Source organism: Taudactylus pleione, unplaced genomic scaffold (genome assembly GCF_031769625.1).
Source record: "Taudactylus pleione unplaced genomic scaffold, aTauple2 ptg000229l, whole genome shotgun sequence".
Lineage (NCBI taxonomy): Eukaryota > Metazoa > Chordata > Amphibia > Anura > Myobatrachidae > Taudactylus > Taudactylus pleione.
Genome location: NW_028284631.1, coordinates 995,805 through 1,126,312, shown reverse-complemented (window position 1 = coordinate 1,126,312; position 130,508 = coordinate 995,805). Strand labels below are relative to the sequence as shown.

The following is a 130,508-nucleotide window of genomic DNA, read 5'->3' as shown; positions in this document are numbered from 1 at the left end:
AACTCCATCACTCGCACATGTGCGGTCAGCAGACCACAAGTGCACAGTAGCACGGCAGCCCCTGGCAAATGAAAGTAAAGCGATAACTAATGCAATCACTTTCCTTTTACACATAGCAGGGATGTGCTCCTATTGGAGCCACTGTGCTGATGCGGGACTCTGGAGATGGATGCAGATTGTGCAGTGTGGGCCCCCCTGGACCTCCCAACTGTCCTGCTTTGAGCGGGACAGTCCAGTTTTACTAGAGCTGTAGTGTCCCGCGATGGGGGGGAAGTTGGGAAGAGCACACACCGCTGCTTTGTATAGTGCAGAAGGTGAACTGATGCCGTGTGCATGCGCACAGCATCTGTTCACCTGTGTAGTGAGAGCCTTGGGGCTGCCCAGCATCTTGGATAGTGCTGGGCACGCCCCCTATAATGACACAAATGGGGGTTGCAGCAAGGCTCCGCCTGTTTCTGGGAAACCACGCCCATTCTAGCAAAACCCTGCACCCTTTTCTGGCACGCACACCGGAGGCGCGCAAAGTGTCCCTCTTCAAGGGATGAAAAAGTTGGGAGGTATGCCAGGGGTCAATGTGCACTGCACAAGTTGCACCTATTATAGATATGCAAATGCATCCTCACCTTCCCACTGCCAACAACAACACCAACATTTTGGGCTTGGCCTCCCTGTTGCTTATTTGGGTACCATGGGCAGTGACGGTTCTAGGTGCGGGTTAACAGGGCCGTCGCCCGGAGTCCCCCCCCCATGAAAAAAAACCTAGAAGAAAAAATAAAATAAAAAATACGCCGGTCCCCCTCCCCCGCTAGCCGCTGCAGGGAGGCTGCATTTACCGGGCGCCCGCTGATATTTGTTATCAGCAGGCACCCGGCTCCCTCCCTGCAGCGGCAGCTGAAAGCCGGAGCTCACTCCTGCTTCCGGCAGGGAGAGTACTATGGGAGGGACGTCATGATGTCATGACGTATCTCCCATAGATCCGAGGAGCTGCGGTCGGACCAGATGGCAGCGGAAGCAGGAGTGGGGCTAAAGGTAAGTATTGTGGGGGGTTTTTCAGTCGGAAGCACCAGCACTGGGGGCACAATTATAGGGGCATTACTACTGGGGGCATTACTACTGGGGGACGACTATAGGGGGCATTACTACTAGTGGGCACAACTACAGGGGGCATTATTTGTGGGGGCATTACTAATGGGGGCAGTACTACTGGAGAGCATTACTAATGGGGGCACTACAATAGGGGGGATTACTACTGGGGAGCATTACGCATTACTAATGGGGGCGCTACTATAGGGGGCATTACTAATGGGGCAGTACTACTGGGGGGCACTACAATAGGGGGGATTACTACTGGGGAGCATTACTAATGAGGGCTCTACTAATGGGGGCACTACTAATGGGGGAATTACTACTGGGGAGCATTATTAATGTGGGGCATTACTACTGGGGGAACTACTATAAGGGACATTACTACTGTGGGCACTACTAATGGGGGCATAACTACTGGGGAGCATTACTACTGGGGAACTACTATAAGGGACATTACTACTGTGGGCATTACTACTGTGGGCACTACTAATGGGGGCATTACTACTGGGGAGCATTACTAATGGGGCACTACTATAGGGGGCATTACTAATTGGGGGATTACTACTGTGGAGCTTTACTACTGGGGGAACTACTATAGGGGGCATTACTACTGGGGGCATTACCACTGGGGGTACTACTAATGCGGGCACTGCATGGGGGGCACCACTGCTGGGGCCATTGTGTAAGGGGCACCACTGCTGTGGGCATTGTATAAGGGGCACTACTACTGTGGGCATTGTATTTGGGGCACTACTACTGTGGGCCTTGTGTATAAGGGACACTAATTTTGGCATTATGTAAAAGGGGCACCACTGTGTGTCATAACATAAGGGACTACTGTGTGGTGTAATTTGAATTGGTGATAATGTATTATAAAGGTAATTACTGTGTGTGGCACAATGTATTATACAGGGCATTACTGCACGTGGCATAATGTGTTATAAAGGGCATTACTGCGTGTGGCATAATGTGTTATTACTGGGTGTGGTATAATGTGTTATAAAGGGCATTACTGCGTGTGGCATAGTGTGTTATAAAGGGCATTACTGCATGTGGCATAATGTGTTATTACTGCGTGTGGTATAATGTGTTATAAAGGGCATTACTTCGTGTGGCATAGTGTGTTATAAAGGGCATTACTGCATGTGGCATAATGTGTTATAAAGGCCATTACTGCGTGTGGCATAATGTTATCTTATCTAAAAAAAATCTTTCTTTTTTTTTTCTTTTGGGGGGGGGGCGCAACTGGGTGCTTTCGCCCTGTGCTCCACAATATCTAGAACCAGCCCTGACGATGGGGCAGATGTATTAAGCTCTGGAAAGTGATAACTTGGAGAGTGATAAACTACCAGCCACTCAGCTCCTAACTGCAATTTTTCAAACACAGCCTGTAACATGACAGTTAGGAGCTGAGTGGCTGGTCGTTTATCACTTTCCAATTTATCACTTTCCAGAGCTCAGTACGTCTACCCCTATGACTGCTGATGCAGAAATGTTTTTAAACATTGTCTATGTTCTGCCATGTTTTGTCACTTTTTTCTTGTTCTGTTCATACTATCTTTGTTTATGTACCATGTAAGGCAAAGTGGATCCCTTGTGGCGCTATATAAATGAAGGATAATAATAATAATCTCCTACCACATGTACACTAAGTTTAATTTCTTTCAAAATCCAATTAACCTACATGGATGCGTTTGGATTGTAGGAGGAAAGCCACACAAACACGAGAGAACATGTATACTCCACCCGGATAGGGTGAAGCTTCCATGCCCCCGCTCCCCACCACAGCATATGTGACATTATGAGGTAAAAGAATGAGGAGACTGGGAACAGCAAACTAGGAGCCAGGTGCATCCTCAGGATTCGCTGGGTGACTTACCAGGTAGCAGGCCTTGCACCCTTAGTTACGGCCAGGGCCGGTTCTATGGTTACGCATGGTACGCGGCCGCGTAAGGTGCCACGTAGTGAAGGGCGCCGCGGCCGCGACTATGCAGAATTACCGCGGTGCAGACTGTGTCTCTGTGACACAGCTGCACCGCGCGTGTAGCGCTGACCGGACGGAGTTCGGTCAGCGCTACACAGTGCCAAACACACAGCCGCCGGAGCCGGCAACTGTGTGTTTGTTTCAGCAGCTGATGAGAGTCTGTCAGACTCTCATCGGCTGCTGCTGCTCCCACTGCGGGAGCCATCTTCCGGCTCCCGCAGTGGGTAATGGGAGAGACGTCGTCATGACGACGTCTCTCCCATAATGCAAAGCTGCCCTGGAGAATGGTCGGGAGTAGCGGATATCGGTGGCGGGAGCAGGAGCGGGGGGTTCAGGTAAGTGGTTTTGTTTTTTATAACGTGTGTCTCTACTGGGGGGGGCTACAAGGGGGGATTACTACTGGGGGCACTTGAAGGGGGGATTACTACTGGGGGCACTTGAAGGGGGGATTACTACTGGGGGCACTTGAAGGGGGGATTACTACTGGGGGCACTTGAAGGGAGGATTACTACTGGGGGCACTTGAAGGGGGGATTACTACTGTGGGCACGTGAAGGGGGGATTACTACTGGGGGCACTTAAAGGGGGGATTACTACTGGGGGCACATGAAGGGGGGGATTACTACTGGGGGCACAGGAAGGGGGGATTACTACTGGGGGCACTTGAAGGGGGGATTACTACTGGGGGCACATGAAGGGGGGGATTACTACTGGGGGCACAGGAAGGGGGGATTACTACTGAGGGCACTTGAAGGGGGGGATTACTACTGGGGGCACAGGAAGGGGGGATTACTACTGGGGCACTTGAAGGGGGATTACTACTGGGGGCACATGAAGGGGGATTACTACTGGGGGCACATGAAGGGGGGATTACTACTGGGGGCACTTGAAGGGGGGGATTACTACTGGGGGCACAGGAAGGGGGATTACTACTGGGGCACTTGAAGGGGGGGATTACTACTGGGGGCACAGGAAGGGGGGATTACTACTGGGGCACTTGAAGGGGGATTACTACTGGGGGCACATGAAAGGGGGATTACTACTGGGGGCACATGAAGGGGGGATTACTACTGGGGGCACTTGAAGGGGGGGATTACTACTGGGGGCACAGGAAGGGGGATTACTAGGGGCACTACAAGAGGGGGGACTACTACTGGGGGCACTGTATAAGCTTACTAATGGGGGCACAAGGGGCACTGCACAGGGGGGACCACTACCGCGGGCACTGCATAGGGGGGGCGCCAAAAAACCTACTCGCTTACCAAAAAATTTGGGCTAGGGCCGGCCCTGGTTACGGCCCTGCTTATTTTATTAATTCCTGAAAATATTTCACTGATTTACACCTGTTTCTGGATCTAGTTATACAAAATGAAAAGTCTGCAGTTGAAAAAGAAACAGCCAGCCATCGGATGGGCATGGGAAAGTAGCTGGCAACCATCGAAAACCTGCTATTCGATGGAAAATTTTTTGAAAAAGTAGTGCGCTACTAAGTAGACTTCTTCCTGTCCTTCAAGGGAGACTTCATTGCCTGTACCAAGATGGCCGCCGTAGTTAGTACTGGGCATGTGCAACGCCATCTTGTCACTGTGTCCCTGCCCTACCTTGCAACCTGTAGCGATACTCCCATGCAGCCCTAAGTGCTTCGGGCAGACAGCTTGCAATCTGTGGAGCTGCCCAGAGCAAACTTCAAACGCTAGAGCCTAGAGCTGGTGCACTGCCACCCTATTACGGCACTGGGTATGCAGTATGTACAACAGATTCATGCAGGAACATATGGGGTTAATGCAGGTGTTGTGCGTGTGGTGCAGCACACACTTGTATATACAACTAGTGCTGGTGATATAGTATATACTGGCAGAGTCTCACAATACACAGTCTCGGTTATAGATGTGCTCAGGGGCACATCCTCTATGATAGAGGACAAAAAAGAGAAGACACTGGGAGAAGCCGCTCATGCGTAGTAGCACATTTCGGTCAGGGTTGGAGGTCGCATCTGTTATGCACCTCCGTCTCAAGGAAATGGAGTACCGGAGGAAACCACCAACCATGAAAAGAGGGAGAGTCTCATAATTTCCATCCTTACAGTGGGTTGTATATTCAACTTTAATGATAGTTAGAATCAGAATGACAAGGGAAAGTCCCAGATCTAGTACTAAAATAAATAAAAGATCAGGTTTTTTTTACTTTTTTTATTTACTGATGTACACTAAAATTATACAACAATTCAGTTGTAATAACTTTCATCAGCGATACATATAAAAAGAAAGATACTAACCTTTTATAGAAAAACACCAAGGAAAAGACTGTAGGGCTGACAGCTTAGCTGACAACACACTGGCACTGGTGAGCTGACGGATGAACACAGGTTATAGTGACAGGCAGGGTTTAAAGTGGGCTGGAACGGGGCGGAACTGCGTTCCATCACTTCTATATGGAGACGGAACGAGTTCCGCCTCCTTTGACCCACCGGAATCGGCAGCGCCTGGCCGACCAAAGCAGAGTTCCCAGCAGTGGAAGCCCAACAGCGCTGGAAATCCCGATCGTTGAAAGACTAACCTAACCCTAACCCTAACCTTAGGGGTGCCTAACCATAACTTCCCCCCCAAGTGCCTAACCCTAATCCCCCCTCTAAGGGCTTAACCCTAACCCCCCCTTCCCCTCTGCCTAAACCTAAGTCCCCCGGGGCGGTGCCTAACCCTAAGTCCTCCCCCGGGGGTGCCTATCCCTAACCCTCCCTCCCCTTAGCCTAACCCTCCCAGGGGGGGGGTGCCTGACCCTAAGTCCCCCCCGGGTGCCCTAAACCTAACCCTACCACCCGCGGCTGTCCGCTCATGGCGCCCGGCATCCCTTCGATCGGCATTTCACCCTTGCCAGAATATGACAGTCGGGAAGCCGGCTGCCGGTATCAAGGCAGGCGGCTTCCCGATTGTATACCGACCCACCTAACCCGGGCGCCGCTGTTAGGCTCCATTTGCTGGGTGCCCGCTAAGATTTTGTTACCAGCGGGCGCCCGCTCCCTCCCCACAGCGCCAATGGCAGCCGGAGGCTGGAGCTCACTCATGAGCTCTGGCTTCCGGGTCCCGCTGTGTGCAGTGCACTATGGTAGAGACGTCATGACATCTCTCCCATAGTTCAGACTGAGGAGCAGCCAGGCGGACCAGACGGCAGGGGGCATTACTCAGGGGGCACAACTACAGGGGGTATTACTCAGGGGGCACTAGTAATGGGTACATTACTCAGGGGGCACTACTACTGGGGGTATTACTCGGGACATTGCTATCGGGGGCATTACTCAGGGAGCATAACTAGGGGCACTACTACTGGGGGCATTACTCAGGCGGCATTACTATTGGGCACTACTACTAGGGGCACTATTACAGGGGGATTACTAATGGGGGCACTATTACAGGGGGATTACTAATAGGGGGCATTGCATAAGGTGCACCACTCCTGGGGGCACTGCATAAGGGGCACCACTACTGTGGGCTCTACATAAGGGGCACTACCACTGTGGGCACTGTATAAGGGGCACTACCACTACTGGGGGTACTGCATAAGGGGCACCACTACAGAGGGCACTGCATAAGGGACACTACCACTACTGTGGGCTCTGCATAAGGGACACTACCACTACTGTGGGCTCTGCATAAGGGGCACTACCACTGTGGGCACTGCATAAGGGGCACTACCACTGCTGGTGGCACTGCATAAGGGGCACTACCAGTACTGTGGGCTTTGCATAAGGGGCACTACAACTGTGGGCACTGCATAAGGGGCACTACCACTATTGGGGCATTGTGTATAAGGGGCACAAATGTGGGCATTGTGTAAAAGGGACATTGCTGTGTCATACATGAATAAGAGACACTACTAAGTGGTGTAATGTTAATCAAGAATGTGCTACTGTGTAGCTTAATTTGTATCAGGAACACTATTATGTGACCACGCTCCTTTCTTTTGAGACCACGTCCCTTTATTGACATTGCACCGAGGGGGGGCAACGAGTTCCACCGCTTCTCTAGGACCACTTTAAGCACTGGTGACAGGAGTGTGCAGTAGCTGGCTGATGGAGGAAAAGAGAGACGCTATGGAGACACTGAGACTAGGCTAATCTACTAAAATATAATACAAAAATAAAAGGAAAATATGAAGATTTAGTAAATACAGTATAAATAACAAATAAAATGTAAAAAAAAAGGTCAAATGTACAGGTATGAGCAAACTAACCATCTAGAAAAATATTTGTCAGGTATCCCAGCAGCAGAACTTGCGAGTGGTGGGCCTAGGTGCAACAACATCCATTGGTCAATAAATACATTAATTTTTCTTACATTTATTTGACTATATGTGACACTTATAGTGTAATAAATGCAATACAAATTAAATTTGTGATCTCCTATGTCCATGTTTTGGGTTATATCTATGAAGCGGTGGGTTTGAGCTGAAATTTTAAAGCAGCACTAAAATTCAGTGTAATACATACTTGCCTGCTTTTGAAAAAGCATTTCAGGGAGATTGTGAAAACAACACCTATGAGCGCACGTTACATGTGCTTATGCGCATGTGTAATGCTACATCTGAGGGGCGTGTCAAAAACTGATTACATCCAATTGTATATGAGCCCCAAAGTAGTCAGTAAGATCTATTTGTTGATGAAAACAAACTGATACTTTTCAGGAAATGCACGTAGCCATTAGGGGGCCTGATTCAGACCCCATCGCGAGCACACAGTGCTCACAAGCGGGTCGATGATGGGGTACTGCGCACGTGCGGCGCATGCTGTGCGCATGCGCAAGCCCCGGAGCGAGAGAGAATTTCTCTCGCTCCGGGGCTCACTACAAAAGGGGCGGCTGTTGATGTTGATCGACAGCTCACCCCGTTTTGTAGGCGGGGGGGGGGGGTACACAAACAGAGGAGTTCCCGAAGGAACGCCTGCTGTTTGTGGGAGGCACCACTGATATCACCAGTGAGCAGGAAGCTAGTTGCGACGGATGAGACCCTACCACAAGGGTCTCGTCGCAAGCCCCAATGGTGGCGATGGTCGCGACCATCACGACCATCACCTGGCTGCCCGCAAAAGCTGTGGGTGGTCACCCACAGCTTAGCGAGCGACCAGGAGGCCGCAGATATAAAAAAAAAAAAGCCTTGATTCAGAGCGAGCGCTCTTCAAGAACGTCCGGCTCTGAATCAGGCCCAGGGATCACTGTGCCTTATACCCAATGCAGGGAAATTATACTAATGATCCCATTTGTATATACAGTATCTGGTTTTTTTTTTATATCTATATAATTGCTTCATAATGGGGTAAGGTGAAATCAGGGAGACTAGATTCTTCAGGGAGACAGGGAGATTGCTACTATTTCAGGGAGTCTCCCTGATAATGAGGGAGAGTTAGCTGGTATGATGTAAAGCAATGGCGTATCCATAATGGGTGCAGGGTGTGAAGTGCACAATGGCCCCCGGGGTCCAGTGGGGCCTACACAGCACACCCTTCACCCATATATAGTTATACTGAACTCTCCTCAGTCTTCAGAGTGCTGCTCTGCAGTGCCGGGCAGGCGCAGCAGAGCAGTAAAATCACAGGGAAAATGGTGGTGCTCATTTTTGCAGTGAATTGTGCATGCGCAGTAGAGTTGTCCCTGGAGAGGAGGTGCAGGAGCCATTTTCCTGAAGACCCAGGACCAAGCCAAAATCTACTGCGCTGCCATACTGAGTATGCACACGGGCCCTCTCCTCTCTTAAAACACCCCTGGGTTAAAGCCTAGCGTGCTTTACACTGAATGTAAGTGCTGCTTTAAATGTTCCACTTCAACTGCTGCTTTGTAAATATAGCCTACTGTCTTTTGTATCAGATATATGCTAAACCAAACAGAAATTTTTATTTTAAATAATATGTGTGGACTTTTTTTTGTTTAAAAAATTACTTACTCTCTACAGTACTGTGCTTTTATTGCTGCTGCTTCTCCAGTGCTATTCTTCTGCATCTCCAGCTCACCCCTCTGCATCTCTTCAGCTCAGCCCCTGCATCTCCAGCTCCCCCTGCATCTCTAGAGCTCACCCCTCTGCGTCTCTCCAGCTCATCCCTTTGCTTCACTCCAGCTCATTCCCCTGTCTCCTAAACTCATTACCCTGCATCTCCAGCTCACCCCCTGCTGCTCTCAAGCTCATCCCTTTGCGCCTCTCCAGCTCATCCCACTGCGTCACTCCAGCTCATCCCCGTGTCTCCTAAGCTCATTTACCTGCGTCACTCCAGCTCACTCCCCTGCATCACTCCAGCTCACTCCCCTGCATCTCTCCAGCTCTCCCCTATGTCTCTCCAGCTCAATCACCTGTGTCACTCCAGCTTAGCCCCTGTCACACTAACTCACCCCCTTGCATCACTCCAGCTCATCCCCGTGTCACTCCAGTTCATACCCCTGCATCACTCCATTTCATACTCCTGCATCACTCCAACTCACCCCGTCACTCCAGTTCGTACCCCTGCGTCACTCTAACTCATCCCCCTGTCACTCCAGTTCATACCACTGCATCACTCCAACTCATTCCCCTGTGTAACTATAACTCTGACCACTGTGTCACTCCAGATCACCCCCTTCTGTCCAGCTCATACTCTCTGTCTGTCCAGCACCAGCCAATTTCAGACCATCACTGATCCACCCCTTTTATGCATATTTATTGAATTGGTGTCCCCTGCCACCACTATTGATTTGTATAGCCACAGTGACTGCCCTTCTGACCATGCCCCAAACTGCATCATGATATTTTTTATTAACCAGGATGTTATTGGCTACAGCCCTGACAACTACTGTCTCAGTCCTCCATTCCAGCCCCCATGGTGGTGGTTAGCGTAAAAGGCATTCCTCCTTCAGTCTCCGTCAGTGTCCCGGAGGGGGCAGACAGAGAGTCAGAAAGTATGCGAGGGGCCACCCTCCTCTCCCCCATCTGGACCGCCTCCTCCTCCTTCTTGATTACAGAACCAGCTGGCCGCAGCGTACTATAATGAGTTAGTCTGACTCATTATAGTACTGCTGTGATAATGCTGCCGACTACGGGCCTCTTCATTGCGGAGAGCCCTAGTGGTACAGTAATTCCGCCACTGCCTACACATGTAAATAACATGAATAGAGGTAAAAAGGCTCTAACATTAAAACGCTCCAGTGATAACTCATATGAATCAATTTAACACAAATGGGTTTATGTAAAAGCTTTTGAGTTCTGTAAAGCGGCGCTATTCTGGCGTTAGAGACTGTAGGCAAAAACCTTTTTGCCTTTTAAATTATTACCACTTTAAAACTACAGCCAAGATCTTACATCCTATTACATAAAACCCCAAAAAGTTATTTTTCTGCTTGCCTTAATTTGAGTAAAGATTAACCACTGAAAAATCTGAGATTTCTGCAGCAGTAACCAATTTATGTTGCTTGCTTCCGTCCCCATAGACCTCTCTATGGGGACGACAGCTTTAGTCAATTTACCAAGAACGTCGTTTTTCACTGCAGGCTAACCACATCTCAGGATCATGTTAGCTCTACCTCTACACAATAATGGGGACCAATGAAGTCAGAACTTAGCTGCGATGCACATAGAACTTTAGTCCTTTGTCAGAATCCTCACTAAGGAGCAGGCTTTTAGCCTGGACTCAGGACCTCATTCAGAGTCGGTCGTAGCGGCCGCACGGTCGTATGGGCTACGACCGCAAAATCCGATCGTACGGCAGGACGATCGTAAACAAAGTGACGCCCATTCGTTAGCACTGCACCTCCTCTAGCTACCGACTGATCTGATCGAACGACCGAGACAATCGTAGTCAGGCGCTGTCAGTCGCTGTATGCAAATTATGTTCTGATGTTTGCGGCCGTATGTGTTGTATTGATGGTCACATGCCATGTTTACCTGGACTATCGATCAGCTTGTTATTAGCTTGTTGTCTATTATCTAATTAAGATTGTTTAACTCTTGCTGTTCTTTTTAACCAGTTTTTTTTTATGTCAATAAACTTTATTGTTTTTTCCGTTCTCTTTTTTTTTCTAAATTTCCAAAACAAAGTAATGTTTATTATCTGTGAATGTACTGTTGCTAATTGTGTTAACTTTAAAAATGCATGTGCATTTTGCGTTAGGATCATTTGCACTCTTATGTTTGCAATTGCACACTGCGTGTTTTATCCAATCAAATCTGACCTTATTTTTCGGGTCACATGCTTAAAGGATTGGCCTATAGTGTTTTTTTTTAGGAAACTGAGTAAATATTTTAGCCAATCATATTTATTTTACCCCATGTATATTTCATGTTTTCTGTAAAATCGGCCATTGCCATCATGTGAGCCGCGGCCTTTACCCATCGTGAATTGATGATCCTGGTTCAGATCATGGACAGGCGGATTACGACCGCCCAGACTCCTATTTCAAACCGCATAAAGCGGGCGGCCTATGCGGAGGTGAGGCGAGCCTTTTGAAGTGCGGGATACAGGCGCAATATAGCGCATCTCGAGAGGCGGTGGTCACATCTGCGCCGCCGGTCGCCTGTCCTTTTGCAGAATTTGCAGGCGCGACTACGCAGACGTAAGTATGCGTTTGTATAAATGTTATAATTAGTGGACTGTTAAAAATGTATGTTCCTTTTCCAATTCTTTTAGTCAATGTAAAAAAAACCTCCTGTATGTTGTCCCTATTGTCCTGAAGGTGTAAAGTGTACTTGTATTGTGTAGCCGAAATTGAAAACTAAACTTTTTTTTTTAAATATCTTTACATTTTAGAAACACAGCGGAGACAGAGAAGGGCCTGCCGCTTTGGAGGAAATGCAGGTCCCAACCTGCAGCCCTCACCTTCCTCATCCACTCAACCCAGCCCTCCCTCCCCACCACCATACTCTCCCAGTAACCCTCCCTCCCTCTTCCAATCCTCCCCGAGTATTCCTCCCTCCCATGCCCACTCATCCCAAATATCCACTCCCGTGCCCGAGTCCTCATCCCAAATATCCCCTCCCTTTGATGTTTGCCACTCTATTTCCCCTCCCACCATTCTCCCAACTCCAAATTACTTCCCATCTCCAGCACCATCTCCTGCACCATCTACATCGGGGGTTTTGCTACAACGCTCTGATGGTATGTGTTTTATAATCTTTTGTTTTTTTTGGGGGGGGGGTTTGGTGTTGTGGTTATCCATGTTTTTGTAAACATTTTTGGGCGTTGTGTTTTTTTTTTAAATTTCAGTATGGGTGTCAAAATCATTGCGCAGTAATGCTGTTATTTAATATTTCGTGCTTATGTTTTGTGCCTGGGCCTTTTTTCTTGGGTTGCCCAAAAATGTATGCCTTTTGGGGTTTACGAAATGCTTTTTTATTGGTGTAAAAAATGATTACATTTGGATTAGTATTTTATATTTAAATAAAACATGTCACAGAACTTGGGAAGGTGATAGGAACCAGACTACCCTTGTTAATGCTGTGTACACTGTGTTTAAAATGTACTAAGATGTAACTTCATTAGGAAAAGTTATGTTTGCCATAGCAAACAAACACATTTTATTTTTGGATTATCAAGAACATTCTAGAAGTGAGTATGTGCATTGTGTTTTAAGGATATGGCCATCATGACTTGAGAATACACCTCCCATTTTTTTTAACAACATCATAGGGGTTTTTTGCTTATGCCACATAGTTAGGGTTTCCAATTGTTTTTACACCATAAAAGTATCAACATATTAATAATGTTGTGTGGATGAAACTTTCAAACACACCCTATCATCATTGTGTTTTCCCACTTTTTGGGACATTGACTAATGTTTAAAGTTCAAATGTTGGTCATTTTTAAGAAGTTTTTAACCTAAAAATACATGTTTCTGTCCACAGATCTAACCCACATCATGGTGCAAATTAGGGAGGAGCTGAGAAGAACAAGTGGCCATTTATTGGAGGCCTACTGCTGCCTCCAGCGTATTGTGGGGAGTTTGGAGCATTTATAGTTTTTTTTTTCATCTTTGTACATTTAGAAATGTATTATATTACAGTAAAGTTTTTGTTGCCAAAACATTTGTCCTCTTTTATTTTCTAAATTAAAGGGTGTAATTCAGCATTTCAAACACTTTGTGAATAAAGCTGGGTGCCTTTCCATAGTGTAACAAAATCAAAAATGTTTTTGTAAACCTTAGGAACATTTGCAGTAATGTTGTTTAAAAGTTTTGTTTGGGTTTGGCCTACATTATCCACCTCAAAATGGCTTTCCTAAAAAAAAATCACACCAAACATTTTTTTTTTGGAAAATATTTTATTAACTAACAAACATGTTGCCAACATGCTTTTACTCGTAAAAAGCATTTCATCACAGAATCACACATAAAAAATGTCCACAGGGTTTTTCCAAATAAAATATCTGGCTTACTCAGACATAAACAACAATAGTAAAAAACAAACAGAAAATTTTGATGAAAAAATACAAATTAATAAAACAAAAGGCAAATTAACAAAACTTGTTGTGGTATATCCGTGCAAAATTTGTTAGTTGTCCAAAAACAGTACAGGGTATTGCCAATGGGCTCCATTAGTTTTGCAGTTTTGGAAAGTGTTGTGATTTTGGTGGAAGAAAAAAAACACAAAAATTAGGTACACCATAAAATACATTTGCTCTAGGTGTTAAAAACAAAATAAATGTATAAATTATTACCTAAAAAATCAAGAAACAACAGATTCGCATCTGGCCCCCCCCCGACAGCATCACAACACCTTCCTCCAGGGGGCCATCCTCTGGCAAGGCATCCTCTAGCTGCATGGGTACTCGACTCCTTATTGCAATGTTGTGTAAAATCCCACACAGGACCACAATGCGAGAAACCATATCCAGCGAGTACATGAGTGCACCAGCAGAGTGATGGAGTCACCGGAACCGGCCCTTTAAAAGGCCGATACAGCACCCCACCACCTGCCTGGTGGCAGTAAATGCGGCATTATATTGAGTTTGTGGCCCTGGTGTGGGAGTCAAATAAGGAGTCAGCAGCCAGGGCGTGCAAGGATATCCACTGTCACCTGATGGAAATGGGAAACCAAAAGATACATAAATTGACCATGAAAACATGTTTACACTATTGCTATAGCTACAGCCTGGATTTATACTTACCAAGAAGCCACGCATCACCAGCTTGCAGTGTGCTTAATTTTGGACAAATCCCTGAATGCTGGATCACGTACGCATCATGGCTGCAGCCTGGAAATTTGGCATTCAGGGAGAGAATCTGGAGGGAGGCATCACATAGCATCATTACATTTAGCTAATGGAAATGTTTACGGTTCCTATATATTTGTTCCCTGCATGCAGGGGGCTGAAGTGCTATGTGAGTGCCATCCACTACCCCTATGACATGTGGAAAGCCTGCAATCTCAAAAAACTTCTGCTCTACCACATCAAGGGCTTCCGTATCCAAAGGCATACCAATAAAATGTGCTATATGATTAAAGAATGCATCTAGCACATGCCTCAGGATCCATGAAAATGAGGGCTGGGAGAGTCCACCCACCAGCCCCACAGTGGTTTGGAAGGACCCTGAGGTGCAGAAATGTAACACCGCCAACAACTGTGTAAGTGTAAGTAAAAAAAAAAAAAAAACATGAATAAATGTTTTAGAATAATGTACTTTTTGGGGGGTTTATATAACAAAAATAAAGAAAAAACACTTGCAGTAGGCTGGCACACTTACTGGAGTCTTCAAATAATGTTGGATTTTTTATCCTCCAAAAGCACGGCCACCCAAACACACCAAGTAACTGGGTTTGGGAAATGTATGCCCCAAACAAAATTAGAAATCAAAAACCAACAACCCAATAAAAAAAAAAACCACCACCAAAAATAAAATTAAAAATAAAAAACCACCACCCAAACCAAAAAATAAACAAAAAAACACCCCAAAAATAATAAAGAAAAAACAACCACCCAAAAAAAATGAAAACAAAAACCACCACCCAAAATAAAATTACAACTATAAAACCACCACCCAAACCAAAAAATAAACAAAAAAACACCCAAAAAATAAGAAAGAAAAAACAACCACCGAAAAATAATGAAAACAAAAACCACCACCCAAAATAAAATTACAAATATAAAACCACCACCCAAACCAAAAAATAAACAAAAAAACACCCAAAAAATAAGAAAGAAAAAACAACCACCCAAAAATAAATAAATAAAAAAACACCCCCAAAAAAACCACTCAAACAACACACACAAGCACCACTCAAACAACACACAAGCACCACTCAAACAACACACAAAAGCACCACTCAAACAACACACACAAGCACCACTCAAACAACACACAAAAGCACCACTCAAACAACACACACAAACACCACTCAAACAACACAGAAGCACCACTCAAACAACACACAAGCACCACTCAAACAACTCCAAACAATGTAACCACTAGCAATCCCTTCCTGCACCACAAATCACTCCAACTACAACCCACAAGTAAGGGAACATTTGGCTTTGCCTTAAATAAGGAAAAAAAAACACAATTATTGAATCATGCAGGCAAGGTGTGCATTATACACCGCCAACAACTGTGTAAGTGGTGAGATTGCTGTTGGAATGTGAATCTGACTTTCTAGATCATTCTTTATTATTGAAAGAGTGTCTAGGATAATATTTGGAGGCAGGTGATAAGTGGTTACAACCACATCATCAGGCATTCCAAAAAGGGTGACATGTGTTCTATTTATCTTGGCCCTTACATGCCTCCTATGCCTACGCCCAGGAGGAGGCTGAGGAAGGTTGGTGGGGGGCAACATGGCCACTATTAGATGGCCCACATCGCTCTGTAAACGTAAAAAAAAATGAAAAAATATTTTGAGAATGATTTTTCAATATTTGTCCCAAAATACTTAGCTTTGTTATAATGGTGCATATTCTTACAGGGTCGGGCAGTGCCATCTTCGGGAATCCCTACAGGTGTATTTGGTGTACAGTTTGTTTTTTTGGGGAAGAAAAAGAAAATAATATTATATTTAAAAAAAACCACTATTACTACTATTATTGTTAAAACAAACCTTAACTTTTAAAATGGCCAATATTACATTTTAAAAACTTTATTATTTTTTTTCTAAATTTTTTAAAAATGCATTATTAAATGTTCAAAAAACTGCAAAAAACAATTCATAATTAAAATAAACAAACTTTTAGGTTTGTATAAATAGACACTTACCTGATTCAAGTACAAAATGGACTGTTAAACACCTTAAAAAAAAAACATGAATAAATGTTTTAGAATAATGTACTTTTTGGGGGGTTTATATAACAAAAATAAAGAAAAAACACTTGCAGTAGGCTGGCACACTTACTGGAGTCTTCAAATAATGTTGGATTTTTGATCCTCCAAAAGCACGGCCACCCAAACACACCAAGTAACTGGGTTTGGGAAATGTATGCCCCAAACAATATTAGAAATCAAAAACCAACAACCCAATAAAAAAAAAAACCACCACCAAAAATAAAATAAAAAATAAAAAACCACCACCCAAACCAAAAAATAAACAAAAAAACACCCCAAAAATAATAAAGAAAAAACCACCACCCAAAATAAAATTACAACTATAAAACCACCACCCAAACCAAAAAATAAACAAAAAAACACCCAAAAAATAAGAAAGAAAAAACAACCACCCAAAAAAAATGAAAACAAAAACCACCACCCAAAATAAAATTACAAATATAAAACCACCACCCAAACCAAAAAATAAACAAAAAAACACCCAAAAAATAAGAAAGAAAAAACAACCACCCAAAAATAAATAAATAAAAAAACACCCCCCAAAAAAACCACTCAAACAACACACACAAGCACCACTCAAACAACACACACAAGAACCACTCAAACAACACACAAAAGCACCACTCAAACAACACACAAAAGCACCACTCAAACAACACACACAAACACCACTCAAACAACACAGAAGCACCACTCAAACAACTCCAAACAATGTAACCACTAGCAATCCCTTCCTGCACCACAAATCACTCCAACTACAACCCACAAGTAAGGGAACATTTGGCTTTGCCTTAAATAAGGAAAAAAAAAACACAATTATTGAATCATGCAGGCAAGGTGTGCATTATACGTAGGCAAATAGGGATGCACGGGTAACCAATCCAGGGATGCGCTCACATCTAGCCCAACCCACGCAGTGATTACGGAATGCAGGCAAGGTGTGCATTATACGTAGGCAAATAGGGATGCACGGGTAACCAATCCAGGGATGCGCTCACAATTATAAAAAAGTCAGCACAAGCAGTATTCTTCATGCTCTCTCACATGTTTGAAAAATGTCAAGCGAGGAGCATGGTGAGCAGAGGCCAACTGAGGCAGGTAAGTGCGAATCACATTTTGAAAAAAAAAACAAAGAACAGTTCATATTTCCAAAATTCAACTTTTTTTATTTTATCTAATTTTAAAAATGTTGTAGGTGCTGGGAATCCAATTCCACCAATAGAGGAGGAGGAGGTGGGCCCAAGCAGGCCAAGGCCAAGAAACCCTCCATTTTCACGGATTGAGCTTGAGACATTGGGACCATGACAATGGATAACCTTGTCCATGTCCCAAGAAATATGGGGGCTGGAGCCAAAGACAGGATTTGGGAGGAGATATCCAGGGCTGTTAATGCTGTGGGGACAACCCACAGAACCATGAAAGTCGTTAAAAAATGGTAAGAAAATGATATTGTGAGTGTACTGAAGTCAAAATTGAGATCTTATTTTAAAAAACTAACCCTTAAAAAATGCAAAATTACATTGACAGCTGGACGGATTTCAAATACCAGTTGAAGAGGAAGCTACGGAGTAGGGTGGACCATGCTGCGGGGACAGGTGGTGGTCCCATCCCTGAGGAGCTGGCCTTGACGAGGTTGGAGACGATTGCTCAGGGATGTGTGACGGAAGAGGAGATAGTCGGCGTGTCCACTATGGACACTGACATGGCCGACTTCAACGCTCCACATGTGCAAGAAGGTACATTTTTTTTGGAAGGCAAAAAGTATAAAGCTCAAATGTGTATGCGCTTTTTTTTGTTGTAAAAAATACTAATGTATTTTTTTTATAATTCCAGACTCAGAGGAGGTAGTGCCTGCTCCTGAGGTCAGGTCTGAGTCCAGCACAGATGGAGACTTTGCAGGGGAGGATCCAAGTACTCCATCTGGGGACCCTGTGGAGTCTACTCCAGGGTCACCCATCAGACCGAGCAGTGCCTCTCCTCACCAGGTTGGTCTCCCAAACTCAGGAGAACAGATGTGTCTTCTGAGGATGGAGACCACTCTGGTGAGGGTGGCGGTGGCCCTGGAGACCATTGCTGGGGCCCTAGATCGTTTGGCCAATACCCAGGAGCAGGCAAACCCACCTGCCATGATGGAGCGAGACTCCCTTCCTCCCAGGACCACCACCTCTGGCAGCCCAACAGCCACCCCCGCAAGTATGGAGAGCCCTATGCCTAGGCCTGAGGAAATCCCTTCTACCTCTGGCCAGGCCAGTCGGCGTGTTACACGCCAGTCGGCTATCCGTAGCTTACCTCTTCCTCCAAACCGGCCCAAATGACGAAAGTAGCCCTGAATATCTCCTCCCTCACCTGTTGTCCAGTCCCCATATTTCTTGTCACCAATGTCTCGAGCTCTTTTTTTTTATTTAAAATTTATTCTGAATTATTATTTTTTTTTTTTTTATTTAAATTATATGCAAATGTTGCCCTAACAATTGTTAGTTAAATTGTGCTGAAAGGCGAATTACAAAAAAAAAAAAAAAAAATTATTCCAAAATGTCTATATTTCCCTATATCAATGTATACAAGGTTTAAAAATGCTGAAGAACGCCTCCGTGTGCAGACCACCACCCCCGTATACTCCCACAAATGGACTTTCCTGTCAATCAACTTTATCAATCCACTTCCGTGTCGGAAGCCCTACAACCGACAGTATTTTTCATCGGTAGAGCTCGTACGCACATGCGCACAGCTAGCCGTGCGCAGGCGCAGAAAGAAAAACATCGGATGCGTACGACCGTGCGGCCGCTACGACCAACTGCGACGAGACCCTTGTGGTAGGGTCTCGTCTGCCGCAAGCCCCAGAGAGCTTTCGGCTCTAATAGAGCCGGAAGCTCTCCCAATGATATCACTGGTGATGTAAGTGGGGCCGCCCAGAAACGGCAGGCGTTCGCTTGGGAACACCTCCGTTTGTGAAGCCACGCCTACAAAATGGGTTGAGCTGTCGATCAACATCGACAGCCGCCCCTTTTGTAGTGAGCCACGGAGCAAGAGAATTTCTCTCTCGCTTCGGGGCTTGCGCACGCGCAGTGCGGCCGCTGCTCAGCCAAACATCGACCCGCTTGCGAGCGCTCAAGCGCTTGTGAGCGGGTCTGAATTAGGTCCTTAGTGTTCACAGAGAACACATGCATGTGAATGGTAAGTGTCTCTGCTGGGCACCTAATTCCCTGTCCCTATTGTAGGGTTGAGAATTGTGTTGTGTATACATGAGTTAGTGAAGTAGTGTAGTTATCTACTCTCTGAAGTTAATGTAGGGTATAGGGGGTTAGTAATGTGCTAAGTATAGAGCGTCAGTGATGAGATGCGGTACAGAGGAGCAGCAATTGCAAAATACGCGATATGGCACGTATTAATGCGCTACAGGCCGCGAGGGACTCACTTTTGTTCCTGCAGGATGTGCTGTGTTTGCGACACATTAGCCAGCCCATTAACATCCTCAGCATCTCCCCGAGTCCCCAACCAATCACAGCGGACGGCAGCGTCTCCTCATCCAATCGCCGTCTGATACCTCTGCTTCCCGGTCACGTGACAATGCCAGGCTCTCTCTCCCACGGATCTCTGAGTGTTCAGCTCCATATTGATCGGCTCTAGTCTGACCCCATGAGGCAGCTTTGTATTGAAAGGCTGTGACCCCGGGAAATAGCTCAATTTTGAGAGGCTGTGACCCAGTGCTCTTGTACCACTAATAACTATGTCCTGGCATATGCAAAAAGACTGTAGAGCCATCTAATTGGGCTAAATCAGCACCATCTCTTTCCCTGTGACACCCTGATGGCAAGCGCTCTCTACTGCAGTACTAACCCCTTCACTGCCAGAGCTCTGCATACTGCACACATTATGCCCAATGCACATACAGTGGGGCAAAAAAGTATTTGGACAGCCACCGATTGTGCAAGTTGTTGCACTTTAAAAGATGAGAGAAGTCTGTAATTTCCATCATAGGTACACTTTAACTGTGAGAGACAGAATCAGGACAAAAAATTCCGGAAATCACATCGTATGATTTTTAAACAATTTATTTGTATATTCTTGCGGAAAATAAATATTTGGACAATCAAAAAGTTTAACTCAATACTTTGTAAAGTAACCTCAGTTGGCAATTACAGAGGTCAAACGTTTCCTGTAGTTCTTGACCAGGTTTGCACACACTGCAGCAGGTATTTTGGCCCACTCTTCAATGCAGATCTTCTCTAGATGTGTCATGTTTTGGAACTGTCGCCGGGCAACATGGACTTTCAACTCCCTCCACAGAGTTTTTATTGGGTTGAGGTCTGGAGACTGGCTAGGCCAATCCAGGACCTTGAAATGCTTCTTACGGAGCCCTCCTTAGTTGCCCAGGTGGTGTATTTGGGGTCATTGTCATGCTGGAAGACCTAGCCACGTTGCATCTTCAATGCTCTTACTGAGGGAAGGAGGTTTTTCCCCAAAATGTCACGATATATGTCCCCATTCATCCTCTCCATAATACGGATCAGTCGTCCTGTCCCCTTTGCAGAAAAGCATCCTCAAAGCATGATATTTCCACCCCCATACTTCACACTGGGTATGGTGTTTTTGGGATGCCACCCATCATTCTTCTCCCTCCAAACACGGCGTGTGGCTTTTATTCCAAAAAGTACTATTTTGGTATCATCTGACCACATGACATTCTCCCAATCCTCCTCTGGATCATCCAGATGGTCACGGGCAAACTTTAGATGGGCCTGGACATGTGCTGGCTTAAGCAGGGGGACATTTCGGGCGCTGCAGGATTTGAATCCATGACGACGTAGTGTGTTACTAATGGTAACCTTTGTGACTGTGGTCCCGGCTCTCTTGAGGTCATTGACCAGGTCCCCCCATGTAGTTCTGAGCTGATCCTTGACCGTTCTCAAGATCATTGATACCCCACGAAGTGAGATCTGGTATGGAGCCCCTGGTTGAAGGAGATTGTCAGTGATCTTGTATTTCTTCCATTTTTTAATAATTGCGCCAACAGTTGATCTCTTCTCACCAAGCTGCTTGCCAATTGTCGCGTAGCTCATCCCAGCATTGTACAGGTCTACAATTTTGTCCCTGGTGTCCTTAGACAGCTCTCTGGTCTTGGCCATGGTGGATAGGTTGCAGTCTGACTGTTTGAGGGTGTGGACAGGTGTCTTTTATACAGTTAACCAATTCAAACAGGTGCCATTAATACAGGTAACGAGTGGAGGATAGATGAGCTTCCTAAAGAAGAAGTAACAGATCTGTGAAAGCCAGAATTCTTGCTGGTTGGTAGGTGTCCAAATATTTATTTTCCGCAAGAATATACAAATAAAACTTTTAAAAATCATACAATGTGATTTCCGGAATTTTTTGTTCTGATTCTGTCTCTCACAGTTGAAGTGTACCTATGATGGAAATTACAGACCTCTCTCATCTTTTAAAGTGCAACAACTTGCACAATCAGTGGCTGTCCAAATACTTTTTTGCCCCACTGTATACATACTGCACACATGCCCACTGCACATATACATACTGCACAGATGCCCACTGCACACACACATACTGCACACATACCCACTGTACCCCCGCACTGCCTGCCCCTAGCCTCCTCCTTTCCCCCCAGCACTGTCGCAACTGCTGTCTGCACTTACCCCCTCCCCTCCTTTCCCCCAGCACTACCTGCCCCTACTCCCCTCTACCCCCAGCTCTACTCCAACTTCTCCCTGCCTTTACCCACAGCTCTACCCCAACTGCTGCTTGCCCTTAACCCAATCTCTCTTACTGCTAGATGCCCCCAGCACTGTACCAACTGCTGCTTGCCCTCACCCCATAATTCGTGTTGAGATCCAGAAATAGTGGAGTATGTTCACATTTTAATTTTTTTAGAAATTATATTGTGTAAAGCACCACAGAACAGTTATTCATGACATATAGTCCATAGGTTAATAAAGTTTTCAGAAGTTCATGACACCTAATGTGCACATCAATAATTAAGTATATAATTTAACAAAGACATGACTGCAGATGAAAATAAACAAAGGTGTAGGTTGATCCCACATGTATCCATTATGAACAAGTGCCGAAGCAATACATTGTAAATCATATCAGTATATTATAATTAAACATATAGTAATAACAAAAGCCCCAATTTTTTAAAGTGAGGGGTCCCTGGAAACCACAAATTGTTTTGCTCAGCGCGATCACTGGCGGAGGGTGTAGTGCAGTGTACAGAGAGATCAGGGATGTATTGCAGGGGTTAAATGATTCATAGAGTTGCTAACCATCCAGGATAAAAAGGGGAATAAGGGTAGGATTCTGCCTTTGAACCTCTATATACCCCTGCCTATACCTTCTAATATATTGCCTATAAACCTCTAAGGATGACGCTAATTTGCGTACGCAGTCATACAGTAAATAAAGACTCCAGACCTAGAACCTGTGGTTCTAAAGCACAAAGTATTATTCAAGTAAAAGTACAGCAGTTACACGCTATGATCCTCATATAATCTTAGCGCAAAGAGATTATACAGACCCAAGTACAATTATACATACGCAGCGCTCTCTGGTCCAGATGTTAGGCATCAGCAAGAAACCCCTTGTCAATCAGCATTCAGCATGAAGACTAGGAACCCAGGGTCAGTGCACACATATTTATACCCCCCAGAAATAAACAACACAATAGAGAAGTTTGTTGCTAATACCATTGGTCCTAAAGGAGAGGGCATATGTTACAAGGCATTTAACAGGTTGGTTCAAATAGACACGATTCAGCCTCTAACAACTGGTGGTCTCTGGTTTCCCGCCCCATGCAAATCCTAACAGTTGTTCATATAATGTACATTTTGTTGCATGAAGTCTCTGCGGTCCATAAGTTGAGAATGCATGTTGCGATCTCTCCATCGTTATTACCGGAATACTGTTGAGAGAGTACGCATCAGTACAATACCAAACATGGCTTACTTATCACGTATAAAACCTTAGTTACGAAATAATCTTTATTTCCTAACAATTATAATAAATGTGCATACTTGAATTTTATACCTTAAAGCTTATGGAACCTTGTATGTGAATATGTAATGTGTGAGTATGTGGGGTTTGATGTAAAGACGTTAGTTAACTTGGGGCAGATGCGTGTGCGTGAAGCTAATATTCAGCGTTTTCATACAGGGCCTTATGCATTCGCTAATATGCGACTAGTTAACAGTGCAATTGTGCGTATTAATGTGTGTATGAGAACACCTAGCAGTGTGGAATGCTGAGCATTATTGTTCCATGACTTGCTCATGCCCCAGCAGCCCCCACCCTTTTCAGGCTCCAAAATACTGGTCATTGTTCTCCCAGGGCCTGTGTGGATGCAAATTAGCACAGCTACAAGACCCAAACCTCAGATAACACTCTTGGCTTTGAAGGTATTTTATTGTAGGAAGCCTGCTAATGTAAGGTGCTACAAACGACCCTCTTGCTGTATTCGAGCAGGGCCACCTGGAGTGACAGCAGACGTTATGTCCATGAAGCTTGTCTTCACAGGCTAGTTGTCACGTGGCCATTTGCTCTGTTTAGCTAATGCAATCCAATTTTGACATACTGTACAGCCATTTCTGAAATATATCCTTTAGGGGAATTATAATAATACACACACTTTATCCAGAGCACCCAAACTACGTAAAGTCATGAAATGGGCTTTTGATGAATCGCCGTAACTTATGGCGATGGTCACAGATGCAATCGCATGATGCTAATAGTAATATCGCCACATGTACTAAAGTGTGAGTTTATCTAAAATGGTGCTTAGGCGGCCATTCGCAAAATGGCGTCTTGCGATCTCATTTCCAAGATGGCGTCTTGCGGCCAGTCGCAAGATGGCGTCGCTGCAATCCAATTTTAAACTGATCTTGTCTCTGTCAATAATCCAGCTTTGACAAGGGGGATCAAGGTATATAAATGGCCAATACGGGGATCTGAGGCATGTAAAGTCATGACGGGCCCTAAGGTATATAAAGGGACATGAGAGGGCTCTGAGGCAGTTAAAAGGGTCCTGGGGAGACTCTGGGCTGGCATATAAAAGGGCTTCAGTTGGTCCTGGGCTGGCGTAAAAAGAGGTATGAGGGAACTCTGAGGCATATAAGACGGGCTCTGAGACATATAGTGAGGCATAAGGGGACTCTCAGCATATAAGGGGGCATGAGGGGTCTCCGAGGCATATAAGGTGCACATGGAGCCGATGGATATTATAAAGGCACCTGTGAGGGCCTGAAATCTGAGAAATAAAATGAGTAACCCTCCTGCGGTTTTCTCCACGCTCCTTGTCACACCCACAGATCAGGAATCTGAAAATAAATAAGGTTGTAAACTTATTTACTTATTATTGAATTAAAAAAAAAATATAATGGGGTACAGAATTAAAAACATAAAAAAGGGGGGAAATGGTTGTACAAATATATGAGACAAAGTCCTACAATGAAATACATCTCACATACAGTAATACAAACTAACACAGCATATAACTGAGTTTACACCAAAATACAATAAATTAAACATCAGAAGAAAGGGATTGTAGAAGAGTAAGGTCCACATCAGTATTCCTACCCTGCATGGAGGAGCGGCTCTGCTCTTCCCTATACTCATTCCACCTGAACCACTTTATATACGGAGACAAAGCAGTAATGGAATATTTACTATCTGCTGTCTGAAAATCACAATGCTTTTGGACCTTATTCTCAATAACAGGCAAGCTAGGGACCGAGGAGGATCTCCAAAGCTGTGCAATAGCACCTTAGTAGCAATCAGGATATGACCCATAATGTATCTATCACCCAGCGTCATAAACCAGGGTGAAAATTAAACAAGGCAATCAAAGGATCCGCCCGTACATTCACCCCCGTGACTTTGCTAATCACAACAAAAATTTTCGGACCACACTGATTGCAGGAGAGGACACCACCAGAAAAAATGAAAAATACTTCCCACACAACCGCAATTCCTCCAACATTGCTTGGAGACAGAGGGACATATTTTGTGCTATTTTTCAGGGGTAAAATAAACTCGGTGAATCAACTTAATAAATATTTCCGAGTGACTAACACATCGGGACATCTTAAAAAAACAAGTACAGAAAATAGCCTCCCAGTCCTCCTCCTCAAGCGTCACAGAAAGATCCTCCTCCCATTTCCTCTGACAAACAAATTTACTAGACTTGCCTGCCTTTATTTGTGAATTATACCACCATGTAATGCCACCCTTATGATTAGAAGACTGAAATCGCTCTAAAATATATGCAGGCAGAGTCAAATGTAATGTTGAGGAAGGGAGGAAACTTTTAATCCAGTGACGCATCTGTAAATACTTCTAAAATCATTCCTGGGGATATTGTACTTACACTGAATGTCAGAAAAGGAAACAACTCCAGTATCCGACACAACATCACCTAAAGAACTGATTCCATTTCTAGCCCAAGACTGTAGCTGAATATTCCCAATTAGAGTGGCAATACATAATAGTTACAGGGCTGGTGCTGGTAAAGTAATATCCTTACCAGCTGACACAAATTTATGCCATGCTAAAATGGTGGATTGGGCTTATCGAGACAGTGTGTTACCTAGAGGTTGTATAAAGACAGGTAACCACAATAAATCAGAGAGGGTAAATGGTTTCAACATGTCATTCTCCAATGATACCCATGGTTTAGGAATATCCTTCTCAAACCAATCTCTTGCTTTGCTCAAAAAGACAAGAAAATTTATATTTCTCCAAATCAGGAAAGGCTACCCCACCATCTAGTTTAGGTAGTGACAAAGTACCCTTCGCAATCCTCGGTTTGCCTCCCTTCCAAACATAATTAACAACAACCTTATAAAATCTGTTGCATAAGGACTTAGGGCCTGATTCAGAGCCGGACTCTCTGACGGAGCACTCGCTCTGAATCAGGGCCGGCCCTCTGGTTTTTCAGAACGGCCTCCTGGCCACTCGCATAGCTGTGGGTGACCATCGGGCTTGCGACGAGACCCTTGTGGTAGGGTCTCGTTGCCGCAAGCCCAATAGTGCTTTCGGCTCAAACGGAGCCGAAAGCACTCCCACTGACATCACTTGTGGTGTCAGTGGGGCTGGCCCCAGACGGTAGGCGTTCCCATGGGAACGCCTCCGTCTGGGCAGCCATGCCCCCGGCCTGCCCACCAAAGGGGGCGTGCTGTCGATGTTGAGTATGGTATGAGACCCGGAGCGACGGTTTGCCGGGTGTCGCATATGTGCAAGACGGAGCGGGCTCCGTCGTGCGCATGCTGGGCCACCATCAACCCGCTTGCGAGCGCATAGTGCTCGAGAGCGGGTCTGAATCAGGCCCTTAGATATCAGCCTATGGATTGTACAGAATAAATATAGAAGCTTTGGCAATAGTACCATTTTAAAGGCAGCTATCCTACCCAGCCAAGAGACTTCGTAGGACATCCAGGGCCTGATTCAGAGCCGCTCGTAAGCGGCCGCTTGTTCGCTCCGGGCGATGTTTGCCCAACTGCGCATGCGTACGGATCGTTATACGCATGCGCGAAACAGTCAGTGCGGTCGAAATTCATGTGCTCGCAAAATAGCGAATGCCTGATAATTTGAGTGACAGGAGGAGGCGTATGTGGGTGGTAACGGGGGAAGGTGCTTGAAAACGGGGAGTGGAGATCCGAACGCAGGCGTGCTTAAAGGTCAAAACGGGCGTTTTAAGGGTGTGCATAATTAAAACAGCAGCGTCATTGACCACGTCACTGGGTTATTTTATAGCCAGAACTGCTCGCAAAATTGTGGTAGCAAAAAACAACCACAAGAATAGCGAGCAGTTCATACCCTGGTCGATGTACTCGATTAATCTAATAAATAGCGGACATGACGTAGGATGCGAGCGGCCAGGGGGCGTATTTTTTAAAAAAACGACCGCAAGTTTTGTTCGCTCGTTCAGACCTATAGGCGTGAACAGACCGCAAAGAGCGAACGGTTCATTTGAATAGCCACCCCTATTTTCTGGAGGAGCGAGCGCTAATTGCGTCCGGCTCTGAATCAGGCCCCCAGTCTTTTGTGAAACTGTCAAACACTTTAAGGAGAGGGCTGTAATTACATTCAATTAAATCTTTTTCCCTGGCTAAATGGACCCCCAAATATTTAAGTGAACAAGATTGCTAAGCGTATTTATAAGACACCTTAAGTGACTCCAAAATATCACTAGAAATATTTAATAAGAGGGCTTCAGTTTTATTGATGTAGAGTTTATAAAAGGAAACCTTGGAGTAGGCCACTAAAATACACTGAAGAGCAGGAAGAGAATCTCTCGGTTGAAACAAACAAAGCAAAATATCCGCAAACAAACATATTTTATGGGTAATACCACCCACTGTAGGACCCCGTATATTCTCCGTAGCCCTAATCTTCTCAGCTAGAGGCACAAACGCCAATGCAAAAATTAATGGGGAAAGGGGACACCCCTGCCTGGTAGCATTGGTAATATTGAAACATGAAGAAAGACATCTGTTAACAAATAATCTGGCAGACGGAGCTGAGGGCCTGATTCAGACCCAGACGCAAGGCTACGTTCGCATGCAGCCTGTCGATGTTAGGATTCTGCGCCTGAATATGCATCGCAGTGTGCATGCACGAACCGGCCGCTGCAATCAGGAATCGACCGCAGCGAGCACGCAGAGGCTTCGTACAGTGATTGACAGGAAGTGACCATTTGAGGGTGGTGACGGGGGATGGTCAGTTACACACACAAACCTTAGCAATATCTGCGGTAGGGTCAGGTCAACCACAACTTGTGCATGTGGGTCCGATGGTTCCTGATCTTACCGATGTTTTTGCTGTCTTGTGAGAACATAAGTGAAGGGAAGTAGGCGGCATTATGTAGTGTTGGGTGTCTACTTATTGTGCTGCGGTTAGATTGCGAATGCGTTCATTTGCATACTTTCGCACTGTCAGGCTGTGTGCGAACGCAGCCTTACGACCGGGGAAAACCATAATTATTGGAAAAAATTGTTAATATCTGGGGTTTTTTGTCTTCAAACTTCATTTTGTCGCTTTTCGCTTATAAACTTTTTCTGTGTCGTCTCTGTGTATCATCCAGCAGTAGTCAGCCATCGTGGTACCATCCCAACGACCCTGGTATCTTCTTTCTACATCTTTAACGTCTTTGTGGAAACGATTACCCTGTTCTTCACTGTAGTCCCTGATATTATTCGGGAAATCCTCAATATGGGAGTTCAAAAAATTTACCTTTAAAGTTTAAACTCATATTACAACTAAGGTTTCTGTAACTATTAAGCATTTCCCTGACAATTTCTTTGTAGTTTGGATCTCTGACATTGCCTAAAAATTTGGAAATCACTTGTACTGTATGAGTGATGTGTACTGTATGAGTGATGTGTACTGTATGAGTGATGTGTACTGTATGAGTGATGTGTACTGTATGAGTGATGTGTACTGTATATGTACTGTGTGTGTGTAGTGTGTGTGTGTAGTGTGTGTGTGTGTGTGTATGTGGTGGTAGGCAGGGGTTAAATGATCCGGCACAGGGCAAAACTGTGTTGCATCTGTTGTATTTGGTTCCACCTTTGCCAGCTCACCTTGTAGTTGTAGTTGTTGTGTGTGTGCAATGTTCCTTTAGACCAGGGGTGGGGAACCTTTTTTCTGCCAACGGCCATTTTGAAATATATACCATTATTTGCGGGCCTGGTGCAGGCCATATTCCCTCCACGTGAAATCACAAGGGGTCCACAATTGCTGGTGATTACAGCAATGCCCGGATGCTCCAGGGAGCTGTAAGGGCAGCGTTGTGACCGTCTGAAGCATCCTAAGGACGCTCCAGGTGGCACTGCTGCATAGATTCTGGCTGCAGTGTGCCATTCTAGGCACCCTGCTAGCCAAATGAGGCTAGCAGTACCGAGGGCTAGACTAAATGATTCTGAGGGCCTTATAAGGCCCCATCCCTGCTTTAGACAGTATGGGGTTTAGGCCCTTTGCAAATTTCAGCTCCAGGACCATGTGGACCTTAATCCATACTTGCCGACAATCAGCTCCAGCCTTCCGTGAGGGAGCAGATTGTCGGCTAACAGCGGGGGGCGGGGGCGGGCATTTACGTCACATTGGGGGTGAGGCCAGGTAAATGATGTCACATTGGGGGCGATCACGTCATCGTTGCCCCACCCCCTCTTCACAATGCTGTTATTTTCGGCATAGTGAAGCAGGGGGCGGGGCCACGATGACACGATTCAGCGTGAATCGCGTCACCGCCCCCCCACTGCGGGGGTTTCTAGTTTTTTCTGGGGAGAGGTCAGGAGGGTCGCAGGCTTCCGGGAGGTTTGCCTGCCTTTCCGGGGGGCTGGGAGCGGCACCCCGAAAATCGGGAGGCTCCCGGCCAAATTGGGAGGGTAGGCAAGCCTGTCTTAATCTGGCACTGGGCAGTTGGAAGTTTTATGACGAGAACTGAATTGCAACGTTCTATACTACTGACTGAATTCATTTAAGACAATGTTTTATAATAAATGTAGGCATAATACATTTATTACTTTAAAGAATATGAAAAAAATGACTTATTCATAAAGACACGCTTTGCAAAAAAACGTTATGTGATATGCAAAATTGGGAGTCATTTTCATGTTCAGAAGCCAAAAATCTATAAGTATCACATAAATTAGTTAAAAAAGCTTTTTCATCGCAGACCTATGTAATCATCATAGCCCCTTACTGTGTTTCTGGAGGGGGGTTTAACCCCCTATTGTTCCTCAGCACACTGAATAGTACCTGCAACAATATATGAAGACTATATGGTCATAGAAATCAGAGATATTAGTTGCATGCATTTGCAAATACATGGGAAGCTGCTAGGCCACGTCACGGCTTCTCTGTCTCTAGCAGTCCCTAGCACCTTTATCATGAGGCCTTATAATTGGTATAATTTACATTTGGGGTGAGCGTTCGGGCGTAAGACCCCCGGGGCTGGTCTGGCTGGGCCCCCTCATGGCATCACCACTTAATACACAAAGTTGCTTTTTACATCACATATTATGTTTGTATTTTTTTCATGTAATGATTCACATATATTTTAACCCCTTTTTCCAACACTCATTAATTAGTCTTACACAGCTATACTTTACACTGCACTGTCACTCTTTTTCCATTTTTTGTGTGATGCCCTGGGGGGGGTCCAGGGCTGGACGGTTTTCGGGGTGCACTGCACCCCGGATGTGAACCCCTTAGTGTTAGGGACTGCTAGAGACAGAGAAGCCGTGACGTGGCCTAGCAGCTTCCCATGTATTTGCAAATGCATGCAACTAATATCTCTGATTTCTATGACCATATAGTCTTCATATATTGTTGCAGGTACTATTCAGTGTGCTGAGGAACAATAGGGGGTTAAACACCCCTCCTTTTTCTACTTAGTATGACCCCTCCCTTTCATGCACCTGATTAGTGCTGCTAGATTGATTGAGCAGCTGCCATTTTTTGTTTGTTTGGTATGAGTGGCATGAAGGAGCCAGCATTAGTAGGGCATGCTGGTTCTAGTAGTGCTAGTTGGAGTTCCCAGGGGTGACTCCCAGGTAAGCTGGCTCTCAATGTGGATGCATTTATGTATGTGCCTTTATCAGGAGGCCTTATATTTGACAAAATTTATATGTGCCTTTATCATGAGGCCTTATAATTGGTATAATTTACATTTGGGGTGAGCGTTCGGGCGTAAGACCCCCGGGGCATGAGGAACAATAGGGGGTTAAACCCCGCTCCTTTTTCTACTTAGTATGACCCCTCCCTTTCATGCACGTGATTAGTGCTGCTAGATTGATTGAGCAGCTGCCTTTTTTTTTTTTTTCTGTGTTTCTGGAGAGCTGAACAAAATTTCCTACAAAAGGACAATTGTCGGGTGTTGGGGGCATAAAGAGAAATTAAAGTTACAACCACCCCATCCAAATGTCCCACTAAAATGAGGTACCTACCACTGGCATCTGAATGCTGCTCTAAAAGTTCAAAATGGCACTGTCTAGAAATAAGGATAGCAACTCCAGCTTTTGTAGCGGGATCACTAGCAGTATAGCAATGAGGAAATGTATCATTAGAGAAGACAGGGGAAGCAGAATTCTGAAAATGCGTTTCTTGTACTGCAACAATGTGGGCCTTCAATTTATGAAAAGAATTCAAAGCAAGTCTCCTCTTATGAGGGATATTGAGACCCTTGGCATTTATGGATACAATATTTACCATGTTATAATATAAAGAGCGTGCATTCGCTTACCCATCATTAAATACAATATACAGAAAATTTTGGCAATATAAATGAGACACCCAAACATCAAAAAAGGAAAAAAAAAAAACTTACATAAGAAAACTGAAATTACCTCACTTGAAGCCAAAAGGGGCTGCCCAGCCATGGCAGCACAGTGGGGGGTACGCAGTAAGGAGCACGGTCTCCCGACGCCATATGCATAATATGAAAATAACCACGGTATACAAAAATAATAACATTATATATCACAGAAATATATATACTATGGCCTAGAAAAGGGAGTTAACTGTCAATTAGCGCCTACAAACCTGTAATATGAAACTTGAACTAAAGAAAGGTATACTATATATGCATGTGAGATAGCTTTCTTGATTAACCAAAGCACAGATAAAACTGTAGGAACAGATAATTATTATCCAATCGTGGACCAAACCTGCTGAATTCTACGATCAGGTGAAGATCTCGGAGAAGTCCCATTTACATTCCACTCGGAGAAGATCTTTTCACCATCCTACAGAGTGGTGATAATTACCATGGAGCCGTTGCGTGATATCAGTAACTTCGTAGTAAAACCCCAGCGGTATAAGATGCCAGCTTTCCTTAAGTGCAGAAGTGATAGGTTGAAGGGAGCATTTTTTAGTTAAGGTAGCCTGAGAGAGATCACCAAACAGCTGAAGATGACCCAATATCTCCGCATTCCCCTCATTCAGACGAGCAGCTTTCAGAAGCGCCTCCTTTATATGAAAATAATGCAACCGCATTAACACATCCGTAGTTATGCCCTCCGGAACCCTTTTGGCTTTGGGGAGTCTGTGTATGCGATCAATAAGAATGTCCGAAGACTGTACTATAGGCAGGAGTTTCCTAAAAAGGATACTGCAAAGTCATTGAAACTACTGTTTGAAATATTATCAGGCACACCTCGTAATTTAAGGTTGTTTCGACGAGATCTATCCTCCAAATCGCTGATTTTATCCTTAAGAGCTGCCACTTCGTTCTGCAGGCATCATGCATAGTAATCAGGTCGTTGTGTGAGCTCACCACCTCGCCCATCTTCATCTCAAGGTGATCAGTCCGACCCCCAAGGTCATCAATAGATTGCTGACAAGCCTGAAGAGTAGTGTGGAACTCAGCTGGGACATCTACCTTAAATTGAGACAGAAGCGCTTTCATAGTGCCCACCATCAGAGCTTCAATATCACTAACGAGCAGCTGTGAAGAATCAGGAGGATGAGATAACGTAGCAGCAGTAGTATTATGAGATGTAATAGAACCCGACTTGGTAGCTGTAACGTCAGTACCCCCACACTTGACAGGCTACGGTCATAGGCAAACGCAGGGGGGGTTTCCGTCTGCCTGGAAACCCCCCTCCCCAGCCCACACCATGACCACAGTAGAAATAGTAATATAATAGAATGTTACTATGATTAGCACCACCTGTGAATCTTTTAACATGTATCAGCCAGTATTAAATCACCTGTGCACCAACTAGGAGATCTGGAAAACATGCTCTTAGAGATGAACTGCTATATAGCCCAATATGTACATATATTTCCAGGGCAGTGCTAGGTTCTTCTGCTGCCCCTTCCAGGCTCCCGGACTTGCTCCAATGCTCTGGAATGGTGCCAACATCTAAAATAAATACGTTCAGCTCAGGCAATATGGCCTACTGATGCATCTAATGGCTTACTGCAGTGGCAAATGCAGGATTTCTAAAGGGGGGGTTTCCAAATGCTTGATTTTAGAGCGAGTGTGGCCAGTCCATGAAGAAGGCAGAATTAGTACTTATCCAGCTTTAATATGCATCATACTTGTACAATGTGTATTGTGTGTCATATTTCCAGCATATACAGGATCACAGTAAGTCATTTGATGCGGCGGTAAGCCATCCTGCCTGAGCTGAATGTTTTTATTTTAGATGTGAGCACTACTGCAGAGCATTGGAGCAAGTCCGGGAGCCTGGAGGAGCAGCAGAAGAACCTAGCACTTCCCTGGACATATATGTACATATTGGCCTCTATAGCAGTGCATCCCTAACAGTGCATGTTTTCCAGATCTCCTAGTTGGTGCACAGGTTATTTATTACTGGCTGATACATGTTAAAAGATCCACAGGTGGTGCTAATTATTTAATCTGTGATACTGAGAAGAACATGTAGCACTAGTAAAATTCTATGATGTTACTATTTCTACTGTGGTCATGGTATGTGCTGGGGAGGGGTGTTTCCAGGCAGGCAGAAACCCCCCCTGCGTGTGCCTATGTACTGTGATCACTGGTCCTGTATATGCTGGAATTATTACACACAATACACTTTGTATGACGCTTATTAAAGTACTAATTCTGCCCTCTTCATTGACAGGCCACACTCGCTGTAAAATTAAGCATTTGGAAACCCCCCTCTGGAAATCCTGCGTTTGCCACTGACGGTGATGGTTTGAAAAAAGCGACCTTGGATATGAGTTAGCTACTTTCGGCCGTTTAGGCGCCGTGAGGCAAAATGCACTAATATGTTAAGCTGGAGCAACAGTGGTAAAACACAATAATCACACAAGGGCTCCAATTTCCAACCGTGAATTAGGCCATTGGTTAGGCGGATGGAGACATATATAGAATAATTAGCTACATATCACTGGGCACAAAACAGCACCAATCGTATAAGGAGAAAAAAAAAACACTTGTGCAATGATGCAGTCACTTATGAGAGAGACCCTTTTTTGTGGCCACAATAAGGCTTGAAGTAGTAAATGTATATACATGCAATGACCTCCCTTTGCCAGGGCTTGAAGTACTGTCAGGCAGGAGATAGTAATCCTCAGGGGGTACTCCAAAGATGGCCGCCGCAACAGCAGACACAGTTCTCCCCCACTCTCCACACGGTCCCCTCAGAACTTCAGTCAGGTAGGGGTACCCCCCTCTAATTCCACACATGGAGCCCGGCGGTTCCCAGCTGGGACCCGCAGCCAAATCCAAGCCACGGCTTTTGCTACTAGGCCCCTGCCGCGATCATTGGACACCCGTCACCGCGCTGGTTAGGGAGAACCCGGTAAGTGTAGGGAGGCCTCCCAACCTGGTATGACCACAGAGCACAAGCTGGACTCGCCCAAGACTGAGTTTCTGATAGTTAATTGCCGAAGCTAACCAGCGGCACGTCTGCTGCTCTGGATCTCCACGCCACGCCCCCCCTTATTTAATTGTTTTAATATAACGTTCTGAATAAGAAGCTGGAAAATGAATAAGAAGCTGGAGCTCGAATAAGAAGCTACCTTCAGCCTCGTAATGTACTAGATAAATAAAAGCTGGACACTTTTCCTCCTTAGAATGTTTGGTACATCTGTGCCTGTTATACCTCTTTTCCACCAAAACCCGGGTCCGACCTGGGTTTGCAGACATAGGGCCTGATTCAGACCCACTCGCGAGCGGCTGTCCGCTCGCAAGTGGGTCGATGTTATGGACTGAGCATGCGCACGACGGAGGGAGCTCCGTCGTGCGCATGCGCCAGACGCGACGAGCGAAGGAAAGTCCTTCGCTCGTTGTGTCCGATCAAAGGGGGCGATTGACAGCACGCCCCCTTTGGTGGGCGTGCCGGGGGCGTGCCTCCCTGACGGGGGCGTTCCCACGGGAACGCCTCCCGTCAGAAGCCGGCCCACTGACATCACTAGTGATGTCAGTGGGAGTGATTTTGGCTCTGATAGAGCCAAAATCACTCCGGAGCTTGCGGTTGAAAACCTCAACCGCAGGCTCCGGCTCGCAATTTCGATGGTCGCGATGGTCTCGACCATCGCGGCCATCACAAAGCACGCTCGTATAGCCTGTGGGTGGTGACCCACAGCTATACGAGCGTCCAGGAGGACGCTCCATGAAAATGGAGCCCGGCCCTCATTCAGAGCGTGCGCTCTGCTCAGAGCGTACGGCTCTGAATGAGGGCCATGGTTCCAACCCAGGTCAGACACCGTTTACACAGCACCATCAATCTGGGTTATTCCTGGGTTAGCCCTGTTCAAACTGAAACTGGGTCTGCCCTGCTAAACTTGTGAGGTCATAAAAAGTGGGTGGTGACTGCCCCACAACCACCAATCAGCTCATTTTAGTAATGACCCAGGTCGGATAACCCAGGTTCTAGCGGGACAGTCCCGGTTGCGCCGTTTACACTGCACTATTACCAGACCCTCCAACTATACCGCTTTGGCCGGTACAGTACAGTTTTTGGTACTTCTGTATCTTTGCGGCCCCCTGGTTACGCTACTTACGTATCTTCACTATTGAGCCAGTGTCCAACGTCATTCCATACCTCTCAACTGTCCCTACCGCAGGGTCTCCTTCGCAAGCCCGATGGTCGCGATGGTCAAGACCATCGCGACCATCATCATGGACGCTCGCTATAGCTGTGGGTGGTAACACACAGCTATGCGAGTGTCCGTGAGGACGCTCCAAAAAAAGGTAGGAGGGCCCTGATTCAGAGCGAGCACTCTGGTCAGAGCTTTCAGCTCTGAATTAGGCCCAGAGAGCAGTGAGGTTGAGCTGCTAGGGCTTCTGCATGATGATATGCCCACCCCCTTTATCATTTGCCACACCCCCTTTAGTTATGGCCACGCCCCCTGTACCTGATTCTTTATTTGAAATGTTTGAGTATATGATAATAAACAGAAATTTGACAGGCCCAAACAGCGCCCCCTGACCTGTGGTGCCCTGTGCAATGTCACCGGCAGCACTACCCTAGCTACGGCCCTGGTATGCATTACCCAGGTCCATCCTGGGTCCAACCCTGGTAGCTACCTGGGTTGGATTGCTGGGTCACTTGACCTGGGTTATTTTTCAGGGACCCTTTTACACTGCATTGCGACCCGGGTAGACCCAGCAACAACCCAGGTTTTTGCTCTGGTGTAAAAGGGATAAGAGTGTCCTACAGGTGTCAGAATGCGCTGCTGATGTCTGTTCCCAAGGATACCATTTCTGTAACATCACCACACTTTCTATGCTGATTGTGAGATTACAGACTCATACAGTATCATTACACGTTCTGTACTGCAGTCCTGGGCTGCTAAGTCACTACATGGAAGGGACTGTATGATTTGCGTTTGTACTACTGTGGGGTAGGTATGGCCATCGGCCATAGTACGGAGCTTTTCATTCTATTCCGTGAGCGGGTGAGTAGTACACACACCTCTTGTAACTCTTGTTGTGTATATGTCACTGTGTGTGTTTGGTATTGGTAATAAAGTTTGACTGGTGTAAAAAAAATCAAGCACCCAGGCATCACGTGCAGAGATCCCGGCCGTCGCTGGTTGGCCGGCGCCTGGTCACGTGACGGACGGCGGAGCGCGGGTCAGTCAGACTGGTGAGGGGGAGAGAAAGACCGGAACCGGAAACCGAAAGCATCTTAGTGAGAGCGGAGTAATCAGCTGTCGGGTCGGAACTGGTCTGTAGGGAGGAAGCGGCGCCCCCCGAGTCCTGGTGCACTGCGCCCACCCCTCCCGCCTTGTATGTATGTGTTATCGCCGTGTTACATGGGCTCTCTGTACTGCAGCGACGTATGACAGCTGGCACCGGGGGCTGCTACTTACATCTCACACTACACCTGTCACTGCCTGCCAGCCACCTGAGCACCCGGCACGTCAGCTGGCATCCTGCTGTGATGGGGCGATAGTGTGTGTGTGTGATTATAGATCTATAGATATAGAATCAGTGGCGATAAATAGGAGCAGCACTCACTGTTCAGGTGATATAATGTTGCTATTTCTTATATCAACTGATCATTGGTTACTGCTTCTATTTATCTATCCACTGTTTGGATTAAAACTGTATCTTATTGTTTGTGGAACGTGCACTGTGTGTACTGTGTGTATACACACAGATGTGTCCTGCTACATCTTTGCCGATCGTGCTACAAATGCGCGCACGCATTGTGCCAATGTGATTCACCACAGCTGCATGCTCTACGCTATGGCATGCACTGCGATCGCAGCATGCATTCTTATGGCGGTGTGGGTGCACACGCATTGCATGGATCTGGTTGCAGGCACACTCCTTGCGTCATGCGTGGCGCAACTTGCGTACGCAGCAAAGATGTATCAGGACATGTATGTATGTGTGATGATGATGATAATAATAATGTGTCCACTTCAGTGAAAGCATTGTTACCTTAGCAGGCAATGTGTCTATGGCCAGTTTATGAGTAGGAATTGCATAGTACATTGGTTGTGTTTATTCTGGCTGTATAGCCCTTTGGTTTGTTTCCAGATGCTATTACATTTCCCACATACAGTAGTATGCATGCAGTCTGCTTTGCTAATCTAATTGTCCTTTATGGGGGATGTTGTTCCCCTTTTAGAGTTGGTGTACAGTCTTTGCCGTTTACCAAAAGGAGATAGCAATTGGGAGGATGGTGCAGCAGAGAATGCATGAAAACTCCATATAGTCTTTCAATGGTGATTTACAGTGACAAGACTGTGTTCATAATATGGACGGCCGTGTAAGATGGAGCCAGGGTCAATTTTTGCTGCAGATGTGTGTTACACAGAAGGAAAGGCAAGAATGTGATGTCATTGTGCGCTAATTATTATAGTTTCTAGATATGTAATTCATCCATATTTCCCCCATATGTTTTGAAATAGCTACTTTGAAAGTTAGTCCTGACTTCAGTGTACACTAATTGCTCTCTGTATATTAGACACACTTTGTTCTCCCCTTTCTACTTGTGTGTATGCCTATATGTACACAAATACTTTACATAAAGAGTTATATCAGATATGTATCTGTCTATTGACAAAATTTGCAGTCTCTCCTAAATGATTGAAACTGGTAAGTAATGCTTTTGATATTTCCAAAGCGAATATCATGTTTTAACCACTCTTTCTGCTTGTCAGGAGGACATGAGTTCACAACAGTTTCCCCGTCAAGGGGCTCCCATTGCCTCACCACAGGTTATGAGTGGAGGAACTGCTGTTGGGCAGCATATCCAAGGGACAGGTAATGCAGTCTAGTGCATATGTTGTCTAAATGCTTAAATTATTATTGCAGAACAGCCTCCCTCTCCCCCATGCACATCTATGCTTATCACGTTATTTCTGAGAATAAAGCCTCTGGTACTGACCATTGGTAGAGGAGAAACGAGTAGTTGTCCCAAACCCAGCTGGTTCAGATAGGTTGGTGGTATACAGTGAACATGGCTAATCCTAATTTGATTGATGTGGTTTGTATTCAGTCAGGAACCATCATCACTAGCCATGTCCTGACTGGTATTTTAATTTCCCACCCACTTCTCACTGCCAGCACTGACCAGTCTCTCGTTGCTGGCATTCATTGATGAGGCAGTCCCCACTGAAAGGTTATATAGGAGGGGCTGGTGTCCCCGAATAGTGGAGCCTTACCTTTTCTTAGTAAAAAAAAAAAAAAAGAGATAACATACTGTAGCTAGTCAAAAACTTTTTTTTTTTTTTTTTTTTTTAATGCATAGATGCAACATACAAACTAATAGTGAAGTTGGACAGGGCCTGCTGTGTTAGTAGGAAATTCAGCTTTGCATTTATAACTACAATACTTTCATGCTACAATTGTTTATCATAACATGATCCACCTAATCACATTTGCATTGCAGTAACACAATGTTGTTTTTTTGTAACCTATTTGATAATGAAACATTTTAAATATAAAGTGATTAACCTTTTTATTGTACAGTGTATCTGTGTGCCAAGCTTCCGTATCATAAAAGGTATGCTTACATTGCTACTGTTTAAAGGATATGTGCCCCTCATACTAAAATATTGTTAGTATGAGCAAGACACTGATAAAATAAAAACCTACCGATTTAATCATGCTGGTTTGTTTTTGTTTTTTTTCAAAGCTTTTTGCATTAATAAAGTCACTATTATGTCATTGACTATCTAAAGAACGTCTGTTCACTATGCTTTAAGTGGTTACTTGATACCATATTACAACAATCAAAAAGCTTAGTCTAGTTCTCAAATGACCATTGTCATAATTTATTATTTGTAGTGTTCCTTCTAGTGTGGCCAGGGTGCAGGGCGGCTCTCAGTCAGGGGCACTATGCTGTGCTTGCCTGAAAAAGGGGTGTGGTCACTGAAAAAGGGTGTGTTCTTGAGACATGCCCCCTTTCATCACTGTAGAGGGCGTGCCCAGCACTCATGGAGATGCTGGGCTGCCTCCAAGCTCTCCCGCAGTGAGAATAGATGCCGTGCAACGTCTATTCACTTGCTGGGAAGAGCTGACAGCTCTGCAGGCTGTCAGCGCGGCGATCCCAGCATGGCGCTGGAAAGGGGGCAGGGTGCAATTCCCCAAGAAGGAAGCCTAGTGGGAACTCTATTTTATATTGTGTAATCTTTCTCAGTTTTCTGTAAGCCAGCGGTTCCCAAACGCTGTCCTCAAGGCAGCCCAACAGGTCAGGTTTTAGAGAGATCCACTCTTGAGCACAGGTGGTTAGATCAAATTGACTGAGGTGCTAATTAATTCACCTCTGGTCAAGCGTGCATATCTCTAAAACCTGGACTTAGGGTGCCTTGTGACCGAGTGTGGGACCCTGCGGTAGGCTATTAATGATGTGGAGGTCAATGATAACTCTGGATGGGGTGATGAATGAATGTTGATGAGGGGCAATGAGGTAATAGTGATGTAGAGGGCATGTTAATCGGGGAGTGATGATGAGTGGAGGCAATGCAAAAAGTAGTGGGCAAGTAAAGATGCATAGGAGGAGGTGGGGTGATTAGGTCTTAGCAGTTAAAGGGATCAGAGAATGCACATGAGCGGGGAAAATGCAGTAGTGTATTTGTTCTCAAGCTCTGTCCTCAGGACCCCACACCGTTCACGTTTTCCAGGTCACATAGCAGGTGCACAGGTATAGTCATTACTCACTGACATATTTTAAAAGATCCACAGGTGGAGCTAATTATTCACTTGTGACTGTGAGGAGACCTGGAAAACATGCACTGCTTGGGGTACTGAGTACCGAGTTTGAGAACCTATGCAGTACTGAAATTCCCCCCCCAAAAAATAGTGGTGATAGAGAATGTTTATAATGTGGATTGAATGAGGGATAATGTATATAAGATGGTAGAGCTATATGTACGTACTACGATTTACATGCATATCTTTTTCTCCTTCATCCACTAGGGGACACTGGAGCTTCATGACAGTGGGGTATAGACGGTGGGTTGACTTGAGCCTGGCACTTTAAAAATCTACAAGTGTGACTGGCTCCTCCCCCTCTATGCCCCATCAACCCCAGTTTTTAGAATGTGCCCGAGTAGAGCCGGTGCACAGGGGCTGTCTCCAGCCCTTATATTAATTTTATATAGATAAAAGAATCAAAGTCACAAGAGGACAGGCAGACTGTTAGCTGTGACAGTCTGCCTGCATCGTGGGAGCCGCCAGAGAGGGGACCACACGGCTACTGCAGCCTGTGTCCGGTCACCCTATGGAGGGGAGGCTGCTTTAGGCAGTTAGGAGTCATCAGACTCAGCGGGGCCCGCCACAGCTACCACTGGCTTGTGTCCGGGTCCCCGCTCTCCCCTCACTGCCCAGCGCTCTGGCCGCAGCAGCCCGGTGAGTAGCACACCTCTCCTGACTAGCAGGAGAGGTGAAAATAACTGCTGGGTCTGAAAACAGCGCGCGGCTGTCAGCCCCGCTGTCAGTTGCCATGCTGGTGTTGTGATAGAACACCGGCGCTGGCTGTTAGGTAGGCGCGGTCACAGCAGTCCTGCCTCTGCGTGCCGGTGCTTGTGTAAAAGGCACCGGCACGGTTATCACTGGCGGCGGTCGTGCCGCTGGCCCCCGCTGTCAGTGCGGGGACAGACGTCCCACTGTATAAGTGTATGCCGCGCGCATACAAAGCGGCGGCCATTAGGAGGAGGAGCTTATGGGTCCCTCCTTCTCTTCCTCCTTCACTGCCTGGGCTAGTTTGGCGCGCTCTGAACGGGAGTGGCGCCTCAGACTGCAGGCACTGAGCGGAGGTGGTTTTAACTACTTTCTGGTCCTATTGACTGCTCCTCCCTTATATGCCTGTCTGCCCCTGTTACTGAGTTGCATTATTCTTGAAATTCTGCTCCTCCTATACTGCTCTGCCTGCAATTTGAGTAGCATTATTATTGAAATTCTGCTCCTCCCTTATTGCTCTGTCTGCTCCCATACTTGAGTAGCATTATTATTGTAATTCTGCTTCTCCCTATACTTCTTCTGCATTCCTGAATTGTATGTGGTGCTTGTCTGTGAGTACATGATGACATCCAGGACAGAAAAAACTGCATCACAAAAGCTGTTTGCCTGCACTAAGTGCAGGAAGAAGTTTACCCATGCTCGCTCCGAAGGGTCTTCCCTGTGCGAGACGTGTGAAGCAGACAGTGCTAACACGCAGTCTGTCACTCCCTCCTTCATAAATAGTTTGGCCGGGGTCATGGCGGACCTTTCTTCTGAATTAGCCGCTTCCCGTAGGGAACGGGAGTCTGCCAGAGATCTACCTGGCACATCTCACCCTTCTTTTCTAGCAGAACCAGCGTGGGCTCAGAATTTAGTCCGCTCGGTGAATAGCCTTGCTCAAGCGATGGGTTCTGTGTCTAAAGCTCCTGAAGCTACGGTAAGTCGCTCATCTAAAAAGAGGGCTCTTCCGGCGGTTCTCCAGTCGGATGAGGATTCGGCAGCGGATCACTCGTCTCAGGAGGAAGGGGAGATGCTGGACGAATCAGACGTAGAGACTTACTCACAAGAACCTGAGGCATTGCAGGGTATTGACGCACTCATTCTAGCGGTAAGGGAAGTTCTTAAGATTTCTGGCCAGGAAGCTCCAGAATCGTTAGAAGACTCCTTATTTGCCAGGTCACAGAAGATGGCCGTCACATTCCCTGTTTCTCTCCAGTTGGATGAACAGATGACGGCTGCCTGGCAGAATCCGGACCGTAAATTCCAGATTCCTAAGCGTTTTTTCTCTCTCTACCCATTTCCTGCGGAAAATAGGAAGAGGTGGGAGACCCCGCCACCTGTGGATTCTTCGGTTTCTCGGTTGTCAAAGAAGACCACGTTACCTGTTCCAGGAGCTACTACATTGAAGGAAACCTCAGAGCGGAGATTAGAAACCACTTTGAAATCCATTTATACGGCCGCAGGTGCACTTCTCCGGCCGGCCTTGGTAGGATCTTGGGTCAACAAGGCTGTGGAAAAGTGGGCGGAACAATTGACTGAGGGTCTTAGATCCAGCACTCCGCGGGCAGATCTGATTACCTTGGCAGAACATATTCAGGAGTCTGCTGTATACTTAGGAGACGCCTCCAGAGATATCGGCCAGGTAGGCGCTAGGATTTCTGCTTCGGCGGTCTCTGCTCGCCGGGCACTTTGGCTTCGTGCCTGGCAAGCGGATGCGGAGTCAAAAAGAGCAGTGGAAGCTCTTCCTTTCACAGGCGATATTTTATTTGGTCCAGAGCTGGACAGATGGATCTCGCTGGCCACTGGAGGTAAGAGTACTTTTCTACCTTCATCAGCACCTCCTCCGCGTCGCTCGTTTAGGGGACCTTCCTTTCGTTCCTTTCGAGCATCGGCAAGATTTCAGGGACGATCGCGAGGTTCGTCTTCAGCGGGGCGAGGAGGCCGTGCTAGAGGACGTCAAGCAAATATTGGCCGCCGTCCAGATCCCAAGCCAGCAGACAAGCCTGTGGCATGACGGGCTCCCATCCCATCTCGGAAATCCGAAGGTGGGGGCTCGCCTCCAGCGTTTCTCGGAGGTTTGGAGACGGACTTCTCCAGACACTTGGGTTCGAAATCTGGTATCTCAAGGGTACAAGATCGAGTTCGCTTTCACTCCTCCGCGGCGTTATTTTACAACAGGTTTGCCCGTCGATCCCTTGAAGCAACTAATTTTGCGTCAAGCGATCGAGAAACTTTTGCTGGCCGAGGTCCTTGTGGCGGTTCCCACTGCACAAAGACAACAAGGGTTTTACTCAAACCTTTTTGTGGTTCCGAAACCAGATGGGTCAGTCAGACCCATTCTGAATCTGAAATCCTTGAACCAGTATCTTTCATTTCACAGGTTCAAGATGGAATCTCTCCATTCTGTCATTGCGGGACTAGAGGCAGAAGAGTTTCTGGTGTCGATAGATATCAAGGACGCCTATCTGCATGTCCCAATTTGGGTTCCTCACCAGGCTTTCCTCAGATTTGCCATCAGGGAAGCTCATTTCCAGTTTCAGGCCCTGCCATTCGGTCTCTCGTCAGCTCCCAGGGTATTCAAAAAAGTGATGGCCGTCATGGTGTCTCACTTGCGCTCTCGGGGGGTGACGATAGTTCCGTACCTAGACGATTTACTCATCAAGGCTCTGACGGCAGAAGTCCTTTTACACCAAGTGTCCCTTACACATCAGATTCTCATTCAACATGGATGGATTGTGAACTTCCAGAAGTCTCAGTTGATGCCGTCCCAGAGACTTCAGTTCCTAGGAATGATTCTAGACACTGTTCTGCTTCGTATATTCTTGCCAAGGGACAAGGCCATAGCCATACAGGAGCTGGTTCGTCTAGTGCTCAGACCCAGGAAAGTATCTGTGCATCTTTGCATCCGTCTCCTGGGGAAAATGGTGGCTTCCTTCGAGGCCATCCAATTCGGCAGATTTCACTCCAGAATATTTCAACTGGATCTTCTGTCTCAGTGGTCCGGGTCCCACCTACAGATGCATCGGCTGGTGCGTCTGTCTCCCCGGACCCGCATATCCTTGCTCTGGTGGCTTCGGACGGAGCATCTGTTAGCGGGTCGGCAATTTGGAATTGGACCTTGGTCACCACGGACGCCAGCCTCCGCGGATGGGGAGCGGTGGTTCTGGACAATCACTTCCAGGGGCTTTGGTCGCAGCAGGAGTCCCTCTTACCAATCAATGTTCTCGAACTGCGGGCAGTCTACAGAGCTTTGATACAGGCTGCTCCTCTGTTACGAGGACTTCCGGTTCGGATACAATCCGACAACGCCACTGCAGTGGCATACATAAATCGCCAAGGGGGAACCCGCAGTCGGATGGCAATGAGAGAAGCCAGTCGCATCCTTCTGTGGGCAGAAAGACACGTAGAGGTCATTTCCGCAGTGTTTATTCCGGGGGTCGACAACTGGGAAGCGGACTACCTCAGTCGTCAGGATCTTCATCCCGGGGAGTGGTCCCTTCATCCCGAGGTCTTTCATCAACTGGTTTGCAGATGGGGGAAGCCACAGATAGACCTGATGGCATCTCGGATAAATCATCAACTACCCCTTTACTGCTCCAGGACCATGGATCCGGCAGCGGTGGGAGCGGATGCTTTACTGATCCCTTGGCCGTACAGCCTTGTGTACCTGTTCCCACCGTTTCCGCTCCTCCCTCGGATTCTCAAGCGGATCAAACGAGAGTCGTCCACCGTCATCCTAGTGGCTCCGGATTGGCCTCGTCGGGTTTGGTACTCCGATCTTTTATTCCTTCTGGCAGACGAACCTTGGCCTCTTCCGCTACGATCGGACCTTCTACAACAGGGTCCATGTGTGTACCCGGATTTACGGCGGCTTCGTTTAACGGCGTAGCTATTGAGACCGCCATCCTAAGAAGCCATGGAGTTCCTAGGTCGGTCATTCCTACCATGCTTAGGGCTAGAAAACCGGTAACATCAGCGCATTATCATCGCATTTGGAGGGCTTATATCTCCTGGTGTGAAGGTCGTGGATCCTCCACTTCCTCTTTTCATTTACCACGTCTTCTTCTTTTTCTTCAAAAAGGCCTCGATGCGGGGTTACGCTTGGGATCTGCGGATTTCTGCTCTTTCTATTTTTTTCCAGCGTCGCCTAGCTCTGATTCCGGAGGTTCAGACCTTTTTTCAAGGGGTACTTAGAATTCAGCCTCCCTTTGTGCCACCCACGGCTCCTTGGGACCTGAATCTTGTTTTCTCTTTTCTTCAGTCATCCACCTTTGAGCCTTTGCAGGAGGTGGAATTGAAGTATTTGACTTGGAAGATGATCCTTTTATTGGCCCTGGCTTCGGCCAGACGTGTGTCTGAACTTGGAGCCTTGTCCTGCCGTTCCCCTTACTTGATTTTTCACGAAGATCGGACGGAACTTCGTACCCGGCCTTCCTTTTTGCCCAAGGTGGTCTCGGGTTTTCATCTGAATCAGCCGATTGTAGTGCCAGCGTTGTCGGACTCTTCTGGGGATTCTCACTCCTTGGATGTGGTTCGGGCACTTCGCATTTATGTGTCCCGTACTGAGGGGCTACGTAAATCAGAGGCTCTATTCGTCCTTTATGATGCTAATCGGCGTGGCTGGCCTGCGTCTAAACAAACTTTGGCCAGGTGGATTCGTCTGACTATTCGTCAGGCATATGTTGCTTCTGCTCGACCACCGCCGGTATCCATTTCTGCGCATTCTACGCGCTCTGTGGGTACTTCTTGGGCGGCACGTAGAGGTGTCTCGGCTTCACAGCTTTGTAGGGCAGCGACGTGGTCTTCGGTTCATACTTTTGTACGTTTCTACAGATTTGACACTTTTGCGGCTTCTGCTTCAAATTTTGGTCGTAGTGTCTTGCAGGGCGTTCAGCACTCTCCCCCCCAGGAGGGTAGCTTTGGGACGTCCCCACTGTCATGAAGCTCCAGTGTCCCCTAGTGGATGAAGGAGAAAACAACAGGATTTTGGTACTTACCGTTAAATCCATTTCTCCGATTCCACAGGGGACACTGGACGCCCACCCAGTGCTTCTTGCCTGTTCTCAGTTACTTGTTCTGCTTCAGTTCTGTTGCAGTTTGGTCTGTTTTTATTGTGTGACAGTTTATCACTGCAGCCTGCTGTGTTCTTGTAGTGTGTCAGTATGTTGGATGTTTCTTTTCCTGTTCTCCTTCTCTGTTCTTCAGTCTGTTCTCCGTCTCCTCTCGGGCTCAGTTCTTTAAAACTGGGGTTGATGGGGCATAGAGGGGGAGGAGCCAGTCACACTTGTAGATTTTTAAAGTGCCAGGCTCAACTCAACCCACCGTCTATACCCCACTGTCATGAAGCTCCAGTGTCCCCTGTGGAATCGGAGAAATGGATTTAACGGTAAGTACCAAAATCCTGTTTTGTGTTGCTGTTTTTGCATATTTATTATGTTCCACCATGACTGTCAGCACTGGTTTTCAACATTCACTGTTTTCTGGTGGTTACTCGTGTGTGTTTCTTTTTTTTTTTTAATCTAGGTCTTTTTTGTTTACTTTTGTACTATTTTTCCTTTGTTATGCCGCACTTCCACTAGGCGACTGTGAAACGAGTACACGATTACGACATTGTAATCGTCCAGTCGTTTCACAGTCTGTGATGTGCCTACACTGAACGATCAGTTGTTCAGTGTAGGCACATCAGTCATCCCCGAACATGGTCAACCTGACGACGTCGTCAGGTTGACCAGCATGTTCGGGCGATGATGGATGTCAAAAACGACCAGCTTGCGCATCGCTGGTTGTTTTTGACATTAAACTGCCCGATTTGCAGCTGATTAACATTCAATTGAACGATACCGATGTCGTTATCGTTCAATCGCTCTGTTTAATCGCGTAATGGATACGCGGCATTAGAGGCGGTATGTTAGTGATTCATTCTCTATCTTGATAAACTCAGATTGTAATAAGAAATGTACACATGTGACTATTACAATATAGGAACCAGTCTAATATTATATGTATGTCTGTGAGATATAGATATAAGTTAATTAGTGTTGCAACTGTTTTTCATAGTATCTCATTTTAACTCAAACAATCAAGTGGTTTGTTTTGCAGAAATGTAGTCAATATTAGCTATACATGACTAAATGTTGTATTCATGTAAAATGTACATTTATACTTTAGTTTCATAATGGTGCCTTCCTTAAAGCTAGCACGTACATCAAACTGTTTTGGTTTTTTTTTGTATTTTTATTTTCCCCCACTAGGTGGTGACGAGACGGTACGGGAAATGGAGATCCAGTCCCGTGAGCAGCTTGGTGCTAATTCAGTTCTCCCACCTCGTGATGAGAAACAAGAGGCTGTGGTAGTGAGACCTTACCCCCAATTACAGATGGTTCCCCACCACACAGCCAGTCCCATTACCATGACAGCTCAGTCTGCTCATCTCCCGACAGTACCATTATCCTTCTCTGAGGGTATTCTTAAGGTGTGTATGTGTTCACTCCAGCAAATTGTTGTATTATTGCATTTTTTTCTTTAATGATTTGCTTCTGGTGATGTGCCGAATAACTGAAAAATGATTGGTGCAACAAGTATACATTGCAAGTATACATTACACAGCATATTGCAGTATTGAATTAACGGCTTCTATCCTGTCCTAAAACGTGTGAAGACCTGAACCATCTAACGTTTTAATCTCAAAGCAACAAGCTGCTTCTTTTAAAAAGATCTTAGTTGTATAATGGTTTTGTGCAATGCAGTATACTTACCATCTTTTGTGTCCTTTAATAACCAACCAAGGTAAATAAACAATTCTCTGTACAATGTGCAGAATTCATGATGGACCATTGGTGATCAGTTGAAGATGCACAAGCCAGGCATTCTTCAGGGTATGTGAAGACACTGGTGTTTATACGCATAGGGATGTTTATTAAAAAGTGACATTCCCTAGAAATTTATGTATGCGTGTTCGATTTTCTTCAAAAATTGTCTGTGCTGTCTTAGGCAGATCACCAATTGTATAAAGCATGAGAATACTTTGGTATGCCAGCAAATAAAGTTAAACTTAAAGATTAAGGGGTCTGTGTACTAATAATCGTGGACCAGCCGCGATTATTATCTACCTAACTCGTCGGGGATCTTTTCATTTTTAATAAAAATATCCCCGCTATGTACTCGCAGGGACAGTGGTTGCGGTAACCACTGTCCCTACAGGTTATATCCCTGGCATTTTGGAGAAGTCTTTCACAGAAGGGAAAGACTTCTCCTGGGAAAGCTGTCATTGCTTATGCGCACAGTGTCAGCTTCCGGAGTAGGCCGGGGGCTGTGGAGGGAGAGTTCAAAAGATCTCTCTCCTTCAGCGGTAGCCCCCATAGGCTTACGACAGTTTACACCATCTGAAGATAACTACCTGGGCTAAACTCTGCTTCGCATTTTGGTGTTTAGTACATAGGGGTCAGATTATAGTCCCCATTGATAATAATTAGGACTGTGATCTACAGCGCTAATTAGCCCTTTGCCGGAGATTTCTTTGAAATCTTCTGCATTGTGCTTTTAGTTCATAGGAGCAATACATACAGTTTTGCAGAAACTTCAGTTCTGCATAATTTTATGTAACAAATAGATACATAGGTCCCTAATTCATAGATGCTTTTAGTATATAGACAAATTTGAATAGCTTAAACTATGCAATTACATTCTGTGTTCCATATGAATTATTTCTGGAGAGCCAAATACAAAGGTGAAGGAAGTCTGTTGGCTGGTTTGACCATTAATGTGAAATTTGACTAAAAAGGAATAGCTGTACTGTACACTTGTAACCTTTTATTAGATACGAGGTCACAGTGGGAGACATTTCATTGAGCGCGATGGTGATGTTCAGTTCCCCATAGAAGTGCACAGGAAAACGTGCAATGTTCAGGGCATTATGTATGGTGGATATATGCAGAGCTGAACATCACGGTGGTGATTGGCGGCACATCAGGCTGAATTGCATCAGCCCCAGTGCTTACATGTTCTTAAACTTCATGCAACTTGTGTAATGGGAACTAAAAAGGAGCAGCAGTTTTGTTTTTGTTTTTTTTTTTACTGGGATTTACATGAGTTTTTATTGTCTGGTGTAAACAATGGCAAATGCTTTCACGTTAATCATTAATACATTTTTAAAAGAAAAGTCCTATACTATTGAAGAGTAAAATTCACTCAAGTAAATGTGTTCCTAACATTTTGTAGTCACTTAAATATTGTTGCCTGAGACGAAAGTCTCTCTAGAGTGCTTGGGAATGCTTCCAAACCTTGTATAAATAAAATGTAAATCGATAACTAGTTGGTAGATAAAGGAAGTGGTCACTTTTGCTGCAGTCAAAGGAAATGGGATGCAGATTGATGCATTTATGTACTATGTAACTGTGGTTTCATTATTTTTCTAAGCTGACTGTCCTTGAAATCTATTTGCAATCTATAAACTGTTTTTAGGTGTTAGTCTGTCAATTGTTTTACTCTTTATTATGGATTAGTATTCCAAGCCGTATCCAACCCCTCTACGGACATTGAATGAGAATAGTTAATGTCAACTTATCGATGGCAACTTGGTTTAGTGAAGTAATGATGAATGTCTATAATTTTTCTGTCTCACTACTTTTTTGTTGAGACATACTGTAGGTTAAGTTCTGATAATAGTCTGGTGCAGTGGTGGGGAATTAGTTCAGCTGGGGGCCACTTAAGTTTAATATGCCAGCCACACAGGAAAGGGGTTTCGGTTGGATAGAGATTAAGAGGGGTACATGTACAAACTGGAACAAAAGGGATAAAAAGTGATGGGGTAAACAAGACACCAAACATGGAGGGTAGATGTTTCCGAGGAGGGACGGGCTGCGAAGGATCAAGCCAGCTGGTACTTGGTGGACTGGTATTAGATCACACAGGCCTCTGATCACTTATGTGCACTGTGCAGTTACATCAAAGAGGAAGTCAGACATCTTAAAGCAGCGATAAAAAGGGCCACTAGTGGGAGGTTTTGCCAGATACAGCTTGTGGAGGGGAAAATGGAAAGCGGCAAACAAGTGCCTGGCAAGGCAGCATTTTGGCACTTTTTCCACGCTGCATTAGTATTATGTGACAGCTGTGTTTCCCAAATGAAAATGTAGGACTCTAAACTAGCCACACTTTTATTTATTTATATTTTTTTGGAGAAACACTACCTTTAGGGCAGGGGTGGGGAACCTTTTTTCTGCAGTGGGCCATTTTGATATATATAACATTTGCGGGCCTGGTGCAGACCACGCCCCCTCTGTGTGATGTCACATGGGGCCACAATCATCGGTGATTACAGCAATGCCCGGAGCATCATGAGGATGCTCCGGGGAGCTGTAAGGGCAGCGGTTTGGCCGTCTGAAGCATCCTAAGGACGCTCCAGGCGGCACTGCTGCATAGATTCTGGCTGCAGGGTGCCATTCTAGGTACCCTGCTAACCAGATGGGGCTACCAGAAAAAAGCTCAGAGGGCCAGATCAAATGATTCTGAGGGCCTTATACGGCCCCCAGGCTTGAGGTTCCCCATCCCTGCTTTGGGGAAACACCTAGGTAAATTTCTAATATTATATGTATATTCACTGGGATGTTGGAAGCTGGACATCCCTTGTCAGTATGTGAAATTAATTAGTCACTCTTCATGTGATACAGATATAAAGAGAGAGAATAGCGTAAATGTGGCCAGTCCAATCAACTTTTTCTTTTACAGCCCTTGGTAGTGTTATGGTGCATACACACGGTCAGATTTATCTTCAGATCTGAACGATAACTATTTCAAAAATCGTTCCCATCTGCAGGAAAATCTGACATATCTGACATGCCTGAACGATGCACGTTCCCGATGGTCAGATAACTATATCTGACATCTGATGTGTTTGCAGTCAGACTTGGACGATTCCATTCATTTTAATGCAGTCAAAAATCGTTCAAATCGTTCAATCGTTCATCTGACAAATCTGACCGTGTGTATGCTCCCATACTTGTATACAAAAGTTCTCAGCAGAGAACCATTAGTTTATTTTAGTTGAGGCAGTGAGTGAGGATTAAATAATTTTATTGCTTCATTTTAACTGTTAGCTTTTATTTTAAGAGGTCAATTAGCAGTAAATTTGAGTGTGACATTAATTTACATACTATGGTGTGGTTTTAATTGTTTTGGGCGTCCGTAGCTCCCATCAAAAGTAACCAGGAGCGATTTAGTTTTTTTGGGGTCTCCTCTCTTATTGCAGATTTCTCCAGAGGAATGCGCAAACAATTGAATAGCTCCTGTCGCTTTAGTCAGGAGCTATGGGCACCAAAAACAATTGAATAGCCCCCTAAGTGTTGCCTTGAATGGATTTCTCAGTTTTGTATGTTGCGGTTTGTGTAGAAGCCTGACACTCCTATGGTAGCTATGCTTGGATTTCTTACATTCCCCCCAACTCTCAGCTGCCCCTTCTGTTGTAACTTTGAAATGTAATTTAATCTGTTTTAATGTAGATTATTTGCATAAAAAGTAACCCTTTCTATAACATTACACTTCTATCTTTGAAGTTCCTGTTGAAGGCAGTCAGATGAATCCCTTTGTCTTGACAGAAGTTCATTATTGATGTCTTCCCACAGCAGCCACTGAAGCCCACTATTCCCAGTCGCCCCATTGCTCCAGCACCTCCCTCTGCCCTGTCTGCTGTACCAAAAGTCTCCGGGCCAGTGACAGTCACCATGGAGAGTGGCCTTCCTCAGGCTTCAGCTATCCCTGTGGCCACTATCAGTGGGCAGCAGGTCGGTGCTTAGTACTAAATAAAGAATAAACAATAAGAGGCTATGTGCCTTCTCCATGTTAGGTTTAGCAATAGTCCATTCTTACAGGTTAAAATAAGTCGGCTCAAGGTCCTTCTTTTTTTTTTTTTTTTTTTTTTCTTTTTAAGTTGCAAGCAGTTTTTTTTACACTTCTTTTCAGTTGAAAACATCCATTAATTCTAGCTTTACTGTGGCACTAAGGACTTAACACGTTTTTTTGAAAATAGGTGAAAACTTGTGTTTTTTGCATGCAATTCATGTGTTGCGCCCTTACCAACACGATCTGTTGTACTGGTAGTGAATATTAATGCATGACAAGTAGGATGTGCTGTGTTCTAAAAGTTTACGCAACTTTACAGTACAATGATGGAATTAATACAATAGTCTTATTTTCTGTTTTTTTGTATTGTTGTTCTTATTTCATGTATTGACATTTAAAAAGTGGGTAGATGTGAACTGGCTCTGTGTTACCTGTTTTCTATAATTTTTGCAACAAAGTATAAAATAAATGAATAAATAATAAAGTCCTAGCTACCTGGCAAGTTCCTGTCAGATATGTTTGAAAATAAAAAAACAGCAGAACTGGACAATTCTAATGACCACAGTAAATTTTCAAATACTTTGAAATTGCAACAAAATTCAATAGTTGTTGTGTTTAAATATCATTGGGAACAGAGCTATATTACAGTAAATGTTTATACTTCATCCATTTTATTTTTCACACATGAATATATTTGTCTGTTTCAGCTGAGATTAAATTCTAGTCAATGGGAAAACAAATATTACTGTATTTATATATGTAACGCCACCATATTATGCAGCATTTTACAGTGAATATTTTTAATTTTTTCACATCTGCTCCTGCCCAATTGCAGCTTACACTCTCTAAGGGGGCGGTTCAAATGTTTGAGCCAGTGCTGGGCGCCCGATGGAGCAATTAAATTATAGCTCCACTCGGGCATGAACCGGCGCTGGCATTTCTGCGGAGGCGAGCAGGTGTGAGACAAGTCTGTGATTTGGGCACCCAAACGGTACATTGGGCAACCCTCACCAGGACTTCAGACGTTTATATTATCGCAGCGCCCAAAACAATTGAATCGCTCCCTAAATTCCATAACTCTCACACGTCCATTTTACCAGCAGCAAATTAATCTACAAGTATGTGTCTTCTTTGGAGAGTGGGTGGAAACCAGTGCACTCTGACATCCCAGCTAATGAAAAGGTTGTTTTCTCTGTTTCCTGAAATCATTTTATTTTTGGCTTCCTTTAGGGACACCCCAACAGCCTTCATCATATCATGGCTGCCACTAACGTTCAAATGTCCATCATCCGTAGCGGTGCTCCTGGCCCTCCTCTGCATATTGGCGCTTCCCATCTCCCAAGAGGTAATATAAATTTGATTAACTGCACCCATTTCTTAAAGAACAAGACAGTACAGCCCTTTTTAATACAGTATATTGGGCTCATGTAACACAAAGTGGAATAAAACCTTGAATGTTTTGACCAGTTTAAGTTAGGGATGAGCTTTTTTTTTTTACATGCATCTGTGTGAATGGATGTTCATAAACTGGAATAAAACTTTACTTTGTGTTAGGGGCTAACATTTTACTTGGGGATAATCATTGCATTGATCCATTGCAAATAATGAAGCACTGTCTTGAACTACACAGGTAAAAGCTATGTGATGCTTAAAAAATACATTTTGCACTAAACCACAGCAATTAGTATGAGACTTTTTGCGCTCACTCCTCTCACTAAGGGTTGTACTGTTTTATTAGGAGCTGCTGCAGCTGCTGTCATGTCCAGCTCCAAAGTGACTACTGTCCTAAGACCAGCCTCTGCCCAGATGACCTCTGGTGCTGCTGTCCAGTCAGCAGCTCAGCACATCATCCACCAGCCTATCCAGGTAAATTGTTCTCTGGGACGTACAAATGTGTATCCCTTATGCCACTTGCGCCATCCCATGCTGTGAACTTTATCCTCAACTTGCTATTTTTTTTTTTTTCCTGAATCTTACATCTTTGTACGCAAATTGTGTACTAGGTACTTAGGATTAGTGTTGTGGCGCAGCTAAGTAGCAATGTTCCTGGTACTGTTTGGCACGATTTGAGGATAGGTGTATATGAACACAGCTGTATGTAGTGCAGCCGCAGGAAATTTATTTTATCTTCGTGTCTGACGGTCAGCTGAGCGGTTTTATTTTCACTAGGAATATTTCAGTTGTTTGAACTTGGTTAAATGTGTTTTTACTTTAGTACCTTGATCATATTAATATTAAATTGTCATGCTCTGTACTTTTCGCCTGTTTGAGTTACGCCGGGTCCCATTTTCGCGTCCTTTGGAATTGTATTCATCGAAAAGCGGTCGCGTGCAAGAAAGCATTTTTCGCCAAAAACACACTATATAGGCGGAGAGTCCAGGAGGCGAAACTTAGCTGACTTTTCGCGGCTAATTGAATACGGCCCTATGTTATTTCATTTACTGAACCTTATAATGCTTGTTGGAATGGATCATTTTGTTTCCTATCTGCTTCATTGTGAACTTCGGCTGTTACTATTGGTCTGGTATCACAGCTTGTGGGGTGAATTAGACTGTAAGGATCTAACGTGAATGTACAGAACATTGCTAATAGGAGTTTAATACCAACATCCATGTACAGTGACAGTGTTTTGTTATTTTATTTATTTTTTAATCATATGTGTTAAAACATCTCAAATTACAATAACCATTGGTTAAAAAACATGGTCTTTTTTTTTTTTTTTTTATTTAACCAAGACAAATCAAAAATTACACTAGTTGTGCATTCAGTCTATAATACAATTGGGGGATCACCATCAAATATTCTTAGTTCATACCAGGCGGTCAGATGCAAGCTATTCTGGAAATTACTCTGCACCGAGGAAGGCAAGGTTCCAATACAGTTCTCCCATACATTGAAAAATAAGCCTTCTTGTTTCTCCTTTTCAAACAAAGGACCCCATTTAAGGACAAACCTAAACACCAGCGGCATATTTTGTTTAGTTTCGCAGTGATACAAACGAATATGCCACTAATATTCAGCATTCCTTACCACCCCGGCAAGGTGCAGCAGTGTCCCCCTCATCATCGGCGTCCTCTGCTCAGCTGCTGGCAGCCTAATGCTGCCAGCGACAGGCTTCTCTGTCATGCGCATGCTCGACGGTCAGTCTGCGTATGTGCATGACCGTTTCACGCGGCTTTGACCACAGTTGCATAAGAATCGGATTTAACAAAATAAAATTATTTATTTGATTTAAATCAGATTTTTTGTATTTTAAATAGGATTTTTAATAAAAATTTTTATTTTTTAAGTAAACGTTTTACATTTTTAAACGTTGTATTTAAAAAATAAAATGTAATTAAAAATCTTATTTAAATCTAATCCGTTTGGATTTAAAAAAAAAAAAATGGATTTATTTGATTTAAATAAGATTTTCAATTACTTTTTTTTTTTTTTTTTTAGTAAAATGTTTAAAAATTTAAAACATTTACTTTTTTTAAACGTTTTATTAAAGAAAAATTTAATTAAAAATCTTATTTAAATCAAATAAATCCGTGGTTTTTATTTTTTTATTTTTTCAAAATCCAATTTTATGCAACCCTGGCGGCGACACAGCCGTGCTTGGAAGGTTTTGAAGAAGCCGGAAAGGCTGCTTTCCAGTTCCCCGTTGCCGGCAATGGAGACCATATCTAAACATTGTGAAAGCGATACAGTGACAAACAGCTGTAATCTTAGGTTACCGCTGTTTGTTAAATATTGAAGGGATAACATAACCCCTTTAGCAAGTGCTAAAGGGGATATATATATATCATTAAATGGGCCCAAAGTTCTCCACCCTGTTCTGAAAATATAATGGGAGTATCTATTTTATATGGTCTTTAAATAATGACGTTTTATTGGAACATAATGTCTTTTTCCTTAGTCTCGTCCACCAGTAACCACAGCAACTCCAGTGACCCCTGCTGTAGTGGCCACAGTATCCGCTACTAGAGCTCAGTCCCCAGTTATAACCACCACTCCGGCCCATGCTGCAGAACCAGTGCTGAGGTATGTACACTTGTGTTTATTTAGCTATGCCGTTTTATGATTTTATTTGGTTATGGATAAACATTGAAATGTTTTTTTGCCCTTTCCACCCTCAGACAAACATTATCAATCCAGCAGCACCCACCCCCTGCAACAATCAGTATTCAGAGACCTGCCCAAGCTCGTGATACTGGAACACGTATTACATTGCCCACACATCCTGCAATGGGAGCTCAGAAACAGCAACTGCATGCAATGGCGCAGGTACTGTAACTTCATCATTCTAAATTCCATCAATAATTGAATTATTGGTTGTTACATTGGGAAAACAGGAACAGCAGGTCTAGGCCCTGCTCCCTTCTGGGTACACCCCTTAGACTTGACACTAACAAATCGATATAAAAAATCTCTTGAGAACAAAGCATGTAATCGACTTTATCTTCTGGCATTTATATCTAATTGCATAGATTTGGATACATTAAATATGTTTTAATATTGTCTTTAATGATTAGCTTGGGAGTTCTTTTCACCGTTTCTAAGAAACTTTTGACCTTTTATGAAAGTGAAGTTGAAAGGAAAAAAAAGTGTAGGAAGTGACTTCTATTCTTGCACTTTATTTCCTAGATAAGGGAATACGATTTATAATTTTATTCTGTTTTAAATGAAAACCATTTCGGGTTGATATTTCATGACAGGGCAAACAATAGCATTTTCAGATCGTATGATGACATTACAACCTGCTACTCGATAAAATGTTGTCATTTTTCCATTGTAAATCAATTATAGCTTATTCACTATCTTTTTTTGGTAGAAGACTCTTTTCGGCACTGGCAACCCAGTGGCCGCAGCAACTGTGGCTCCTATTTTGGCAACAAACAGTCTGCCCTGTGTGACCACTTCAGGTATGAGTAGCAGAACTATATAAAATATCACTGCTGTTAATGGTAGTCATTAAAACTGACAGACTAATTTATCCTATTGTCTCTGCAATTCAATGTGCCTCCAGCTTTACAGCTGTTGTGTTGGAGTTGTAATGCTGAAAGGTCAGGAGTGATGTCCCTTATCACCACTATGTACCTGTCATAACTTTTTGACAAATTACCTTTGCTTACTTGTTTATTTATAGAAAGTAATCTAGTGGTAAAGTATAAGTTTATATATAGCCATGGGAAAGCATCGATGGAAGACCTTCATGTGATTCTATAATAATATGCAGCAATGAGATGCATACATTATGGTGTAATCTAACTTTTGTGTTGCTGAATTGTGAATACAGGTGCTGCTCCCCACACACAAGTTCCTACAAGCACCATTGTTACCATGACAATGCCAACTCACTCTTCCCATGCTACTGCAGTGACTGCATCCAGCATTCCTGTGGGTAAGTCAGTTTGTGCCTTGATAAACAGAATAGTTTACTCTTGTGAATAGTTTATTGGCCCTAGACCAACAGAGGTTAGTATAAGCTGTTTACATGTCTAAAGCAGCGTACGACTAGACGATATAATGAATGATATAACGATATCGTTATCGTTCAGTAGATATGCCGTCAACTATCAGTGATGCTCGCTGGTCGTTGACAACGCCGCTCATCGCCTGAACCTGCTGTCCATCCTGACGATATTGTCAGGTTTTGCAGGTTTTGGGATGAGGGAGCGTGCCGGCACTGAACGATTTCGGGAATGATATCATTCAGTGTGTGTGCTCAATGTCGTTAAGGACATTGAGCACACCACTGCTTAGGACACACTACATGATATCGCTCATGGAGCCAATCGTATAGTCGATATGCGGCACTACTAGTAGCAGGAGATGGTGGCATAGGTTGGTGTTGTAAGTTTGATTCAGGTCTCAAGGAAATGGATGTATCAGAATGAGCAGTTCGGAGCACTAGATCCTCCAACAAAACTCCTAAATGTTACCTGGGCTACGTGAATGAAACTTATTTTGTACATTAATTCATCAGCTAAGTAGAGCATCCAGAGCAGCAGTTGTTCTAGGTGGTACATATGTTGCAAGGTCTACAATCAGTGCTCCTTGTTTGCATGAAGTGTGAGAAATGGTACAATATTTATTTCCTGCATCACCCTGTGCAGTTTTAAACTACATTTGAATTGATATTTGCCTATATTAAGCATTAAAGTTTCTTATTGCAGATGAGCATGTGAATTCTTCCCATATTAAGCATTAAAGTTTCTTATTGCAGATGAGCATGCATTGGATGACCTATAAAGCCTCACTTGGCACAGTCTCTTTAACTACTGCCATATCGCTATCCTCCCAATGACTCCAAGCTCCTTGAGAGGATTGTCTTTGTCTCTCCTTGTTCCTTTCCACTCACTGACTACTTGAGTATTTCAAATCTGGCTCTTGTACCCGTCCGTGAAACTGCCCTCACCAAGGCCTTTGACACTGTTGACCACCCTCTTTCACTCTCTCCATTCTGTCAGCCTCTGACTCTATACTATTATTCAAGTCATTCCTCAACAATTGCTTCTTTTCTGTCTCTACCTCTGCCTCCATCGCCCCCTCACTTCCTCTACCGATAGGCGTCCCCCAAGGGTGGCCCTGTTAGGCTAGGCTCTGGTACTGCCCTTTTCTCCTTCATCCACTAGGGGACACTGGAGCTCAAGACAGTGGTTTATAGACGGTGGTAGAGTAGAGCCTGGCACTTTAAACAATTTAGAAGTGTGACTGGCTCCTCCCCCTCTATGCCCCATCAGCCCCAGTTTAGAAAATGTGCCAAACCTTAATCCATATGCTGATTGGCTAATAATGTAGCCTGTGGGCGAGGAGAACTCCCCATTGTACAGGTTCTTAAGCCAGCGTTGCGGCTGAAGAGGCGAGACCTTGGGTCGGTCCTCCCGGATCATCCCTATTCGGGAATGGGAGGCCTCGATCTTGCTGGCCATACCTGTTGCCCAGTATTAGAGGCTGGACGCCCACTTCTCTTGCACTGTGCTAATAGCGACTGCATGTCTTATCCCCTGCTCAGATTGGGGGTGGGGGTCTTGCGCTGCAGAGTACCCCACGGGACAGGTCTCCCTTTTATATGCTAGGAGGGGTCTGTCAGTAATGAGAAGCACACAATTTCGTGAAGTGTTACATGTAATCAGCGTTTTGTGCAGTGTTCTCCACATGCACAGTATTTTCACTGATGTAAAGCTCCCTAAGAGTCTGATATTTTCTGACGGGACCAAGCTTTAGACTAATGCTATTATATAGCACACTCTATACATAGCTCACTTTTCGGGGGCAGTACTTCTCCCATAAGTGTGGATTAGATTACTCTCTTCTGCAACACATGTATATATATTTTGTGTGTGTGTATATACCCGCTCCGGGGACAGTGGTAGGTGGGGAGTTTGACTGGGGTGGTACACCTGTCAAACCGTAACGCAGGTGAGCTCAGGGAGGGCAGAAACCTCCCGTGGAGCTATCTATCTATAATTCCACAATACTGTCCACCTGGTATTACCAGGAGCTGTAGGCTATGCATAAAATCCTATATATTAATCTTGTGTGCTCGCTTTGGCAGCATGTAAACCTTTGTGCAGCTAGGTTTCAATGTCCAGTATACAATTGATTAGGTAGCTTTGTAGACTAGTCATATGCTGCAGCTTACATTGTGATAGTCACAATTCCCTAAGATATTGCTCTACTTTTAGTACACCAATACATGCCTGTAGCCTTCGTGTATGTCCACACTTGTATATAAAGATATATATACTTACATAGGTCCTCCTGGATAACTAGGTGTCTAGGTTCAGCTCAGGCTGTTCTAACAGGGGCATTCTGCCTCACAACTCTTAGGCCTTTGGTTATTGCACTGCGACCTTGGACAATATTTAGTGTAGTTCTGTCCCTGTCCGTTTATATCCAAGGTTCCCCTTTTCGAGGGCCCTATTATTATTTAAAACTGCAGTAATTGGCTCCAGCAGCGCACTTGATCAGCACCCGGTACTTGTAAGACACTAAGAATGCAGTATACTAAGTGCTATTTAAGCATGCTCTCCCGGTGCAGGAGTCTGACAGTAAACTTACTCTGTTGGTACTAGCTCTTCTTTTCAAAGAGATTCACATCTCATGCAACTATGTATGTGTACGCACGTGTGCGAATATAATTCTATATTCCATTTTTCGTATGAATATTTCATAAGAATAATAAAAAAAACCTAAATGGGGTTATAGATACAGGTATATCTCTTTTCTTGGGATAACACATTCTATATCTGTGTACAGGTATCCTTCTCAGTATAGATTCCGGTACTCCATAATAATGACTTGTCGCAGACTACACAAGGCTATCTCAGCAAGATAAGTCTCTCTAACGGTGACCCCAATGTGGATTCCTATCAGAATATAGAGAATCCAGGTACTATTCAATCTCTGGGCTTAATTTGGTTAAATTACAGCAGACTGCATTTACAACTACTATGCCTGAAGGCCTAAGGGCCACCCGCCAGGAGTTTTGGCCGGGTCAGGCCTGGGTTGTATTCTATTTGTGGGTATCAAGTAAGTCATTGACCCTGCAGTTCATTTTTATGTTTTCAGTTTCCCTCGCGTTGTGACCACTTTAAATGTCAGGGGTAACTGGCGGGGATCGATTGATATTCTATGTGTTCCTTGACCGGTACAGGGTCTTAGTTAATATCTTACACTATCCTGTGATTCTGCCTCTTTGGCTAATATACACTGCACATTTTAAGTGTTAATGTAATCATTCTTACACTAGCAGACTGTTTTGTTGTGTAGTTGTATAGTCTCTATATGGATACACATCCCTAATGGATCACTCTCAAGTAAAGTTAGAGAATGTGGTCCTTTAGTATGACCTTCATGTCTCCACTAACATCTGCTAGTTTTCTACAGTATTTTCTACTGCAACATCTCCAGTCTTACGCCACAAATGCTACTCCTTTTACCTGACGAAGCGGGTTGCGGTGAGATGAAAAAGGTCATTGACTTTCTACGTAGCGTCCAGAGGGCTCCTGGCCTCTCACAGGTAAGCGGGCTTACCCTACTGATGTCTCGGAAGATCCCTTCTGCACCCTATCTGCTGTCCTAGCAGTCATTCGCCCTATTAGGGTGACTGTTCAAGTTAGTTGGCGCTACACCTTGGAGCTTTTCTTGCGTGTGGGTTGATTGTTCCAGCATAGTGATTAGTGACACTATATACTAGAAACCGTTGGTTATGCTATATTCTGGACTGTGGTGCATGTATGGGCTAGCACTCAGGTTTACATTAAGTGTGACAATCACAGGTTCGGTTCCTGGCAATGTTTCCTGCAGGAGGCCTTGTTTGGTTTTACTGTCCTGTTTTCATTACACTGACAGGTACCTTCATGGTTGTTTTAATGCTCTCGTCTCACTGTATAGGAAGCTTCCCTGTGTGGTAGCTTGCTCTCCCGTGGTGGCTGTTGCATCCGTGATCATTAACAGCTAGGGTATCCCGGTTATTTTCATTCTATGTTCGGGCCAGAAGCTGGTACAGTCTACACTCCTTCCATCATGTTGGCAGTCTATTAGGGTTTATTGTTTCCTCAAGGCGAAGTGGTCGCGGGTCTTCGCCTAGACTCACTGTAGGGTTCCAGTTGCTGTTTTATCCCTCAGTTCAAGAATGGGTTGTCCTGCTGCCTGACACTATGCAAGCACTTGTAATCTCAATCCTCTCGATGCCGTCTCTGCCTCATGCCCAGTGGAATCTCCACTTGTATTAGACTTCTACGGTCTGACCCTTCTGCTGTTTTTCAAAACACCTAATTAGTTGTACCTCTGTTGTACCTCTAAAATGGTCCTGGTCGACTGTTCAGTATTGGCTCTGGCCTTCATGTGTACTCTTTGTAGAGTAATCTGGGACAGGATTGGCTCTGAATATGTATGTCTGCATAATTCTACATATATTGATATAATTTGTATGTCGGCAGTGCTGGGTTTCTACTCTGTGACTGTTGCTTCTTCCTCTGGTATGGTTTTCTCGAGTTTTGTTCTCGTGTTACAACCATCCTATGGATTCTTGTTGGGGCTCTCTGCTTCCATCGGTCTCGGTTGGTTTGTTTTAGCTGAGCTTACGGTGTTCTGCCGATTCTCATCTGCTGTTGTCAACTGGATTGCAGTTTTCCTGTTCCATTCGACTCATGCTGTATGTTGTGGAAGTTTCTGTTCAGCAAGGAGTTCTGATTGTCTTCTGTGCTCTACGACGCTGTCCTCAGCTCTTGCTTTTCTATTGGGCATACGGTTCTTGGCAGTCCCTAGTTCGCTTTGGCCGCGGGGTTGGCAAGTTCTCGGCGCTTCACACCCGGGAGGTTAGCTTTGGGACGTCCCCACTGTCTTGAGCACCAGTGTCCCCTAGTGGATGACGGAGAACAGGATTTTGGTACTTACCGATAAATCCCTTTCTCCGATTCCACAGGGGACACTGGACACCTGCCCAGCGCTGCGTACCTGCCGTTTTGTTGGTTTATTATATGGTTGTGTGACTGCATGGGTTCCCTGCAATGGGTTCCTCTGTTCTCCTTTAGTCGGTCATGTTCCTTTCTGTGGTCTTGTCCTTCTCCTCGTTTCCTGTTCTCCGTCTCCTCTCTGGCTCAGTTTCTTAAACTGGGGCTGATGGGGCATAGAGGGGGAGGAGCCAGTCACACTTCTAAATTGTTTAAAGTGCCAGGCTCTACTCTACCACTGTCTATACCCCACTGTCTTGAGCTCCAGTGTCCCCTGTGGAATCGGAAAAATTGATTTATCGGTAAGTACCAAAATCCTGTTTTTGTCAGGTATATAGGAAGTTTTGCTTTGTAGAAACTATTACAGAAGTCGAGGAACTACTAAAGTTTAACAGTACAGTATCAGAATACACTATGGTAGTATTTAATCAAATAATATCTTCCGAGGCTGGTAAATAGAGGAGGTGACCGCTCTAATATCCTGTCAGCACTTTGAGTCGGCTTTCCTTATCGAGCGCAACCTGCCAAGGGGAAGCTGCAAACATAAGTGAGGCAACTCCCCCTTGATCACACTGGTTAAAACCTAATTTGAAATTATCGTACAAAACAATGACTGTAAGTGACTGTACCTAACAGCAACCTTATAATACCAGCACCTGAGACTCTGTGAGCTCCAGGTCTTTCTGACTACTAGGCATTCACGTGCCTCAGCTCCCAACAGTGTGGGAGCGGAAACTGTTTAATGGCCGCGCCAACACAAAGTGCGGTTTTGAAGAACAAGATAAAAGCAGTAGATACCCAATCTTGCATCACTACCTGCAGTGGTAGTGCCGTTTCCCACCAACCCACAGCTTGTTATAGGAGGCGGAAGTGGCTGTAAGGGTTGCCATTTGTTCTACTGCACCCTTCTCACTGATACCAGAATCAATCTGACCACTGGAGAGCGAATTTTGTAAGTAACCCAATATAGGATAACAAGATGGCACCCAGTTACTGGAGCACTTAGAACACACTGCATGTTTCCTGTTTAGAGGTTATAGGGGGGAAGGCGTAGGGACTTCATTATTTTTTTCTTTAACTGCCTGAGCTCCTACTCTTACCTCTATACACCACTGTTCAAGCATCCCCAAATGGGAATCTGTATAGGATTCCGGCAGTCGGGATCCCCGCTTTCAGAATCCAGAAACTGGCATTTCGACAGAGCTAGCATACCGACACTTATTGTTCGGTATGCTAACCCTCCCTCTTTGGTGCCTAAACCCCACCCCCCTACTTTGGTATCTTGGTGGACAGGATGTCGGCGCCAGGATTGTGATAGGTGTCGGGATTCTGGCGCTGGTAATATCAGTGCAGGCATCACGGCCGCCGGGATACTGACTGTATCCCCCAAATAGATGTACAGTATTGGGAACATACAGAATAGTGACTAACATTTGTTTTCACATAAATTGGTTATGGCTGCCTGACACATGAGATCTGATTTAAGTCTCCTCCACACCTCTGAAGTCTGCCCTCTAGTGGTGAATACTTTTCTAAAGTGTAGCATTTCCCTTGTAGTGCAGAAGTATTATTATTAGTATTTTATTATTATTATATTATTACATTTTATTTTTAGGGTTCCACAAGTGGTCTGCAGCGCCGTACATACAGTACAGGGTACACAGAACATTACTTTACAATACAGTGACAAAATTATTAACAGCACAAGTAACAAATAGCAACACAATTCTCCATACACAATACAGCTGGGAAGGTGAAGGCTGTCAATGAAGTACTTGAGAAGAGTGCTGCGAGACAGTAGGGAGGAGGACCCTGCTCCTAGGAGCTTACAATCTAGGGGAGAGGGGAAACGGACAGAAAACATGAGGCATGAGTGTGTAAAGGGGGACCGGAGTGCATGAAGTAGGCAAGTTAGAGATAGCTGAGGCAGGAGGGAGAGCGACCTTGTGAGTTATGTGGTGGAAGGGTATGCTTTGATGAACAGGTGGGTTTTCAGTGCACGTTTGAAGCTCTGCAAGGTCGGGAAGAGCCTGATCGAGTGAGGGAGCTCATTCCAGTGAAGGGGGGGGCTGCACGGGCAAAATCTTGGATACGAGCATGAGATGAAGTAACCAGGATGGGGGAGAGGTAACAATTGTTGGCAGACCGGAGTGAGCTGGAGGGAGTATGTAAGGAGATGAGGTTGGAGATGTAAGGAGCAGTAGAGTTAGAGGGCCTTGTATGTGAAGGTGAGGAGTTTGAAGAGGATTCTGTAGAGGAATGGAAGCCAGTGCAGGTTTTGGCAGAGGGGAGCCACAGAAGTGGAACGGCGGGAGAGGAAGATAAGTCTAGCTGCAGCATTGAGAACAGATTGGAGGGGAGCAAGATGGCAACGTGGGAGGCCCGTGAGGAGAAGGTTGCAGTAGTTGAGCCGAGAAATGATTAGTGAATGAATAATCAGTTTGATAGCATTCTGGAAGAGGAAAGGCCTAATGCGAGCGATATTGTGTAGCTGGAACCAACAGGATTGAGCCAGAGATTGAATTTGGGGGGTGAAGGACAGGTTGGAGTCGAGAGTGACACCCAAACAGCGAAGTTGGGGGACAGGGGCGATGATGGTCAACAGTGATATCGAGATTGGTTGGAGTGGAGACTCTATTAGGGGAAAAATGATTTTGTCCATGTTGAGCTTCAGAGAGTGCTCGGACATCCAGGAAGAGATGGCGTAGAGGCAGCTGGATACCTGAGAGTTCAGGAGAGGTATAGTTGCTTGTCATCGGCATAGAGGTGGTATTGGAGGCTGATGGAGCTGATGAGTTCTCCTAGTATAGAGGTATACAGGGACAAGAGCAGGGGGGCCCAGGACAGAACCCTGCGGGACACCAACGGGAAGGGGGGTAGGTGAAGCTAGAGGCAGACACCGAAAACGAGCTGTTGGTGAGGTAAGAGGTGAACCAGGTGTGGACGGTGTTAGAGATACCAAAGGTCTGAAGGGTGAGGAGGAGAGGATGATCCACGGTGTCGAATGCTGCAGAGAGGTCCAGAAGGATAAGCAGAGAGAAGTGGCCCCTGGATTTGGCTGAAAGCAGGTCATTGGTGACTTTGGTCAGGGCAGTTTCTGTGGAGTGATGTGGGCAAAAGCCAGATTGGAGGGGATCAAGGATGGAGTTGTCAGAGGGAGAGCTGGTGAGGCGACTGTAGACAAGCCGCTCAAGTAGTTTAGAGGTGAAAGGGAGAAGAGAAATGGGGCGGTAGTTGGTGGGTGAGGATGGGTCAAGGTTGTGTTTTTTTTAAGAATATGTGTAACAAGTGCATGTTTGAATGATGAGGGAAAGATGCCGGTGGGGAGAGAGAAATTGAAAAGGTGAGCAAGGTGGGAGCATGCGGTGGTGGAGAGGGAGCGTAGAAGGCGAGAAGAGAGGGGGTCAAGGGAGCAGGTGGAGAAGGGAGAGGACACGATGAGGGAGTGGACATCATCACCCGTGGTGGGGCTGAAGGAGCACAAGGCTGGGAGGTGGGGGAGGTGTGGGGTTGCAGCAGGGAGATTGGATGGATATAATGTGACTGCCTCAATTTTAGAAGAGAAGGAGGCAAAGTCAAATGCAGTGAGGGAAGAATGGGGGGGAGGGGGGGTACGGGCGAAGGAGAGTTTTGAAAGTACCAAAGAGGCGGCGGGGATTGGAGGACTGAGAGGAGAGGAGTGACTGGAAGAAGGATTGCTTGGCGAGGGAGAGGGCCGAGCTGTAGGAAGAGAGGATGAACTTGAAGTGAAGGAAGTCCGCCAGAGAGCGAGATTTCCTCCAGAGTCGCTCAGCGGTGCGTGAGCATTTTTGGAGAGCCAGGGTTGGGGTTTGGACTGACGGAGGGGGGAGAAGTACATAATCCTTCTACATTTGGTGTACGCAACTTTTTTTGGAAACCAGTAAGCTAAATAAAAATTTCAAATGGAGCTATATAAATACAGAAGGCGCTTTTTATTAAACAATGCTGAAAGTTCGTAAAATGGGAAAGTCCCAAAAATAGTCTGACGCCTAGTTTTGATGCTTATCTGTTTTCAATCATTCAAGATTTTACCTTCCTTTCTTTTTACACGTATGCAGTTCTTTGTAGCAATCTCCTTCAGTCATTTGTGCTGGTGTTTTTCAGCTAAGGTTGTCCCACAGCAGATCACGCACACTTCACCTCGGATACAGGAGTATGGAACAGAGAGAGGTAACTTAATACCGATCTCTGGTCACAGAGCCTCACCCAACCCCATGACCATGGAGACCCGCAGTGAAAATAGGTAAGGGGGGATATTGGCAATTTGGCACAGGGAAGAGTGCTGCTATGCTCTTGCACCTGCTCATTGGGTCTACAGTATTGTCTGATCATGTATTCGCTTAAAGCTTTTTTTTTTTTTTTTTTTTTTTTTTAATAGACAGCCTGTTCCTGTGCAGCTGCAGTATTTTCTACCCACATATCCTCAGTCTGCATATCCGCTGACTCACACTTACACCCCCATAACCAGTTCTGTGTCCACTATCCGTCAATACCCAGGTCAGTATAAACAGAACTAAATATGAACTATTTTTTTCAGTGTCTTTTTGTAGATGTTGACTCGTGGTTTTAGCCTGTTAAAGCACTGTTGCTAGGCACACAGGTACAGTAGAAGACTGATGCCACAGAAAAGAGAATGTTAGAGGTTGTACCGTATATACTCGAGTATAAGCCGACTTTTTCAGCACATACTCGAGTGAAGTGTAGCGCTGACCGGACGGGGTTCGGTCAGCGCTGCACAGCACAAACACACAGCCGCCGGAGACGGCAGCTGTGTGTTTGCTGTAATCCGCAGCCACTGAGAGTCTGTCAGACTCTCAGCGGCTGCTGCTGCTCCCACTGCGGGGGCCATCTTCCGGCTCCCGCAGTGGGTAATGGGAGAGACATCATGAGTAATGACGTCTCTCCCATGCAAAGCGGCCGGAGGAGCTGTTAGCGGCGGGGCCAGGAGCGGGAGTTTCAGGTAAGTGATTTTTTTTTTTAATTCTTATTACGTCTCTCTCTACTGGGGGGGGGGGGGGGGACTACTGGGGGCACTACCAGGGGGCGATTACTGCAGGGGGCACTACCAGGGGGCGATTACAACAGGGGGCACTAAAAGGGGGGATTACCACTGGGGGTACTACCAGGGGGGGATTACTACAGGGGGCACTAAAAGGGGGGATTACCACTGGGGGCACTACCAGCTGCTGCCATTTCCCACCCTAGGCTTATACTCGAGTCAATAAGTTTTTTACCAGTTTTTTGGGGGTAAAAGTAGGTACCTCGGCTTATATTCAGGTCGACTTATACTCGAGTATATACGGTATGCTTTGGTTTGCAGGTGCCTTTAAGTTCTATTATATGTTTTGAGTTTTTTTTTTTTATTACTGTATTGTGCATTATCCTGTGTCTATCGTAAATGTATGTGTTAACAATTAGTGACAACATATTCCATTGTTCCATTTGGTAATAAGATAGTGAAAAAAACATGACTGGGTAATAATAGACAAAGATAAGAGAGCCCTGCTTGCAAGCCTACAAACTCTAGGAAATAAAAATAATACATGCGGGTAAGTGCTACATATTGTAAATTGGTCTAGTCAGATTCTTGGTGGGCTATAATGATCTAGCCACACATCCGGAGGTCACAGGGATGTGTGCATGTAGAGTTATGTCTGTACTGTGTAAAAGGGAAGAATAGCTTATGGAGGTTGTGGGTGATTCTGGATTTTGAGTAAGTAGACTTATACAATAGTCGCTGCGGGAGATAATGAGCGCACTGTCTTTTGTGAGAGATTTGCGTATGCAGGATATTATTAGAGATATGTAGCATGATTTGGATAGAGGTTGAAGAGATGATGCAGCAGGGAAAGAGGACCAAAAACTTATGTAAGTATTATGGATGGTGGAGGGGACGAACGGAGGAGGCTATAATAAGAGTTATGGTAGACTTACCTTTGGTAACTCTCTTTCTTCGAGGTCCACAGTGATACCATAGGGGTAATGTGGTTGGAGAGATCCAGGCACCAAACAGTTAAAGCTTTCAGGTCCTCCTCCATATATATACCCCAGCCTCAGGCCTTCAGTTTTGTAAACAAGCTACAAGGCAGGAGAAGGAAAGAGGAGACAGAAGACCAATCGTACACCAGAAGTACTCTTTCACAAGATGAGGGAATCCGTGACCGAAAGAAAAAATACCCAATGCAGCCAGGTGCGTCAGGGTGGCTGCCCTGTGGACCCTATGGACCTCGAAGAAAGACTTATCAATGGTAAGTCTACCATAACTCTTATTTTCTTCAGGGTCCATATCGATCCACAGGGTTAGCATGGGGATGTCCTAAAGCAGTTCCCCCTAAGGGTGGGTGACGCTCCTGAGCAGAGAGGAGAACTCGTCGTCCAAAGGAAGCATCCTGAGAGGCAAAAGTACCAAAGGCATAGAACCTAAGAAAAATGTGGACAGAAGACCACGTGGCTGCCTTGCATATGTGTTCAGCAGAGGCACCACGATGGCCCTACAGACCGAGTAGAATGTGCTGTCACCGTGTTTGGGACAGGGAGATCAGCCTGTACACACCAGAGAGCCATTCGTAAACCATCGAGCCATAGTCTGCTTGTTAGCTGCCCATTCTCGTTTTGTGAAAACCATATAATACAAAAAGAGCATCTGATTTTTAAACAGTTTGTACACTTCACATAGATATGGAGAGCACGAACTACATCCAGGGAGGCTTCACCACCTATCCAAGAGGTCTGGAGTCTGAAAAGCTGGAACTATAATTTCTTAATTTACATGAAAATGGGACACTACCTGAGGAAGGTAACCCTCCCTTGCACGAAGAACAGCTTTATCCTGCTGAAAATCAAAAATGGGGAGCAACAAGAAAGCGCTGCCAAATCAGACTCTGCGTGCAGAAGAGATAGCAAAGAGAAAGTGTGTTCGCTGTCAACCACTTCAAGTCTACAGAGTCCAGAGAATCAAATGGGGGAACTTGTAGCCCCTTAATCAAAGACAGATCCCACGGTGCTACCAGTGGGACAAAAGGAGGCTGAACTCGCAGAACTCAATTAAACATTCTAACATCTGGTAATTAAGCAATTTTTCTCTGGAACCAGATTGACAATGCAGAAACCTGCGCACTCAGTGGCCAGGCGGAGACCAAGGTCTAAACCCGCCTGGAGAAAAGCCAGTATCCAGGAAACCCTAAACAACTTAGGGTCATACTTACTGTGGGAACACCATTGACCAAAAGAATACCAAACCCTGTAATAGATGCGGGCAGAGGCAGGCTTCCGTGCTCTAAGCATCTTTTGAATCACAGAGCTGGAGAAACCTTTTGGCTCTTAAGATACAAGATTCAAGAGCCGCGTCGTCAAAGCCAGACGAGGTAACTCGGATGCCGAAAGGGACCCTGCGTTTAACAGATCCTGCCATAGAGGAAGAGGATACGGACTGTCTATGAACAGATTCTGTATGTCTGTGAACCAATGATGTCTGGGCCAAGCCGGAGCCACTAGTATTACTGTTCCACCTTCCTGCTTGAATTTCCTGAGGACTCTGGGGAGGATGGAAATTTGAGTAAAGAGATACCCCAGCTTGTTCCCATCTTACTGCCAGTGCGTCCACAAATGCTGCTGATGGGTCTCTGGACCCGTACCTGGGGACCTTGTGGTTGTGATGTGACGCCATGAGGTCTATGTCTGGTAGACCCCATTTGTTCACCAAGAGCTGAAACACTTCCAGGTGGAGGGCCACTCTCCGGCGTGTATGTCCTGACGACTTAGGAAGTCTGCTTCCCAATTCAGGACTTCCGGTATGATTATTGCTGAGATGGCCGGAAGATGACTTTCTGCCCAAATCAGAACCTTTTGTCACTTCCTTCATGGCTGCATCACTTTGTGTGCCTCCCTAATCATTGAGATAGGCCACTGTAGTCGCGTAGTTGGACTGGATCTGGACCGGCTTGCCTTGGAGCAGGACCTGTGCCATGATAAGTGCTTTGTAACTGCTCACAGTTCCAGAATATTTATTGGCAGATTACTTTCCTGATTTGTCCATCTTCCCTGAAAGGTGTGATGAACTGTCACTGCTCCCCATCCACGAAGACTGCCGTCCGTGGTGAGAAACACCCAATTTGGAATCCATAATGGGTGCCCTTTGTCCAGATGATCCTTTTTCAGCCACCACAGGAGGGAGAGACGAACCTCTAGAGTGAGACTGATCCTCTGGGACCTTATTAGCTGATACTGTTCGTTCCACCTGGAGAGAATCAATCTTTGCAGAGGCCTGGAATGAAAGTGAGCATACCCCACCGACATGGGAATGGATACCATTGATCCTAGGACCTGCATCGCTGATAGAATGGATACCCTTCGCTTGCGTAGCAGTTTGCGTACTTGCAATGATAGAACTGCAAGCTTGTCCTCTGGTAGAAACTTCCTTTGTACCTAAAAATCCAGAAGTGCTCACAGATGTATCATCTGCTGTGTCGGAGAAAAAGAGGATTTCTTCCAATTGATGATGCAGCCGTGCTTTTGTAGGCAGGCTATGGTCATTTGAAGATGGTGGTGTAAAAAAACTGGAGTTTGTGCCAATATCGGAAGATCGTCCAGATGTGGTAGTATTCTGATTCCCTGACGCCTGAGAGAGGCTGTCATGACTGCCATTACCTTGGTAAATACCCGGGGGGACGTTGATAGGCCAAAGGGCAGTGCCTGAAATTGGTAATGTTATTGTAGGACAGCAAACCGTAGAAATAGTTTTTGGGATGGCGTAATAGGAACATGTGGATACGCATCCTGAATGTCCAGGGAAACCATAAAATCTCCAGGCTCCATTGCCAAAATAATTGACCGGGGAGTTTCCATACGGAACTTTGGTACATGGATAAACCTGTTGAGGGTTTTTAGATTTAGAATAGGGTGATGAGACCCATTTGGTTTCTGAAACAAAAATAGATTGGAGTAATAACCCCTTCCTTGTTGCAACACAGGAACCGAGATTATTACCCCCGCCTGCAGCAGGGTGTGAATGGCCTCCTGAAGGGCGAAGGACTTGACCGCACCTGATGGAAGATCTGTGCAAAAAAAACTTCTGGGGAGGATGCCTCCAGAAAGTGATGGCATACCCCTGAGAAACCACTTCTCTGACCAAGGCATCTGTTTGATGTCAGTAATCCGCAAACTGATGAAGTCTGCCTCCCACCCTGGGATCCCCCAGGAGGCCGCCCGTCCCATCAAGCCGTGGGTTTGTCGTCCAGCTTAGAAGCTGGACGTCTGGCTGACCCAGACCTCTTAGTTTGTCACCTGGATGTCCTTGCGAAAACTAGACTGCTTGGAGGAAGATTGTTCCTTTTGCTCGTCCCGGAGGACAAAAGGACCAAAAAGAAAACTGCCTGGATTTTATTGTACCCGTATTGTATTGTATCAGACCTGCAGACTTTGAAGCCAGCAGAGTAGCTATTATCTTATCTAACTCTGCTCCAAAAAGTATATTTCCATAGAAAGGTAAGGTTTCCAGTGCCGCCTTTGATTCTGTATCAGCCTTCCAGGATATTATCCAAAAGACCCTGCGTGCCACTACTGAAGCTGCTGATGCTTTAGAAGCTAAAACTCCAGCATCTACTGCAGCTCCTCCCAAATTAGGAGGCCGCTTCCTGTATGTGGGAGATATACATAATCTGTTCTCTGGTAAAATTTTGTAGCGAGTCTTCCAATGCCCCCGTCCATTCTTCAACAGCTTTGGCTACCCAGGTTCCAGCCATAGCTGGCTGAATAGGCAACGTAGCATTTCTGACTAAGTGCGTCATCTGAACATCCACAGTAGGAGTTTCTCCCACCTTGTACAGCCATGGCCAAAAGTTTTGAGAATGACAAGTATTCGTTTTCACAGTCTACTGCTTCAGTTTTTATGATGGCAATTTGCATATACGCAGAATGTCATGAAGAGTGATCAGATGAATTACAATTAATTGCAAAGTCCCTCTTTGCCATGACAATGAACGTAATCCCAAGAACAACATTTCCACTGCATTTCAGCTCTGCCACAAAAAGACCAGCTGACATGTTAGTGATTCTCTCATTAACATATGTGATTGTTGATGAGGACAAGGCTGGAGATCACTGTCATGCTGAATGAGTTAGAATAACAGAATGAAAGCTTTAAAAAGAGGGTGGAGCTTGGAATCATTGTTGTTCCTCTGTTAACCATGGTTACCTGCAAGAAAACACGTGCAGTCATCATTGCTTTGTACAAAAAGGGCTTCACAGGCAAGGATATTGCTGTTAGTAAGATTGCACTTAAATCAACCATTTATCAGATCATCAAGAACTTCAAGGAGAGAGGTTCAATAGTTGTGAAGAAGGGCCAGCAAGTGCCAGAACCATCTCCTAAAGTTGATTCAGTTTGCTGTTTCAGGGCATCACCAGTGCAGAGTTTGCTCCGTATTTGGAGCAGGCAGGTATGAGTGCATATTCGCGGACAGTGAGGTGAAGACTTTTGGATTATGGCCTGGTGTCGAGAAGGGCAGCAAAGAAGCCACTTCTCTCCAGGAAAAACATCAGGGACGGACTGATATTCTGCAAAGGTACAGGGATTGGACTGCTGAGGACTGAGGTAAAGTTATTTTCTCTGATGAATCCCCTTTCGGATTGTTTGGGGCATCTGGAAAAATGCTTGTCCGGAGAAGGAAAGGTGAGCGATACTATCAGTCCTGTGTCATCCCAACAGTAAAGCATCCTGAGACCATTCATGTCTTCCACTAAGCTGCATCAACCGGACGGGTATGCTGTGCTCGTGGCAGCAGAAGCGTCTGCTGCCGATCCCCGGCGTCTGATGATAAGGCCCCGGTGGTCTACTGAGGACGCGGACGTCTCCTGGGCCAGGAGCAAGGAGTGCCGCATGTGATTCTCCTTACCTGACATCTCCGTGCTTAGGACTGCCTGAGCAGTCCCCTGTTACAAAGGTGCGTCTTAATCCTGCCGCACCAAACTAACAACTGAAGGCCTGTGGCTAGGGGCGGGGTATATATGAAGGAGGACCCAAGGCATCCTGAGAGCTGAAAGCTTTAACTGTTTGGTGCCTGGGTCTCTCCAACCACATTACTCCCCTATGGTATCCCTGTGGATCCCTGAAGAAAGATTATATTATTGCCATTTTTATTTTTAATATTTCATAATTAGTTACGTGGATGTTTTATTATTTTAGAACCAAACTTTCTTACCCTACTTTTTCTCCCCCTGCCTTATCCCTCCCCCTCTCCACTCACAATTTTTTTTATTTTTATTCTTTTATCCCAAGTTTTAAATATATTTAATATTTTGTTATATTGATTGTAACTGTACACTTTATAATTTTTGTATACAATATACTCTTAACTAGTTAATGCTGATCTCTGTTAATACTTGGTAATTTTGTACTTTCATATTGGCTTATAGCATAAAGCCAGTGTGAATTGTATGTAACTCCTTATTCTTGTCTTGGTGGCTACGAATATTGTGTTCAGTTATTACTGTGTTGCTACTGTCGGATACTTTGGCTGCTTTTTCTTTTAGGCACCTTGCCGACTTTGCACATATTAATTGTGCTGCAGGTCATATGTCCTACATTATAGCGTATGTCAATCTCTATAGTGTTTCCATGCCAGTTCCATAGCCAGTGCAATTTAAGTACTTTTTTTTTTTTTTCCTTAGGCTGTTTTATTGTTTGACTAAGTTTTTTTTATAGCAAATCTCAAATGATAGTATTGATTTTTTAATGTTTTATTTAATAATTAGTAAAGAAACCTCGATACTCGCTGGGTCATCTCAGTCCGCCTCCCTGTCCTCACTTTGTCTCTGCTTAATATATACCCATTCCCGTCGCCCGCAGAGTGGTCCTCCACCATCATCTAAAGTTGCTGCTGTGGGAGCTGTTGGCTCCCTAGGGAGCACCCTGGCTTCCACTGCGCATATTGGAGAGAGGTTACAGACTTTAGCAGATTATTATATATGTGACCTTTTAAAAAACATGTGATGCCTAATCAGTTAGTTTACATCTAATCGATTAATCACAGCATTTCTTCTTCAGGGTCCATAGGCTCCACAGGGAGACCTTGGTGTGTAGGTGATGGATCTGGATCCCGGGCACCACGCAGTTAAAGCTTTTAGCTCCTAGGATGCACTGGTCCATCCTCCCTATACTGTGCCTCAGAGCCATAGGCACCTCAGATTTAGTTGGTGCCTGGCCGGAGTCGGGCCACTTTTAACGCATGGGGGCTGTTTAACAGCCCCAAAGCTATTTTTTATTTTATGATTTGGTCGTTTTTTCTTCTATCATCAGAGCGCACAGCAGACTGTCCATAAAACGTCTGCCCTGCGCTCCATCACCCTGCCAGCGCCGTGATGCCAGTACTGATTTGGGGAACTCGACAGGACCCCAGTGTCTGTGCTAGCCGGGCCCCGTGGGATAACCCAGACTGCGGCCGGACATACGGGTACAGGTAAGGCGTATCACTTCTTGTGGTAACCCACATATTAGCAGTCATGCTTCCAGTCTCAGGGGACAGACCGGAGATGCTGAGTGTGAATGCAGGCCTCCATACCCTGCGCTCCACTAGACCACAAGGGACATTATTGATGTGGGATCCAGCGTCCCATGGGCTAATCTTGAGCCAGGGGAGACGGCTTCCCGGTTTTAGCGGCTCCTCAGCTCAGCGCGCCTTTCCTCCGAGGGCTGGCTTTGCTGAGCTGCTTCCTCCTGCAGCCACGCCCACTCTGTCTCCAGTGCCCATTTTCTTGGATCGCAGATCTCCTAGGACAGCGTGTGGTCCAGTCCCCCTGCGTACCTCTCCCTTGGGTACATGTATGCAGCGCTATAGCCTTCCCAGACACTGAATCTGGGCTGTTGAATGTAGTGCCATTTTGCAGTATATAATATATTTCTGCATTGTATGTGACTTACGCTAGCTGACTGTCTGTGTCTTTTTATCCCAACTGTCAGTTTATATCTATCCCTTTCCTTTATTAGCTGCCCTAATACAGGTGTAGTTAGGGTGGTTCTTGGACCTCACAAATATAGTTGACAATATTTGTGCAGTCTGTCACATACTGTTGTGTGCTGCACTGTGCCATATTTTAGTTGGACCAGTGAGTTGCATATGTTGAAAGTGGGTTCCTGCAGCTAATCCTAGCGTCAGTCAGGTCCAGTATAGCGCTACATGATATTTCCACAAATATATATCTATATTGTCAGTCAGACATGGCTGACCAGGATATCGAGCACAATACTGCACCCACTCTGCTGTCCTGCAAGTTATGTGTTGCAGGTGTGAGTAAGGAGGATTTAACTCTGGATGGGTTATGTGTGAGGTGCTATCAGTTGCCTGGCCCTTCAAACCCCCCCAACAACGGGAACCCCCTTGGGAGTTTTTCCTTCTCAGGATATCCCGCAATTTTTGCAGTCTACTCCTGTACCACAGACTGTCACACCCTACCAGGGTTTACCGCAGTACATGCAATCCCCTTCGGTACCACAATAGAGTGTCATTCCCTTTCAGGGACTACCACAAGTTTTATAGCCACCCTGGGTGGATGCTTTATCTAATTCAGTACAAAGTTTGGCAGCTACCTCTACTGCCTTTCAGACCATGTTACAGAATGAAAGTCCTGAGAAGGCATCTAAGCGCCCTGTGTTGTCATCCCAGTCTACACAACTATCAGAGACAGATGTCGATGATGCGTCAGACTCAGATTCCCCTCCACCGTAGGTGGAGCCTAAATAAAGTATTAATGTCCCTGCTTTGGTGCGGGCGGTCAGATCCATATTAGTTATAGAAGATGACAAACCTGCACCTAAATCTAAACACCCTCCGTTTAAACAAGTAAAGGTGTCTTCGGCAATTTTCCCCCTCTCTAACCACCTGGTAGACCACATGGCTGAGGCTTGGCAATCACCTGGTAAAAGGTATCAGCCACAAAAGCGTTTGGTCTCATGTTATCCATTCCCTGAGGTTCATTGCAAGAAATGGGAAGCGTCTCCTGCGGTGGATTCTCATGTTACTCACTTGATTAAAAGTGCTACGCTACCTATGCCTTCCATTTCTTCCTTGAAGGTTTCTACAGATAGGAAGGTGGAGACTTGCCTGAAATCGATTTACTCTCTCTCAGGAGCTGTTGCCCACCTGTCCATGGCTATCTCATGGGTGGCCAAGGCAATTGAGAGCTGGGCCAATGTTCTGGAGGACTCCCTCACCGAGGAGGCTCAGAGGTTTCTGGTGGGCCACATTAGAGATGCGGCTGCTTATATTGGTGAGATTTCTTTGCATGCCAGTCTACTGACCACCTGCGCTCCTGGAGGGCGGATGCTGATTCTAAGAAGGACCTGGAGGCCTTGCCCAACAATGGGGATATATCGTTTGTCCTGGACCTAGACAAGATTGTGGATACACTGGCGAAATCGAAGTCAGCATTTCTACCATCAGCATCTGCGCCTTCAAGGTCTAGAACCTCTTCGTTTCGGTCCTTTCATTCTCCGGGAAAGCCCAAAGGACAGTCTTTTCCTAGACAATCAGCTACCAAATCTGCCACCAAGCCTAAGAAACAGGCCTGGACTGCCAGATGCCCTACTTCCAAGCCAGAGGATAAACCCTCAGCCTGATGGGACGGGCCTCCCTCTGGGGGATCCCAGGGCGGGAGGCCGACTTCCTCAGTTTGCCCAGTGCTTGTGTCACACCACCAAGGATGCTTGGGTAAAAGTGGTCTCTCAGGGGTAGGCCCCCTCATGCCGTCGAAGACCTCTATACCAGTTTTTCCGACAAGAACAAGGCCTTGCAGATCCAGTAAGCCATAGAGTCCTTGCTGAAAGCAGGGGGTAATTGTGTCGAAGCCGGATAATTGGCTGAGACAGAATCTGTTCAAATTAAAATCTGCACAACGCCCTTTTGCGAATGGCCGCCCAACGCCATTTTAGCGAATCTCACACAATATCCGTACATACAGCGATGCTAGTATTTAGCGTCGTGCGATTCCCACGCAATAGAACAATGTTAAAAGTCCTCATTATATAAATACACATATTTACTAAAACATATAATATGAACAACCCTGCAAAACACGTACCATGGTGTACTTCACAAACATGTAAACGCACAACGCTAACTAGCGTCTTTTCTTAATATAAATTATACTTACACATTGCACACTTACATAGAAAGGTTCCCCAGCATTAAAGTTAATATTCAAGGTTTTATTCATTATTAAGTATGTAATAAAGCGACTGTATTCAAGATCTCAAGTTTAGTACATGATAAGCAGACCGTGTCTGGTGCTATTCTAAACCACTGTTTATTTGCAGACTTCCGCTTCCATCGGCGAGGAAATCGCAACATGCGTCTGCAAATTATGGATCATAGAGAGTTAGGCATTGAAATTTACTCTGTAATGTAGCCAGTTTAGACTTGTTCTTCGGCGGGAAAACGGACACAAAGAATTGTTGGAGGCTGAACTATTACAATACAAACTGACCTATGAACTGTATCGTAACAGAAGAACCAGGAAGTAGAACCAATGGGATTATGACAACTTGTTCTATTGTATTGCCTATCTCTGCAAGGGTTTATATGCAAGCACCCTGGATCTGGTAGTTAGTCATCTTTTCTTTGCTATTGACGGAGGTTTCATAGTTGCTGCCAGGAATCTGGATTCAGAGCGCATGCGTATGTATACAACTGTACCTTGTTTATGTATAATCTTTTGCGCTCATTGTAATTTAGATCACAGCGTGTAACTATCTGCTTTTTGGTGACTAATATTTTTTTGTTCTTTGGAGCCACAATCAAAGTCTGGAAAGCAATTATTTCATATGCGACTTATAACGCTAAATAGCGACATTTAGGGTGTATAGATCCTTAGGAATTCATAGTTGTATCAGTTCCATTATCTCAATGAGGGACTGGTTATTATTCTACTGTTTCTAGTTCTGAAGCCGAATGGGTCTCATCAGCCTATCCTCAACCTCAAGTCTCTGAGCATGTTCCTCATTGTGCCCAAGTTCAGGATGGAAACTTTACGTTCCATCATACTGGCTATGGAACCCGGGGATTACATGGTAACCCTGGACATTCAGGATGCTTACCTGCGTATCCCCATAACGCCTTCTCACCAGCGTCATCTACAGTTTGCTATTCTGCACCAACACTTCCCATTTTGGGCGCTGCCCTTTGGTCTATCCACGGCTCCGTGTCTATACCAAAGTTATGGCTATCATGGCAGCCCATCGCGGAGTCGGTATATTACTCCTGCCATACCTGGACGACCTCCTCTTGCTGGCGGGTTCTCCGGAGGTACTTCAACACCACCTACGCCTGACAATAGCTTGTCTACAAGCGCACAGATGGTTGATCAATTGGAAAAAGTCCTCCCTAATTCCCTCACAGAGGATGGCTCATTTGGGAGCCCTTCTGGATTCTACAGAAAAGATCTCCACGCTGCAACTGTGAGAGCGCAGGTGCCTCCGCAGTTACCGGGTGTTGGTAACCTCGGCGATGCATGTTCTTGGATCCATGGTGTCCACATTCGATATGGTAGAATATGCTCAGTTCCATTCAAGACCCCTGCAGGGGCTGGTCCTCTCCAGGTGGAATGGATTATCCCACTGGATCATGGCTCAGACGATGGTGCTCTCTCCAGAGGTGCATCTGGCTCTGTATTGGTGGCTCCTGACATCTCATCTTACCAAGGGTCGCCCCTTTTGGTTCCCAGACTGTGTACTGCTAACAACGGACGCCAGTCTCCGCTGGGCCGCAGTGACCTGTCCGCACTCAATTCAGGGCTGTTGGACAACGGTCGAAGCAATCCTTCCAATCAACATCTCGGGCTGTGTACAGGGCCCTCATGTTGGCAAAACAGTCTTCGCAGAAATGCAGTGCAGGTTCAGTCCGACAACGCCACCACAGTGGCTTACTTCAACCATCAGGGAGGCAATCGAAGTTGGGCAGCAATGACAGAAGTGTCCCACATTCTGACATGGGCGAGGAGTCACCTCCCCGGCCATTTTGGCAGTGTTCATTCCGGGAGTTCTCAATTAGGAAGCGGAATTCCTCAGCCGTCATGACATGCATCCAGGGGAATGGTCTCTTCCCCAAGAGGTGTTTCAACTCCTGGTGGACCTCATGGCCTCCCGTCACAATCACTAATTGCCAGTGTATGGGTCCAGAACAAGAGATGCCGAAGCAAGCTTGGTGGATGTTCTCAGTGAAGTGGACCTTCCAGTTTGCGTACCTATTTCCTCCAGTATCCCTGCTTCCTCAGGTTCTTCGGAAGTTCAAGCAGGACGGAGGCACGGTTCTGCTGGTGGCTCCAGCTTGGCTCAGATGTCATTGGTACTCAGATCTACGAAGTCTCTCCATCGACACTCCATTCATTTTGCCTCAACGTCCGGACTTGTCTCAAGGTCCTTGTCTTTACCCGGACCTGGGTTGTCTGTCTTTGATGGTGTGGCTCTTGAGACTCCCTCCTAAGGTCTAAAGGATTCTCTAGCTCTGTCATCAACACGATGAGCACGAAAACCTGCTTCGGCCAGGATATACCACAGAGTGTGGCATACATTTTTCCAGTGATGTCGCTCTAGGGATTACGACCCTCAAGTGTTTTGTATTTCCAAAATACCGGCATTCCTTCAAACTGGGTTGGACATCGCCCTACGTCTGGCCTCGTTGAAAGTGCAGGTCTCTGCACTGTCAGTGTGGTTCCAACGTACTGTAGGTTAGCTCCGCTCCTAGATATTCACACCTTTCTGCAGGGTGTTCTCCAGATTCAACCTCCCTTTGTCCCCCCAGTGGTTCCTTTGGTATTTGGCAATAGTTCTTCGAGCCCTCCAGGGTCTCCCATTTGAGCCACTAGATTCGGTGGAACTCAAGTGGTTAACAGCTAAGACTCCATTGGATGTGGTCCATGCTCTCAGGATTTACGTGGACTGTACCGGTTCCCTTCGATAATCAGACTCCTTGTTCGTGCTTTATAGATCTCAAAGGAAGGGATGGCCAGCCAATAAACAAACATTGACTAGATGGCTTCGTATGACTATCTCAGAGGCTTACACACAGGCTTGCCTGCCTGTTCAGTCTTCTGTTAAGGCTCATTCTACTCGGTCTGTGGGCAGCTCGCTGTGGCGCCTTGGCTTTTCAGTTTTGTAAGGAGGCCACGTGGTCTTCCATCCAAACCTTTCTGAGGTTCTATGCATTTTATACCTTTGCCTCTCAGGATGCTTCCTTTGGGCACCGGCTTCTCCTCAAAGTGCAGGAGCGTCCCCACCCTTAAAGGGACTGCTTTGGGACATCCCCAAGGTCCCTCTGTGGAGCCTATGGACCCTGAAGAAGAAAATGAGAGATGGTAAAAACTCACCTTTTTCAACTTTCTTCGAAGTCCATAGGGTCCACAGGGCATCCGCCCTGACGCACCTGGCTTCATATGGGCTTTCTTACTGGTCACCGGTTTCCTGTCTCCTTCTCTGAGAGTGTGAATCTTGAGTGTTCCAGTCTTCCTTCTCTCTTTCCTCCTCTGGCCTTTGGCTACTTACCAACTGAGGTGCCCTTGGGGCGGGGTATAGGGAGAATGGGCCAGTGCATCCTGGGAGCTAAAAGTTTTAACTGCGTGGTGCCCAGGATCAAGATCCATCACCTACACTCCAGGGTCTCCCTGTGGACCCTATGGACTACGAAGAAAGAGTTAACAAAGGTAAGTTCTTACCATAACTCTCATTATACCTTAAAGCGTGCATACCTTTTGGATTGTTAAGCCATTCAGGGAGCTGACACTCTCGGTGTTAACTCACTACATTTTTGTAACACACACCGTTTTGGATGTTGCTTACAATCGCTTTAGGGCTCCCACCCTGGTCTTACTTTGCTCGATCCTCCGAGGCCTTGCTTGAGTTCCAACAGTTTTCATGTATTGTTAGTGAGACAATTAGGGGGCTATTCAATTGCTTATCGCTCCCGACTAAAGTAGCCAAGAACTAATAAAATGTTTGTGCGGCCAACCACGCTCTGGTCTCGGCGGCCGCATTCTTGTGCCCTATTACACAGGATTTCCATCTCCCTGCTAAATGCCAGGTGCGCTGCAGTTAAGGCATGCCTCCGCCACTTGCAACCAGCCCTACTTTACGCAGATTTCTGCTCTAACCTCAGGAGGGTGCGAGCCGCCTCTGGGCTGGTTGCCGAAAACGATTGTATAGCGCCCGGACACTTTAGAGGGGAGCTATGAGAGCGGTAAACGATTGAATCGCCCTATAACAATCTCTATAATCCTCAGGTACATGCACTATATTGGAGCGGCATATATTGCATTTGGAAACTTTATATATTTCCTATAAAATCTTGTACTATACTCATTTCTCCTAATTACCATCTTGAAGTTGTGTGGTCTTTATACAATTTATGCTGCCTTATTGTGGATAATATCTAAGGACTGCTTTTATACATCTTTTAATGCTGCTTATGTTTTTAAGATCATTTCAAATTGACTGCTGTTGATGTATTTGTTTTATAATTACTGGTTTACTGATGTGTTTTTATTAGCCATGTTGTAGTTTGATTATAATTAAATTTAGTTTATTTTTATTAACTCTCTCGTTAGTTTACTATTATTTTGAGACTCAATAGGTAGAATATTTTGAAAATGAGACCATTTGTTTTTCAGAAACATGTGAGCAAATGAGTTCATAAAATATCTAAAAATATTTTTTCACACCAGCACATGAGATTTTCACACTCGCTACTATTATGTCTGCACTGTATATTATGTCTGCACAGATTTCCAGTATGAAGTTACTGATGCAGAATAAAATATGTAGCATTACAACACAGTAAATGTAACTTGTTGTATATTTTAACTTTTTTATTTTAATGTACAGTTTATCCACTATAAACTTTTTGCTTTAACATGTAGTAATTTCCGTATGTTTCATCATGCCAAAAATCCCTCTTCATATTTGCATATTTTACTACGGTCAGCTCTAGTATGTATAATATTTGGATGCATCTTCCATTTCAGCTCAAGCTCCAAACTCTGCCATCACAGCCCAGTCAGTGGCTTCCACTGTACATTTAAACCCAATGCAGCTGATAAACGTTGATACATCCCACGCACGTCACATTCAGGGGATCCAACCTGCTCCAGTCAGCGCACAAGGGATGCAGCCTACACCATTCAGCGCACAAAGTATCCAAGCCACACCTATTGGCGCACAAGGGATTCAGCCAGCTCCAATCAGCGCCCAGGGAATCCATCCAGGAGGATCTATAAACACTCAGGGTGTCCAGACCTCTTCAGTCAGCTCCCAGCAAGCTTCAAGTGATGGAAAGACTTCTGGTACAATCTTAGGCATAATATTTTAATCAAGAGCATAAAACTCATTTATTTAGTAAGGCAATCAATAGTACAGATATAAGTCGTCTAGCTTTTATGACTTGAAATTACATTCGCAGGTTCACCTTAACTCTGCAAGAGGCTTGCACATCAGTCACACTCAGTGATATTTCCTTCTCCGTATTTATAATCTGAGTGACACTTATAGGTTACCCTCTGGGTTAATGATGAAATAAGGTAGACATGACACTGTAACTACTAGAGTAGTATATAGGAATATTTATTCCTACAATAAAAATTGTATAAAAAACAAAAGATAAACATACACTTTATTTACAGACAATGTGATCATCTTCTAGTGAAAAGCCATATCTAAAGCGTTGAAAGCCTGTAACATCTTGCATATGTTCTTTCCTTTCATTGCAGTAGTTCTTGCAGAAGGAGCCACAATAGTTGCCAATCCTCTAAGCAGCACTTTCACTACAGCCCCTGCCGGAGCTGCAGTAATGCAAAGTCACAATCAAAGTCCAGGCATTGGCAGTGCCCCTTCCCAGGGTTCCTCTCCTCGACCTAGCATCTTGCGCAAGAAGCCAGCCACTGAAGGGTAAGCTAAAGTAGACTTAAAGGTTTTCAATATTCATTCTCACCATTTGGTTATACAATTTATAAATATTGCTACTGCTATTTTGTTGCTCTCAAACTTGACGGCTCTGAAGCACTGTTTCAAAAACAGAGCACATGCACAGGTTCTCAAACTCTGTCCTCAGGACCCCAAACAGTGCGTGTTTTGCAGGTCTCTTCACAGAATCACAAATGAAATAATTAGCTCCACATGTGAATTTTTTAAAATGTGTCAGTGAGTAATGATTACACCTGTGCTGGGTGACCTGGAAAACGTGACCTGTGTGGGGTCCTGAGGACAGAGTTTGAGAACCACTGCACTAGTGTGTCTGGAGTACATAATCTTGTCTGCAGCTTTCTGATAGCGCAACTGAAGAAAACCAAAAGAGAATTCAAAGCAATGACACGATTGCCCAATAAATATATTAGTAATTCAATATAATATCAATTCAGGAAAATTAAAAAAAAAATCTTTTCTGCGTCAAAAAAAATATTAAAGAATTGGTTTTACAAAATTATCACACATGCCTACAGAAATATTGATTATGTAGATCTGGAACACACACAACCTATATGACTTAAATTGTGGATGTCTATTAACAAAAAATGCACATTTTGTGCATCAAGCAGTTTAATAATTTATTTTGTAACAAGGCAGGGGAACACTGGACCATGGGATTGTAGTTTGGGGCTGGAGCTGGCACTTAATGGTACTGTAGCTTTAAACCCTAAGATCCTCCCCCCTGCAATTCCATTGTTCCTAAGTGATTGAAGGGAGTAGGGCACGTTTTTACAGGGAGCTACGCAGCTCTTAATTGTAGCTTAGGTTTTCTTTTTATTTGTAATTTTATTTTCTGTTTAGTTAGGTAACTCTACGCAACCTGTAGCAGCGTGGTGGCTGTGTTTTTCAGTGGCCTGCCATGCGCGGGGGGGTGCGCATCGCGGGGACCCCCACAGTACTCCGGTCTCCAGGGAGAGCGCCGAGGACCCTCCCTTTTAGAGGGTGCGGTCCTACATGGCGGGCGCCGTTTTCCCGGGCTTGTGGCGGAGGCTCACATCCCACGGAAGAGGGGGTGCATGTGAGCTGACAGGCTGCCCTTGTGTCACAGGGCTTCAGGACCAGAGTTTTTCCCTCACCATGGGAAGTACTTCCAGCCGGAGGGGATGAAGCTTCCATCGCTGCTCTCCCCCTCCTGCAGCATCACAGACAACCAGCCTGCTTTCAGGGAAAGCACTGGAGGCCATACCTAACGGCGAGGTCCGCGTTTCCATGTTTTTGCACCTCCTTCGAGGTGGAGTGTCCTTGGCAGGTAAGTCTCTGACACAAGCCGACTCTTCCCCCTGCAAGCATTCGATTATCCTGGGGCAGTTTTTTACAGTAATACTCTCATTTCTGAAGACACGCCTCCAAGGAAGCCTTGGGCCTCACGGAGTGTGTGTGTCGCCCTCTCCCTCCTGCAGTTCGGAGACTGTTGAGGGAAGTCTGCAGACAGCTGGGTGCTTGGCATCATTTGCTATGGTTCCATCTTGGACCTCTGTAGTCCTCTAGTGCGCGGGGTTTTGTTTATTGACATCGCACTTCCCCACGAAGAGGCTAACGCGGTGACATCGGGTGGTGTTCTCATTCCACTTCTTGCTGGGGGCATGTTTTTGCTCTATTTCCGCTGCAGGAAAGGACACCAGGGTTCTATTTCCTTCGTAGTTCGACTGCTGCACTGCTCATTGCGACCGATCTTGTTTTTTCGTGACTTGAGCTTCAGGGGGTGGGTAGTTCACTCGCATGAACTCTCCCCAATCAGGACTCCACAGCAAGGAGGCCAACGAACCCTCACTAGCTGTCTTGAACGCGTATCTTCAGGTTCCATTTCGAGCGGTTTTGTCCAACTACCTCAGTGGGAACTTAACCATGTTTCCCTGGCTATTCCGGGCCCTACTATTCGGTGGTGCCTCAGCTCCATGGGATTGCAACACAATGGGGTCGGTGATGCCGTGCATATTGCACAAAGACTGTATCACAATTCGGCCCTCTTCGGAGGTTTTGTTTGTGAAGGATACTTGGGCTTCACAGTTACAGACCTTCCTAGGTTGCTTATTTCAAGTACTTTCAGGTCAGTACTGTATCCCGACTTTTGCAAGGTCTCCCATGCTTTCTCACCTGCGCATTTAGTTCTGGGGGTGGTTTCCGACACCTCTTGCCAGCTGGCTTTTTTCTTGAGGCACAACGGACCGACTCAACGTTGGTCAACGGTTTGGTCGGTGCCTCGTCTGTTGACCTTGTTGAACATTCGGTTGTTGGGCATGATGGTCTCCACTCAGGGACCATTTGGTAAATCAATTTCTACTCGCAAGTGTCCCAGGGGGTAATTCTCCATATTGGAAAGGGTTGCTCCGCATCCCTTTCGTCTCCATTCTCATTCTGTCTGACAGCACTTGTCACTCTTCATTGGTGGGGGTTTTTCTGTTATTCTCCTCCAGATCCAATCCTTGGTCTTTTGGGATTGTCTCATTGTGACCATGGCTGCGTGTCTCCTGGACTGAGGTGCCATGACATTGCTTTTCGGCTTCGGGGCCTTGGGTCACCGTCCACAATAGCTCAGCTGTTCGATGGACTTGATCTACCAGCCATCGTCCGGGCTTCATTGGGAGGCCCTGTCCGTTCTCACAAGCCGGTCGGAAACACGACCCGGCAAGGGCATAGGTACGTCTTCCGGCAGGCATAAGAGCAGTACACCAATACCAAAATCTTTCCGGGGCGGAGACCTTTATTCCGTCTTTCTCAGCAGTGGTCGTACCAGTAGGACTGGACTACCTCAGCAGAACCACGTTTCTCCCAGGGCAGCGGGCCCTCTCCAGTGGTCTTCCTACCGTTTGGGTGTGAGGCCTTCAGCATTGAGATATCGGGGGCTCTCGTCACGTTTGCAAGGCTCCACAGTTTGATATAGGATTCGGGTATCTGCTGGCATCCGCATGTGATTTGCTTTGCCTGTTACGTGGAAATTTTCATCCATATTATCTGTTTCTGCTGTTCACACTGTTCCCTCAGGTCTCCAGGGGTATTGAGGCTTCCCGAGTGAGTGTAATCCTAGTGGCTCCAGGCAGCCTACGCTAGTAATGGTACGCGGACCTTTTCCCAAGGTCGTTGGGTCCGGGGTGGCGTCTTTCACTTCGTTCAGACCTGCTGCTACTTGGCCCATTTGTACAAGGTCATATACCTTGGTCTGTTTTCATGACTGGACTTCTGAGAATGAGAAAGATGCAGGTTTTTTTCTCTTTGGGTCCGTACTAGGCTGCGAGCCCATGCTCAGTTTCCATCTCGCGCTTACCTCTGGGTTTGGAAACACTACCTCTTGTGGTGTGACAGTTATGAGATTTCGCTCCTAGCGTTCTTGGCCTTCCTTCTGGTGGGTTTGGAGGCCGGTTGATTACTTTCTTTTATGACGATACAGGCTTGGGCCCTGTCGTTTTCTTTCCAGCGGTGTTTGGCTCTTCTTCCGGGAGTCCAAACTCCTTTTACAAGGTGGGCTGCGTTTTTAGCCGCCGTTTTGTCCACAGGTGGAGTTGTGGAAGCTTAAGCTAGCCTTTTTGGCTCTCTCCCAGGCTGCATTGAAGTCGTAGCTCTCAATGGATCGTCAGTTGCTTGGAAGCTTGTCTTCCTTACGGCTTTTGCCTTCCCTTGGCAGAGTTCCTTGTTTAGGGTTGGCAAGCCACCTTTTGTCATTCTCTGATGATTGTGTGGTTGTCTCGTACAGGTTTTATGTCCCAGCCGACACTTGTTTCGGCCTTGTACTTTCACCAGAATTTTGTCATTCCGATTCTTCCTCTTTCGGCTTATTTCCGGGAATGGGATGATCTGGCACTGCTAGTTGTGTTGAGCTCTGCAGATTTCCTTGGATACGTCTTCTTTGGACGCCGTTCTGTTCTCTGCGGGGTCTTTAAGACGCGCATGAACATGGTTGGCCGGGTACTCAGCAGATCCTTGCGTGTTGGATCCGCTCAATCAGCACTCGAGCCTATTCTGGTGTGGGGTGTCCGCCACCAGACCGGGTGTAACCGCCTTCAGCTAGGGCGGCGGCGATCTTTTGGGAAGAGCAATGCAGGACTTCAGCTGCATCGGTCCGTAGTGCATCTCTGGTCCCCTGTCTGCACTTTTGCTCATGTTCACGTTTCAGGTTTTTGCCCCTGGCGGCACCCACTAAAGGCGAAACAGTTCTCCAGTCAGGCAGTCTGAGCGTTCCCTCCCCTGAACGTCCCATGGCCCAGTGTTTGCCAGCCTTGCTGCAAGAGAAAATAGGATTTTTGGTTAACTTACCGTTGAATTCTTTTCTCTTAAGCAGGCTGGGGAACACTGCGTTCCCTCCCTCACGCTCAGTCGTTTTTGGTTCTTGACCGTATTGTTTCCCTACTGGTTTGTTTGGTTGTTCTAACCGTTTTCATGGAGTTCCTGCTAATCCTCTCCGGACTCTTTTAAAATAAAAAAAAAAAAAGCACTGGAAATGTGGGATTGCAGGAGGAGGAGCTTAGGGTTTAAAGCCACATTTTATTAAGTGCCAGCCCCAACCTACAATCCCTATGGTCCAGTGTCCCCTAGCCTGATTAAGAGAAAAGGATTTAACGGTAAATTGACCAAAAATCCTATTTTTTTTTTTTTTTTCCCCACAGGGAAGCAGCCTAAAATATAACTAATCTTTCAATTAAGGGGATATAAATTGGAAGACGAGAATGTTTTAAGTTAATGCTGTTTCCATGTGTAAATGTATTCTTGAGTGTGACTTCACTTCCAGCTCTGTCCTAATCTTCCAGGATATCTGTGAGGAAAAGCCTGATTCCGCCACACCCAGGAGATGCCATAAGCCCTCGTCATGACAACTCTCTGAGGAACACCACTGCTTCTCCTCGACCAGCTGGGTAATTCACTGTATCCATTCAACTAATCTTAAATGTTTTGGTCAGTTCAGACTCGTATGCTTATCTAGCAAAAATAACATCTAATCCGTTTTATTGGATATAAAATACTGAATATCAAGTACAAATCTATACCACTGACAGTTTTATTAATTACAATGTAGTTTAACAATAGGAGAATTAGGGGGAAAAATCAATTACCGGCGATAAATTATCGCAGGTAATGGGATGGGGGGTAGCCTTGGGCTTTAACGGTTGGGACTATTCAATTAGCCTCCCACATTCACCTGATTGGTAACGCATGTTCGGAGACCCAAAAAGAAATCCCAGATAATCAGGGCTAATTGAATACAAAAAAACCCCCTATAAATTCAGCGCCGTGCCTTTAAGGTGACAATGTGTATAGAAAACCTGACTGCAGCCCAGAGCACCAGAGTGGGAGATATATCTACCCACAGATACTAGAAATAGGGACAAAATGTTCCAAGGCACTGTCAGATTCAAAGTTTTAATCAATAAGTTAAAATACTATCGTATAAAAAAATTATATATATATATACACACATACACACACACGCGCACACACACATGAATACAATGATAAAACAATTATATAATCTCTGACCATGCCCCCCATCCTGTCAAGAAACTGCATTAGGGTTGAAACCAAAAGAAATATCTTAGATTGATTCAAACTTTGAATCTGACAGCGCCTTGGAACATCTTATTTTGACCCTAATTGAATACAGGCCGCGGTGATCAATTAGCACCCGTTCAGTAAACAGGGCTAATTTAATTCCACCCTTAACCTCTTAACCGCTATTATTCAGTGTGTCCTAAGTTGTTGTATGTGCATTCTCTTACCATACAGTGCTAAACCTAAAGCAGAACTTCACATTTCTGTGGCGCCTGGAGTAACTGGTGATCCTGGCACAGGTGGCGAGCAGCCGAGTGCAGCTGCATCCCTCCCTTCTTCTCATCATCCTGCAGCAGCTGTACCCAGCCCTCCATCTCAGTCCGTGCCTGGACCCCTCCCCAGTAGCATTCACGTTCCCCCAGCTGCCATCCCTGCCGTATCGGCGCCCCCACCTCTCCCGAGCAGTGCACCTTCTGTTGCAGCTGTACCTGAGGCCAAAGTGAAGGAAGAGGCAGAACCAATGGACATTACAAGACCAATTTCAGGTATAGAACTTTCATCAGTGCTAGAATTCCAATTTTCTTCTACAGGACATATCTACTTCATCTTCATTATGTTGTAGAACATCTGTGACAGCTGTATATATGATTCTTACATACCTCTCCAATGTTGGGCAAAAATGAGCCTTTCATAGTAAAAGCTAATCTCAATGTGTCATTTCATTATTGAACTACTTTAAAACAAAATGTTGATTGTACTGTTATTGTAGCTTTCTGTTTGTTTTACCAGCAGTGCCTCCTCTGACTCCAGGATCAATTTCCTCCCCACTAGCTCTGCTGGCCAATAACATATCTGTTCCTATTGGAGAATTGCCACCCGGAGCCTCACCCCGCAAGAAACCACGCAAACAGCAGCATGTTATATCTACAGAGGAGGGTGACATGATGGAGACCAATAGCACAGATGAAGAAAGATGTCATGCAGTAAAACCCCTATTATCCCGGCCTGAGAAACGCAAGTCTCCTCCCAAGGAGTATATAGGTATTACATGTAATTTTATCACTCAGTAAGTAGTGTTAACTAAATGTATGTACTTGTTGTGATAAACTGTTTTTCCAGAGTCTTTGTTTATTTCCTATTTCTTCTTCGGGTTCCATAGGGTCCACAGGAATTACCTTGGGGTATGTGGTTGGAATGATCCAGGCACCAAACAGTTAAAAGCTTTAGCTCCCAGAATGCACTGGGTCCTCCTCCATATATAAACCCGCCCATATATAACCCGCCCCTGGCTACCGGCACTTAGGTTTTTGTTTGGTGCGCAGGATCAGTATCAGTGGTATGGGCACTCGTGCTACTGCTCAATCTACCCCATCCGCAACATCAGTGAGGGAACTGGTGATTTTGGTGGGTGCCAGCGGAGTTGATAGACGCTGGGCCCAGGACTTCAGCCGGAGACATCGGGGATGCAGGTAAGGTGGTTCCCCGCTGGCGGGCAGTCCGTACCTCTGGCAGTGCAGACCTGCCGGAGGCCGCTGTTGTGAGGAACCAGGGGTGACTGCTTCCCCACTAGTCCACAAGGGCATAAAATTCTGGCACCGGGGACAGTAAAAGGCGGCGACCATGTAAAGCCAGTGCACCCGGTGGGTCCATACAGCCTAGGGGAGGTAGCCTCCCCCCAGCGGCCCCTCCCCCAGCTCAGACGCTGGTCTAGAGACGAGGTTTCCCGCGTCTGGGTTGCTCCAACCTGTTATGAGATGCCCAGAGACCACTTTAAGGTGCTCTACTGTAGCTGTGACTCTCAGGTGGTTTGGTCAGTCTCCCTGTATACCTCTTCTTAGGTGGCCAGGTTATACAGGGCTCAATGTCCTACTAGGTTTGTAGTTGACTAAGAGCCTGGTGTGTATATGCGTGTGTATATGTATGTATGTATGTATGTGTGTATAGATACACACAAATTAAATTATATATATATATATATATAATATATATATATTTATTTGTAGATGTGTGTATATATAATATGTATGTTGAGTCTCCCATATCCGAAATGCTTGGGACCAGGTGTTATTTGGATAACGGAATTCTCCGTATTTTGGAATATTTGCATATCATAATGAAATATCTTGGGAATGGGAACCAAATATACACTCAGAATGCATTTATGTGTTATAAACACCTTATACACACAGCCTGCAGGTAATTTTATACAATATTTTCAATAATTTTGTGGCTCAAGCAAAGTTTGTGTATAGAAATGAAATTAATTTGTTTCATGTGAACCTTATACACAGAGCCTGCAGGTCATTTGATACAATATTATTAATAATTTGTGCCTTAGACAAAGTTTGTGTACATTGAACGATCAAAAATCAAAGGTTGCATTATCTCAGTCATGCCAAAATAATTCCGTATTTCAGAATATTCAGTATTTTGGAATATTTGGATATGGGAGACTCAACGTGTGTGTGTGTGTGTGTGTGTGTGTATGTATATGTATATAATAATATCTCTCTTTGCATTGTATGTGACTTATGTAAGTTCTGCGGTGTGTTATACTGCCTGTTTTCCTGAATAACTGTCAGTTATAACTATCACTGCTATTTCTGCTCATAACATTCTGCTACAGGTGTGTGGGTTATGTTGGGGGTGAACACTTTCACATTGTATTGGATTTGCATAATATTGTATTGTTTTTTTATGTCTAAAGATAAAGAGAAGCAGGAAGTTGAAGCCCCTGTGCTGGTTTCATGTATGGCCTGTCAGACGGGCTTGTCTCCTCAGGATTTCATACAGGATGGATTATGTGGTCGCTGTTATAAGGAGTCACCACATCAGACCAGCCTACCAGCTCCTGGGCAGGAACCCCCTTGGGCTTCTTTTTCTCAGATTATGGCACAGGTTGTGAACCACTTATCTACTCCCTTGCTATGGGGTGCCCTCAGCAGCTACAACCTACTATGTTTATGCATCAGTCCTGGATGGATGTTTATGCCTACTCAAGCCAGAGTATGGCTCCTTCCCCTGCTGCATTTCAGCAAATGCTGCAAGCAGGCAGGCTAGTAGTGCCTAAAACCAGAAGGCGGTCGGCCTCTTCTGATCAGCCCGTCCAGCCTGCAGATTCTGATGCATCTTCAGATGAATTTGAAGAGGTACAGGGCTCCTCTCAGGAGAGGAGGACCATCTGGCATCAGTGGATGTTCTCTCTTTAATTAGAGCTGTCAAAACTATTTTATACATGGATAGTGAAGAGCCCGAACCTAGGAAGGCTCTGGTGTTCAAGCGCCAGAGGGTCGTAAAGACTGAGTTACCTAAATCTGAGAAACACTCTGAACTTATAGGAAAAGCATGAAGTTCTCCAGATAGACGATTCCATGTTACAAAGAAAGATACATCTTTATACCCCCTCCCACCTGGCGAATGTGCTAGGTGGGAAGTTCCACCGACACTGGATGCTCATGTGGCACATCTGGAAAAGAGTGCCACATTGTCCATACCATCTGCATCCTCCCTTAAGGATTCCACAGATAGAAGACTTGAAGCTTGTCTCAAAGCGTTTTTTTTTTCTGTCAGGAGCAGTTAGCCACCCGGCCACGGCCTGGTTATCTAAGGCCATTGACGAATGGACAGAGGCACTGGAAAATGCTCTTCCTGAGGCTTCCAGAGAGCAGGTGATGATCATCTCCTATATAAAGGAGGCAGCCTCCTATCTGGGAGAGGTGGCATTAGACGCCAGTATTCTGGCTTCGAAGGCATCAGCTGGCCTTAGTTGTTGCTCAAAGAGCCCTATGGTTGATGGACTGGAAAGCAAATACAGGGTCCAAAAAGGCTTTGGAAACCCTGCCGTTTATGGGAGGCATTCTGTTTGGAACAGAATTGGATAGGATTTTAGATACATTGGCGGCTTCCAAGGCGGCTGGTCTGCCTTCAACGACTACCCCTAGACCTAGGCAGTCGTCATTTTGGGCCTTTCGCTTGCAAGGAGAAGCGAAAGGTCTTGCTTCCTTTAGACAACCCAATTCTCGTAAGAAACTGCAAACTAAGAGTTCTTGGGCAATAGGATGTCTGGCTTCCAAATCAGACAATAAACCCTCGGCCTGATGGGGCGAGCCTCCCGCTGGAGAATCCCAGGGTGGGAGGCCGAATTCTTTAGTTTTTGGATAACACAACAGACGCCTGGGTCTGGGAAGTGGTTAGGTTTAGGACAGTTAGTGTTAGGGGTGCCTAATATTAACCCCCATCCCCCCAAAACCTAAGGGTTAGGCACCCCCAGGGAAAAGTTGGGGTTAGGCACCCCCCCGGGAGGGGTTAGGTTTATGGAGCGGTAAGGGGGGTTAGGCACCATTAAGGGGGGTTAGAGGGGGAGGGGGGTAGACAGGGGAGTTTAGGGTACTTACCTGCCTCTGTCGGGATCTTCATCCTGCTAAACAGCCGCTGGCATTTCATTCTCATTCCGTAATGACGGCCTACCTCAGGCGGCAGAGAGTCGGAATACTGCCATACTTGGACGACCTGCTGATATTGGCACAGTCTTCAGAGGTATTGCAGCATCGTTTCAGACTGACGATTGCCTGCCTACACAGACACGGCTGGATCATAAATTGGAATAAGTCATGGCTTTCTCCAGTACAGCAGATAGTGCATTTAGGTGCACTCCTGGATTCTCCGACACAAAGGATATTTCTGCCAGGAGACAAGATTTTTGGCCCTTCAATTGCCGTTTCGCAGAATTCTCCGCAATCAGACGGTGTCTATCCGCTCAGCGATTCAGGTTCTGAGGTCCATGGTGTCCACCTTCGATATGGTGGAATATGCTCAGTTCCACTCCAGGCCACTGCAACAGCTGATCCGCTCCCGGTGGAACGGGGAGTACCAGTTAATAAAATCAGGTGATCCGTAGTTCCCCAGAGGTTCAGCTTTCCCTCTAATGGTGGTTGCAGATGTTTCATATGAACAGGGGTTTCCCCTTCTGGATTCCAGATTGGGTGCTCCTCACTATCAATGCCAACCTCCGTGGATGGGGCGCAGTGATGGGTCGTCACACCTCTCGGGGAAGATGGAGAACCAAGGAGGGTCACCTATCCATAAACATCCTGGAACTTCGTACAGTATTCAGAGTACTCGTTCAGGCACAGGGTATACTGAAGGGCAGGCCTGTCCAGATACAGTCCGACAACATGACCGCAGTAGCCTACCTCAACCATCAGGGAGGCACGCGAAGTCTTGCAGCCATGGCGGAAGTGACAAACCATCTGGTCTGGGCAGAATGTCATCTTCCAGCAATCTCGGCAGTATCCATACCAGGAGTCCTCAACTGGGAAGTAGACTTCCTAAGTCGGCAGGATATACACGCCGGGGAATGGGTTCTTCATCCAGATGTCTTTCAGATCCTAGTAGACAAATGGAGACTACCAGAGGTAGGCCTCAGGCCACAACCACAAGGTCCCCAGGTACAGGTCCAGAACCAGGGATCCCACAGCCGATTTTGTGTACGCTCTAGCAGTAAAGTTGGACTTCAAGCTAGCGTATCTTTTTCCTCCGAACTCCCTACTTCCAAGGGTCATCGGGAAATTCAAGCAGGAGGGCAGAACCGGAATACTGGTAGCCCCTGCTTGGCCTAGACGCCAAAGGTTCACCAAACTTCAGAGTCTCTCCATAGACACTCCATGTCCTCTTCCTCTAAGGCCGGACCTGTTAACACAGGGTCCCTGCCTGTATCCGGACTTTTCCCGTCTGTCTGTGACTGCGTGGCTCTTGAATCTTCCATCTTAAGAGCGAAGGGTTTTACAACTTCTGTAATTCAGACGATGCTTGGGGTGTGGAAGCCTTCCTCTGCCCGCATCTATTACATGGTTTCGGCACTTGTATTTTCAATGGTGTAAGCATAGAAAATATGATCCTGAAGTTTTTAGGGTCTCACAAGTGCTTGCTTTTCTCCAGGCTGGGTTAGACTTGGGTCTTCGCCTGTCCACCCTGAGAGTTCAGGTATCTACACTCTGTTTGGTTTCAGCAAAGGATCGCCTCGCTGCCTGATGTTAGGACATTTTTTCAGGGTGTTCTGAGGGTTCAGCCTCCTTTGTCCCTCCGGTATCTCCATGGGATTTGTCTTTTGGTTATCAGGGCTCTACAGGCTCCCCCATTTGAACCCCTGAAATCAGTAGCCCTTAAGTGGTTGACAGCGAAGATGGTTTTTCTTCTTGCCATCTCCTCTGCCCGCAGGGTCTCTGATTTGGCAGCCCTTTCTTGTCGCTCTCCCTTTTTGATTTTTCATCAAGATAGAGCGGTTCTTCGTACCAGAGCGGGTTACCTTCCTAAGGTAGTATCCCGTTTTCATGTAAATGAAGAAATTGTGGTTCCAGTCTTCAGACCTCTTGGTAGGTGAAGCTTCTCTGGATGCGGTGCGGGCCCTACGTACCTACATGGATCGCACCAACTCCATTAGGAAATCTGATTCCCTTTTTGTGTTGTATGACTGTCATAAGTGAGGCTGGCCAGCTAACAGACTCTGGCTAGATGGCTTTGTATGACGATTTCTCAGGCTTACACACAAGCTGATCTCTCTGTTCCAAGGACAGTGACAGCACATTCTACTCGATCTGTGGGACCATCGTGGCGTTCAGTTGTGGTGCCTCTGCTGAACAATTGTGCAAGGCAGCCATGTGGTCTTCCATACACACTTTTCTAAAAATTTTACGCCTTTCATACTTTTGCCTCTCAGGATGCTTCCTTTGGCCGTCAGATTCTCCTTTCTGCTAAGCAGGAGCATCTCCACCCTTAAGGGAACTGCTTTGTGACATCCCCAAGGTAATTCCTATGAACCCTATGGAACCCGAAGAAGAAAATAAGAGTTATGGTATAACATACCTTTTTGTTAACTCTTTTTCTTCTAGGTCCACAGGGCACCCACCCTAACGCAACTTGTGTTATTGGGTAATCTTTTATTTTTTTTCTTTTGTACTTCAATGGTTCCCCCTTCTTAGAGCTTGGGCTTGGTAACAAATAAGTTGCCTGTAGCCAGGGGCGGGGTATATGTGGAGGAGGACCCAGAGCATCCTGGGAGCTAAAGCTTGTAACTGTTTGGTGCCTGGATCACTCAACCACATACCCCAAGGTAATTCCTGTGGACCCTACGGACCTCAAAGAAAAAGCGTTAACAAAGGTATGTTGTACCATAAGTCTTATTTTTAAAGAGGATTATATGTGAAAGTAAAGGCCTTTCTTTTCTCTTCTTGTATTTTCTTGTTATACTGCAGATGAGGAAGGTGTACGTTATGTTCCTGTTAAACCTCGGCCTCCTATTACCCTTCTACGCCAATATCGAAATCCTTGGAAAGCTGCTTATCATCATTTCCAGCGATATAGTGATGTACGGGTCAAAGGTCAGTAACCTGAAAGCCAGCATTTGTTGTAGTGTGAGAAATATATACAACATACATTGTTCTGTGACCAAAATGAGAATTGTGATGTGCAGGTGGGGCTGAGATTAAGGGCTTTTGGGAATGTATAGGAGGAAAACTTTTTCAATCTAAAGCAAGCCATTTTTTTTTTTTTTTTTTTATAAGATTAGTGAACAAAAAATATTGAGACTATATAATATGATATACTTGATGATACATAACTGTGCTTTGATAAGGATATACATAAAAACAATGTGTGTCCATTTCATTATACTCAAGCATATGCTCTCCATGCGTTGGCATCGGTCTGGCCTGTGCAATGTTATAGTATAGACGCTCACTACTAGTACAGGCGCTGTGCATGAGAAGTGCATTCTACAGCCTGTTAGATGTGTTTTTAAGTCTGTTATGTCCCCACCTATATTAAACCCAGTTTTTTCTCCTTCATCCACTAGGGGACACTGGAGCTCAAGACACTGGGGTATAGGTGGTGGTAGAGTAGAGCCTGGCACTTTAATTTAGAAGTGTGACTGGCTCCTCCCCCCTCTATGCCCAATCAGCCCCAGTTTAGAAATTGTGCCCGAGGGAGCCCGTGGGCCGTCTCCAAGCCCGTTAATTTTTTTTTTTTTTTTTTTTTTTTTTTTCAAACCTTTTTCCTGTGAGGACAGGCAGACTGCCTGCTACGTGGGAGCCGCCGGGAAGGGACCGCTACGGCTACTGCAGCCTGTGTCCGGTGCCCTGCATTGAGACACCTGTCTCTGAGGCCCGCCACAGCTGGTAATGGCTTGTGTCCGGATTCCTCACCAGCCCCCCTGAGCCCAGCATCCCGGCCGCAGCAGTTAACTGTGAGTATTATCACCCTCCTGAGTAGCAGGAACGGTGGAGAAGCACTGGGCTCAATGACAGCGTGCTTTATGCAGCTGTCGCACAGTGTGACCGCAGCTACCCCCCTCCACAAGATAGTAGTGGATGGAAGAGATAACGGTTACAGTCAATAACTGATTGTTAAAAATGTAGCTGGGCTTACTGACAGCCTTGCCTGTCACTAAATTACGGTCCCCACTGTACAGAGAAGATTTTCTACCCCCCACTACTCCTGCAGTTTGCTACAACGCTGGGGGTTCATTATATTGTCACCGCTGTAGCGGTCATTACGGCAGTGTGACAGCTGTGGTAGTCACACTCCAAAAACGCATGCTTCCATACTCTATAATCAGAGAGGGAGACCGCCACGTCCCGCTACTCCCATAGCAGGCAGTTTGCCGCGCTAGCATCGGTAAGCCCCCCATTAGCAAGGGGGAGGGGGGAGGTGGACTTCCCTATTGTGGTTCCCCTAGCTTCGGCCATTACATTGGCGCCGGTGTGAGTTCCAGGGGTGGGGCTTAGCGGCGGCTCGGGCATGCCGGACCTGCTCTGAGGCTTCCACAATACTTTAACTCTTCTGTGACAGCTAGCATTTTGATTAGCAGCGCTGCGTACAAGGTCAGTGCTGTGTGAGGTGGAATGCCTTGTTAGCGCTAGCTCATACTAATAGCAGTGCTGCCTATGTGGATATCCACAAGCTGCTATTGACGAGCTGCTTAGCAGAATATGGTATCGGGTGAGGTCCCGTGTGTCACCAATATTTACTGTGTGGCCCAAATATCAGTATATGGGCCTGTATTCAATTAGAGGCGAAAAGTTTCAGCCTGTCTGACTTTCCGCCTCATTCGCTTGTTTCAGAGGCGATATCTTTCCATGCGCATCCCCGCTTTTCACATAATTCAATTCCGGAACAGGCGGAAAGTACTGAATAGAATGGGGGAATCAGTCTGTACCCCAAAATAAGACGCACTGACACTGGAAATCAGTAATGATGTGTACTATTATCCCTAATAAAGGTCCTTTTGTGTCATTTCATTTGTGTTAAAAGCTTTATATCTGCTTATTTGAAAAATGGTAGAAAACAGTATTTGTTGGTGAAAATAAATAGTCCTGTCAAATTTGGGGTACTAACATATTTGTGTCTCTAAAGTGAACTTTGAAAAAAATTTGAAAAAACCACTCTCATACATGCACCTGCAATCTCAAAAAACACTTGGCCCCTCCTTATAGCACCCCAAGAACCCTATATCGCTAGTTTTTATACTTGTACCCCCCACTTTTTACTTTTTTGCCCCAAAAATGACTTGTTTCTTGGGGTGTTCTGAGGTTTGTTTTTTTCCCTGTTTTGGCTGATTAGTCCTTAGGGGGACCAGCCAAAATATATTGCCAATTAGATCTTTAGGATACAATTATGCCTATTGGTATAACAGATTTAAAATAATTACATTTTATTTCATAATTTATAGAACAGTACTAAAAACAAAATAATGCTAAAAAATACTGATAGTTATAAATATCTAAAAAATCCCTAAAAACATATACACAATTGCACCACAATCTCGGCCACATAAATCCCCTTTACTCTCGGCACTGAGACTCAATAGCCCAACAACAGTACTTCACCAGGGGAGAGATGTCTTCAGAAATTCAGTGCAAAAAAGGAGTAATATCATCGTTCTCATCTAAACCGTCAGGTACAACTGTTTTTAAAGTATAGATCCAGAATTTCTCTTTTACTCAATTGTTTCAATAGATCCTCACCTCTTTTTTATCCAACTGTATCCAAAATGTCTCTGTACACTGTGGTTCACTTTTTTTTATTTTATAATCTCATATGCTCAAGGACTCTAATTTTAAGCTGACGCTTTGTGTTCCCTATGTATTGTGCTCCACATTTGCATTACAGCATGTAAATTACACATGTTTGACCTTTAAACTCTTGGATGATTAAAGGAATTATCTAAATTCCAAAATTTCTTTCGCTCTTTGCTCACATGCCTACACACTTTGCAATGATTATAGGGAAAAAAACACTTGCACAGTTTAACCAGTTTTCTTCTTTAATAATTTTAAAATTACTTGATGCAAGAGCATTCTTAAGAGATTTTGAATGTTTAAATACTAGCTGCGAGGTTTCTGGTAGCACTCCTTTTCAAAACGGGGTCCAGTTTTAAAACATCCCAGTGTTTATTTAGAATATTACAAATTTCTTTATTTTTTTTTGTATTAAAACCTGTAATAAAAGGGCTAAAAAAAAAAAAAAATCTTCTCTTTTTTTTTTCCTTCTTACCCTTATATCCCAACAGATCCTCTCTTTTCAAATTATTTGCGTTCTCTTTACCTCTCTCAACCAACTCGGGTACTTTCTCCCTAAATCTCTCACTGTACACCATAGCCTGTTCTTCATATGTCCAATCCTCCCTACAATTCCTTCTGATCCTAATAAATTGAGAGTATGGTATATTCAAGACCCACTTTTTCAGATGGCAGCTCTCATAATGTATATAGCTATTACTGTCAACTTTTTTGATGTATGTATAGGTATTAATTTTCCTCTCCTCCTTTCATCCACTTGTATCCATTATCAAATCTAAAAACTTAAATTTTGTTCCTTGAAAATTTGAAGTAAGCATCAAATGCATCAAGCTACAAACTTGTCAAATATTTCTCTGCCACTCTGCCAAACTATTAGGATATCATCTATATATCTTTTAAGTAAATGTATTCTCAGAAAAGGGATTTTTGTTCTCGTTTTACATCCTGTTTCCATTTCCCTAGATAAAGGTTCGCAAAACTTGGCGCATACGGTGTACCCATTGCAGTACCCCACCGCTTATGGTTATAGAACTGACCTTGAAATTTAAAATAATTATTTTTCAGCGCATATTCAACACAATTGGTAATAAATATCCTAATATCATTATTCAGGGTTTCATCCATCCCTAATTAGTAAGATACCACCTTTAAACCTTCTTCATGCGGGATGCTTGTGTATAATGATTCTACATCAATTGTACATTCATCTAAAATCCCCAAAATATGGGTAGAGTATTTCACATAAGAATTCAAACATATACATATTTTTTTTATATAGATATCAATAAATTCAGACAATCTTGAGTTGGCCGAGCCAATCCCAGAGATAATTGGGCATCCAGGAGGCTTTTCTAATCTCTTATGTAGTTTCAGCAAGTAATAAAAAAATTGCTATTCTAGAGTGTGGATTAAATACATATTCAAATTCATACTGATGCACCCTCTTTATAGACCATCTTCTAAAAGTAGTCTCACCCCTTCTACCACTCTCCCACTGGGATCAGCGGTCAGTTTGGTGTAGATGATTAGTATAATTTAATAATCTTGACGCTTCCTCCAAATAGTCTACTCTATTTAAAATAACCACACCTCCTCCCTTATCAGCCATTTTAATTATTACATCATAATTCTTTTCTAACTCTTTTAAAGCTCCTCTATCTAGATTATCTCTATTTTTCCTTCCTTTCAAACATTTTTCAAAATCTTTCTTAATCAGGTTTGAAAAAGTTCAATACAGCTCCCCCTAGATTCTATGGGGTAATAGTTTGATCGTGCTCTCAAACCCATACATATCTCTATATTCACATTTTCTGATTCCTTTTCGGGTTTGTCTTCTTTTTTTAGGAAATGCCTTTTCAAGGTCAGAGTTCTCGTAAATTTAGTTGCATCAATAAAAAGATCATATTAATTAGGTTTGGTATTTGGGGCAATGGACAAGCCTTTTGAGAGAAGTTTCGTTAGTAGTTAGCTCATGATCTGATAGATTAAATATCCCTGTAACTATTGGCGGTTCCCTTTTTTTATTTTGTTGCCTCTTACCCCTCCTCTTTTTCCTCTTAGTTCTTCCTGTATTTTTCTTTTTAGGCTCTGTCGCGGACTTTCTAGATAGGCCCTCTCTGTTGGGTCCCTTCAGTTCAGGCCTCTCTGTAAAAAAAAAAAAAAAAAAGTATCAGATTTCTTAGATCTCATATTAGGAGAATTTAGTGAGCTAAATCTATTCAAAACGGTATCTTAAATCTCTCTGGTTTCTTATATGGTATAGATCTTTTATAGGGAACTTTTTGCCATGTATTATTTTTCCTTATTTCCTCCCTCTCAAATCTTCTTTTCATATTCCAACTTCTAATGTGTCCATTCCTATAGTCCTCTAAATCCCTCTTGATATTTTTTTATTTTCAATAATCTCCTCTATTTTCTTAATTTTGTTATCACTCCCACTTCTAAGATCTTTAAAAGCCTGTATTCCTCACACTGGTTCTATTTTCTTTTCTAATTCAGCAATTTCAGAATCAACTCTCCCTTTTCCTCTTATAATTAACCTCATAAATTCATATGAGCAATTGTCAAGGATTTGGTACCAACAGTCCTGAAACTTTTTTTCTTTCGTTCCCAAAAGGACTTCTCCCTATATGTATATAGAGGTGCACGTGTATATATGTGTATATGTGTGTGTGTGTGTGTATATATATATATATATATTTTTTTTTTTTTGTGTGTGTCCCCTGTGGCTATCTTGTAGATAGCAGTACACAGAAAAATCCAGATTCTGTGCAAACAGACTGCAGCCAATGAAAACTTGAGACTCCTTACTAATATCTCATACGAAACACATAATGCATATAAAGAGTCACATTCGGTACTGTCAGATGGTAAAAAGGAAAGTCTCTTACATCTATATTAATCCTAAATGAACAACAAGTCCAGAATGATTCCTATTAGAATTTATTCTGTTCCACTTTTATCAGATGAATCTTCTCTTCTTTCTACAACATGACTCACAAAGGATTTACTTAATATCGCTTTTTCTAATGCTTTCCCAGTCCCAAAGTTCTTTTGCGATCCTAAGTGTGGGATCACTTTTTCATTTTTATAGGTATCCATATATTTCTGCCATATAATTGTCTTTATCTATTAGGACTACCCCTCCACCCTTATCAGCTGGTTTGATTATTAACTCCATCTTTTTTCAAGAATTGAAGAGCTAAGAACTAATTTTTTGACAAATTGCACTTTTTATTTTTATTTGGAATGTGAGTGCAATATTTTAATAAATTGTTGTTTATTTCTATCAAACAATATTTGCGCTATTTCGTGTTCTTCTATATCCTGTGTGAGTCATGTAGAAAGAAGAGAAGAAAAGATTCATCTGATAAAAGTGGAACAGAATAAATTGTAATAGGAATCATTCTGGACTTGTTCATTTTGGATTAGTATAGATGTAAGAGACTTTCCTTTTTACTATCTGACAGTGCCAAATGTGACTCTTTATATGTATTATGTATCTTTATAGATGGGTAAATGTATATAAAGATATGTAAGTACATGTGTGTTCCTGGGGCACTGTTGTCCAGGTACAGTGGTAGCAGTGCTAAGGCTGAAACACAGAGCCAGAATGAAGCGGTGAGATAAGTCTTCCATGCAGTGTACAGACATTCTGCCTCACAACTCTTTGGCATATCTGATACACTATCTCGGGGCCTATTATTAATAATACTGCAGTAATCTCGCTCAAAAAGAAAAAAAAAAAAGCCTTTGACCACTCCGCGCTGATCTTGGAGCTTTGCTTGATTAGTGCTTGGATGGAAGACCACCAGGGGCTATGCAAACTGTATATACATACACATAGTTACACTACAACGATAAATAGACTTCTCATGTAAGATGATCTGTAATTGGTTAACTTTTGCCCAATTTCGGTGAGAAAATTTCTTCTTGTATATAGGTACCCTCCTCTGGATATCTTCCGAAGCTCCATAACTTATGTCCCATAGCTCAGCCAGGGAAGCCCTTAATGTAGTAGCTCCAGGTATGGCTTCCTATCAAGACATACAGGTATCTGTTCTAATCCATCCTCAGGCTTAAAATGGGTTCAATCATAATAGACTGCAGTTCTAGCTTCTATTCAGCATGATTATATTGTTTGTTTTCCATATCCCTCTCGCTGGTAACCACTGTTTTATTGTCAGGGGTCATTGGTTTGGGATTCAGGGTCAAATGTGATATTCTATGTGGTGAATTCTGCTAGTTAGTGTAAGAATCGTTACTTTATGTTCTAGTGCAGAAAGAAAGTTTAGGAGGTACTGTAAGGATTTGTGCCTCTACTTAAGCAAATAGTGTTTAGGCAGACAGGTTTTTTTTTTTTTTTTTGGGGGGGGGGGGGGGGTATATGTATATTTGCTACTGTGTGTATATACTGTACATTCCTAATGACGCAATCTCAGGTAAGGTCATAGAGTGTGGTTAGTATGAGCTAATTGACTCCACTAACAATTCTGCTAGTTTTCTACAGCTTTTTCTACTGCCACATCTCCAGGCTGTAGATTTTTTGGGACTTAAGCCACCTTTGGAATTTTTTGCTGCTCTTCATACCGGCGGGCGAGGCTGGTTGCTTTGAGATGAGAAAGGTCCGTAAAATTCTATGAAGCATCCAGGGGGCTTCGGGTCGCTCACAGGTAAGCAGGCTTCCCCCCACTAATGCCTCGGACAGTACTCCTGATAATACATACCTGCCATTACACAGCCGTTACTACTCCTTCCCACACCCTAGCTGCTGTCCTAGCAGTCACCCGCAATATTATGGTACCTGTTCACTTCAGTTGGCTCTCCCACCTTAGAGCTTTCTCATTGTGTGGATCCATAGTTCTAACACAGCTATAATCCTCCTTTCCGGAGAGATACGTTGTCTGTCTCCACGGGTGTCGTTCGTATCTCCTTACCATCTTGAGATGTTGTCACGGATAGGTATTAGTATTGTGGGCTGAGGTGTTGACACACATTGGTGTTGATGCTTCCAGTCTTTGGAAGGCATTTCCCTCGCTCATAGCTCAGCGGGCTCATGTAGCCATTCTCTACATACTAGGGCAGCACAGACTGTGTAATGGTTAGCGTTACTGCCTTACAGCACTGAAGTCATGGGTTCGATTCCCACTACGGCCCTAACTGTGCGGAGTTTGTATATTCTCCCTGTGCTTGCGTTGTTTCCTCCGGGTGCCCGGTTTTCTCCCACACTCCAAAAAATATACTGGAAGGTTAATTGGCTCCCCACAAAATTGACCATAGTGTCTGTTTGAGCATGTGGTAGGGAATATAGATTGTAAGCTCCACTGGGGCAGGGACAGATGTGCATGGTAAGATATTCTCTGTAAAGAGCTGCGGAATATGTGTGCGCTATATAAATAACTGGTAATAATTATGAGACCCCAGGTTCTAGTCCCAGCCTAGGAAGGAGTTTTTCTTATACACTTCTAGGAGCGTTAATCCGCATCTGAGGTGACCGTCATTCTTAGACAGGAATTGTTCTCTAATTCCACTTTCTGCTAGGTGGAGAATGGTAGTTTTCTCTTCACAGTGAGGGGTTAGCTCGCAGTGATGCTTCATGGTGGCTGTCGCTTGTTTGGAGGCAGTCTTCTGATTCATCTCTTAAGATGGACTACAGATTGCGACACTTTTACACTCAGACGCCAGTCTTAGTCTGGGTTCGCGTTCAAGTTGCTGTCTTATCCATCTGTTTCCAGAATGGGTTGTCCTGCTATCTCATCCTCTCCAAGCCATCTGTGGGATCTCCATCTTTTGGGATTTCTACGGTCTAACCTTTCCGCTGGTTGAATACCTAATTATATGGACCTCAACGATGGTCCTGGACAACTGTTCTGTACTTGGCTGGCCATCATGTATACTCTTGCTAAAGAAGTCTTTGGACTGGATATACTCTGTATATGTATACATGTCTGTATAAGATATATTTTGATGCCTTGCAATGCTGGTTTTTCCTAATGTCAGCGGCTGTTGATTCTTACTTTTAATGGAACAATCTGGTATTTCTCGAGTTTTGTTCTCGTGATGCTTCCCTTCTCCTATGGATGCTTATTGGTGCTGTCTGCTACTAAGGGCCCGGTTAGGTCTGTTCAGTTGAGCTTACCATCGGTCCGCTTGGTCTGTTTCAGCTGAGCTTACACTTTTGACGTTTTCTCATCTGCTGTTCACTAGGGTTGCTGTTTCGCCTGTTTCAGTCGACTTACGCTGTCTATTGTGGAATTTTCTGTGCAGCGAGGAGTTCTGATTGTCTTCTGTGCTTTACAACGCTTCCTCCTCAGCTCTTGCTTTTCTATTGGGCTTACGGTTCTTGGCGGTCCCTGTTCGGTTTGGCAGCGGGGCCGGCTAGTTTTCAGTGCTTCCCACCTTGGGGGCTAGCTTTGGGACGTCCCCAGTGTCTTCAGCTCCAGTGTCCCCTAGTGGATGAAGGAGAAACAGGATTTTGGTACTTACCGGTAAATCCATTTCTCCGATTCCACAGGGTACACTGGACATCCACCCAGCGCTGCATTCTGCCGCCTCGTTGGTCTATTCTAGTTCCCAGCAGTGGGTTCCGCTGTTCTTCTTCATTCGGTTTTGTTCCGTTCTGTGGACTTCTCCGTCTCCTCTCGGGCTCCATTTCTTAACTGGGGCTGATGAGGCATAGAGAGGGAGGAGCAAGTCTGGCATGCCCGAGCTGCCACTAAGCTCCGCCTACAGCCCCGGAACGTGCGCTGGTGCCAATGTAATGGACGAAGCTTGGGGAACCACAATAGTGAAGTTCACCCCCTTTCCTTGCTAACGGGGGGCTTGCCGCTGCTAGTGCGGCTAACTGGGAGCAGATGGACGCGGCCGTCTCCCTCTCTGATTATAGAGGAGGGAAGCAGGCACCACAGGAGTGTGACTACCACGGCTGTCACACTCCTGTAATGACCGATACAGCGATGACAATATAGCTAACCCCCAGCGTTGTAGCAAACTGCAGGAGTAGCGGGGGGTAGGAAATCATCTCTGTGCAGTGGGGACCGTAGTATATTGACGGACAAGGCTGTCAGTAAGCCCAGCTACATTTTTAACAGCCAGTTATTGACTGTAACTGTTATCTCTTCCAACCACTAATATCGGGTAGAGGGATGGTAGCTGCGGTTATCCTGTGTGACAGCTGCATAAGAGCATGCTGTCATTGAGCCCAGTATTTCTCCACCGTTCCTGCTACTGAGGAGGGTGATAATACTCAGTTAACTGCTGCTACTGGGATGCTGGGCTCAGGGAGGCTGGGGAGGAATCTGGACACAAGCTGTTCCAGCTGTGGCGGGCCTCACAGAGACAGGTGTCTCAATGCAGGGCTCCGGACCCAGGCTGCAGTAGCCGTGGCGGACCCTTCCCGGCGGCTCCCACGTAGCAGGCAGTCTGTCGCAGTCTGCCTGTCCTCACAGGAAAAAGGTTTGAAAAATAAAATAAAAAATTAACGGGCTTGGAGACTACCCACAGGCTCCCTCGGGCACAATTTCTAAATTGGGGCTGATTGGGCATAGAGGGAGGAGGAGCCAGTCACACTTCTAAATTATTTAAAGTGCCAGGCTCTACTCTACCACCATCTATACCCCAGTGTCTTGAACTCCAGCGTCCCCTGTGGAATCTGAGAAATGGATTTACCGCTAAGTAACAATCCTGTTTTTGCCAGTTAATAACTTAGAATCTTGCTCTACTGTTTCACTTGGATGTTTTAAAACTGCATAGCACTGTGCTAGTTATACTACAGACCCTTTTTGTGATTCCTTGCAGAAGAGAAGAAGCTGACATTGCAGGAGATTGCAAACCAGAAGGGGATTGCCTGCCGTGTGCAAGGCTGGAAGACTCATCTCTGTGCCGCTCAGCTGCTCCAACTAGTGAGTGTTAGGGTTTTACAAGGATTTTTCTTTCCGATGTTCTGTAGAATTCTTATATCAGCTCTTGTGTTACACTTGCAGACTAAACTGGAGCAAGATGTATTTGATCAGTTAACTGTGTTACAAGAAGGTCTCATCCCCAAAAAGAAAACTGCCGCAGATGATGATTTGCACAGGATCAATGAACTAATACAGGTACATTTTGCTATTTTTTTTTTTATTCTCTACAGTTTTTTATAGTGTTCACCACAGTATACAAAATTTCTCTAGAGACACTTGGGTGACTACTTAAGGTAAGAGTTTGGTTTTAATTTTTGTATAACCTTGACAAAAGGGCTGGTGCCCTGAAACGTTGGTGTGTTTCAATAAAGCAGGATAAAGACCTTCAGTGCTGCCTCAAATTTGTTGGTGTGTGTGTGTTCCTGCATCCTAACAACCCCCTCCCCCCCACCCACAGCCTCTCTAACCTCCCTGTGGTGACTAAACCTACCCATTCCCTGCAGCTGGCCAAATTGACCTGGCTTTATATTTCTGCCTTTATTGGGTCATTTAGACACATGCTGTAACAGTAGGTATGCTGTGCACCTGTCTTGCAGTAAGCCCTAGTGATGCTGTGTCTACCGGAGACACTATATGCTATATGAGACTTGGCTCTGTGCTGACACCTGCAGGAAGGAACTAGCTGTTCACAAAGACCGTTAGTTGATTCCTATATGTGCCCACTAGTAGCTCTCACCCCAATAACAGTGTTAGTTGCAGCACAGTGCAGGTGGGGTTACCTACCACCATGGGAATTGCAGCAATGGTATCTGAAATATGTAATAGACCTAATCGGTATATGGTTTAGCTTTGCACAAGGTTATCATGCCTATGTCACTGTGGTTCTAAATATTTCTGTTTTCCTGCAGGGTAACATGCAGCGCTGTAAACTCGTCATGGATCAGATCACAGAATCCAGGGACTGCATGCTTAAAGTACTAGATCACAAGGACAGAGTCCTAAAGTTACTGAATAAAAGTGGTACATCCCGCAGGCTCTCAAAAGTTAAACACAAAGAGAAAGTGTGAACAGGGGACTGATGCCCGGTTACTTCAAGTTTTCCTGAGACCATTGGCATTCCTGCAGTTATTAATGTAGTGTTGCTCCAGTGACAGCAGGCATTTCTCTTATATATGTATATACTTTTTTTTTTTTTTTGTTAAAGGGAACCTACCTAGTTCTATTCTCGGCCTATTCAAGCACTGACGGCTTAGTCAGTTTCCATTTGGGACTTTTAAACTTTCTCTGTGACGAGGAAGCTGAGATCTGCTTCATCTATTATTGGTGCTGTGTATGAGAACAAATTATGTGTGACACACGCTGTGTATAGTGCTGTTATCCCTTACATATGCACACTATAAAAGTGATTCTTACATGTGTTCTGTGTTTTGAAAGGATTTCTTTTTAAGGCACCACAAATGTAAATGCAGTCTGTTAAATTAATGTTAACGTAGTTCCCTAGTTATGTCTGTGAATGAAATTGTTCATATGTACATTGTTTGTTAGTATTTTTGTTGTGCTTTAGTTATTTTTCCATACAGCAATACAAAATTGTTGCTGTTACTAGTTTGTCCCTTCACACTTCATTTTTAACAATGTGTTCACAGATTTTCTTTATTTTTTTACTACTTGTATAAGTTGGTGCTGGACAAACTTAGTAGTGACAACAGTTATGTTTTGGGTTTTTTATTTTAATGTTTTATTTCTTCAGATCCGATAATTCTGTCGTGACCTGCAGTATAATTCTCCACAGTTGTAAACAGCAGCCAGATCTAGGCATGGAATTAATGAAAATAGAGCTGGCTGTTCTTTAGACCATTTTTATCATGTGGACTCTGCATAAGGAAATATTCCCAAAGTGCTTATTTGAATGATCCTTAAAGTAAAAGGCCAGCCTGTGCCATTAATCTTTGTTAAATGTGCAAAATACATTCACTGGGTCTGTTAAAGCCACATGTTATATCTATGGGACACTTCTTTGGATGGAAGCTTGATAACTTCAGAGATTAGGGTATCAGTCTATATTGGCCAACTTACAACAAGACAGACCTAGTTGAAGACTGTACTCAAAGATTATAAATAAGTAGAATTATAGTACATAGTGAAAATGTAGAAAGGCAGTTTCAAGTAGAAACGGCAAGATAACACATTTACCAGCCACAAAAAGCCTTTTGTTCAAAACTGCCAGGGAGGTTTATTCTTCTGGGGCCAGTGAAGTGGGAGGCAGGTTTGCCGATTTCTTGAAAGTTGGCCTTGGCAACTGTAGACAGATGAGTATTGGCAGTTGTGAAGTGTTTTAATTGGAATTCCTGAAATATTTACCAAGATTTCAGAAATCTTCACTTCCAGGGACCTAGCATGAGAGGACAGGCTAAACCAATGCTTTGTCCTGGTTTTATGCAAAAGTTCAAGGTGGAAGCCATCAGATTTATCCTATATATTGTGGAATTTGCTAATCCTTAACACTCAGGGATGTACCTCTTCATATACCAATCAATCACAGAAGACATTTCTGAGGTTTGCTCTTCTAACTCAAGTTTTTCAGTTCACGTTCCTTCTTTTTAGTCTTGTCAGCTTGCCCGCAGACATGCAGAAAGGTCCGAGTAGCTGGCAGTATTGGGACAGAATTTTGCTATGACTTTTACTAGGTCACATGTTGACATTTTTGTGTGTTGCTTATTTTGTATTACTGATGTTGTTAACAACGAGATCATAATGAAAGCACATGACAAAAGCTGATAACATCTATAAGGAGTCAGTACAGAGAGGTTATACAAACGGGCCAGTATAAAGTGTTTTTCAAGTCGACTTCTGAAGGAGTACATCTCTGAAGCAAAATAGAGGACTCTATCATTTGAGGCTTTGTTGCTGCAACTTAGAAATTCTGAATACACTTGATTGATGGGATCATGTGCCATACAGCCATTTCCTGAGCCTGTGCTCTGTCTCATACATAATTTTAATCACTACACAACCACCTTACTTTTATAAAAAATGGTTATTATCCCTCTCACATTTCCTTTATTTGGCCAAAGCTACCACCACTAAATTTCTTTGTTTGTCCTTTCTTGTATCCATTTCAGTCCAACTTGCTTTAATAAGGATTTGTAAATAAACCAATTGTATTTCAATTATGTAGTGTTTTAAATAGCAAAGCTATCTAGCCTGTGAATCTGTTAAAACTACAACAATAAAACATTATTAAATGGAATTTAATGCAACAGATTAGTCACAATACTTATGGTATACAAAAGGAATAATAGCAAGTCATGCCGTATTAAAATGCAAACTGGTTTCTTAAAATTAAAAACACGTAATTTCTTAAATGCTTTGTCAGAGTAAGTGGTAATTGGTCCCCGGTATATGAAAACTGATGATAATCACATCATATTCAAACACTCTGATCTTCACCTTCCACCCTCCTTCCTTGTGAGATCATCACATCAGGTCTGTCAGTATGTTAGTGATATCCTTTAGGATTTTTCAACCTACCATTCTGCTCAGGATTTCTGAAATACCTATTTAGCTGAATGTCACAAAAACAAAAATGTACATTAAATAAACTGCTTATGATGATGTGCCCATAAAATATACAATATTAGGGATGATATTTAGGAAAATACTTGATCAATGCTATTTTCTAATGAACTTAAGACTGAAGTTTGGCATTTTCCACCTATTTATTTTTCTATCTTTATTATAAATACTATCAAAGATCATCTTGGAAAATAGGGTTTTTGGTCAATTTACTGTTGAATCCTTGTCTCTTAAGCAGACACTGGAACACTGGACCATGGGATTGTAGGTTGGGCCTGGAGCTGGCACTTAATAAAATGTAGCTTTAAATCCTAAAATCCTCCCCCCTGCAATCCCACAATTCCAATACTTTAAAAGAGTCCGGAGAGGAGTAGCAGGAACCCAGTGAAACTTTAAAACAACCAAACAAACCAGTAGGGAGCTAAACACCTCCCACGACTGAGCATGATGGAGTGATTGCAGTGTTCCCCAGCCTGCTTAAGAGAAAAGGATTAAATGGTAAGTTGCAACAAGGCTGGGGAACACTGAACCATGGGACGTTCAAAAGCCACCCCCAGGGGAGGGAGCGCTCAGGCTGCCTGACCGGAGAACTGTACGCCCAAAGTTGGTGCCGCTGGAGGCAAAAAAAAAAACCTCTGAAACAAATGGGAGCAAACGTGCGGACAGGAAACCAGATTGATGCACAGTTGTCCTGTGCTTCTGAAGCCCCACATTTGCGCTGCCCAAAAGATCACTGCCGTCCTAGCGTAAGGCACTGGCACCTTTACTGGTGGCATTCGACCCGCACCAGAATGAGTCATGACAGAGCTGATCCAATGAGCAAGGATTTGCTGAGTAGCAGGCCAACCATGTTCCGACGCGTAATAAATAACCTGCAGAGTACAGTGCAGCGTACCAAAGAAGACGCGTCCAAGGAAATCTGCTGAGCTCTGCCTAACTAGCAGAGCCAGATCATCCCAGTCCTTGGAATTCCCCAAAGGCGGAAGAACCGGATGGACAAAATCCGAAATCAGCGGCTGCTGGAATCGTAAAACATGTACGGAGAAGCGCACAATCTACATGGAAGACAAGCAAATACGAAACTATGCCAAGGGAAGGCAATAGCCATAAGGAAGAACAGCTTCCAAGCAACTGACTGAAGATCCATTGAACACAACGACTCCAATGGAGCCATTAGATTAAGAATCCACGTCTCCCTCTGTGGATGAAATGGTGGCGAATACACAGCACACCGTGCAAAAACGGGTTGGGCCCTTGGAAGAAGAGCCAAACACAGCTGGAAAGAAAATGACAGGCCCAAAACCTGCAATGCCCCAAGACAAAGTCGGCAGCCGGCCTCCAAACCCTGCAGAAGGAAGTCCAAGAAATGTGAGGCGAAAACTTGTAACGGTTACATCACAAGAGGTAGAGTTTCCAAACCCGGAGGTAAGCGCGAGTCCTGACTTGCAGCCTAGTTCGGACCACGAGAGAGAAAGACCTGCAGCTTTATCACTCCCAGGCACAGAAGGCCAGGCTGGAAACCAATAGTGAAAGTCCCCCGGTAGAAACGAGCCTAGTTGCACTAGGTCTAGATGAAGTGAAAGACGCCACCCCGGGCCTACCGACTTCGAGAGAACATCTGTGTAACATGACCAGCAAAGCCAACCTGGAGCCACCAGGATTACCCTCATTTGGGAGACCTTAATGCCCCTTGAGACGTGAAGGAACAGTGTGGACAGTGGAAACAGAAGCTCCGGAAAAAAATTCCACGGAACAATCAAGGCAGCTACTTGCGGAAGCCAGCGGATCCCATCCAAAACTGTGGAGCCTTGCAAACATGCTGAGAGGCCCTGAAACCAGCATGTGGAAGGCCTCATTCCCGAACAGTAGGAAGACCACTGGAGAGGGAGAAAGAGACCACTACCATGGTAGAAATGTGGTTCTGCTGAGGAAGTTCACTGTCCAATGTCCCACTACCCATGAGAGACGGAACAAAGGTTTCCGCCCTGGAAAGACTATGGGGTCGCTGCCACACACTTTTGCCTGCCAGAAGACGTACCTATGCCATCACCGGATCATTGTCCGACCGTCTGAGACCGGCCAGTGACGACGGACAGGGCCCTTTCGAATGATGGCTTGAAGCTCGAGCCCATCGAACAGCCGAGCCGTTGTGGACAGTGACCCAAGGCCCCAGAGCTGAAAAACAACTTCACGCGCGGCACATTATACTGCCACCTACAATCTCCCTGAAACTAGTTTTCAAAAGTAGGCAAGTATGGTCCAGTATTCCCCAGCCTTGCTGCAAGAGAAATAAATATATAATTGCACTGGTATGACCATTGTTTTCTTCTTTGTAATCACAACATTGCATAAACTTAACCAGGGAATGGGGAAAGTGGAGAAAGAATCTTAAAGCTGGGTGCCCTCTGCCAACGTATCGGATGTTAAAATATAACTTTTATTAAATCATATAAAAATTATTTTAATTAGCACATATAAAGCTAGCGAAATAAAAACAGACATGGAAAAAAAATGTGAAGAAAAATAAATAAGCAAGTGTTTAAAATGTGATTCCGCTGATGTTTAAATAAACTAGAATCCAAGATATGTCTGTGCTTTCACCATAAAATAATAATTCAAGTTGAGGTAGTGCTGTTCTTAATATATTGTGTGCAGCTGTTTTATAATAGACCAGTAATATAACTCTTACAGAAATTCCTCCTGTGATTGTAACACTATTATGTAACAATTGTCACTTTAGTTGCTAAGTATATTGCTGGATGTTTATTGTATCCAGAAGCTGATGTTACAACAACGTTCTGTTGCTCTTGGTACAAATACCTGACAAGATAATATTATGCACTTAATAATTAGTTATTACTGTGCAACAAGACACTGTTTGACTCTGTACATTGAGCCGCCGAGCTAGTGCAGTGCGGGGTGTTTGCAGGTCTGCGGGAGACCGGATATATTTTGTATGTGTATCCTGTCAGATGTGAGTGCTGTTTATTAAACACATGTTAAACGGAGACAATCTCCCTGAGACCACCTCACTTTATATCTACACTATAATACCCATATCCAGTGATACACTGACCCTGCTGGATGTCAGGTCCCTGACGGCAGTAATTATAGGAGCCGTGTAATATAATCTTCACTGACATATACATAGGATTGCTTGACCATATAAGAGGTGTTCAATCCATATGTATGACCATCCAATAATGATGGTATAAGGGTAATACTATCTGTGGGACAAGTGCATAATATTATCTTGTCAGGTATTTATACCAAGAGCAACAGAACGTTGTTGTAACATCAGCTTCTGGATACAATAAACATCCAGCAATATACTTAGCAACTAAAGTGACAATTGTTACATAATAGTGTTACAATCACAGGAGCAATTTCTGTAAGAGTTATATTACTGGTCTATTATAAAACAGCTGCACACAATATATTAAGAACAGCACTACCTCAACTTGAATTAATTATTATTTCATGGTGAAAGCACAGACATATCTTGGATGCTAGTTTATTTAAACATCAGCAGAATCACATTTTAAACACTTGTTTATTTTTCTTCACATTTTTTCCATGTCTGTTTTTATTTCGCTAGCTTTACATGTGCTAATTAAAATAATTTTTATATGATTTAATAAAAGTTATATTTTAACATCTGATACATTGCCAGAGGTTAAGTTTATGCATGTAATCTTTGGTAGCACCCCTCTCTATTGGACTCTATAAATAATACTATTCACTTTCATATTTTGATGTGTCTGATGGGAGGTAAAGCAATGAATTCAAATATCTAGACTCCAGTGCAGTGGAAACATTTATGGTTTCTAATAACAACATTGTCCTTCTGAAACCATCCTTTGTTGCTTGCCAGTAGCCATGATCTTGCCCTGCTGACAGCAGCTTCTAATTGGCCAGATGGAGAGACACTTCTCCTCCCCCATGGAGGGATCTGATAATCTATATCAGCTTATGGCATTAACAAAAGAAGCAAAACAAAATCTGCGACAAGTGGTAACATACTAATTGTAGGTATAGCTTATGGAGACTACAAATGGGGTCATCTTTGCCACAGATGCCAGCAAAATGGGATGTGTACCTTAAACTGTGAGGGGACCATTGAAGGGCAGTGGTTGGAAGACAAATTGGCATCACCAAGGTGGAACAAGGAATGAGATGATGAAAGACAATAGGCAGAAAGTACCATGGTTGGTCTATAAATACTGTATATAACTAAACGCAGAGATGTCAAAGCAGATTTTCTCCTTCGTGATGGAGAGGCAAGCATCCCCAATCTCTTTCACACAGTAACAGTAAATAATTTGTTTTATTAACTTATGCAAGGTTAGCATGCAGGCAGAGTAAGATCAATCACTATTCTTTCATAGAATTTCAGTTAGGCCAAAATGGTCACATTGAAGATGTATTCTTCTTAATTTACAATAACCACAATTCAACAATACATTTTCCTTATTTTCAATTGGTGGAAGTAGTTGACAAGTTAAATCTATCAAAGCAGAATCTGGCTGCATAACCCTGTGAGAACCACTTCACAAATATCTCCTGACTTATGTTTAATCTTGCTGTTAGAATCTGCTACTTTATACTGGCATTAACCTTTTACAGGGCAAATAATACAATTATAATTTGTACAGTACCTTTACTAGATATATGTCCCATATATCGATCATGTAAGAAAGTTTGTTATAACTGACTGGGTCATAGACTAATAAAGTACTTGGGTCTGGATGACTATAGTATCCTTTTTGGAAGTAGGGATGACCATCCATAGTTAACAACCATTGATGGTTAACTGCCAATGGTTTTGCCATTGATAAATTAAGTAGTTTATGCAAAACTCTGGCGCACATCTTTCTTAAAACATGTTCACTTCACCAATCTGTTCAATAGGTGTGTATCCATCCACCAAATAAATTGGAAACCGTAATCACCCTTGTTATAATGACCACTGAGTGAAGCATATATAAAAGCATAAAGCAACTCTTTAGTGGCAAAGTAGGAACATGTAGGTCATCACTTGCTATCCCCATCCAGATTGTTCATAAAGGAACGTTTATTTATTATTTTATTTGCGGAGTATTGGATGAATGCCCTTTTTATGCAATCTAGCAGCATTTTTTCCTTTATTTTTTGCTCAATTTTCATTTTAATTATTGTATATTGTGGTTTTGCCATCGACTGTTCAGTGGGACCCCAGTAGTTTATATTTTTTTGATGGGACAGAGTTTAGAATGGCGCTCGCTAAGCCCCGAGGTGTGTAAACAGCATATATTAAAATTTAACTTTTATTATACTGCCGAGTAAAGTTATATTCCACATTTCATAAATCATCTATTACGCATGAGAAGCAAATTAAATAAAAATAGAAAGAGAATAGAATGTGCAAATAAAGAAATGTGTTTTAAAACTTGTTCGGCTGGTGCTTATTACTGTTTATATTCAAATATTTTCTGCCACACTTTAGTCCATGATTATTTCACACAAAGATATATTCTATAGAGATCCTGTTCGGCTGCTGCACCAGTATTAACATTAGTTCTTATAATTCCAAAATATGATCTTGCTCAACACTAATTCAGTGCTTTTATATTATAGTATAGTATAATATAGCTTTTATCGGATAGTTACATAGGGTTCACAATGTATTACAATGTTGCAAACACATGACATTAACTGTGTCTGATAGTTTGCACTGCAATGGTTTTTATTCATAAATATGACATCGTAATTCCAAATATTGATAGATCCATATATACTAATATTGTGTAATCGGTATTGGCTAAGATGCTGTTCCTTCATCACTATTTAGTGTGAATGGTGAATGCTGTATACTCGAACCCCATCACAGGGTAATTCCTCCTATAGCATGTTGAAATTAGCAGTCACATTCAGCGACATCTCCACTCATTGCAGTCGAGGGTAAAACATACATCTCTGCCAGTTTTTATAGGATGTTACATCTATAGCACTAGCGGGATTGCCATATCATAAATGGTGTGAATGAACAAGCCACTAGTCTCAGGGTATATCCCCCGGTGTAACTCGTGTCTAGCAGCAGCCGTTACCACCGGCGTTATACATATTGTTAATCATTCTGGTCTGATAAAGACACAAATATACTTGTGCACAGCGTCACCAAGTGCATCAATATCAGTGTGACATTATTGAATATATTTTTATGGTGTAATAGACATAGCACCTGCAAAACTGCCAACGCGCGTTTTGCTATCAGAACGGCTTTCTTGCAGAATATGGAATTCAAGAAACTAACAGACTGGTTACTAAGCAAAGACTTCTGAAACCTATTGGTTATTCAACTCAAGTGGTTCTACTTTATTAAGAGGTAAAACAAAGACTGCATCCAAGATGTTATTACATTTTTGAGGCCATATTAAGGAAATACTATGCTCTAAGAAATATCCACTAATCCCTCTATTAGTCAAATCTTGGACTTCTTTCAAGATTGTTTGGACAGAGGTCTAGCAGTCAATACGTTCAAACAGGGTGTACCAGTAGGGGTGACACCACATATTGACCATCTGCTTAAACCTCTGTATGTCTTTGTATTACTCAAGCTAAAGGCCTTGAAGAATGAAACTGTAGTGTAGAACATTCACAGAAGATGTTACTGAGCTTAAAATGATGAATATGTATAAGTAGGCTTTCTATATCCCTTTAATTTGGGACACATGAATTAAAAAGGTTCTGCGACTGATTACTTCTAGGTAAAATGGATACTTGAAGTCAACCTGCCATAGAATAATATTTGTAATTCATAAGTGTCCAGAAGTAAAGGGATTATATGGCAAGCCTATGCATAATAGGTTTCATGACAAAACCAGGTGTCTGGCATACATAGATAAATAGGAGCGCCAATGTATTATTCTTTCTTTATATTCATAATTGTGGGGGAGCTATTGCCCCCTGCAGGTAAATAGAGTATAGTATTGCTTGTATTCATAACTGGGGAACACCCTAAAGGATATAAGAAGTAGTTACAATAAGACACTATAGCCTCTCTTGGAACCGAACCATGCAGACGGTGTCCTTCTCCAACTGGGTGTCTAACTGAAATAGGCAACTGGCTCAGGAATCACTGCTGATGTCTATGAACTGCATTGTGCTAACCTCAGCTAAGTATAATTAAAAAACTGTTCTGGCTTATTAATTTAATATTTTCACAGATTTTACTGTTAATAACATCCCAACGGAAACATGGGGAAATGTAACAGCCTATGATTTTGAGGGCAAGTTCAAACTCACAGCAGTTTCAATATTATCCATTGATTTGGAGGGTGAAAATCCAAACTGCCAGGTATGTTCTGTTGGTTTAAAACACATACATCAGCTTGGGCTATCTCGCCATGCAAAAACATTTTTTAATTAAATATTAAGCCATTTTTAGCATTGTATATTGAGCACTACTGACAAATCCCATGGAGCCACAGGACAGACAAAGGGAGGCAATATACGTAAAACACCTTGGATGAAGGTGCGAACATCCGGTATAGGAGTAATTCTGCACTGAAACCAGATAGACAAAGCAGAGACCTGCACTTTGAAAGATGCTAGGCGGAGGCCTAGATCTAGGCCAGCCTGAAGAAAGGCAAGAATACAAAAACTTTAAGGACTTGAGGGTCATAGTTTCTTGGAACACACCATTGAACATATGTATGCCAAATTCTGTGGTAAATCCTGAGCAGGGTTTGGATTACAGAGCTGGAGAAACCCTTAGCCGTTAGGAGGGGCTAGGTCCAGATGTAGACATGGATCCTGAAACAACAGGTCTACTCGTAGAGGAAGTTGTAGAGGAATGTCTATGGAGAGCATGTGAAAATCGGAGTACCAATGATGTCTGGGCCAAGCTGGAGCTATTAACATGACTGTGCCCCCCTCCTGTCTGAACTTCCGAAGCAGTCGAGGAAGCAGGGATATTAGAGGGAAGATATATGCCAAATGGAAGTTCCATTTCATTGACAAGGCATCTATGAAGGCCGCATCGGGGTCCTTTCTTCTGGCTCCATAAACTGGAAGTTTGTTGTTGTGTCTTGAGGCCATGAGATCCACTTCTGGAAGACCCCATTTGTCCACCAGAAGCTGAAAGACTTCTGGATGTAGAGACCATTCTCCTGCGTGCACGTCGTGACGGCTGAGAAAATCTGCTTCCCAATTGAGAATCCCCAGTATCAACATTGCGGAGATGGCTGGGAGATTGAGGAGGCACCCTGATAAACTTGTTCAGAGATTTGAGGTTTAGGATAGGCCGATGAAACCCATTGGGCTTCTGAACTAAGAAAAGGGTAGAATAATAACCCTTGCCACATTGTGAGGAGGGGACCTGCATTATTACCCCTGAATTCAGTAAGGACTGAATGGCTTTTTGGAGCAACAAGCCATTGGATGAGTCCAATGGAGGCCCTGGGCAAAAGAACAGTTGGGGGGATCACCTCAGGAAGGAGAGGGCGTATCCGTGGGAGACCACTTCTCTTACCTAAGCATCTTACGTGGCTGATGCCAAACCTGGGAGAATTGAAGAAGTTGGCCTTCCACCTTGGGAGCCCCTAGGGAGAGACACGCCCCGTCAGGCTGCAGGCTTGTCTTCAGACTTGGCAGGCGGATGTCTAGTAGCCTAGGCTTGTTTGGCCCTAGGCTTGGAAGCCTTGGCTGACATCTGTTGCCGTGGAAAGGACTGAACCTTGGCCCTGCCTTGAGGACGAAAAGTCCGAAAGGATGACGTCCTAGGTTTAACATTATATGTAGAGGGCAGGAATGCCATCTTGGAAGCCGCCAAAGTAGTTCTAATTCTGAACCAAATAAAATGTCTCCCAAATAAGGTAGAGACTCCAGAGCCCTCTTTGAGTCCGAATCTTCTTTCCAGGAACAGAGCCAAAGAATACGGCAGGCCACTACTGCAGTGGCGGATAACCTGGAGGCCAGGAGGGCCATATCCATAGCTGCGTCTCCTAAGTAGGAGGCTGCATCTCTAATGTGAGATATGAAGGATAGTTGTTCCCTTGAAGCATTAGGGGGAAATGTCTCTTCTAGGGCCTCTGCCCAACTCTCAGTGGCTTTCGCCACCCAGGCCGTAGCCATAGCAGGAAGAGTAATAGCTCCTGTAAGAGAGTAAATGGATGTATGACAAGCTTCTATACATCTATCTGTAGTCTCCTTTCAAGGAGGTTGCAGTATGAATGGCTAATGTGGCATTTTTAACCAGACGTTTTACATGAGAATCCACTGCTGGGGGAACTTCCCATTTAGTGCAATCAGCAGCTGGAAGCGTGTAAAAAGGACTGAATCACTTTGGAATTTTAAACCTTTTACCATGCATATTTCATGCTTCACTCATGTGATTAGATAGCTGATCTGATTGAGGGAATTCTGGTAAACCCACCTTTTGTCTTTTAAAAAGTGCATTCTTTTACTTAGGAACAGGTTCATTCTCTTCTATTTGTAAAATAGATGTTATCGCTCTCACAAGAGCAGGTATATTTAGTTTAGAGGGTGACTCCTCTTCTCCTGAGATGGAGTCAGAGTGAGAGAGGTCTGCGTCTTCTACTTCCCCAGATGATATGTCCGAGTCAGATAACTGGGTGGACTGGGAAGATAATAGGGCACATTTACTAGATTTAGTAGGTAAAGGCTTTTCCTTTTGCAGCATTTGCAAACCATAGATAGTACATCTACCCATGGGGGAGGCACAGGATTTGCAGGGAGTACCTGCTGTGGCCATCTCACAGAGGGAGCCACTACGGGGACTGCTGTGTGGTCCGTAGGTTTTGTCAGCATTTGTGAAAAAGCCACCCAGGGTGGGTCCTGGTGGTGAGACACCAGGGCTAAGGAGCCTGGGGCTGTGTTGCAATTAATACAAAGACCATCCTGGAGGGCTAAGCCTGCTGAACAGGACTTACATGACAACAGCATAGGGGCAGCAGTCTCAGGCTGCTTGTTATCCTCTGCCAGACATAAACACAGCAATAATAGAATACACAGTAGTATACAGTGCAGTGAACACCCTGTAGTATGTATATTATGGCACAATTTAGTGTGCAACAGTTTTATATATGGCACAGTGTAGTGTGCAACCATGCTATATAGCGTGTGATAGTCCAATGGGTATTAAAATCAACTACACAGACCGCAGTGTTTGGTAGGATATAGCTCTGTATAAATTGGCCCGTGGGAGAGGTATACAGGGAGACTGGACCCAGTATTTCCCGGAGACCTGCTTGTAGAAAATGGCTGCCGTGCATCCCTGAAGAGGCGGAGGGTGAGGGAGGAGCACCTCAGGGATCACCAAGACCGCAGTGGAAAGGTGCCCTGAGGTGGGGGAAGGGCTGCATAGAGAGCACCTTTTCCCCTGGCTGACATTAACCACCGGGTCCCTTGGCCATAACAATTGGCTCTGCACCAGTATATTGTGCCCCAGTGGAGTAGTGGGCGAGCCAGTGTCCACATCTGCGCCTCCAGTCTGTCTCCTGGAACTGGAGGCAAGAATGCACTAAACCGGGGGTCCCCATGAACGGGGTTCCGTCTTAACTTGCCCCTTGATTCCAGGCTGCAGTCTGGGATCCAGGGATCCAGCTAGCTAGTCCCTCTCGGAGCCAGGAGTACCTAGCACAGGCTTGGTGTCACGGTGCCATGGAGGGTTGATGGGGCGGCAGCACTGACATCCGGAGGACGGTCTGGTGCTGCTCGTCCGTTAGTAAAAAATAGAAAATAAATGAATGCAGCGTCCAGCTCCTGCCGGACACCAACAAAAACTGAAGTGCCCTCAGGCTGTGGGCGGGGTATAGGGAGAAGGATCTGAGTATCCAGGGATTGAAAAGCTTTGCTGTTGGTATCCCGTCCTCCTGGTCCCGCCTACACCCCCAATGTCTCCCTGTGGAGCCCTATGGACCCTGAAGAAGAAATACTTGTTTTTAATAATTTAATAAGGCATTAAAATGCTTTTTAAAATAAATCTGGTGTCCACACCCCACCGATAGCAGGAATGTAATCTTAGATCAGGATACTAGACCCTGTCCTGGAATGCTGCTGCAGATGCAGCCTCTGTCCTCTGATGCAGACTGTATTGTGGAATCCGGACTATAACGCTGCATTCAGTCAGGTAATGCGTTCAGGTATATATATTGGGATATTTTATTAATTTTAGCTGTGGTGTCTATCTATATGCCTGTATTTAAGTTGCATTTCCAGGTAGAATGGACAGGAAAGGGATTGGAGTGTAGTATAGTACTAAGTATACCCCCTTTGTGACTTGGCCATGCCCTCTCTGGTGGCACACAGTAGCCCACTTGGATGTACTTTCCCCCAGACTAAACATTAATAGCTGGCCTCTGGTGCTGATTTTTCCTGTCTGCCAGGCTAAACCACCTAATCTTTATGTACTGTACTACTACACAGATATGCCGCAAGTATCTGATTTTTATTCACAATAACAATAGTTAAAAAGTAATAGTGAAAAAAGTTACTTCCTCACTATTGAATTTGGATATGTGTTGTATAAACATTTATTTTGTGATGGAATTGGTCTGACAGCATAATTAATGTTTACCACCTTCTAGTAACTCTCATGAATGATGACACTATGCTCTTCCTTTACCATAAGGGCCCCCTGTAAGTACTCAGGTCTGTGTGCAGGTACTTTTCTATATCTCCCAGCTTTCTGGGTGTTGCCGTGGTTCACGGCTACTAGCAATATCTATGCACAACATTTTTCAGTTATATTGGATAGCCCATGATTATTCCTGCTTATCTGTATATAGATAGACACAATATTGTCCATCTGCTCACATATATGGCAAACATAATGGGGCTAATGCAGAGTTGAACACAAGTCAGTCTTGTGGACAGACCCTATGCCTATTTGCAGTGTATGTGTTCTGTAGCCAAGCATATACATCTATGAGCAGTGCAGAGTTGTATGCAACTTAGTAGCATCTCCACTTCCAGCTAAGGGGGCCATAAAACTAGGCGGGACACATAGATAAAGTTTAGTAGGGCTACGCTTATATACTCTCAAATACAGTATGGTATTTATTATTAACTCTCAGAGATGACTTAAAACAACATTTATTGTCTTTTGAAAATGCATAGGTACACGTATATAACACACAACATTTTTATAGAACAAAATTAAAATTAGAGTTATCGTAGACTTACCTAGATAACTCCTTTTCTTTGAGGTCCATAGAGTCCACAGGGATACCATGGGGATATTATGGTTGGAGACATCCAGGCACCAAACAGTTAACGCTTCAGCTCCCAGGATGCCCTGGGTCCTCCTCTATATATACCCCGCCCATAGCCATAGGCCTTAAGTTTAGTTAACAAGACTCAAGGCAGGAGAAGGAAAGAGGAGAAGGAAGAGCAATCTTAAACCAGAAACACTCTTACACAAAATTAGGGAATCAGTGACCGAAATAAAAAATTACCCGTGCACCCAGGTATGTCAGGTTGGGTGCCCTGTGGACCTAGAAGAAAAGGAGTTATCTAGGTAAGTCTACCATAACTCTAATATTCTTCTTCAGGGTCCATAGGGATCCACATGGATGCCTTGGGGATGACCTAAAGCAGTTCCCCTAGGGTGGGGGACCCTCCTGAGCAGTGTTGAATCGTAAATAAACCTTTAGTACATTCCTGCCTATAAACCTCTAAGATTCACCTGCCTAGAACCTCTAAGACAAAACCTGCCTATACCTTCTAAAACCACAAGATGTTGCTAATTAGCGCTGTGTTTAATTATACCATTAATAAAACTCTAAGACAGTTGAATAGCGGTCCAACGCGCTAAAGATTATTATTCAGGTAAAAGTACAGTCAGTTACACGCAATTGATACATACACAATTTAAGCGTAAAAGGAAATTATACAGACCCCAAGTACAGTTATACATACGCTGCGCCTCCGGACCCAGAGATAGACCTCAGATTGGAGACCCTCAGTACATACAGCATTCAGCATGGACTTCCTAACCAGTATTCGGACACATGTATTTATCCCCCCCAGACTAATACAGGACAAAGGGGAAATTTCCTGCTGATGTCATTGGTTCCCAGAGGAGAAGCATATGTTACAACACATTTAACAGGCTGGTTCAAATAGACTCCCCCTGCCTCTAACAGCAGGGGAATCTTTCTAATAACGCCTCCTGTAACATTCCAACAGCTAAACATTTTGTTGCTTGTAAGTTCTGTGATCCGTAACTTGAGTTTGCATGATGCGATCTCTCCACCGATAACACCGGGATGCTGTAAAAAGCGTACGCATCAGAACAAGACCAAACACACCTTGCTTATCATGTATAATACCTTAGTTATCAAAAACCTGTATTTCTCAGTGTTGAAAATAACTTAACCAACTTAGATCATACATTTTGATGCTTATGGAACCTTATGTGTGAATATGAAATGTGTGGGTATTCAGGGTTTGATATAAGGATGCTAGTTAATGTGTGTATGAAGATAAGTGCATTTGTCTCTAACATTTTAGCATGCTGGGCCAGATAGTTCGACATGTCCTGTCAGCAGGCCCTCCCACCTTTCCTGTGTCATTGCAGGAAGCTTGCTTATTTATTCTAGCCAGACCACCCGTTGTGGGCAAACACTATGCAGGAAGCTTATCTACATAAGCCAGTTGTCACCTGGCCACTTGCTTAATGTAATACCGCAAAGCCATTTCTGGAATATATCCCTTATAATACGTAAAGTAATGAAATAGGCTTTTAGTGAATCGCCGTAACCTACGGTAATGGTCACAGATGCATTCGAATGATGCTAATGGTATTATCGCCACATGTACTAAAATGTGAGTTTATCTAAAATGGCGCTTAGGCAGCCATTTCGCAAAATGGCGTCTTGCGGCCAGTCGCAAGATGGTGTCGCTGCGATTCAATTTTAAACTGATCTTGTCTCAGCCAGTAATCCAGCTTCGACAGTCCACCCTTTGATAGTGAACAACATGATATCACACTCTGCTATTAAAATTTAATTTAGGCTTTCATTTACATATTATTTAGTGTTATTATGGGATGGCACAAGGTGGTTCTTAATCCATCATTAATGTGTCTCTAGGTGGGGACATAAAACTACTATTATACGCACACCGCGGATCTTGGAAGATCATGTGACAGGTGTGGGAATGCACTAGTCTTATAACAGCAGTCTTGAAGGGGAATTTGAGACTTTACATTGTCTGAGGTGTTCTATAAATAACATTTCAATAATATATTCTATGCATGTCTAAATATTATATATTTAAATGATGGTACTTCCTAGCTCAGGGTTGTAATGCAGTTCTGTATCTACCTCGGTATACATATTATCATTTCTGACCACCATCATAGTTTCATTCTTTCGTTTCACTCTATTTTTACATTTTCCACACTTCAACACAATAGGAACACACCGGGCGCATATGCCAATTACTATGATGACAATCGGTATAAGGATCAAGAATTTGCCTAAGCTGGCGATCACTTCCTGGACCCATTCTCCTAGACCTGAGAACCATTTCACTGGGTTCAGCCATGACACCCATCCTTCTATCTTTTCCCCTGCTTCAGCCACTGATGCGTTATGGTTCTTACGAAATTCCCACTTTAGCTGCAGAATCTCATCCATATTCTGGTCTATCACCTCCTGTCGCTGGTATCATTGGTGACATAAGTGCAACATTTTACTCCAAATTGGGTGGCTAATGTTACGCAATACCCTCCAGTAACAGCAGTTAAATAATTCAACACTAGCCTGTGTTGCACTAGTTCTTTCTTGTACGCTTGCAATTTTCTCCCTGTGTACCTGAATGTGTCATCGTACATCTTTGTGATATTATCTATTAATTTAGCAAGTTCCTGGATATATCTAAATTTTTATGTACCCCTAGCAATTCTGGTGGGATCCAGGGCGACTAAAACTTGGAAGCCAATTGTCTCACTGATTAACTGAGCGGCTTTATGCATATCACCATGTATCATATTTCTCTTGCCTCTGTGTTCATATTGTGTGTGAAGATATGGTGACGGTGTGTTTTTATGTATTCAAAACATTTCAACATGTGTGAGGGTCATAACTTCTGGGACTACTCTTCCCAGATAACACAAACCTTCGGAACTCGGGGAGAGCCATTTATACGCTTTTCTTCCACATATAAAATATACATTATCAGGGAGAACATAAGGAATGGTATGCATCATTATCATTAAACACATTTCTCTTGCAAACAATCCTATCTCAGGCTCTTCCATCTGGTATATGCAAGTTTCTGGTTGTATTATTTTAGCACAATAACCATCTGGTACTTTACCAATAATTTTTTTGGTGGAACTCAATGTATACCGGTACCTAAAATGTTTCCCACTGGATTTAATTGAGCGTAACAGATCATAGTTTATGGACTCATTATCAGCTCTTTGTGAGAAGGTCATCATCTGATTATTCCCCGTCACTTCCCAACCTCCGGGTTTATTGGGGTTGGTTATGTTTAAACACAAAAGTGATCTATCTACTTGGAATTGATAGAGTTTGAAATGAGGTGGTTTGGATGAGAGGAATTTTCCATCCAATGTTTTCCCTTTTTGTAATTCTAAAATTTCCGTGGTATTCAGCGGAAATGGCACCAACCCTACATTATGCTGTCCCTGTGGCAATATGAACACACCCAGCAATCAGTTTGATTTAACACTTTGCCTACCATGCTATGATAATCCTCTAGAGGATACCCACCCCAGTACGGATTATATTTAGGTTGGCACCGTTGGATACAGTTCTCATCAACTAGGGACCCACAAAGCTCACAAATACAGGCATCCTCAGACGATAACCCTCCACACCTTCCCCGAGTATCCGGAATGACAGCTCTTTTAACAATAATAGTACTAAGATTGGAAAGACACTCCCCTGATTGGCATTGCACTCCTCCTTTCTCCGCTCCATCAGCACTGCCATCAGCTCCCATTTCCTCAATCAGTCCCCATTCACAGAAACTGGATATTCCCGAACCAACCAGGATGGTGAACACTCTAAAAGAGAATATGAAAATGAACACAGCAGGCCCGTCCATTTTAACAACAAGTCCTGCAAAAATTTCTCTCGGTTCAGGTATCTCACTACGACCTTTTCAATCCTCCCGGAACAAGCTCGCGAGCGACAGGTCCACACTATCAGCCTTGTCTCTGCCTTGTTTCTCCACCGGTTGATTGACCTTTTTGCAGTGAGTGGAATGGACCCAGGTATCTCTCTCGGCCACCTTCAAAGATGTAGTACTCGTCAGCAGCACCTGGTATGGACCTTCCCACCGATCAGTCAAACAACCTAAACGCAAGAAATTTCTGATCATTACATATTCTCCTGGTTCAACATCATGACAGTTAGTTTCAGGCATATCATTAGACAACAATTTCAGTTTCTGCTGCTGTTGCTTTAACTACCTACTCATTGATATAAGATACTTTACAGTTACCTCGTTGTTACCCTTCAAGTCTTCCTGGGGACTTATAATCAAATGAGGTTGTCTGCGGAATAGTATTTCAAATGGGGACAGATTCAGAGGAGGTCTAGGAGTGGTCCTTATGCTATGTAGGACCAAAGGTAACGCTTCTGGCCATCCTAGTCCAGTTTCTGCCATAATTTTACTTAATCATTCTCTCCACCTTGGCACTGGCTTGCGGTCAGTAGGGGGTATGAAGTCGGCTATTAATACCCATCAGCTTACACATATTTTGAAAAACATCACCTGTGAAATGGGTACCCCTATCACTCTCGATGATTCTAGGGATACCGTACCTGCATACAAATTCCTGAACTATTTTCTTGGAGGTAAATGCAGCAGTATTAGTGGCCGCTGGGTAGGCCTCAACCCAATTGGAAAATACGTCAGTGCACACTAATACATACTTAAGGTTCCTGCAGGGTGGTAATTGGATGAAATCAATTTGTATCACCTGGAAAGGTCCATCAGTCAGTTGGAATGTGGGACGGTTCGGTAGGGATCGCTTTCCCTATGTTCTTTCTCAAGCAGGTCAGACAGGACATTGCTATCTCCTCTGCTTGTGAAGAAAAACCTGGTGCGCACCAGTATGCCCTCACCAACTTGCACATACCCTGTTTACCTAGGTGAGTTAGACCGTGTGCTGCCTCAGCCAGGCTGGGGTAATATGCCTTGGGGGCTACTGGCTTACCATGTCCGTCCCTCCAGAGCCCAGATGACTCTTGCCCACACCCCTTGGACTTCCAAATGGATTTTTCCTGAATTGAACACAAATTTTGCATCTCAATTAATTTCCGCATATCAATGGTTTGGAATGACATAATTGTTTCAATTGGGGAAGACATTTTTAACCCCGCTGCCCATTTTGCAACTTCATCGGCTCTGTTGTTGCCCAGTGACACCGGGTCATCCTCACATGTGTGGGCTTTGCATTTAATTACTGCCACTGCTTTGGGCAGTTGGATTGCTTCTAAAAGATGTTTTCTATGTCGGGAATGTGCAACTGGTGTGCCTGCTGCTGTCATAAAATTTCTCAGATGTCATAGAGCCCCAAAATCATGTACCACCCCGAACGCGTACCTCGAGTCAGTGTAAATGTTAGCAGATTTGCCTGCTGCCAGTTCACATGCTCTAGTCAGAGCTACTAACTCTGCCACCTGGGCTGAGTGAGGAGGACCGAGAGGTTTAGCTTCCATGATGTCTGTGTCATTTACAACAGCATAACCTGTACATAATTCACCTGTGTCTGTTTGTCTATGACAACTCCCATCCGTATAGAAAGTTACATCCACATTCTCTAAAGGTGTGTCATGTATGTCAGGTCTAGCAGTAAAGGTCTGATTCAGATATGTCATACAATCATGAGTATCATCATGTCTGCCGAACTCACCTCCCACCAGCAACTCTTCTCCTTCCACCCTTTGTACATCATGTTGTACATATGGTAGGTATGTTGCTGGATTCAGCGTACTGCAACGTTTGACAGTAATATTTGCAGGAGCGATTAGAGCTAGTTCCCATTTGGTGAACCTAGCTGAGGAGACGTGTCTGGTTTGAGCTGAGTTCAACAGAGCAGATACAGCATGGGGAGTGTAGACAATCATATCATGGCCCAATACTACGTCCTCACTTTTACTCACCAATAAAGCGGTAGCTGCTACACTTCTCAAACAGGTGGGGAGTGATCTTGCTACCGTGTCCAATTGGGCACTGTAGTATGCTACGGGCCTACTGGCATCACCATGTTTTTGTGTAAGGACACCTGCAGCACAACCATCGGCTTCCGTACAATATAAATCAAAAGGTTTTTCATAATCGGGTATTCCCAATGCAGGAGCTTTTGTCAGACTATCCTTAAGATTAAGAAAAGCCTGTTCTGATTCCTCAGTGTGTATGACGCGATCGGGCTTTGAGGAAGAGACTAGTTCCTGTAAAGGCAAGGCCAAAATAGAAAAACCTGGGATCCACATTCGGCAATATCCACACATTCCCAAGAAGGTACGAATTTGCTGTTGATTCTGCGGCAGTGTCATGTTTTGTATGGCCTGGATTCTATCATTTGTGAGATGTCGTAACCCCTGGGTTAGGCAGTGTCCCAAATATTTTACTCTCGGCTGGCATGGCTGTAACTTGTCCTTAGCCACTTTGTGTCCTGTATGCGAGAGATGAAGTAACAAAAGTTTAGTATCATTCACACATGACATAAAAGAGTCAGAACATCGCAATAAATCGTCCACATATTGAATTAGAACAGATCCATTGGCAGGTTGAAAAGCTTGTAAACAGTCATGCAATGCCTGGGAGAAAATACTGGGGCTGTCTATGAAACCTTGGGGCAATCGTGTCCATGTATATTGCACACCTCTGTATGTGAATGCGAATAAATACTGACAGTCAGGGTGGAGAGGCACAGAGAAGAAAGCAGAACAGAGGTCAATGACAGTGAAATGGGTTGCATTTGGTGGGATCTGCATCAGGATGACAGCTGGATTTGGCACTACAGGGAATTGGCTCTCTACTACCTTATTAACACCTCTAAGGTTTTGCACCAGCCTTCTTTACTGGAAAGATGGGACTGTTGGCTACACTAGCTGTATGAACTAAAATTCCCTGTTGCAATAATCGCTCAATTATTGGAAACACCCCTAGTTCTACTTCCTGTTTTAGTGGGTACTGGGGAATTTTTGGAGCTTACCTACCGCCTTTTAAGTTTACCATTACTGGGCTTACGTTTGCCATTAATCCAGTGTCCTGTCCATCTTTTGTCCAAAGGGAATCTTGAATTTGGGACAACATTTCATCTACTTGTGATGGATTTTCTTTTAAAACGGTAGAGTGATACATTATCCTTTGAGGAGTGTCTAACATATCCCGCACCTCGTATACCATTCTCTCTGGGATATCTAAATATACACCATCAGGGGTGCAATATATGACACATTTCATTTACATAACAAGTCTCTGCCCAGCAGGTTAGTAGGAGCCGCGGCAGCCAGGAGAAAAGAATGTCTGGTATGCAATGGCCCAATATTAACCTCTGCGGACTTTGTTAAAGGATAACGTTCCACTTTACCTGTCACACCCATTGTTGGTATTGTCTCATTGGTCAACTGTAAATTAACGGGAGATTTCATCACTGACTTGGTCGCCCCTGTGTCTACAAGAAAAAGATATTCAGTACCAGCTACATCAACCATCAAGACCGGTTCTTCCCTAGTACTTCCCGTTAACCTGACTATCTGTAGACTACAGGTATGACCTGACCCCTAGCGTTGGCTATCATTCTCCAATAAAGCATTTACGGCTACAATTGGAGTTGGTGCTTGTTGATCATTTGCTGGCCTCTGTGCATATCCCTTATGGGGATATCTAGGTTTGCCCTGATGTGGGGTCCATACTCTTTTTACTGTGCAGTTTCTACTTAAGTGTCCTGTTTGTTTGCAATTAAAACATGTCC

At 44.4% G+C, this 130,508-nt stretch overlaps 1 protein-coding gene across 7 annotated transcripts; it reads left to right on the top strand.

Moving 5' to 3' along the window:
- Nucleotides 1–36,841: 36,841 nt before the first annotated feature.
- Nucleotides 36,842–110,136, top strand: SAP130 (Sin3A associated protein 130). Of its 7 annotated transcripts, none has more exons than XM_088479200.1 (21): nucleotides 36,842–37,047; nucleotides 38,433–38,535; nucleotides 47,466–47,686; nucleotides 51,831–51,989; nucleotides 53,278–53,392; nucleotides 53,786–53,913; nucleotides 55,949–56,073; nucleotides 56,169–56,316; nucleotides 56,864–56,954; nucleotides 57,329–57,433; nucleotides 66,618–66,756; nucleotides 66,892–67,010; nucleotides 82,518–82,835; nucleotides 83,259–83,436; nucleotides 88,254–88,358; nucleotides 89,227–89,537; nucleotides 89,824–90,033; nucleotides 96,243–96,368; nucleotides 106,863–106,966; nucleotides 107,048–107,161; nucleotides 107,875–110,136. In XM_088479200.1, the coding sequence occupies exons 2-21, from the start codon at nucleotides 38,439–38,441 to the stop codon at nucleotides 108,031–108,033; spliced, it is 3,072 nt and encodes a 1,023-aa protein (XP_088335326.1). In that variant the 5' UTR covers nucleotides 36,842–37,047; nucleotides 38,433–38,438; the 3' UTR covers nucleotides 108,034–110,136. The 7 variants fall into 7 exon arrangements, with proteins under 7 accessions (XP_088335326.1, XP_088335325.1, XP_088335323.1 ...); XM_088479199.1 differs by having other exon boundaries at nucleotides 36,843–37,047; nucleotides 51,834–51,989; nucleotides 89,782–90,033; XM_088479197.1 differs by having other exon boundaries at nucleotides 36,843–37,047; nucleotides 56,867–56,954; nucleotides 89,782–90,033.
- Nucleotides 110,137–130,508: the final 20,372 nt, after the last annotated feature.

Excerpts from the sequence above, each read along its gene's own strand:
- SAP130 (XM_088479195.1), top strand. The coding sequence starts at position 38,439 with ATGAGTTCACAACAGTTTCCCCGTCAAGGGGCTCCCATTGCCTCACCA. Across the intron at positions 51,990-53,277 it reads CCACTATCAGTGGGCAGCAG|GGACACCCCAACAGCCTTCA; the intron begins GTCGGTGCTTAG and ends GGCTTCCTTTAG. Across the intron at positions 66,757-66,891 it reads GAGACCCGCAGTGAAAATAG|ACAGCCTGTTCCTGTGCAGC; the intron begins GTAAGGGGGGAT and ends TTTTTTTAATAG.